At 45.6% G+C, this 144,179-nt stretch overlaps 2 protein-coding genes across 7 annotated transcripts; one reads left to right on the forward strand and one right to left on the reverse strand.

Moving 5' to 3' along the window:
* Window positions 1-1,568: 1,568 nt before the first annotated feature.
* LOC137534521 (zinc finger protein 665-like) lies at window positions 1,569-29,340 on the reverse strand. 2 transcript variants are annotated; one of them, XM_068256057.1, is made up of 4 exons: window positions 29,271-29,340; window positions 28,997-29,117; window positions 27,449-28,060; window positions 1,569-4,849 (listed from the first exon to the last, which is right to left on the reverse strand). In XM_068256057.1, exons 3-4 carry the CDS (start codon window positions 28,023-28,025, stop codon window positions 3,162-3,164), a joined length of 2,265 nt encoding a protein of 754 aa, XP_068112158.1. In that variant the 5' UTR covers window positions 28,026-28,060; window positions 28,997-29,117; window positions 29,271-29,340; the 3' UTR covers window positions 1,569-3,161. The 2 variants fall into 2 exon arrangements, with proteins under 2 accessions (XP_068112158.1, XP_068112157.1); XM_068256056.1 differs by lacking the exon at window positions 29,271-29,340 and having other exon boundaries at window positions 28,997-29,242.
* A 170-nt stretch (window positions 29,341-29,510) lies between these two features.
* LOC137534519 (uncharacterized) lies at window positions 29,511-104,671 on the forward strand. Of its 5 annotated transcripts, XM_068256052.1 has the most exons (6): window positions 29,511-29,606; window positions 38,454-38,715; window positions 41,617-41,748; window positions 75,875-75,939; window positions 97,150-97,216; window positions 101,198-104,671. In XM_068256052.1, exon 6 carries the CDS (start codon window positions 101,209-101,211, stop codon window positions 103,978-103,980), a length of 2,772 nt encoding a protein of 923 aa, XP_068112153.1. In that variant the 5' UTR covers window positions 29,511-29,606; window positions 38,454-38,715; window positions 41,617-41,748; window positions 75,875-75,939; window positions 97,150-97,216; window positions 101,198-101,208; the 3' UTR covers window positions 103,981-104,671. The 5 variants fall into 5 exon arrangements, with proteins under 5 accessions (XP_068112153.1, XP_068112152.1, XP_068112154.1 ...); XM_068256051.1 differs by lacking the exon at window positions 29,511-29,606 and having other exon boundaries at window positions 38,037-38,715; XM_068256053.1 differs by lacking the exon at window positions 29,511-29,606 and having other exon boundaries at window positions 38,037-38,715; window positions 41,653-41,748.
* Window positions 104,672-144,179: the final 39,508 nt, after the last annotated feature.

A 144,179-nucleotide genomic window follows, 5' to 3' on the forward strand; every position in this document is an offset into this window, starting at 1 on the left:
GTCGAGGCTAAAAATGGGCGCAACTGTTATTTACTGATATATGCGTTCGCAATTGTTATTTATCATAATACAGAAAGCCGTTACGCTATTTAGCGCACGGCTGCAATTAAATTGAAATGTATGGTATTATTGTTAGTGGGAATCAGGGGGTAATAAGGTTAGGCACCACTAGGGGAGTCTTAGGGTTAGGCACCACCAGGAGGGTCTTAGGGTTAGGCACCACCAGGGGGTTTTAAGGTTAGGCACCACCAGGGGGGTCTTAGGGTTAGGCACCAACAGGGGGGTCTTAGGGTTAGGCACCAACAGGGGGGTCTGAGAGTCAGGCACCACCAGGGGGCCTGAGGGTTAGGCACCACCAGGGGGGTCTGAGGGTTAGGCACCACCAGGGGTATCTTAGGGTTAGGCACCACCAGGGGGTCTTAGGGTTAGGCACCACCAGGGAAGCGTTCTGTGTGAGAGTGCGGAGAGGTTAGGTTATAGTTGGGTTCAACATAATTGGTAAATTTACCAATAATGTATTACCATAATGAAATTGTTATTTACTCTTTTTGTTATTTAACGCTGCGCTTAAATGATTTACCGATATTGCTAGTAATATTGTTATTTAATGTTGCGCTTAAATTAGCTTGCAACTTTTTCAAATGTATGCTACAAAACAGGCTGTATGCATATTGGATTAGCGCAGCTCTGTAAAATGTATTAGCTACAAGCTCACTACACGTGTTTCTGGATGTGTTTGGCTTTCAAGGGCATAAAGAGATGATCTGCATATTTGGGAGTGATGCATCATGGGAAACCACAGTTGCTTTTTTCATAACATATGTGATGAATATCTGACATTCACAGAGAACAGTTTTAACTGTGGGTATTATATGGTACAGCCTCCCTCCTCGGAATAGCTTCTTTCTTATATATTATTCTTATGCACGTTTTGGAGGAACATCATATAATTTGAAAACAAACCTGAACCAAAAATAAGCTCACCAGATAGTGAGTTGTATGTGTAGTAACAATGGGATACAGAACCTTCTCTGAGTTTCATTCCTATTATAAAGTGGTCTGAAAGTCAGCATTTCTACTTTGCTCTAAAAGATTCCACACAGCTTGAAAGCTACTATCCCAGAATATTTTTTTTAGCATAACATCACTGAAATGGTTAAACAAAGCACTTTGTCCTGCTATTCAGCTTCAAATCCGCATACAAACTGGAGATAACAGTATCTTACATGTGTGTAAACACAGTGTAACAAGTGAAAAGGAGCTCTCTGTGAAGCTCTTTGTGCTGCAAGCACACAAACAGCTCAGAACAGCTAATTAGAAGATGTTAATATATAATAAAAAGCAGTTTGAATAAAATGCAATGGGAGGTTTCAGGGCAAGATAAACTACTCTTTAGAAACTTGTAATTTGTAAACAGACAATATTACTTATGCACAAAAGCAAATATGATAACTGTATAAGTAATAAAAATTAGGAAAACACATTTTTATCGAATGTTATGTCGGAGTTTCAGACCACTTTAACTTTAAAGGGTTAAATTGTGACTAAGGATTGTGCAGCTACAATATGTCAGTGTGACAAAGAAAAAACTGGTTTGTCAGCTGACAAAAAAACCTAACAAATAAATTGCCTTTTTATTGCTGTCTTGTTATCAGGAGTTTTGTTAAAGAGGAACGTCAGCCTAAACAAATATACTGTCATTAAGTTACATTAGTTATGTTAATTAAAATAGATAGGCAATATAATCTCTTACCCACCCTGTTTTAAAAGAAAAGGAAAAGGTTTGTGATTTCATGGGGCAGCCATCTTTTTTGGTTGAAAGGAGGTGACAGGGAGCATAAGACACAGCTCCAACTGTCCTGTGTCCTGATCACCTCTCCCAGCTGCGCGCACTAGGCAACAAGAACAACAACATCAGAAATCCCATCATGCTTTGCACAGCATCAGGGGAAAAATGCTCAGGCAGATTTCTGTGATGGGGTGGAGCTTAGCTTCTGTGCAGCTAAAAATGAGGCTTGGGTAAGAAAAACAAAGTTCTGATGCTGTGAAACTGTATAAGAAACACCAAGCCTTTTCAGCGCTGCTGAGTAGATTTTTAGTCTGTAGGTTCACTTGAATCCAGATCAAAATGTTTTGGCTTTTATTTACTCTTCAGGAGAGCCTTGGCTGCATGGGGCTGCATACCCTGCCTCATCTGCATAGATAAAGCATCTTGTTTATTAACCCTTGCAATGGAAAATATAAAAAGCGAACACAGGCAAGTTTCAATTAGGCTTAATACTATATGTAGCCATGTTTATCTCATCACATCACCTCAGTTTAGGGACTTGAGTTTACAAACCAATGCACTGCGTAGCATGAAAGAGTCCTTGGGATTCTGTTTGAAAATGGACTGATAAAGGACTAGGAGGTGCCCAAAATGAACATAAAATAATAAAAAATTGTGTAAAAGGAAGGTAAGTGTTGAACCTATGTTCAATAATATGGTGGACGAATAGTTCAGATTGTTAATCATAATTGAACAGGGACAACACTCATAGCTCATATACACTGCGGACACAACACTTTTTAATAACCCGAGGCAGTGGCTGCGACCCGTGAAATGCGTTGTCATAGAGCAATTGTGATTAAAAGTCTGAACTATTCGTCTAGCATCTTATTGAAGGTAAGACTCACTTACCTTCCTTTTACACTATCTTGTGAATTTTCTGTTCACCTTGGTCCTTTATCAGTCTAAAAGTTTTACTCCTGTGAGGTGGAGGGTTCAAATTTTGTCATAAACACAACACATTCTTTTTCAGTTGGGAGCTGGGAACATTGAACTTTAACGCTGAGTGGGGAGGTCATCTCCCCACACCAACAAAAGTGGTACTCATATAGGTCTGTCCTGAACATTTAAACCATATTGGCCTCCAGTTGTATCCTGTCTTTTTCATTTCATTTTCATCTGTTTATTATCTGTGTAAAAATGCTTCCACTTTGCAAAAACATAAAACAATCATTGTAAAAGAACACTTATGGCCGATAAATTTCCCACTCTCTACACAGTTTTCTAACAGGCAGTTATTCAATCCAAAAATATTTCCCACACTCAGCAAATAAATATGGCTTCTCAACAGTGTGAAATCTCCACTAAAATATTTCCCACACTCAGAACAAGATTAAAACTTTTCAACAGTGTGAGATCTCTCATGTGTAACAAGGCTTCTTTTATCTCGAAAACCTTTCCCACACTCAGTACATGAATATGGATATTCACCAGTGTGAAAGCTCTCATGTGTAACAAGGCTTCTTTTATCTCTAAGCCATTTCCCACACTCAGAACATGAATAACCCCCTTTTTTTTGCTTAGTGTCGGAAATGGTTTTATCAGCGTGAGATCTCTCATGTGCAACAAAGCTTCTTTTATGTAAAAAACTTTTCCCACACTCACTACAAGAATATGGATATGGATTCTCACCAGTGTGGGAGTTCTCATGTGCAACAAGGCTTCTTTTATCTCGAAAACCTTTCCCACACTCAGTACATGAATATGGATATTCACCAGTGTGAAAGCTCTCATGTGTAACAAGGCTTCTTTTATCTCTAAGCCATTTCCCACACTCAGCACATGAATAACCCCCTTTTTTTTGCTTAGTGTGGGAAATGGTTTTATCAGCGTGAGATCTCTCATGTGCAACAAAGCTTTTTTTGTGTAAAAAACCTTTCCCACACTCAGTACATGAATATGGATTTTCACCAGTATGAGATCTCTCATGTGTAACGAGGCTTCTTTTATCTCTAAAGCATTTCCCACACTCAGCACATAAATTGGACTTCTCACCAGTGTGAGATTTCTCATGTGAAATAAGGCTTCTTTTATGTCTAAAACATTTCTTACACTCACTACATGAATATGGATTCTCACCAGTGTGTGACCTCTTATGAATAACCAGGGTTTTCTTATGTCCAAAACATTTCCCACACTCAGCACATGAATAGGGCTTCTCACCGGTGTGTGATCTCTGATGTCTGACAAGCTGTGATTTTAAAACAAAACATTTCCCACACTCAGTACATAAATGGGGCTTCTCACCAATGTGAAATTGCTTGTGTATTTTAAGGCTGCTTTTATCTATAAAACATTTCCCACACTCAGCACATGAAAAGGGCTTCTCACCGGTGTGTGTTCTCTGATGTCTTACAAGCAGTGGTTTTAAAACAAAACACTTCCCACACTCAGTACATAAATGGGGCTTCTCACCAATGTGAAATTGCTTGTGTATTTTAAGGCTGCTTTTATCTATAAAACATTTCCCACATTCGGTACATGAAAAGGGCTTCTCACCAGTGTGAGATCTCTCATGTCTGACAAGTGTTGCTTTATATTCAAAACATTTCCCACACTCAGCACATGAATAGCACTTCTCACCAGTGTGAGATCTCTCATGACTGACAAGCTGTGATTTAGAACCAAAATATTTCCCACACTCAGCACAAGAATAAGGCTTCTCACCAGTGTGAGATCTCTCATGACTGACAAGATGTGATTTCGAACCAAAACATTTCCCACACTCAGCACATGAATAAGGCTTCTCACCAGTGTGATATCTCTCATGTGTGAGAAGTTGTGATTTCCAAACAAAACATTTACCACACATAGAACAGGAATAAGACCCTCTACCAGTAGGAGAGCTCTTCTGGGTATGAGGACCCTCAGGGTTAGAAAGGTGATGGATGTAAGGGGGAATATTTGGGGTAACCAGGATATCTGCAGGAGACTCTTGTCTAGTGACATCATCATCCATCGTACAGTCAGTGGATACAGAGAGACGAGTCTCTGAAAGGTTCCTGATGTCGGGACTCCGCACTGCAAATAGAGAAACATCATCACTTCCTGTTAGAGAATTCTGGGGGAGGAACAATTGTCATCAGGGATAGTCAGTGAGCTGCTGGTAATTCCAAGTTGATGCAAAGCTTATACAGTTTGTAAATGGACCAGCTTTGAATATAATTAGTATATCATTTGTACCATCTTAGAGTTATTGGCATGTCACTGACCATCACTAGTTATGAGCCTGACAGGGAACTGCAGAAGGTTGTGCTCACTACAGGCGGCCAATCACATGACCATAACTTTGCCTTGCATGCAACTTTTACGCAGCTTGGAATTCAGCCAATCAAATGCATTTCCTGAGGCATGTGATTATCTGCATACAATTTGCATTATATTTACATACAAGTCAGAGTTCTTTGCATCTCACTGGCCATCCCTACAGCTAAAGCATTAGCCATACATAAGAATGCAGTAAATTGTACGGCGTGATGAGACAACGGAAGCAATGTTTTACTCTTGTGACAACAGCTCTATATATGTACTTATAGCAAGAAATCTGATGTTTGTAGAGCAGGCATGGGCAAACTCGGCCCTCCAGCTGTTACGGAACTACCAGTCCCACAATGCATTTGCCTTTATGAGTCATGACTGTGGCTGTCAGACTCCTGCAATGCATTGTGGGAATTGTAGTTCCTTAACAGCTGGAGGGCCAAGTTTGCCCATGCCTGTTGTAGAGCAATATTGTTTCATTGACACATTCTAATTACAACTGTATACTTGTTTCAATGCCCGATTTATACTGGCACTAAAAACATTCCGTTTCACTGAGCTAAACGAACCATATCCTAATGGAGGTGAATGGATCCTATGTTAATCAATAGTATCCGTTCAGCACGCATCGCGTTGATGCAACGGAACAGATCAAAAACGGATGCCTATTAAAACCTGATCTACGTAAAAACAGATCAGTTTTTACACTGATCAGTTTTTCCATTTCAAACAATTGTATTGAGGAATTTCGAAAACAATACAAACCAAAGCAAAAGAAGAAGGTTCAATGTTAACAACTTAGCAGGACATCATGACTCTTGAATTACAGAGGCTGATATAAAATTCCATCACAACACAAGAACTGAAATCATGATGAACTGACATGCAAAAACAGCCAGAGAGGATCCACCAGCTTGGCTGTTGTGACCCTGTACAGAACCACAACACCAAACCCTCTCTCTCTCCCATTACCTGTGACCCCAAAAGATTATTATTATTATTTATATAGCGCCAGCATATTCCGCAGTGCTTTACAAAGCACAAGAAGATGACAAGGGGAACATAGGTACAACCAAAAAACATACAGCAGAGTCTCAAGCAGCACAAGTATTGCAACAAAAACAGTAAACATTAGGAGGATGACCCTGCCTTTGTGAGCTTACAATCTAAAGGGTAGTGGGAGGACACACGAGGTTAGGAGACATGAGGGGAGGGGGCAGATGATTGAGGCAGTGAGCCTTTGCATCTGATTACATTGTGAACAGATATGTAAATAGGGGCTGTAAAATGTTATAAGCTAAGAGTGCGCTTGAAGATGTCCAGGTTTGGAGCATGACATACAGGCTGTGGAAGAGAGTTCCAGATGAGGGTTGATGCTCGTGTGAAGTCCTGGATAGAGCATGAGAGGAGGTGATCAGCTTAGAGGTTGGGAGAATTTCTTGGAAGGTTGCGGGATGGACAGTACCTAGAGATTAGTGAGGAGATGTATGGAGGGGACAGCTCGTGAAGGGCTTTGTGTTTTAGAGTCAGGAGTTTGAACTGGATCCTCTGGGTAATAGTCAGCCAGTAGAGGGAACGGCACAGTGGAGCTGCATCATAGGAGTGAGTGGAGAGGTGAATGAGGCGGGAAGCTGAGTTTAGAAGAGATTGGAGAGGTGCCAGCCTTTCTTTGGTAGACCACAGAGCAGGGTGTTGCAGTAGTCTAGGTGGGAGATGATTAAGGCGTGTACAAGCATTTTGGTGGCCTCTTGTGTAAGGAAGGGACAAATACGGAATATATTTTTGAGCTGGAAATTGCAGGCTGTAATTAATGAGGCAATGTGAGGGTTAAAGGAGAGCTCTGAGTCAAGTATAGCCCCCAAGCAGCGGGCCTTAGTGGTCGAGGTTATTGGGGTGTTGTCTACAGTTATGGTTGCAATTGGTGGAGGTGTAGATAGCGATGGTGGAAAAATTACAATTTCTGTTTTACTCATGTTGAGTTTGAGGACGCGGGAGGACATGAATGCAGAAACGGCACATAGACAGTCAGAGACTCTAGATAGTAGTGAGGACAGGCCAGGGGCTGAGAGATAGATTTGGGTGTCATCCGCATAGAAGTGATACTGGAAACCAAAATAGCGAATTAGTTGTCCCAGGCCATGAGTGCAAATTGAGAAAAGAATTGGCCCAAGAACCGAACCTTAAGGTACACCAACAGACTGTAGGCATAGGGAGGAATTAGTGTTAGAGAAGGAGACAGTGTAAGAGTGTCCAGACAGATAAGAGGAAATCCAGGAATGTGCTCGGCCTTGATTCCTAAAGATGACAGCGTCTGGAGGAGCAGAACATGATCAACCATGTCAAAGGAGAGAAATGGTCGAGGAGTATTAGAATGGAGAACTGGCCTTTGAAACAAGTTACCAGTACATCATCAGCAACTTTAGTGAGGACAGTGTCAGTGTAATGCTGGGGAGGCATACTTTCTGATTCAGTGTGTATGCTCCAGACTATGTAGCTGGGTAATGGAAGAGGCTACACAGATGTATATAGGAGTAATGAACAGTGGTGCTATCACGGGTGGTCGTGATCACGGGTCCGCGTGATTCACGGCCATTTTTACACATCACGGGCCGTGATCTGGATGGGTCACAGGTTGCGTAAAAATATCCGGATCACGACCCGTAATCACGGCCGTGATCGGGAAAATTTAGAGATTATGTCACTGGGCCAATCAGAGGCCCCTAGCGTAGGCTAGAGCAACCAATCACAGGAGGGGAGGCTATGCCCTCCCCTCCTGTATAAAACCCGGCGGCCATCATGGGAAACTCTGTCCTTGCTGAGACTGAGTAACTGTGAGAGCATCTCAGGCCATTTATGTCACAAAGCAAGGGCAGTTAGTGTTACAAATACAGCGTTTTAGCTAATTTCTGTGCTGTTATACTGCTGTTATTGCTTGTATTTAGCTAGCCAGTGTAGTTCAGAGTGTACTGTGCTGCTAGTGTCTGCTGTTGGGTGCTTAGTAGTGCAGGCCAGGCAGGCACTGTGCACAAATTGCACACTGATTTCTATACTGTACTGTATTTAGCTAGCCAGTAGCCACTAGCCAGTGGTTTATTGTCAGTGTAGTTTAGAGTGTACTGTGCTGCTAGTGTCTGCGGTTGTGCTTATTGCATGCAGGCACTGCACACAGATTTCTGTGCTGTAAAAGTTGTTACTTAATGAAGTTGGGGTAATATACAGAGCGCTCAACAATATCTCACATCTAGTATAAACTCAGTTTACATATTTTCATGCAATCCCTAGAATGTCCATATAGGATCCGTATATAAAAAAAACAGATAATATGGCTGATCAAATGAAAATCAGCAATAAACGCTTCTGGCCCAGCCAGTAGATTCAGATTTCCACAATCCATATATTCCAGGTTTATTACTCCCCACATGCCTATGACTCAAAACAGGCCTGACATAGTGTAAATCCGTTTTTATTCAAAGCTGTTACAAGTAGTGCACTTACAATGTAAAAACTTCTCATGCGCATATAAAACCCTCCTGAGCTCGTCCTGGCGTCTCCTCACTCTGCCTGGCACCGCCCTACTAGTTTTGTCCAATGACTCATCCAGCCCCTGATGAGTCATTGGACGAAACTAGTGCTTCTGGTTAGCAAGACAATCTGGTGAGAGGCTTGATTTATTACAAGGGCGACCCAAGAAGAGAGGGAGTGGCATTGCCGAGTGTGCTCAGCTATAGGGCACAAGGGGATGGAGCAGCAGACGCCGATGATGATGGCATCCATCTTCAGCACCGTGGGGCCATTCTGGAGAGGCAGTGATGCAGATGATGACAATGGATGAGCAGGAGTCCATTAGTTCCCAGACCTCTGATGTGACCAGCACTCCCAGCAGCAGCCAACGCCCCCTGCTTGCTGTTATATCCACCCCGCCAGCAGTCAGTGATGATCAGCCCTCCCTGGTCGACAGCATTCCACCCTTGAGTCCGGAGAGTGAGAACGTTTTGATGGATGTCTTAAATGATGATGCGATGATGGTGCCTGTTGTGCAGGATGTTGTGCTTGGGCGAGAACAAGCAGAATATTGTGATGACAAGGAGGAGAGGTCTGGGGTTATTGCGGAAGAGGTGTTGGGGGGGTCAGGAGATGAGTTTTCAGGTGTCGACGACGAGGAACATTCACCTTATGTGCCTGAGGTGGTCTCTGAAAGCAGCTCAGAGGATGAGCCACAGGAGCAAGGGCATCGCCAGATTCGCCACATGTCAGGCACGAGCAGGTCCAGAAGTGGGCGTGGAAGGCAGGAGCCACAGCCCGCTGCTTCAGCTGGCACCACCATCAGAAGCAGCAGCACCACCACCACGCAACTCTCACCCAGAGGGAGAGCTGCCGCACCCTCGTCAAGCCAGAAGGGGAAGTTCACATCCCTCATCTGGAATTATTTTCATGTGTTGCCCAGAGACGACAGCTTTGCAGTGTGTAACTTACATTTTGTTGGAGAGCGAGGAGAACGCCAGCGCATACTACTAAGGCTGCATCTGAAATGATACAAACAGGAAACTCAGAAGGAGGGGCTGGGAGCAGCTAACCTGATAGTTATACAGTTACAAAGTTAAGAGTTCAGTCTAATAGAGGCAGTGTATGCCTGTGCGATTAAACCATTCCATTGCAGCATGTGTCTAGGGATGCGCAGCCTTCCCCCCACTTTTTCTTAACTTTGTAACTGTATAACTATCAGCCCCTCCTTCTGAGTTTCCTGTTTGCATAATAAGTAGTAGTAGATTTGCATATGATTTGCATCTGAATTGAATGCGAAGTGTGCAGAGTCTATATAGGTGCTGCACACTGAGCTGGTGGTCATTTCAGATGCAGCCTTAGTGGTATGCACTGGCGTTCTCCTCGCTCTCCAACAAAATGTAAGTTATACGTTTTTTTTTTGCTTTGCTGCTCCCAAGGTTTTAAATTTTGGTTAGGTCACTTGCCCGGAGGTCTGCCTCACCGTGGCGCAAGTGTCTAGTACTGTATACTTTGCATACAAACCATACTGGAAGCTAAAGTTCCTCCTAGCGTAATAAATGTTAGCATTGTTTTGGATGCAGGGTATGCATTTTTCAGTCTAATAGAGGCGGTGTATGCCTGTGCGATTAAATCATTCCATTGCAGCATGTGTCTAGGGATGGGCAGCCTTCCCCCCACTTTTTCTTAACTTTGCAGTGTGTAACACCTGCAAAAAAATCTTGAGTTGTGGGAGAAACCCTTCTAAGATGGGTACCTCATTCCTCCAGACCCACCTGGAGAGGAAGCACAAACGGGATTGTGATGTGTTTAGGAGGCTGAAGGAACTAAAAGGGGTTGGTGAGAGCGGAAGACCCACCGTGCAGCATTCAGGAGGAGCAGCAGCATCATCCCTTCCTCATGGTCATCGTCAACCTCAAAAAAGAACCTCCTCTCATTCCAGTGCGGTCTCGTCAGCTCATGCCACAGATATAAGCTGGTGAGGCCAGCCAGTCCTCATTGTTCTCCTCTCCTCCTTCCACTGCTCACTCCTCCCCGGCAGGGATTCAGCAGACCCTGTTGAGCGACAATTTTGGGCGTACAAGCAAGCCTCTGCCTCCTAGAAACTGGCGCATCCGGAAGCTGAATGGCCTGCTGGCCCAGGCCATGTGTTCCAAACTACTTGCTCCAATTTGGGATCCCAGAATGGGAAATCCCCAGCTGACATTTTTCAAGAACAGCGATCCCAACACTGCACGCTTTTGTGGTGGAAAATGTAGCCTGTTCGCTCGACCACGCCGTGGGCGAGCGGGTCCACATTACAGTGGATTCCTGGAGCAGCAGATTTGGGACAGGCCGGTACCTGTCCATTACCGCCCACTGGGTGACATTGATGGAAGTGGGTGAGAACCCTGCAGCAGTAGGCCAGCTGGTGGTGCCACCACGCGCATTGAAGGGGGATGCAACAGGCTCCTTGGATCCCATTCCTTCCACACTCCGCAAGCAAGCCCGTCTCAGCAGTGCCAAGCACTCCTAAAATTGGTCAGCCTGGGGAAGGAGAAGCTGACCGGAAAATACATCCTCGAGACCCTCAAGGAGCAGGAGGAGAGTTGGCTGACCCCCAGAGGACTAAAAGTGGGGTAGGTGATGTCAGACAAGGGTCCAACCTGCTGGCCGCCCTTCGCTTTGGAGAACTGGAGCATATCCCCTGCTTGGCTCACGTCCTCAATTTGGTGGTGCAGCGCTTCCTGCGCACCTACCCAGGGATGGAAGAGCTGCTGGAAACTGCATGCAAGTTTCTAGGAGGCAGAGGCTTGCTTGTACGCCCAAAATTGTCGCTCAACAGGGTCTGCCAAAGTCATGGGTCAGGAGACTGTCGATCTGGAGGGAGCTTGCCCAGTATGCCCTCGAAGTCCTGGCCTGCCCCCCTTCCAGTGTCCTCTCCGAGAGATGCTTCAGTGTGGCTGGTGGCGTGGTCACCGAGAAGCGCTCTCGGCTGTCCACCGACTCTGTGGACAAACTCACCTTCCTCAAAATGAACCAGGCTTGGGTGGAAGGTGAGTTCCTGGCCCCTCCTGTCAGCGACAGGGGGAAATAAAGTGTCTGCCTGCCTGGGAATTTAAATTGTGCCTGACTTAAAGTTACCAACTCTTAATATTGTCTTGGTACTTTAGATTTTTTTTTTATACTAATAATAGGCTATATGTAGCAAAAAACTGAAGAAACTTGGAGTTTATATGCAAAAATACAAACAATTTTTATTGAAGACAAGACTTGTGCAAAAATATTTATAAAAACTATCCGTCAGGAATCATTTTCCATAGCAGAGAACGGCAAAAATGCATCGGTTGTTAACATCAAGATTAGTGCAGTTGTGCAAATTGAGGCGACAACGTCGACTTGTTGTTTCGGGATAGACCCTTCATCAGGCCTCCGCAATTGGAGACAAATCTGTATAGTTAACAACACATTAACACGGCACAAGGCAGGAGCTGGAGAAGAATGGCCATTCACTGGCTACTGCTAGGTGAGGTATAATGGCCATTCTTCTCCAGCTCCTGCCTTGTGCGGTTCCCGTGTTTGAAAATTGGATGAGAAGTTATACCTGGCTTCATGTTGTCCAGATGTTTATTAAAGTGGACCCAAACTAAAAATACAAGATTTCAGAAATAAAATCTATTTTCTAAATTATAATAATAAATAGCAGCCTTTTTTCAGCTGCACGATGACAAATATAAAATATTTTACATTAATTGGAGGAACCCCTCCCTTCCTTTCAAATTGCCGGGATTTTCCCGGCAAACTGGTGTAGTAGATGGTGTCTGGCAATGGAGGAATTGCTAATGGCTGCCCCCAGTATAACCCTAGCTATAAAAAGAGAAGGGTGAAAAGCATGCACTGAAATGCTCATAAGTTTGAAGGAGTATTTATTTATCTTTGTATGTGTGGTGCAACTAAATATTTTTAATAAAAAAAATGTTTGGTTTGGGTCCGCTTTAAGAACATGTGTTGTTAACTATATAGATTTGTCTCTATTTGTGGAGGCCTGAGTGATGAAGGGTCAATCCCGAAACCACAAGTCGACGTTGTCGCCTCAATTTGCACAACTGCACTAATCTTGATGTTAACAACCGATGCATTTTTGCCGTTCTCTGCTATGGAAAATGTTTCCTGATGGATAGTTTTTATAAATATTTTTGCACAAGTCTTGTCTTCAATAAAAATCTTTTGTATTTTTGCATATAAACTCAAGTTTCTTCAGTTTTTTGCTACATATATCCTATTATTAGTATAAAGTCTACGTAGGTGTTGTGGCACACCTGAGAGAATATTATTACTTTTTTGTTTCCTTGTATATGGAATATCTTTAGATTTTTTTTTGCCTGTGGTTCCACCTGTCAGGTGACAGGTCCAATGGCCTCACATATGCTGCTAATGCTTGCTGAACATTTTCTTCTACTCAAGTCTGTGTTACCGCCGGACACCGCCAGGGTCTACTCTACACACAGATTCCTCCTCAATTTTTTTGGGCAGAATTACAACCATGCTGTGGTACCGTCAAAGGTGCCACAGTTCTCCCTTCTGCCGCATTTTCTCCTACTCAAGTCTGGCTAGTGGCTACTGGCTAGGTAAGTATTTTTATGCCTACAAACCAGCCTAAATCCCCCCCCCCCCGCAAATGTCCCCTTTTGCTGGGAATATATGGATAATTTTTTCTGCAAATTTACTGGTCGACTGATTTTTCAATCATTTTTTCAATCATTTTAATTGATCAGAAAAATGATCAAAATCAGATTGGATATGCCGAAATGTATCTATCGATTCGATAGATAAATTTCGGCATATCTGATCTGATTTTGATCATTTTTCTGATCAATTTCCTGATAGAAGGTAATCGAAATTGATTGGAAAAATGATTGGTAAATCAATTAGCCAGTAAATCTGCAGAAAAAACACTCAAGTACGGTATTCCCAGCATTCAACCGATTAGGCATGCCAGTTTTTTTTTTTTAGACTTCAGGTTGCCTGAGTTCTAGATAATGGGGACTTTACAAGAGTACTAAAAAGAAATGCATTATTGCAACATATAGGGCTTGATCGCTAAACTAATGATTCGCATTTCAAAGCATAGGCTGTAAACAATATGGCTGCTTCCATGAAACAGGAAGTACAAACTGTGCAGATTTATTTTAGGATTTGTATCAGCTGTAACAACGATACTTTTTTTTTTGTTTAACCTTTTCGGGACCGCGTGCATTAGATTCTACGCCGCACTTGTGGCTGTTCTAGCCTGATGCGGTGTAGAATCTACGCCGGCCCGCAATTTCCGCTCCCGACGCGATCGTGCGCACCCGGAGGGGGAGATTAAGCTGTCATATGACAGCCGACATCTTCCCCGAGTGATCAGCAGCCATCGCGTATGGCTGCTGATCACACGATCACTACGATCGCCGTCGGATCGTAGTGATCTGTTTGACAGCTGCGGCGGCAGGGGGGGAAAGAAGAGGATCCACTCACCTCCCTGCCGTTCCAGCGACGATCGGCGCCCCCCTCCGCTCTGGCCGGCATCTCAGCTTCATCTGACGTCAGCGCCGGGTCCCGGCTTGATGACGTCATCAAGCCGCGACCCGGAACTGCTCGTCAGACAGAACGGAGATGCCGGCCGGAGAAGAGGGTCCCGTGCGGCTCATCGCTGGAGCCTGGAAGGTAAGTGAAGGCTGCTGGCAGAAGGGGGGGGGCCCAGGCAACCAAGGGGGGACACAATGCCAGGCAGCCACAGACGGGATCCGGCCGCCTGACCCCCCAAACGCGCGCACCCCCTTTCCGCGCAAAATGCCTGGTCCTTAAGGGGGGGTAGGTGGCCGGTCCCGAAAAGGTTAAAGAACAAGCGACACCCATGCTAGCCTAGAAATAAAAAAAAACACATATTTAAGTAGATAAATACTACTTCTACTTACATAACAGATGTATTGTGCTATCCACGTAATGATTCCTGTGAATTTTATAAAGGAAAAGCAGAAAGTCCTATTCAAGTTAGTGACAAGCGTAATATGTCGGCGCTATATAAATAAATAGATATAAATAAGGCAGTGGCCATTTTGCCAAGCTAATGCAGCTGACATCATATCCTCCTCCCTGACTCTTGTTTTCCCCCTCCCTTCTCTTGCTTATTGTGTATTCATTAGCTGCCCTCCTCCCAGAGTCTTCAGACACACCCACTGAGGTCTATACTAGGAACTGCACAGTCACCTCAGACTTGCTTGTAAAACACAACAAATGAACACTACAGAGGTGTTTGAGGTAAGCAGCTAGGCAGGGAAATAAATTGAAGAGGAGGAATATATTGGATAAAAAGAACCCCCCGCATGCAACTGAATGGCAATGGCTATTAAAGGGCCAGTGCTCCTAATGTATGTGATAACCCCACACCATAACAGCAGAAAAAGTTTTGAAACTTTTGAATGCAGGATTAGCATCAATACGCTCAGACCTGTTGTTGTTGAAACTTTATTTTCATGGTGACAATACCACTTTAAAGGTTATTATACTATTATGTATCTTTTACAGCAGAGTGGATCTCTGAGTTCTGGTCCACTTTGGTGCCAGACGGGCCGGTCTGAGTATTTCACAATCTGCTCAGTAACTGGGATTTTTACGCACAATCATTTCTAGGGTTTACAAAGAATGGTGTGAAAAGGGAAAAACATCCAGTATGCGGCAGTTCTGTGGGGGCGAAAATGCCTTGTTGATGCTAGAGGTCAGGAGAATGGGCCAACTGATTCAAGCTGATAGAAGAGCAACGTTGACAGAAATAACCACTCGGTACAACAGAGGTATACAGCAAAGCATTTATGATGCCACAACACCAATAAAAAAATAACTATGTACAAAACAAAAAATCTGCTGCCTGTGCCCTTAAAAGTTGGGCGATTTGTTCCTCATGCCGCGCAGATATCTCCATCAACTCCAGAACCTGCTGTTGCATGATCTGGAAGTCCCGCACTGGCACTCCCCGTTCCAGCCTCCTCAGCCTTTGCCTCAGCCTCCTAACTTCTCTTCTCAATTGTAAGTGAGAAGCTAGAGAAACTGTGGAAAGAATGGGGAAAATAGGTTAACCTGATTGATACAATGATTATACATTTTACAAAAAAAAAAAACCTGTAATGTGTAAAGCTTATACAATAACATTTTGGGAGCTATAGTTGCATCCAGCAGTCAATCCTGTAAGTCCTGGGGCACTTGCTTGCTTCTCTGCTCAAACTTCCAGGCAGTTCTACACATGCCCGGCACACATACGTACACGTACGTTTTTACGTGTACGAGTGGCATTTACACATGCGCATTCAGTGAGTGATTATATTACTACGATACGCATGTACACACGTAAATTTTTATATGTGTGGATTACAGGTACGCATGCGCAGGCGCAAAATGATCTATAAACCCGTACATTTTTACGCATACGGGCACAGTATTACACATAAACAATACGGGTCCCGGCCTGTCATTGCGGATTTTTTTTATTAGTGAACATGGGAAAAATACGGGTAGAGACGGTTTCGCGTCAAAATATACGGGACGTGATCACGGGTCAATCCGGATGAGGCTCCAATAAAAACGGCCGCATTCGGATCCGTGATTAAGGGGTATCCGAGCATTACTGGTAATGAACAAGGGAGCAAGATTGCGCAGAGTAACTGCAGCTCCGGGTCGCCTATCAAGCTAGATACTATGCAATTAAATACACAACAGACGTAGTCGGTAACAGGCTTGGATCATACACGATAGATCAGATGGCAATAATACAGAAGAGCTAGGCAAATCCGTAGTCAAGAGGCAGGCAAGGGTCGGAACACAAAACAATATACAATAATACAATACTGACTGACTAGAGTACATATATATCATGCTTATGCGCAATATATAAATTGTAGCTCTCAAATAACTCACTAGCTAAAGCACAGGTAAAGACAATTAACAAGACAGACAACAGACAGACAGACGGAATGCGTAGCTAATCTAGTCGCTGCTTCAGCGACGGCAACATTCACACTAAGATAGACAAGACTAACAGGTAGAAGCGTAACTAATGGCAACCGCTGCTATAGTTCGTCCTCAAGAACAAGGTAAGAAGGAATACTACCAGTCACCAACATGGTGCTGGCAGAATCCAAACTATCAGGATCAGAAGGGCTTTACTGACCTCCGCAGTTCAGCAAACGTCTAGCAGACATGAAAATACAGAGCAAGGCATTATACAAATTTTACAAAAACAACTTTCACAGCATGGACCCAACGACAACTCAGAGAGCTGAACGCTATGTCGGGCTGGGTCTGAAATGGGAGGCAGACACTTATGTCGGCATCAGCCAATGGATGCAGGCCTGCAAATTCCCACACAGCTGCATGGTAATTACGCCATCCTGAGCCAGCTTGATCAGACAGGACGGTAATTGGATAGAGATGCTGTGTCAAGAGAGGGTTTTTTGATAAGTGGTGTAACGATAGCTTGTTTGAATAAGGAAGGGAAAGTGTCAGTGGAGATAGAAAGGTTGAAAAGATGAAGAAAAGAGGGAAAGCAGAAAGGAAAAGAAGAGAAGAGGAAACAAAAATAGAACAGAAAAACAAGGAAAGAAAGAAGTAAGAAAAAAAAAAAAATAATGAATGACCCAAACCACAGAGGCCTATAACGGGCAAACAACCATCAGCATATAATCATAGAAAGTTAACCCCTACCAGTGACAGCTAGGCAGTCTACCGGCTAGTAGTTTACCAGTGAAAACTACATAGTCTAAGTGAGAACACTGAGCATGACAAAAATGTATGCAAGAGGTCGCCCTTCACAAACCCGTACCCCCCTAATGTGCCGTCACCCAGCACCACCGCATCCTAACCTTCAAAGAAGACTCAATTAGCCTAAAATTTATAGAAATATGGTGGATGGTGTTCCATGCCATCAACCAATCTTCAGAAGATCTGGACCCGTGCACATTCAATTCTCACCTTTTAACATACAGTAGGTATGAGAGAAAGTGTTAATAGGTTTGTTGAAAGATAAATACAAGTTGCTGATCAAACATTGATCCCCAGGCTCTTTCAAAACAAGAGAGGGTTAGGGGAATAACCTGTTGATTTGCCAGCAAATTACACACCCAATGCCTCATCTGGAGGTAACAGAAATATTCTGCACTTGGGATCTGATATTTATCCTGAAGAAAGTCCCAACTGACTACTTTGGAGACCCCAATTTAATGGTAAACCACAAACAACTTCTTAGAAGTCCACCAGTCAAAGGATGTTGGGCTATCATATGCCAGCAAAGAAAGAGGATTGTCAAGAATGGGTAACATAGGAAACAAAGGGGATATTAACATCTGGGAGTGTCTGAAAGAGTCCCAAACATGGAGACAATGTTTGTAAATTTTACCCAGGAGGGGCGGCCTGTGCCTCGGAAGAAGCCAGATGGGACACTGCACCGATTGTGGAGCAGCTGTGAAAATATCAAAAAGAGACCATTAAGACATGTGTTGACCTCTGTAAAGATCTGATGACAGCAGTTTCTAGGCTAAAAATACACCCCAAACGCCCCCCCCCCCCCCCCCCCGTGGAGCAACGATCGGGTGCCCGCAGCATAGGTTAGCTATGTAGGTGCTGTCAGGGACCGGCGCGCCTGCGTATCCGGTTTCCGACTGTGGGTTTGACCAGATCGAGAGGGGAAGCAGCCTTAGTAAAGCCAAAACAAGGCTGTGACCCCTCAGAACACTTCTCACTGCCACCACTAGCTGTTGCTAGACACTTCCACTCTGCTGTCAAGTTACTCGCACTGCCGTTTTCGTACGTTGGGTCAGCTGCGCGCTTTAGGCCAACGTATGACAAACGCCCCCACACACACGCACAATTGCAATCTTACACTGTAGTGAAGCAAAACCACTAACAGTCGTTCCGAACGATACTGTTAGCCACTCCGGGACTTCCCACTCTGCTGTCGAGCGCAGACGTGCCCCATGCACACAATGCAATTACAATCTTATACGGTAGGGTTGCTCAATCATACAATCAGGCATGGACTTATACACAGTTACACTTCAGTCTCTTCTAGGCTAGGAGTTTTAGTTTAGAACAGCAGAAGTCAAACTTATTAAATAACGATTTAATATTCCAGGAAAAAAAGTGGAACAATGCAGAAAATAATATATACAAAATATTTACGAAAGCAAAGTAAAAATTACAATGATACAAGTTAAAAAGATACACACCTGACAAATTGCAAAAGTAACAGGGAAATAAACATACCAGCGTATCGATCTGAGCGTTGTTTGCGGGAGAACGCACTTTCTGGTCAGGAACCAGGTTAGTCCTAGCGCTGTGCTATCTCCAAAGACTACAAGTGGTGACTATCTTAGCTGCTGTTTTATAGCAAATTTGGTGGCCCGAGGCCACCCCAATGTCCAGGTCCAGGAATAACCAATTTCCTGTTTAACGCGTGCAACTTCAAATCGTTCCTGTTTTAGCTTGTGAAGTTTGGGGTAAAACTATCGTCTAGTACCTACATCAAAAGATTGTATTTTGGGTGAAGCTTCCTGGCTGTCATGTAAATTTCAAACATTCCTGTCCACTTTGAACTTGGCAGACTCACTTAGTCAGATAGTGTTTTGACCCACAGGCAGCTGTCTACATTAATACAAAAGATCAAAGCAATTTACCACATTTGCAGGATGCCAGACAAAAGGGAACCTAATTACCTGGCTGTCCAGAGGAAAGGTATGCTAATGTAGGTCTATTCACACACACACACACACACACACACACACACACACACACACACACACACACACACACACAAACACACAACAATCACATTAACAGTCCATGAAGCTAGCTGCCAATACCTTCAAAGCCAGACTGGCTGACATACCCATGTGATACAGCCAGAAAAATGAAAGAAATATGTTCCTGTATTATCTTTAACATCATCAGCATCATAACTAGCTGCTATATTCCTGACAGGTGCCTCCTGTATAGGGTAGACTGTATAGTTGCCACTAGTATGGGTTAGAGAGGCAGGTGCCTGCAGTATAGGTTAGAGAGGCAGGTGCCTGCAGTATAGGTTAGATAGGCAGGTGCCTGCAGTATAGGTTAGATAGGCAGGTGCCTGCAGTATAGGTTAGATAGGCAGGTGCCTGCAGTATAGGTTAGATAGGCAGGTGCCTGCAGTATAGGTTAGATAGGCAGGTGCCTGCAGTATAGGTTAGATAGGCAGGTGCCTGCAGTATAGGTTAGATAGGCAGGTGCCTGCAGTATAGGTTAGATAGGCAGGTGCCTGCAGTATAGGTTAGATAGGCAGGTGCCTGCAGTATAGGTTAGATAGGCAGGTGCCTGCAGTATAGGTTAGATAGGCAGGTGCCTGCAGTATAGGTTAGATAGGCAGGTGCCTGCAGTATAGGTTAGATAGGCAGGTGCCTAGAGTATAGGTTAGATAGGCAGGTGCCTAGAGTATAGGTTAGATAGGCAGGTGCCTACAGTATAGGTTAGATAGGCAGGTGCCTACAGTATAGGTTAGATAGGCAGGTGCCTACAGTATAGGTTAGATAGGCAGGTGCCTACAGTATAGGTTAGATAGGCAGGTGCCTACAGTATAGGTTAGATAGGCAGGTGCCTACAGTATAGGTTAGATAGGCAGGTGCCTACAGTATAGGTTAGATAGGCAGGTGCCTACAGTATAGGTTAGATAGGCAGGTGCCTACAGTATAGGTTAGATAGGCAGGTGCCTACAGTATAGGTTAGATAGGCAGGTGCCTACAGTATAGGTTAGATAGGCAGGTGCCTACAGTATAGGTTAGATAGGCAGGTGCCTGCAGTATAGGTTAGATAGGCAGGTGCCTGCAGTATAGGTTAGATAGGCAGGTGCCTGCAGTATAGGTTAGATAGGCAGGTGCCTAGAGTATAGGTTAGATAGGCAGGTGCCTAGAGTATAGGTTAGATAGGCAGGTGCCTAGAGTATAGGTTAGATAGGCAGGTGCCTAGAGTATAGGTTAGATAGGTAGGTGACTGCAGTATAGGTTCGATAGGCAGGTGTCCGCCGTAAAGGTTAGACAGGTAGGTGCCCCACAGCAGCAGGGGAAGCGGGCATAGCTAGTTATAACTTATTTCCGCAGCCTCAGTCTCCTTCCTTTCCTGGCGTCCGTCGCATTGGTAATAGCGCCCCCATGATGACATGCGCCCACGTCATCACAGAGGACGCTGTTAGCAACGCGATGACACCTGGGAGGAAGGAGACTGAGGCTGTGGGGGATTGGTGGTGGAAGGTGAGTTATAACTAGCTATGCCCGCTCCCCCTGCCGCTCAATCCGGTGTCCCAGGCGATTGCACGCTTTGCACACCCATAGAAACGGGGCTGGCTGATGTTACCATGTTAACGAAAGTTAGGAAAGCCTAAACCTCCAGCTTGTTGATGTACCTAAAAGGTAGCTTAAAGCACATGGGTTCTAGAGGTACCCCATATAAATATATTAATCTTAGATTGCAACACTCTCAAAAAGTAGGGTGGAACCCAGATTGGGTGCAATCTAAAGTGGTACAGTATTTTGGAGTATTTTGGGCAATAGTGCCATCTTAACAGAATGCACTAGAATGCACAAGCAATAGTGCCATTAACAGAATGGTGACATCACACTCCCTTTACACGTGTGGGTAATTATTTAGTTTTCCTCGAATATAGGACTCTGAGCCCTAGATATGGAATGTACCTGACGATTTAAATATTATGGTTCTTCATTGCCTACCTGATGTTGCTCTGGAGCCTAAGGCCCCTTTCACAGTGAGGCATTGCGTTGGCCTGTTTTTACTGCAGGCCCACACTACACCAGTGAAAGTCTATGGGGCCTTTCACACCAACGCGATGTGGCAAAAGTGACATAATGGCTGCAACCCCGACGCGAACACATACCTACGTTACAGTCACTTTGCGAGGTGACATCCGGAGGACCAGAAGTCATGCAAGTGTATGGCGCGTGTACATTTTTAAGGATTCATGCATTAGCACTGCGGCGCGCATGCACGCATATTTTACCAATACACTTTCGCTCAATACCTTTCTTTAGCCACAGGAAGTGCTAGAGAGCCTCACTTCCTGCTTGTCCTGCTGCCAGACTGGGAATTATCGCGTATTAATGTGGAAATCCCCAAAGGCTGTTTTTTTACATTGTAGTGCTATGTGACCCTTGCATCACACCGCAACACATTCGCCTGTTAGCAGTGTAAAACCAGCCTTACTGTAAAGGTTTGCTTACAGCTTAGGAACTATTATGCCAGATTTTCTTTTAAAGGGAACCAGAGATGAACGTTTCACACAAAATAAACATATCAGTTGATAGCTTGTAAAGAATAAATGCTCTACCTGATAATTTTGCCGCTCTGGTGTGCCTTTTTTAGTGTTTTTTATCCATTATTGCTCCAGGAAAAATCAAATATGGCTGCCGGCTCATATCCCTTCTCCTTCCGGGTTATATGAGTTCTGGATGTGCTGTCTAGGCTATATGAGACTAGGCTGCTATCTAGGCTATATGAGAAAGGCTGCTGTGTGCTTTCATTTTGGTATGATGTACTGCCTGTAGGAAGTGTCTCTCATAGGAATGAAACTGCCGTTATTATCAGTATCTAGTGCACACAGAGATCATATTGCAGCCACAGAGCTTCTCTCTCAGCAGAGCAGCCCCTCCCAGTCATCACAGCTCTCAGTATGCAAAGCAGGAAATCTAAGCCAGGAGAGGGGAAGGCTTGGGCTTGAAAACACTTCACAGAAGAGTGACTCAGCTATAATGATTCCAGGTCAAACCTCGACTGAATAGTCGGTGGATTCTTATCACAGCTGCTAATAGACTAATTAAGCAGATAACAATGAAACTAAAAGCAGGGTAGGTGTTTACTGTCATGTTCCCACTGATAAATGTAATAAAATACATGAGGGTGCTTCATCTCTGGTTCTCTTTAAGCAGAAATTCACTGAATGGGTTAATGCAAATAGACCTCTGAAAAGCCTGTCTGGGAAGCCCTCTGTGCTCTCTCAGAGAGGTGTTTGTTTATTTACATTGTGAATAGATACATTTGTATCTAAACCTCAGCATGGACACGGATTTCTAGCTAAATGCAACACTAAAATGTCATTTTTAACCCATTCAGTGAATTTCTGCTAAAAAAAAAAAAAAATCTGGCATAATAGTTCCTAAGCTGTAAGCAATCTTTTAATCATTAGATGGTAATTGCGCTCTCAGCATAAAATTTCATCCATCTAATGACGTTTTACTGCTGGCCATAACCCAGAGAATTAATTGCAGCACCTGGCAAATGATAATTGTGGACTATTGACTGTATAGTCTTAGTCTCCACCGATATCACTAGTGTGAAGCGAGCGCTTTTATTTTTCTATTTTGTAAGCAATCTTTTAAAGCAAAGTTGAAATGCTGGGTGTTAGACCACTTTAAGCGCCACAGAGGCACTTAATGCAGACCTGGACTTCTAATGCTGTATGCTCCTTTTTGAATTGCCTGAGGAAGTGGGGTCACGCCTACGAAACGCGTTGTGAAGTTGTGGAGTATATAAATAAAACATTTTCCTGTATCATACCTTGAAACATAATCGTTTCTGATTGTCCTTCGTTGTGGCTAGTATTGTGGCTAGTAACCCCTTCACTATCACTACACTATAGTTACATTGTTCATTAGCTTGATTGATGTCATAGTGTGACATTTAGAGTGTGTGCTGCAGTGCTGCTGCAGCTGCTATGTGTCTGTGTGTGCTGTGCACACACCAGGCCAGCTACTGCCTGCCACGTGCAAAGTGCCACGTGCAAAGTTCTTTGCACGTGGCACTTTGCACATGTTTGCACTTTGCACGTGACAGTTTGCACTTGGCACGCGTTTGCACTTTGTACACAATGGCTATCATTCATAAATGTGTTGTCGGTTACAAAAATCTGTGCAGGAAAATACCGCTGTCGGTATTTCAGCCTTCTGGGTGGTCATTCATAAAAATGTTTCTAGTTGCGATAGGAGTGCGGAGATATCCCCCTGTAGGCTAGCGTTAGGCTGTCGGTAGGCATGCGGAAACAGGAGAAGCTGGCCGAGTCCCTCCGTGCGGTGTTCTCTCTGCTGCTGCTTGGGAGGTGTGTCTCATTCACTTACATGTACTCCGCATGCTTATCGCTACATCCAGGGGAGCGGTAATCCCCGTCCGCATACCGCTTGCGTTAATTTTTATGAATTTACATTTTGTAACATTTTCGCATAGAATCACCGCACAATGCGGTAATTTATCGCTCTGCTCGGGAAAGTCAGCTTCGCATGCGGAAACAGCCTTTATGAATACACATTTTGCTCAGTGCTCGGTAAAGTCGGCTGTTTTTAGCATTTCCGCATGCGGGAACGCTTTATGAATGATAGCCATAGTGGGCTGCACGACCACTGTCTGGAACCTAGGCCTGATGTTAATTGACAGCCATTTTTTGGGGGGAGGGGGGGGGATTTTAAGTCCACAGATCATCAATTAGTGTTCCCCTTTGCAAAATAATGATGATACATGCCTCAATGACCCTAAAAACCCTTTTTAAAGCAATTTAAAGGACACTTCCATTTTTTTCTATCCAGATATCCGAATCCGCCCGGATACTGGGGTTGGATATCCAACCCGGATTGGAATTTTTTTTATCTAGATATCTGTCCCGGATCGGATACAGGGGTATCCGGATCCAAATTAGTTCCAGATAGTGAAAAATGGTATCCGAGCAGCACTGGGTGTAATCTTCCCACCTGCCGTTACAGTGGTTGCCTGAGAGGTAACCCTGGTTTGTGAGTATCCTATATTTATCTTTCATCACTCCTCCATTGTGTCCATACATACTACACTATATTGGGCTCTCTGTGTCCCTGTGTTCTCTCTCTCCTCAAATCTTCAGCTCCGTATTCCTCCAGTCATCATGCCATCCGCTTCCTGTTCAAGGGAATCTCTCTTAGCCTGTTATGCCATTTATTTATGGTTTATGCAACTTTCCTGATGTGTGTAACCTAATCTGAGGTGGATCAAACAGGTGATACCGCAGGTCTAAATCAGTCGACCTTTATTGCAGATCCAAGACTTTCTTATACAATGGCGGTACTGAATAGGGTTGTCAATTAGCACTGTAACTCTTGGTTTGAATACTGGGTCTTGATTGAACAGAGTATGTTGGATACACCTTTGTACTATATTCCCTGGCAATGCAGTCTTTTAAAAGCCCACATCCTTCTAGTTTATTATTCCATCCCACGCTATGAATCTGATATAAATACAGATGAAAGATGGCTATTTCGCCACCATCTGCAAGGAGTTTGCACTGGGCACTCCGGTTTCCTTCCACATCCCAAAAACATACAGATAAGTTAATTGGCTTCCCCCTAAAAATTGGCCCTAGACTATACTTACACGATACATGCACTACACAATACATACATAGACATATGACTATGGTAGGGACTAGATTGTGAGCCCCTCTGAGGGACAGCTAGTGACAGACAATATACTCTGTACAGCGTTGCGTAATATGTTGGTGCTATATAAATACTTAAATAAATAAACCTTCTCCTTTAATACCAATCTTCAACAATCTTGATTTTCTGCCAAGATGTAATAAGAAAAAATATGCATACTGGAAAGGACAGGTACCCGTTCAGACAAGGGCATTTATTGTGGGTGGGGAAAGGAAATACACTCACAGATATCTCTGAGCAAATCCAATGTCCCAGTATCAATATGTGGAGCCTAATCCAATTCTGACATTTTATTAACACAACAGGGTAAGAAGCAGGAGTTCAGAGATATTTCCCAATTTGAGGTTTTATGTGATAAAGAAAGTAGATCTTTGGAAAACGCTCTCCCAAATATATAGCTATTTGAGGCCTGCTAGTGATTATACAGCCCCATAAAGATCTAGTTGGCAGAATGACTTAAAGGATAAATGTGCCCACCAAAAACAAAAATGTTATATACTCACCTAATAAGAGGGAAGGCTCTGGATCCTATAGGGCAGTGATGGCTAACCTTGGCACTCCAGCTGTGACAAAACTACAAATCCAATCATGCCTCTGCCTCCCTGAGTTATGCTTAGAGCTGTCAAGAGTATTGCAATGCCTCATGGGACTTGTAGTTCCACCACAGCTGGAGTGCCAAGGTTAGCCTTCGCTGCAATAGGGCCTTCCCGGTTCTCTTTCCATCCCCTTGTTCCCCCACCTGGGACCCATTTTTAGCATGTAGACTAATATGTTGAGGAAGCCTTTGGGTCTCCTCGAAACTACTTCCGAAGGTAAGGGGAAAGTCTTTGCCTGATTATCATTGTATTTTTACTCTGAGATTTAGCAGGGTATGTTTCACTGAATCATCACCTCCCCCTCTCCACAGAATAGGGTAGTCCAAAACTATCAGGGTGTCTGTACTATTATTGATAGAAAGCTGTCCCCAAACACCATCAAGAATGATAGCTTAAGATAACAAACATCTAACATGAGTACATAGGATAACCATGAACCAGGCCAGTATGTGAGTAGTGACACAGTCATAATAAATGAAAAGATATTCAATATTTAAAAGACAACTGAAGTGAGAAGAATATGGAGGCTCCATTATTTACTTCCTTTAAGGCTACTTACACACCAGGACGTTGCGTTTAGGGGACGTTATAGGGCACATAACGTGCCCCTAACGCAACGCCTGGTGCTCTCTGATGTGGACGTCGGAGTGAGCCGCGTTGTGCAGCTCACTCTGGCGTCCGTGATGCCGTGATGCGTACTCTTGGACGCATGCGGCATCACGTGGTCCCGCCCGGCCAATCGCCGCACAGAGCGGCCGCTCCAGGGAGTAAACACTGCACGTCACTGAGTGCAGTGAATATTAATTAGCCATGTGCCTGGCTGCTCTCCGCTCCTCCCCAACATTACTGAGCATGTGCAAGCAGTCTAACGCGGCTCAGCCGCTTATAAAGTACTGCATGCAGTACGTTGTCTTATGGCGCAGAGTTACTAAGTAATGCAACGTGGGCACTGTGAACAGCCCATTGATTTATCATTGCTGTGCGGTGGGCTGCGTTACAGGCTGCTCTAACGTGCGCCTGTAACGTCCCACTGTGAAACCAGCCTTAAACAATACCAGTTGCCTGGCAGCCCTGCCAATCTAGTTGGCTGTCGTAGTGTTTGAATAATACCAGAAACAAGTATGCAGCTATTAAAGTCAGATCTGACAAGAATGTCAGAAACACCTGAGGCCATATGCAATTCACCTGAGTTTTCTCCTAGGAGAAAAAAATGTCATCTTTGTTTAAAAAAAAAAAAACTTTTTAGCAATGGAAAAAAAGTATCAATAAGGAAGTACAAAGTACTATCAAAATGTTTAGTATTTTTTTGCTTGTTGGTAGTTTAAAAAGGCATTTTATTGACAAGTTTTAAAATATCACCTAGTAGAAAACTCGAATTGCATATGGCCCCGATCTGCTGCATGCTTGTTCAGGATCTATGTCTAATGCTGGCGATACACGGTAAGTTTCTGTACCGTGTATCGAGCAGCTGATCCGGCCAGCTGATAATATTCAGCTGGTCCAATCACGCTGCTCGACCCCCGCTGGCAGACAATGGCAGGGAATCGAGCAGCTAATAAGGAGCGCCAGCGGGGACAAGCGGTAATCGATCCGCGCGGACGAGCAGGGATGCAGCTGGGGTTCTGCCGGATCGGCCCGTGTATTCCCTGTATTACAGGCAGAGGCTCAGCAGGATAGCCGGGCAACTGGTATTGCTTAAAACGAAATACATGTGGCAGCCACCATATCCCTCTCGCTTCAGTTGCTCTTTAATGTTGATTACTCACCTCTTCTGCGCTTTACAGTTGTCCTCATCATGTCACCCTGCTCCATAGACTGCTGGTCACACCTCACATATGTCTCTTCCTCTTTAATTGTTCCCATCATGTGTTCCTCTTGAGTAGACTGCTGATAACTCATCGCACAAGTTTCTTCTTCTTCCTCTTTAATTGTCCTCATCATGTCACCCTCCTCCGCAGGCAGCTCATCGCTACTCAGATCTGTCTTTTCTTCATATTTAATTGTTCCCATCATGTCACCCTCCTCTGCAGGAAGCTCATCACCACTCACATCTGTCACTTCCTCTTCCTCCTCTTTAATTGACCTCATCACATCACCCTCTTCCACGGGCTCCTCAACACTCCTCACAGATGTATCTTTTTCTTCCTCTTTAATTGACCTCATCTTGTCACCTTCCTCCATGGACAGATGATCACTCCTCACATATGTCTCTTCTTCCTCCTCTTTAATTGTTCTCATCATATCACCCTCCTCCGTAGATTGCTGATCACTTCTCACATGCATCTCTTCTTCAATTGTCCCAAACATGTCAGCCTCCTCCATAGACTGCTGATCTCTCCTCATGTACGGCTCTTGTACTTTGAGCTTAAAGCTTAGTTCTGAAATAAATTACCATTATATATGGAATATATTAGCATTATTAAACAGAGAACAGAAAAGAACATCATTTTCAGACTTTGATAATATCCCATAAGCTGTGGTATCCTGCACATTCAGTACCACAGTCCTCTCTTCCAGTGTGCCCTGATCATCATCTGGTGCTTCTCTCCTCCTCTCCATGCACACATTCCTGGGAGGTTACAGCAGTGCCGGCAGCAGTGGATGGCTGAGGATATGAAGAGAGAACAGCTGGAGACAGAGGAAGATCGGAGCAGAGGCCTGCAGCTAATTAGCTATAAATTACCATTACCTATGGCTCTGGCACCTGATGAACTGGGCAGATGGGACTGCAGCTCGATATACTGACCATACCTGAGCCCAGCTGTCCATCATATACTAACCCCAAACCCTCCAATAGCCATAACAAAAACCTCCCGGCTGAGACTGTGTCAATTCCAAGACCCAAGCAGCAGAGGCCACACAACCGCTCTCCAGCAGCAGCCTCCATCTTCTCTATCTGTCCTACCAGTCATGCCCCTTGTTACTTGGCTCTATACCCTAGCTAGACTATATTGTGAAGTGCATATGGCTACACTGTGGGGTAATATGGCAATGCTAGGGGCAAAAGAGGCTATGCAGTGGGAAATTGCCAGCCAGCACTAGAGGGAGATGGCCATATGCAATACACATCTTCTCTTATCTCTGTGATGCGGCAGAACTGAATTATTACTAGAAACGTGAGATGCCAACCGTAATCTATTGCATATGTAGGAGGAGGGCACTAGAAAACTGGCAAACAAATCACAATTGTATGGCAATACCATCAAGGGGGTGATCAGGATAGTGACAGGTGTACTATGACCTCCTCTGCAAAAAAAAAGTATGTCCACCCGACCTCTACTCTGCTCAATGTATAACAAGAATCGCACAATTACCTGTTCCAACAACGTTTGCTATCCACTTAATGCTACTTCTCCTGCTGTGTTACGTGACTTTCTTCCTGTTTTATACCACTTCCTGTCTTTGGCTTCATTACTTCCTGTCTGTGCGTTCCACCTGGGGGAGATATGAGATTGCCATCTTGTGGTTAATAGGCTTACTGCAGCCTCACTAATCACCTGCACTCAGCATTCGATGATAATTATTATTATAGTTGTTATTGTTGTTCTTATTATCGTTATTCAACAATTCCAGCCCTTCCCAGCTCACTTCCGGCGAGTGGCCCTGCGCTTCCATTGATGCGTTCCACAGCTTTTAAACATGGTTACAGTGGTGACGCCCAGCACTATGACTGGTTGATTCAATAAGGCTCCACCCCTCTTCCAACTTCGGTATTTACTTCTAAATAAGCAGCGAAAGCCATTTTATTGTAGCAAATTTGCTGTTTATCTTCGGCGTCCAGTTGTTTTATTGAAAACGAAGCAGTAATTTTATGACTGATCTGAGTTCGAGCGAAGAGTTCTGTATTCAATAACACGTCGGCCACGTGGTGTGCGAACGTGTCCCTGATTGCACAGGCAGCCATTTTGTTGTAGCACGGAGGAGGTAAGAGGAGTGCTTTTTGTGTGGGTGATTGTTTACAAACAATGCATAATTATGTTTAATTTCTACAATAGAAACTAAAGAGAAAAGGCTGTCAGAACTCTCTGTTGTCCGGATTGTGGGGGAGTCACGTGATTATAAGATGCATGCAATTTAGTGAAGCTTATAGGGGCAATAGTGTGAAGCTGGGGCAATAGCATTTATAGCGAGGTTAATTAGTAGTTACACTCTGTGCTTGAACCTGATTTACTAAAATTGGAACAAAGAAAAGTGGAGTGAGAGAAGGAGAGTTGCTTATAGCAACCAGGCAGATTTAATCTAGTAAAGGTGCCCATGCATTAGATGATGTATGGGCAGATCGACCAAGAGACAGATCTCTCTCTGATCTGATGCTGAATACACACGGTGCGTTCCCGCTCGATTCCCGTCGATTTGTTTATTTCCAACATGTCCGATTTTCATTTCGATGGATTGTTAAGTCGATTTGGCATACTCTACATGCGAATCGACCGAACGATCCATCGAAATGAAAATCGGACATGTTGGAAATAAACGAATCGTCAGGAATCGAGCGGGAAATCGAGTGCGGGAACGTCCGTTGCCTGTCTATACATTGCAGGCCAATTCACAATGAATTTAATGCTGAATTTGATCCCAAATCGGCTGCTGGTCGAACTCTGTCGCCCCTAATAATCAATGTGAACATATATTCCCCCACCATGCCCAGTGCACTATACATTACCTGACCGCATCCGCTGCTGGCTCTGGGCTTATCCATCCATGCATGCGCCCCACGTGGTTCCGTAGTAGCATGGGCGAGTGTGTGACATCACATGCTCCCACATGTACGCCAGCAACCACGTGGGCCATGTGTATGGACTAGGACGGTGCCCAGAGGCAGCAGTTGACAGGGATAGGTAACGTATAGTTCACTGGGCACCGGGGGGTGAGCACATTGACCATTAGGGGGGGGCAGCATTTGGGGTTTTGTCGCTCATTCCGATATTGCTCGCTGTTACTGCTGTGAACCGACCAGGACACCCCGACATCTTGCAGCATGTCCGACCGATTCATGCAATCACCAATTTCGCCCGGAAAATAGGTTGCTTTGTCGGTCGGGGATGCGCTTGGCGGCACCAATTTTCTTTTCATTCGATTATAATAATTTGGCTGGTTGATCGGCTGCCAAGTCACATGATGTATAGCCACCTCAAGGGGAACAAAGATTCCTATTGGGTGCTATGTGCAATTGCATCACATTTGCTTTTATTATTAGCACCAGTCTGGGTAAATCAGAGCTATGGAGCCTAAAGGGTACCTTATAAAATAACAGAATAAAATACAACAAATACAGATACCCAGATACTTACCTAGGAAGAGGGAGGACTTCCCTCTTTAGAGGCGTTCCATGTCCTGGACCACTGTTGCAGGATGTGGGTGCATGGAACATATCTGACAAGAGATTGTCAGATATTTTATCCTGGCCACGCTCCCCGTTGTATACGAGCGCACCTATACTGCTTCTGCACAAGTACGGCCCCACTTGTGCAGTAAGGCAAACCTGTTCGTACTGAGCGGCTCTGTCCTGCGTGCACTAGGGAAGCTCATTGCATTTTCAAAGGGGGTCCCTGGCAGTAGCGGAGTTCTCCAGGCCTCTTCTTAGGTAAGTATCTGGGTTTTTTTCTTTCTTATTACACCCCGTTTTCGCTCTTAGATACAGCTACCAATGCAGCCCTGCCACACCTTTAGCCATGTCCAAATTTTACATGTGGCACTTCCACATGTGGCACGCCCCTCCCTCTATACAATTCCTTGGTGTTCAATGGTCCTCCCTCCCTTATAAAGTTTCCTGGGGTCTGGTGGTCCCCCTCCCTCCCCTGTATACAGTTCCCTGGTGACTACTGCCCCCCCCCTCCCTCCCCTATACAATTACTCTGTTTCTAACGGCATGCCCCTTTTTCCCCATATAGTTTCCTGGTATCTAGTGGCCCCCTCCTACCCCTATACATTTCACTGGTGTCTAGTGGCCCCCTCTTTTCCCCATAAGTTCCCTGGTGTCTAGTGACCCCCCCCCCCACCGCTACTATAAAGTTCCCTGGTATCTAGTTGTCCCCTTGACGCCTGTATGGGTTCCTTGGTTTCTAGTGGTTCCCCTCCCTCCCCTATACAGTTTACTGGTGTCTATTGGTCTCACTTCCTCCCCTGTATACAGTTCCATAGTGACTAGTTGCCCCCTCCCTTTCCTATACACTTCACTGGTGCATAGTGGCTCTCCTTCTTCCCCTATGCAGTACCCTGGTGTATAGTGGCCCCCTCTTTCTCCCATACAGTTCCCATCGGAATGTTGGGAAATACTATTGGGGCATTGGGAAGGTGGGAAATATTATTGGAAGTGTTAGAAAGCTAGGAGACACTATTGCGGGTGTTGGAAAACCGGGAGACACTATCAGGGGCATTGGATAGCTTGGAGACACTTTTGGGTGTATTGAAAATTTGGGAAATACTTTTGGGGGTAGAAAGTTGGGAAATACTATTGAGATTGTTAAAAAGTTGGGAAATAGTTTTGGGTGCATTGGAAAGTTGGGAAATACTATTGGGTGTATTGTAAAGCTGGGAGACACTATTGGGGGTGTTGAAAGGTTGGGAGATACTATTGGGGGCATTGGGAAATACAGTGGGATGCGAAAGTTTGGGCAACCTTGTTAATCGTCATGATTTTCCTGTATAAATCGTTTGTTGTTACGATAAAAAATGTCAGTTAAATATATCATATAGGAGAGACACACAGTGATATATGAGAAGTGAAATTAAGTTTATTGGATTTACAGAAAATGTGCAATAATTGTTTAAACAAAATTAGGCAGGTGCATAAATTTGGGCACCACAAAAAAGAAATGAAATCAATATTTAGTAGATCCTCCTTTTGCAGAAATTACAGCCTCTAAATGCTTCCTGTAGGTTCCAATGAGAGCCTGGATTCTGGTTGAAAGTATTTTGGACCATTCCTCTTTACAAAACATCTCTAGTTCATTCAGGTTTGATGGCTTCCGAGCATGGACAGCTCTCTCTAACTCACACCACAGATTTTCAATTATATTCAGGTCTGGGCACTTGAGATGGCCATTCCGGAACATTGTACTTGTTCCTCTGCATGAATGCCTTAGTGGATTTTGAGCAGTGTTTAGGGTCATTGTCTTGTTGAAAGATCCAGCCCCGCTGCAGCTTCAGCTTTGTCACTGATTCCTGGATATTGGTCTCCAGAATCTGCTGATACTGAGTGGAATCCATACGTCCCTCGACTTTGGCATGATTCCCAGTCCCTGCACTGGCCACACAGCCCCACAGCATGATGGAACCACCACCATATTTTACAGTAAGTAGCAGGTGTTTAGTCAGACACGTCTTTAGCTTCTCTTGGATTTCAGCAATATCAGCAATTTCCCAGACAGGAGAAATACTGACTAACAGCTTGTACAATTAGCTAGCTGACTTGGGGGTTGATTCACCTTGTAGGACAAGATCCCGGCACTATGGCCCAATAGGCTGCCTGTCAAGTGACAGGCAGCCTATTGGGCCAATCTAAGTGTGGGGATCTTGTCCTACAAAGTAACTGGATCTGACAACCCCTACTGATTTGTATGTTAGCCAGATGTAGCCATCAAAAGAGCCGCATCTGGCTCCCGAGCCATAGGTTCCCTACCCCTGCTCTAGACTTCTGGGTTCCACTCTGTGTGTGTGGTGGTTGTAGGTTCCACCTAGGTTTTCTCCAGACACTATGCTTTTATTATTATTATTTTTTATTTATATGGTTACATTATCTTCATAATGTAACCATATCTTCATAGCAGAGGGCACTAGAAAAACAAACATAGTTTGTAGTTTATGCACATTACAGTTGAAAAAGCAGCAAAAGCATGAAAATATAGTAGTAGTTCATGCAACCCCAACAAACAAGCTTTTGCATCCTGCAAATTGAAATGTCAGATTATGACTACAGTAGGGGCTCCCTTTGACCCCTCAGAGGGACAACCAGCAGTGTTCTCCCCAGAAATGCTTTCCATCCGAGTGGCATGAAAACGTAGCCGGGTGGGGCACAACCAAGGGAATGCAGGGGCGGTGGAACTTTGCTTACAGCATAGGAGGAGAATGAGGAAGTGAGCTAAGTGAGCAGCCGGGTGCTCACCAAAATTAGCTGGGTGGAGCACCCGGCTAAAAGAGCCTGGGGAGAACGCTGGCCAGTGACAGGACTTATTGAGTGTTCTCTGTAAAGTACTACAGAGAATGTTAGTACTACAAAAATGCCAAATAAATAATAAGAGCTTGTGAGCACAGAATGCAAAAATTCCAGTACTTCCTTTGCTGTAACGCTACAGCGTTCACTGTGTCGCTTACTGACAGACTGAATTTTACCATCTCACCTGATCACTGTTCAGGTTGTTTGGACGCTGACAATCATTTTTCGTGGGGAATAGTAGTTTGAAATTTTGAACCAAATGATGGACTGTACTTGATTGTATTAGAACACGGACCACGCTAATTGAAATCTACGCCTTGTTTTGATGTTGATCTGGCTGACAGGGTGTGGATTTTAATTCACTTCTGCAGCGCGCATCCGCCGTTTTTGTCGCTTCCCCCGGTCTCGCTGCTGTCTCCTCGCTGTCTCCCATCGCAGATCACTCGCCCTGTCAGTCTCTATGACTGCAGAGCCCCGTGAGCCGGTCAGGAGTTCCTGAGTGGCTTGCATGACTCTGCCGTCAAAGAGACTGACACCCAGAGTGGGTGTCCTGAGGATCCCCGTGTGGAATGCGGTTGTGGCGGGTATATACGGCGATTCGCCGGTATTCCGTCGTTTTTGTACCAGAGGTCTCTGGTACTTAAAGAGAATCTGTATTGTTAAAATCACACAAAAGTAAACATACCAGTGCGTTAGGGGACATCTCCTATTACCCTCTGTCACAATTTCGCCGCTCCCCGCCGCATTAAAAGTGGTTAAAAACAGTTTTAAAAAGTTTGTTTATAAACAAACAAAATGGCCACCAAAACAGGAAGTAGGTTGATGTACAGTATGTCCACACATAGAAAATACATCCATACACAAGCAGGCTGTATACAGCTTTCCTTTTGAATCTCAAGAGATCATTTGTGTGTTTCTTTCCCCCTGCAGCTATCTTCCACTGAAGTTTCAGGCTGCTCTTTTCTTCCTGCAAACAGCTTTGCCCTTGTCTGTAATTCCTCACTATGTGAAAGCCCAGCCAGCTCAGAGGACGATTTATCCAGCTTGTAAAAGATAAGAGAGAAGAGAGAAGCTGCTCTAATCTAAATAACACACAGGCAGTGTGCATAGAGGGGTCTGGAAGGGGGAGTTCATAGCAGAACCACAACACTGAAGAACTTGGCAGCCTTCCAGACACAGGCCGACAAGTCTGACAAGAAAGAGATAAGTTGATTTATTACAGAGACTGTGATAGTACAAAGTGCTGCAGTAAGCCAGAACACATTAGAATAGCTTTTGGAACTTGTAGGATGATAAAAAACAGGATGCAATTTTTGTTACGGAGTCTCTTTAAAGTGAACCTTAAGTCAGGAAAAAAAATGAGTTTTACTCACCTGGGGCTTCTACCAGCCCCCTGCAGCAGTCCTGTGCCCTCGCAGCCACTCGCTAATCCTCCGGTCCCCCGCTGCCAGCTAGTTTTGCTTTTGCAGACAGGCCCGTCAGGACTGGCCGCATATCTATTCGCTCGTAATGCGGCAACGCATATTTTTGTACGCGTTGCGTCCCGCAATAGTGCTAATTACAGTGAGGAATGCGGGAAAAAGTGGCCAGTCCTGACGGGCCTGTCGGCAAAAACGAAACTAGCTGGCAGCGGGGGACCAGATGATTAATGAGTGGCTGCGAGGGCACAGGACTGCTGCAGGGGGCTGGTAGAAGCCCTAGGTGAGTAAAACTCTTTTTTTTCTGGCTTAAGTGTCTCTTTAAGTGGTTAAAGGATACTTAAGTGAAAAACAATAAGTGCTGGTCTACTTACCTGTGGCTTCCTCCAGCCCCTTGAAGTCTCTGTGTCCCTTATCGCAACTCCCCTGGTAGCCATTCTTCTGCGGTCCCCTCCGACCTGACAGGGTCAGCGTCTGAGCAAGGGCACACGTGCTGCTCACGGCCATGCTCGTGTGAATGGGAGCTTTGTGCACAAGCGCAGTAGTAATGCACTTGCGCAGATCACCCCCACAAGCGGTGCTAGTGTGAACACAGGCAAAAGCTACCAAACTGGCCAGATCGGCGGCCGCTACAGAGGGCACCGCAGATGAGTGGCTCCCATCGGAGCTGCAACGAGGGACACAAAGACTTTCAAGGGGCTGGATGAAGCCCCAGGTAAGTAGATCAGCATTTATTGTTTTTCGCTCACATAATCTTTAAAGTTGCACTGTAATCACACAAAGTAGAATGCAGTAAATTATTCAGGATACCCACTTTTATGGTAATTTTCCTGGTTTCAGCGTCAAAAATACTTCTACCTATATCTAAATGTTGCTGTTTATTGGTATGTAGCCCCACCCTCTCAGTGATGCTTATCCTAGAATGATTAGATATAAAGATCCCCCCTCCCCATGAGAATTCTGGGAGACAATGTATAGTTTCTACTGGTTTCAGAACTGTCAGTAAACATTCTGCAGAGCTACGCCTGACAGGACTAAAGATGTTGCCGCCTGTGATAGATTTAGAATGTTAATCTAGGTAAGGAAAGAATGCCCAATGGCCAAACTCTTGACTAAATAATTAGTCCTGCAGCCCTGGCCACACACTTCCTGGATCATGCTCCCGCCGCCGGGAACGTCCTGCGCAGGCACAGTACTAGATTTCCAAGTACTGCGTCTGCACAAGATGCTCTCGACAATTGGAGCGTGGTCGAGGACGCATGTGGCCAGGGCTGCGCAGGCCCAGTGGCCATCGACTGGCTAGTCAAGGGAAACAAAGTTTAGCCTCGGCGGGGGACCGGCGGATCGGTGACTGAAGGGGCAGGCTCAGGACCGCTTCTGAGGGCTGGTAGAAGCCCCAGGTAATTGGAACTCATTTTTTTCCCCTTTTGGTTTAGGTTTCCTTTGGGGGGTGGGAGATAAACGGTAGATAGTTTCCTCAATAGAGTGGACCCTCCGGATGATTGAGAGGCTTCTCCTATTCTCCATACTACCGCTCCTTGTTGGGACCCTCTTCTTCCTCACAGCCCTGTTTCTGTCTGTATAAGCGTACAGTAAGGCCTGCAGAGAAAAAAGCCATTCACAAATAGCTGTATGCTACTGCGCAGGCATGGGCCATAATTGCGTCTATGCGGTGTCCCTGCCCTTGTACACAGACAAGAGTGCGGCCACAAGAATATGTTTGACAAGCCCTTGTTGAATATGTTCAGATGGTCCCAGTACTGAATTGGTGGGCACCAGACAGTCTCTGGACAATTCAGAGGCTTCCCACTACTCAGGGAAGCATTCACTCATTGAGAGGGGAGGGAGTACATTGCAAAGTGTGAAGTTAAAAAATAGAAGACAGATCAAGGTTGATATTTGCCATGTAATTTGTTCGTATTGTTTGATTTACAATCAGCATGCATGTAATCATCTTTACTACTGGTAGACAAGAAAAAAAACAGACAGCGCCAACTGCCTTTATCTATAACCACACCCCCTAACAATGCGATTGGCTAAAAGGTTGCTTTTAATAGATATACGTATGTTCAGAGGGAGATACTGGTTGCTTGGAAGTTGAAAACAGCTGTTTCAACTGCCCACGACACAACTAGGCTCACAGACAGGAAACTGTCAGGAACTAGGTCCCAACATCAGACTGTGGGAGGGATTTCATCTCAATATTAGCCATCCAGACCCACCTGATGATTTATTTAAGAAAAGGTAAAGATTTCTCATGGGAAATGGGTATCGGCTACTAATTGTGATGAAGTTCAATTCTTGGTTACAGTTACTCTTTAAAGAGAACCCGAGGTGTGTTTAAAGAATGTTATCTGCATACAGAGGCTGGATCTGCCTATACAGCCCAGCCTCTGTTGCTATCCCAAACCCCACTAAGGTCCCCCTGCACTCTGAAATCCCTCATAAATCACAGCCATGCTGTGAGGCTGTGTTTACATCTGTAGTGTCAGTCTCAGCTGCTCCCCCGCCTCCTGCATAGCTCCGGTCCCTGCCCCCGTCCCTTCCCTCTAATCAGCAGGGAGGGAAGGGATGCAAGCGGGTACTGGAGTTCTGCAGGAGGCGGGGAGAGCAGCAGACTGACACTATAGAGATAAACACAGCCAGCTCTGACAAGCTGTTTGTCAGCAGCATGGCTGTGATTTATGAGGGATTGCAGAGTGCAGGAGGACCTTAGGGGGGTTTGGGATAGCAACAGAGGCTGGGCTGTATAGGCAGATCCAGCCTCTGTATGCAGCTAATATTCTTCAAACCCACCTCGGGTTCTCTTTAAGGTGAACATGTCATAAATGAAGGCCTCATAAACTTATCGTACATCGATAAAGTGCATGACAAAACAATTTCTTATTTCCGAGCTACACCCTAGAGTAGCAGTACTATTCCGAAGGGTCAGTAGGAAGTTATGCAGTGTCAGGACGGCCTTTCCATTTGAACCTTCCCCTTTTTTCTTTGTATAAATTTTAAGCTTTCTAGGTAATATCTGCTGTTGCAGATCACAAATCCACAGGTCCTCATCAATGTGCAATGCCCCTCCCACCTCCACGGCAGCCTAAATGAAATGCAGCTCACCACAAAACACTCTTCCCTAGTAACTGACTAAATATAAATATAAAGCAAATATAAATCAGTGAAAAGCAATACAATTTGTGTTTTTTTCAGTTTTGTTTAGTGTTGCCTCAGTGACATTACTTGGCCTAGAACTGACCTCCATGCAGAGTTTACCCAGTTCCTGACACCTCTGATGGCGATAATGAGAGATTTCCTGTGGGAGTGATGTCAGCTGTAATGACGTATCCGTGTGGTTGACTTAGCAGAAGAAACTGCAGAGATTTGTTCAGAGCAAACATTACCTCAGCGATGTGGTCCTGAGGAAGGAGGCGTGTCTCTGACAGGAAGGAGGAGTTTCTTGGAGCCGCAGAAGGTAGGTGGGAGAGTAGTTGCTTTTTTTTATATAAATACAGAGAATACATGTTGCCTTTCTGAGAAGGAACAGAGCTAATCAAATATACTGTAGTTTTTTTTTTCTACTGTCCCTACAGTACTGTTATATGTAAAAATCCTGTAAAGTGAGGGATGCCTTCTGAATAATAATTTTGGCCAGTTTTTATTTCTCTATTAACACCCTACAAAGTTCTTAAAGGGACCCTGAGTAGAGGCATAAATCTGGACTTACCTGGGGCTTCCTCCAGTCCCCCATAGCTCACAAGGTCCCCTGGCATTCCTCTTGGTCCCTTCCGTGGTCTTATGACAATTCCGGTAATCCGGCGACTTCAGCTGAAGGTGCTTGTGCATGCACCCGTGGCGCACCCAGTGCGACATAGTGCCGATTGCCGTAAGCATCCTGCGCATGCACGGTTCAGTCTTTAGAGAACCGCGCATGCACAGGATGTTTACAGTGGCTGGCGTGATGATGAGCCGTAGGCACGCACGCTTACCGGAGTCGCCAGCGGGACCACAGAAGGGACCAAGAGGATGCCGAGGGACCTCCCCAGCTATGGGTGGCTGGAGGAAGCCCCAGGTAAGTCCAGATATTCAATTTATGCCTCTGCTCAGGATTCCTTTAAAACAAACCTGAACAGAAAATAAACTAATGGTATCTGTCCTCCTACTCCGTCAGTGGGTTTTTATTGTCTCGGCTGAATTACAGAGGGCTTGATTCACTATGCTATTCACTATGCTATAATAGTGCGAGGTAATCCTCTTACGTGTGTAAATTACATTACTGTGACTTCTTCATTGTTTTGGCACACTACATGTGCTAGCGGTGTGTGCACCTTAACAGTGGTGGCTCCTTTCAAAAGCTGTGCAATAGTGTTGTTAATTAACCTAGCAGCAGCCACGCTAGTGAAGTATCGAAGTAGCGATGCGACACTCGTGCAGCTTTTGGAAAGAGTAGCCGCTGCTAAGAAGCGCACGCTACGTTGTCAGTAGCGCGCGTAGCATGCCAGTGCTATGAAGATGCCACGGTAATGTAATTTATGTGCATAATATGATTACCTCGTTCTATTAAACATTACCTCACGCTATTAAGCATAGTGAGTCAAGCCCAAAGTCTTTTAGTTTTCAAAATCCATGATCTGTCAAGTATTGACCTTTTTTGTTAACTATTCTCTGCACTCAAAAGTTGTTCTTAGCCAATTAAAAGCTATAAAACTCTTGCGTGGCAATTATTCATTGTTCTGCTACATGTGTTTCCACGAAAATAAGACAGGGCCTTATAATAGTTTTTGCTCCGAAATATCCCCTTATTTTCAGGGGATATCTTATTTTCCCATGGACACCAGTCTACAGTTAAAGTTCTCCTGTACCGATGTTCAATGTTTTATGACCTTTAAAAAAGAAAAAAATAAAGCATCACCACACAACTCACCTACTCCTGGATCCCATCGCTGTCTTTTCTACCTCGTCAGCTCTCCCGTTCTGCCGCCATGTCCCCCGTATCTGCCGGCATCTTCACCACTATGGCGATGACCCGGAAGTAACCTGAAAGTACTTCCGGGTCAGTGCCATAGGAGTGGAGATGCTGGCTGATATGAGAGGACACAGCGGCGGAATGGAAGAGCTGACAAGGCGGAAAAGACAGCAAAAGGATCCAGGAGTAGATGAGTTGTGTGGTGGTGATTTTTCTTGCAGGTCTTAAAACGTCGGTGGTACAAGGGGGCCTGATCAGGGAGGACAAATGCCTTTTCTTCTGCACCCATATTCAACAGTCTAGTCACTCGAAGAATTTGGTTGACTAGAATGGGGACCCCTGGGAACACTAAACTAGAGAATGGGGCTGTGCCATGTCGCAGCACTATTTATGAGAATGGGGCTGTGCCATGTTGCAGCACCTATATTAACCTCCCTGGCGGTAATCCCCAGTGCAGCTTGGACTAGCCGCTGGGTGCTCTATGCAGAGTATAGCATAGCGGGCGTTTTTACTCACCTCCCTGGGGATCCAGACGTCAGTAGCCATTCTCTTTGCTGTCCTCCGAGGCTCTGAATCACTGGTGAGATCACTTCAGTGATCTCACTACAGAGTTACAGCCCAACCCGGAGAATGGAGGTAAAATTGCAGTGCTGTAGCCCAGGGAGGTGAGTGAGAGCAGGGGCTGCTGCAGAGACTCTGCGGCATGATTTTTTCCTGATTTTAGTGTCTGAAACGTCAAATCCAGAAATGATCATACAGCTAGCGAGGTTAATTAAATCCCCTCTCGGTTCAGGGTACTTTAACATGTTAAAGACCGCATCACGCCGATGGGCATGAACATGGTGCCTCCCCCAGGACTGCCTAACACAGATCAGCGTAAAGTCCTGGGGACGTCTTTTGCAGGAGATTGCGCATCTCCGCTTATATGACGGAGCTCCGCTCCACCATCAGTCAATCAGGCAATCACCACTAGGAGACTGTTAGACAGTGAAACTGCCGTCCATATACATAGTACCGCGCTGCAATCTACGGCAACTCTGTCCTGGGGACAGCCATGTGACACGGCTGTCCCCCTTAGTGGCAAGGCAGCGATCCGCTGTCATAGGCTGAAGCTATGACAGCTGATTGCACTGATTGGCTGGCGGGAGGATGGAGGGGGAAAGAAAATCGGTAGATTTATTGATAAAATAAAGACATAAATATTTACAAAAAAACCAAACCCTCCAGGAGTGATCAGAGCTCTCTGTTGGTGGGCAGAAAAGGGGGGGGATCACTTATGTGCTGAGCTGCATGGCCCTGCAGCGAGGCCTTAAAGCTGCAGTGGCCTAACTAGCAAAAAATGGCCTGGTCTTTAGGAGGGTTTAAGCCTGTAATATTGAACAACAAAAAAATCGACATTTATTCAAATAGATTGATGTCATCACATTCTGGAACATCATCTTCCAGGGGAGAGGCGTCCCTCACGCAGCTTTGGCGGAACCAGTCGGACGGGCGCAGGAGCGCCAGAGCGGCCGTCCTCAAGCCCTTCATATACAGTATTTGGTAAGCTCTTCATTTATTTGCCATCTTCCTGACACTAATTACATTTGCACTTGGTTCACACTGGTATCCATCCTCTTTATGGGCTCTTTCCTTCCTATCACTGCTCACCCCTAGCCTTTTCTCACTATTCTTTACCTGGGACTTTTTCATCCCCTCAATGTTATTACGCACCTTGGGCCTGATTCACAAAGCGGTGATAACTCAGTTATCACGCCTAAAAGACTTTTTCCGTGATAACCTTTGCACCGCTGAGTTAGCACCGCTTTGTGCTGGTTATCATACGCAAAGTCCCGCACGCAATTGCGCAATTCCGCACGCTGCGCCCATAGGGTTTAATGGGCGCATCGCGCGTACTGCACCGTGCGCCGCGCAACACTTTGCGCACGGGAATTTCGCACGAGTTTCATTTTATCAAGCCTAAACTGAGTTTAGGCGTGATAAAGGACTTTTCACCAGCGTGCAAACACTTTGCACCGCTTTGTGAATCAGGCCCCTTATGCATTATGCACTTTGGGTTTGCTTACCCCATTATAAGGACTATATTCTCTATCTGCTTTAGATAGTTCACATTGCACTCAGCACTTTAACTTTTATACTATTGTTCATGTCTACATCACCATATTCATTAGGTGTTTCTAACAGGAATTTTGCTCTATATTTATTATTGCATTGTTTTCTTGTACCGATTTTCTCATGATCTGTCTCTGGTCCAGCATCACATTTATTTATATCTATTTAGTTACTAGTTTATTGGATGTGATGCTGAAGACTTCAAAGACCATAACAGACTGAGAATAAATTCCATCACCATCACATTTATTGTACATTATGGTGTCATATCTCATGATTATCAATACTATTGTTTTTATTATTATTGAGCTTACTTACCAATATTACCATTGTACTAGAGGGTTTTTGGTGGCTTGGTCTGGCCTTGTTTTTAATTGTTTTGAGACCTGAGAACCAAAATTGTGGAAAAATATCAAATGAAAATGAAACTCTATGGCAGGAGACCCAGGAGGACCTACAGTTTACCAAAATGTACTTGAGTAAGCCAAAATGCTTCTGGGAAAATGTCTTGTGGACAGATGAGACCAAGGTAGAGCTTTTTGGTAAAGCACAACGGAATGAGGCCTACAAAGAAAGGAACACAGTACCTGCAGTGAAATATGGTGGAGGTTCAATGATGTTTTAGGGTTGTTTTGCTGCCTCTGGCACTGGGTGCCTTCAATGTGTGCAAGGCATCATGAAATCTGAGGATTACCAAAGGATTTTGGGTCGCCCTGTAGAGCCCAGTGTCAGAAATTTGGGTTTGCGTCCGAGATCTTGGGATCTTCCAGCAGGACAATGACCCCAAACATACGTCAGAAAGCACCCAGAAATGGATGGCAACAAAGCGCTCAAGAGCTCTGAAGTGGCCAGCAATGAGTCCAGATCTAAATCACATTGAATTCCTGTGGAGAGATATTAAAATTGCTGTTGGGAAAAGGCACCCTTCCAGCAACAAAAACCTGGAGCAGTTTGCAAAGGAAGAGTGGTCCAAAATTGTGGATGAGAGGTGTAAGAAGCTTATTGGTGGTTATTAAAAGCAACTGATTTTAGTTATTTTTTTCCGAAAGGTATGCAACCAAATATTAAAGAGACTCTGTAACAAAATTTACAGCCTTGTTTCTCCATTCCTACATGCTGCACCTGATCTAATGTGATGTGGCTAACTGCAGCCTCTTCTAATTCCCCCTTCTCTCTAATTTATCCACTTTTCTTGACTTTGTCAAGGCTTGTCGAGGAAGATGAGGAAGGGACTGCCTCTGCTTTAATGATGAAGCATTATGCACGCCCCTCTATGTGCGCTCCCGTCTCAGTGTATTTCACTCACGGACAACGTCCCTGCTCTCAGCGTCACTGCTCTCGTCGTGTCTGCGAGGTTGAGGGAGCGCTGGGACATCTTGAACAGCTGTGACTTGTGAAGAGCCCAGACACGTGGGTCATAAAAACAGCAGTGAGGTAGTCTGATTCCAGGATTCCAGAGCGGGTTGCAGGAGGCAGAAGGTAAACATTGCAAAACCTCTGAATTCTTTCAGCAACAATATAAACTTGTAATGCAAACTGTAAGGCAGTATACAGTAACATGCAATACACATATAAATATGTACAGTGCTGCCCATAATTATTCATACCCCTGGCAAATTTTGACTTAAAGTTACTTTTATTCAACCAGCAAGTAATTTTTTAGATGGGAAATGACAGGTGTCTCCCAAAAGATAAGACAATGTACAAGAGGCATGATTGTGGGGGAAAAAATCTCAGCTTTTATTTACATTTCAGCAAAACGTGTCCAGTCCAAAATTATTCATACCCTTCTCAATAATCAATAGAAAAGCCTTTGTTGGCTATTACAGTTTCTTTTAATTGCAGACCAGCTTTTTGCATGTCTCCACAGGTATTTTTGTCCATTCATCTTTAGCAATGAGCTCCAAATCCTTTAGGTTGGAGGGTCTTCTTGCCATCACCTGATCTTTAGCTCTCTCCACATATTCTCAATTGGATTCAAGTCAGGACTCTTGCTGGGCCACTCCCAAAACGTTAATTTTGTCGTCCAACCATCTCTTCACCACTTTTGCTGTGTGTTTTGGGTCATTGTCATGCTGTAATGTCCACTGGTGCCCAAGGCCAAGTTTCTCTGCAGACTGCCTGATGTTGTTGTTGAGAATCCTCATGTATTGCTCTTTTTTTCATGGTGCCGTTTACTGTGATTAGGTTCCCTGATCCATTGACTGAAAAACACCCCCAAAGCATTAGGTTCTCACCACCATGTTTGACAGTGGGGATGGTGTTCTTTGGGTTGAAGGCTTCTCCTTTTTTACGCCAAATGAAGGAAACATCATTGTGACCAAACAGTTCCATTTTTGTTTCATCTGACCATAACACGGAAGACCGACAGTCTTCTTCTTTGTCCAGATGAGCATTTGCAAAGGCCAAGTGAGCTTTTGTGTGCCTTATCTCAAAAAGTGGCATCCTCCTTGGTCTGCATCCATGGAACCCAGCAGTGTACAGTGTCCGTTAGATTGTCAGAGCCCAGATTCACCAAGATGGACTTGGTGGTGATCCTTGGATTCTTTTTCACCTCTCTCAGTAACCTCCTGGCCAGCACAGGTGTCACTTTTGGCTTCCGACCACGTCCTCTGAGATTTTCCACAGTGCGGAACATCTTGTATTTTTTAATAATACTTTTCTCTATAGCCACTGGAACTTGAAAACATTTAGAAATGGCCTTATAGTCCTTTCCTGACTTCTGAGCAGCCACAATGTACAGCTGCAGGTCCTCACTCAGCTCCTTTGTCTTAGACATGACTTTCCAAAAACCAACTGCAGAGAGCTACTGTTTTTCACCCGTTGAGTTGATTAAAACAGCTGTTCCCAATTAATCAGGGTAATTATAACGCTTTAGAACAGCTTGGCCTATTTGGAATGGTATAGAACTTTGGATTTTCCCACAGACTGTGACAGTTTAAAGGGTATGAATCATTTTTGCTCAAATGTAAATAAAAGCTTAGAAGTGTTCCCCCACCCCACAATAGTGCCTCTTGTACATTGTCTTATTATGTTTTGGGAGACACCTATGTCCTTTCCCGTCAAAAAATTACTTGCTGATTGAAAAAAAGTAACTACGTCAAAATTTGCCAGGGGCATAAATAATTATGGGCAATACAATATACACTCACACACACATACTGGTGAAACTTACTGGGCCCCCCTCACTCTCTCTGCCCCCCCCCCCCCCCCCCCAAAAAAAAATGCAGTGTTTGTCCACAAAAAAAACATGATGTCAGTGCTATATAGATTCATAATAATAATAATATGGTAGGACATTAGGCTATGACTATGGTAGGATCAGATTGTGAGCTCCTTAGAGGATAGTCAGTGACATGACTATGTACTCTGTAAAGTGCTGCAGAAGATATCAGCGCTGTATAAATCCATAATACTGTAATAATATGGTAGGACATTAGACTTTGACCATGGTAGGGGTTAGATTATCAGCTCCTGTAAGGACAGAAAGTGACATGACTGCACTCTTTAAATAATAATAATAATATGGTAGGGCATTAGGCTATGACTATGGTAGGATTAGATTGTGAGCTCCTCTGAAGACAGTTACATGACTATGTACTCTGTGTAGTGCTGCAGAAGATGTCAAAACTTTATAACTCCATAATAATAATAATAATAATAATAATATGGTAGGACATTAGACTATGACTATGGTTGGTAGGGTTGCAATGGTATGATTTTCCATGGTATGATAACCACGGTATGACGGAATACGTATTACAATTATTTGGACCCGGGCTGCGCCCTTACATAAAATAATGTGCCCCCCACACCAGTATGGTAGCCAGATGTGCCCCACTGCCTCAGCATACATATGATTAAGCCTGGGAGATTTGGGCACGGGGTTAAGCTGTAAAACTGCTCACCCTGCTCCTGCAAAAGTCCTGGCAGTGTTAAATACTATCCATGTCGCCCTCCAGGTCACCATGGATAGTGGAGAAAAATGCAATTCGGCTATCGGCTATTGCTGGCAGCCAAATTACAGTGTTTTTAAAGTAATTTGTGCTCTCTCGGCGCCCAAATTACTTACTAGACGTAATTCCTATTACGGCACCGGCTGAGCCCTAATCTCTGGCGCATTTTTACAGAGCTCCACTTCCTCAACTTCCCTGTATGGTAGCCAGTTATAGGTGCCTCCAGTATAGCTAGTTAGGTATAGGTGCCCCTAGTATAAGTAGCCAGGAATAGCTGCTGTGGTAATAGGTGGCCGCAGTATAAGTAGCCAGGAAAAGGTGTAGCCACTAATAGGTGGCTGCAGTATAGGTAGCCAGGATAGGTGCAGCTAGTAATAGGGGGCCGCAATATAGTAGGTAGCCAGGAATAGGTGTAGCCAGTAATAGGTGGCTGAAGTATAGGTAGCCAGGATAGGTGCAGCTAGTAAAAGGTGGCTGCAGTATAGGTAGCCAGGGATAGGTGCAGCCAATAATAGGTGGCCGCAGTATAGGTAGCCAGGAATAGGTGGCCGCAGTATAGGTTGCCAGGAATAGGTGCAGCCAGTAATAGGTGGGCGCAGTATAGGTAGCCAGGGATAGGTGCAGCCAGTAATAGGTGGCCGCAGTATAGGTAGCCAGGAACAGGTGTAGCTAGTAATAGGTGGCTGGACTATAGGTAGCCAGAATAGGGGCAGCTAGTAATAGGGGGCCACAGTATAGAAAGCCAGGGGGGGGGGGGTTACACAGCGGCAGGGTTAAACACATACTCACTTGCCGGGGTCCTGAACGTGTGTACTTCTTCCTTCTTCCTGTTGTTGCAGTCCATCTTCTTGTAACAGTGCCCAGGGGGCGCTGTTACAGGGATAAGGAATGCAAGAACAGGAAGAAGTAGGCAATACACACACGCAAGACCCGGCAAGTGAGTATGTGTTTAACCCCACCGCTGTTCGTGTGCCCAGCGCTGCGTCGCATCCCCACTTCTGCGTCATCATTGCCACTGCGTCATCATTGCCACTGCGTTGGTACCTCATCCCTATAAATACCGGCACAAATGAATTACACATGCCTTGTGGCTAGTTAGATGCAGTTTAGGCACTGATTATGTGTGAGTAGTCCCAGAACCTGTATAACTTAGATGTGCCGGTATTTAAAGGGATGAGGTGGGAACCCTAGGCCTGGGGCCCAGAGTGTGTGGCACTGTTCACTGGACCCCTCCCTCCTCTCCCCTCTATAGTGTGTGTGTGTGTGTGTGTGTGTGTGTGTGTGTGTGTGTGTGTGTGTGTGTGTGTGTGTGTGTGTGTGTGTGTGTGTGTGTGTGTGTGTGTGTGTGTGTGTGTGTGTGTGTGTGTGTGTGTGTTTCTGTTTGGATATACTGCTCATCAAATTATTCATATAATATATATAATTTGTATGGGTAAAAATATGTATTTATGTATTTGCTTATTCTTTATCATTCCAGATTCTGTTCAGATGTTGTAATTATTACTAATGGTGAAGGTAGCTATACACGTAGTCACGCTGGGCAGATTCAATGTAGATACAAATCCCTCTTTAATCAAATCTGATTATAAGAGATTTGTTGGCTGGCCATACATTGCAGGCTGAATCTCCATCCATTTCTTGCTGATATTGATGGGGTAAAGTATGGCCCTTTGAAATGCATCACATGTGCAATGTTCATAACAAGGTATATGTGTTATGGCATAACAGGGTGTGACTTGGATGCATTATGTCACCATAAGATGTACTTGTTACTGGGTACAGTGAAGCATATTTGTTATTTTTATGTTTAATTGACAAGCATTGTAATGCACGGGTAACGAGACAGGAGCTCTTGTCTGTGGTAGTGGTGGATAGGTCAGGGGTTTGGAGGTAGATCTGGGTGTCCTCTGCGTACAGATGATGGTTAAAACACATGGAGGAGATAACCTTGTCAGTGGAGTTTGTGTATAGAGAGAACAGTAGGGGACCAAGGACCGAGCCTTGGGGACTCCCACCAAGAGGTGTTTGGGGGTGGATGAGGACTCATTGAAGGTTGTGACGGAGCAGTTGGAGAGGTAGGATGAGAGCCAGGCCAAGGCAAGGCCATGAATGCCCATGGACGGGACGAACTGGAGGAGTAAGGGATAGTTCACTGTGTCAAAAGCTGCTGAAAGGTCAAGGAGGTGGAGAATGGAGTATTTGCTTTCTGCTTTAGCTAAGGCGAGGTCATTGACCACTCTGGTGAGAGCTGTTTCGGTTGAGTGGGCATGCCGAAATCCAGATTGCAGTGGCTCCAGTAGGGAGTTTTCATTGAAGTACTGGGTCAGGTGTTTGCCTCAAAACTCCTTGAGTATCGGGTTCACAAAGGGCAGGAGGGAGATAGGGTAGTAAGGGGTCAAGGGAGGGTTTCTTGAGCAGGGGTAATACAGTGGCCTGCTTGAAGTGTGAGGGGAAGGTGCCTGTGCATAGGGAGAGGTTAAACAGGACAGTGAGGACTGGCGCCAAAGCCAGGAAGTGAGGACTGAGTAAGTCAGAAGGGACGGGGTCAAGTGAGTATATTGTGGTATGGGAAGTCTGCAGTAGGTGGTAGACTTCCTCAATGGTAGTAGGAGTGAAGTAGGTGAGGGGAGGATAGGGTTGAAGAGGAACTGGATTTGAGGGTGGTAGGAGGTGAGGATTGAAAGCTGGATATTTCCTTATGGATGGAGACAATTTGGTTGGTAAAGTTGGCGGCTAAATCTGTGGCAGAGAGAGAAGAAAGGTAGGGTGGGGAGTTAATGTTGATGTGGCACATGGCATTACAGAGAGGTTTGACCGGCTGCTGTTAACGTTTGCTTTCCAAGACATGGGTTGTTATCTGGATATGTACGGATGTACAGAGGCGCCAATAGGATAAAATATGCTAAAATCGTCTAAAACGTTCAGGATGCAGTGGTGGACCAGTCACTCCAAAACCCGACACGATGCTGTCAATTATGGTAGTTATAATTTATTCACGTACTTCTAAAACAACTGGCAACGCGTTTCACGCGCATAGCCCTGCTTCTTCAGGCAATAAACAGGAGTATCACACAGCAAGGTATGGTAGTTATAATTTATTCACATACTCCTAAAACAACTGGCAACTCTGTTACATAGGTGCCAAGCTGATTTTGGACCCCTTGATGTGTGACACTCCTGTTGTTTATTGCCTGAAGAAGCGGGACTATGCCCGTGAAACGCGTTGTGCCACCCTTCCACCATGGGTGGATATCTTGATATGTACGGATGTACAGAGGCGCCAATGGGATAAAATATGCTAAAATCGTCTAAAACGTTCAGGAGGCGGTGGTGGACCAGTCACTCCAAAAACTGACACGATGCTGTCAATTAAGGTAGTTATAATTTATTCACATACTCCTAAAACAACTGGCAACGCATTTCACGCGCATAGCCCTGCCTCTTCAGGCAATAAACAGGAGTATCACACAGCAAGGGGTCCAAAATCAGCTTGATCAGAAGTGATTATAGTGTGGAAACAACTTTCATGTTGTGAGAATAAATGGTGTGCAGTTACAAATTGTGTCGTGCATGTGGGGAACATACCCTATATATGTAGCTGAACAGGTGTTTAGGCACTAAAATCCTGTGCTGTGTGTTTGAAACTGTTTGCATTACGCATAAAATGTTTCAACTGTTTTGCAAACTAACTTGTCAGAGTGTGGGTAAAAATTGCTAAATTGTGTGCATTATTATTTAGACATAGAAATCTTTTCACTTACCCTTAAGAGGTGAAAACCTCAGGATCCTAATTAAACTTCCCCAGTCCTCTTCTTCAGCCTAGGCGATTCAGCCCCGGCATTCCTTGTAAGTATGCCAACAAAATTGTTGGCGATTGTGCAGGCACAGTAGGTGCTTTAGAACATAGCAATATTTTTCAATCTGTCCCCCCACCCGGATTTCCTTAGTACCCCTAGAAACATTTTGTGCAGCCCCTACGATTTGGTGTTAGTTGTCTGTCAGTACTGGTTCCCACAAACTGAAGAGAACAGGGGAACCCTCATTATGATCACATTGCTTCAACCTTTAGAGGTAATTAACCACACCGGGGCATTTTTTTCACCTTTTATATGATTACTAATATGTTAATTAGTAGGCTAATTTTTTTTTCTTATTAATTTTAGAACAATGCCGTACTGTCTGATCGAGAGTTGTCCAAATAGAAAAGGGAAACCAGAGTCTGGAGAAAAATTTATCTTTCACGGATTCCCAACAGCCATCGAAAATATAAGACAATGGCTAACAAACACTGGCCAACAATTCAATGATTTAGAGGCCGTAGCACAAAAAATCCTAGAGGGCAAAGATACAGATGTCTTCAGAATTTGTTCAACCCACTTTGAACAACAGTGCTACAAAATCACTTCAAAAAATAAAACTCTTCAAAAGGGTTCTGAACCGACCATATTTCTTCCATGTCCAAATAATATCTACATCAATGAAGACCAGGTTCTGAACTTCCGAAGAAGAAAACAGAAATCCAAAAACAAGGGAGAATGTTCAAGTACATGCACCCTATGTGGAAATGCTATGCCCACTGCAAAAAATATCTGCAGCAATGATGCATCCAGCCAAACAGATGTTATCACAACTGAATCATCCACCCAAACTGAAGATTTAGACAGTTCTGATTCATCAACAATTTCATTGTTTTCAGATATAAGCTTTTCACAGACTTCTGAACAAGCATATCATCTGCTTCAATTAAGCCCTCAAGAAGCAACAGAATCACAACAACAACCACCAACAATCATATTACTTCCAGAAAATCATATCAAAGGTGAAAGCAGTACATTACGAAAAAGGAGAAGATCAACGACTGAGGGAGAAGATACCGCTCCTAAAACTAAACACCAAGTTCGAGAACAGATAAATGTATCTGAAGAAATAGAAAAATCAACATCCCTGAAAGAAAAATACTTCCCATCCACTCATATTGAAGATCCACCCGATGTCACCCTTCATCCATTCATGGATGGTCTGCTTTCAACCATCGATAAAGATAATCCTGATTTTATAGCAAATGTTACAAAAATGCGAAAATTCTTAGTATTTGAATCCTGCTTAGACGAATTGATTAGTAAAGTCAAATGTCAACACTCACCATTTTGTCATCAAAAAATTGTAAAAATAAATAAACAACTACGAGGATCAGCGGTGATCGTTAGAGGAGTTTGTGAGGGTGGACATAGATTTAAAATTTTTGAATCCCAACCCAAAATAAAACGACATTATTCTGGAAACGTACTCTTAGCTGCAGGAATCGTTTGCAGTGGAGCAAATTTTACAAAAACGTATCACTTACTCAGACTTTTAGGAGTTTCTCAAATCCGTAAGGAGACTTTCTTTCACTATAAAAAACAATTCTGCTTTCCTGCAATAAATTTGACGTGGGAGACGGAGAGAAAAAAAAATTTACGAGAAGCAAGGGGAAAACCTATCACATTAGCTGGTGATGGGCAATGTGATAGCCCAGGCCACAGCGCAAAATATTGTATATACAGTCTAATGGACATTGTGACGCATAAAATCATTGATTTTGAAGTAGTACAGTCTACTCAATGTTCATCTTCCATAGCTATGGAAAAATTAGGTTTTGACATTTGCATGACTAGGGTTATCGCGGAAGGTCTAGACATCATTCTGTTTGCTTCGGATAAACATGAAGGAATACGAAAAATGATGCGTGAGAAATATGGACACATCATACACCAGTTTGATGTATGGCATTACGCTAAGAACATCAGTAAAAAAATTAGAACAGCATCCCAAAAAAAGATTAACAAAAGTTTGATTCCATGGATTGACAAAATCTACAACCACTTCTGGTGGTCAGTTCAACACTGCGAAAATAATGAAGACAAATTGAAAAAGCTTTGGCTGTCCCTTTTACATCATGTTGTTAATGAGCATGAGTGGATCAAAAATGGAAATCTGGAGAAATGTGATCATAATCCTATTACAGACACCGAACACTATCTTGGTTTCTGGCTCCACAAAAACAGTCCTGCTTACGACCGACTTGAGGCAATTGTCAATCATCATCAAATATTGGCTGATCTGAAAAACTTGATCTGGTCTTGCCATACTGGGCCTCTTAAAGTCTTCCATAGTAATGTAATCAAATATAGAACAAAACGAATACACTATGGAATGGATTCAATGAAAGCTAGAACAGTGCTTGCTGCATTATCAAACAACCACAATGTAGGGAGAAAACAGGCTGTTGTTAAAAAACAGCACAAAAACAGTGCCCCTCGTGGAAGCAAAAGATACAGATTCGTTGCACCTACAGGAAAAAAAAAATTAGTTACTCGAAAAGTCTATGACCCCAAACTATACACTTTCATTGGTCCAATTTTGGAAGACACTCTTAGAGCTTGCCAAGGCACTTTGTTGACTTCTTGGGTATCCAGTACTTCAACTTTGCCACAAAACATTGCATCTCTCCCACGTCCTGATACCCAGGAGATAATACAGATAATGCAATCTAGATTTGGCTCCAACTCTTTATTATGATTGGAAAAGAAATGTGCCTAAGAGAATTTGGAAAAATGGACTTGACTATGTCATTTTATTTCATTTTTTTTTACTTTTTTTCAATTCCACATTTTTAATGGTTTATTTATTAGTTAATTTCCTTTTGTTTGAGCAAATCATTATTGAATAACCTGCATTCTAATGTGTCTATTTTTTACATTGTAATATTTGTCTTTATCCGTAATGATAAATACAGGTCCTTCTCAAAAAATTAGCATATTGTGATAAAGTTCATTATTTTCTGTAATGTACTGATAAACATTAGACTTTCATATATTTTAGGTTCATTACACACAACTGGAGTAGTTCAAGCCTTTTATTGTTTTAATATTGATAATTTTGGCATACAGCTCATGAAAACCCAATATTCCTATCTCATAAAATTAGCATATTTCATCCGACCAATAAAAGAAAAGTGTTTTTAAAACAAAAAAAAAGTCAACCTTCAAATAATTATGTTCAGTTATGCACTCAATACTTGGTCGGAAATCCTTTTGCAGAAATGACTGCTTCAATGCGGCGTGGCATGGAGGCAATCAGCCTGTGGCACTGCTCAGGTGTCATGGAGGCCCAAGATGCTTCGTTAGCAGCCTTAAGCTCATCCAGAGTGTTGGCTCTTGCGTCTCTCAACTTTCTCTTCACAATATCCCACAGATTCTCTATTGGGTTCAGGTCAGGAGAGTTGGCAGGCCAATTGAGCACAGTAATACCAGTGGTTTTGGCACTGTGAGCAGGTGCCAGGTCGTGCTGAAAAATGAAATCTTCATCTCCATAAAGCTTTTCAGCAGATGGAAGTATGAATTGCTCCAAAATCTCCTGATGGCTAGCTGCATTGACCCTGCCCTTGATAAAACACAGTGGACCAACACCAGCAGCTGACATGGCACCCCAGACCATCGCTGACTGTGGGTACTTGACACTGGACTTCAGGCATTTTGGCATTTTCCTTTACCCAGTCTTCCTCCAGACTCTGGCACTTTGATTTCCGAATGACATGCAAAAGTTGCTTTCATCCGAAAAAAGTACTTTGGACCACTGAGCAACAGTCCAGTGCTGCTTCTCTATAGCCCAGGTCAGGCGCTTCTGCCGCTGTTTCTGGTTCAAAAGTGGCTTGACCTGGGGAATGCGGCACCTGTAGCCCATTTCCTGCACACGCCTGTACACGGTGGCTCTGGATGTTTCTACTCCAGACTCAGTCCACTGCTTCCGCAGGTCCCCCAAGGTCTGGAATCGGCCCTTCTCCACAATCTTCCTCAGGGTCCGGTCACCTCTTCTCGTTGTGCAGCATTTTCTGCCACACTTTTTTTTTCTTCCCACAGACTTCCCACTGAGGCGCCTTGATACAGCACTCTGGAAAACAGCTTATTCGTTCAGAAATTCCTTTCTGTGTCTTACCCTCTTGCTTGAGGGTGTCAATGATGGCCTTCTGGACAGCAGTCAGGGCGGCAGTCTTATCCATGATTGCGGTTTTGAGTAATGAACCAGGCTGGGAGTTTTTAAAAGCCTCAGGAATCTTTTGCAGGTGTTTAGAGTTAATTAGTTGATTCAGATGATTAGGTTAATAGCTCGTTTAGAGAACCTTTTCATGATATGCTAATTTTTTTGCAATAGGAATTTTGGGTTTTCATGAGCTGTATGCCAAAATCATCAATATTAAAACAATAAAAGGCTTCAACTACTTCAGTTGTGTGTAATGAATCTAAAATATATGAAAGTCTAATGTTTATCAGTACATTACAGAAAATAATGAACTTTATCACAATATGCTAATTTTTGAGAAGGACCTGTATATACTTCAGATAAAAATCTCTGCTGTGTGTACAGAGAAACAGTGATGTTCACTTAAAGGGAAGGTTCAGGGAGGGTGGAGAAAAAATAAAAATCAATTTCCACTTACCTGGGGCTTCCTCCAGCCCGTGGCAGGCAGGAGGTGCCCTCGCCGCCGCTCTGCAGGCTCCCGGTGGCCGACCCGACCTGGCCAGGCCGGCTGCCAGGTCGGGCTCTTCTGCGCTCCAAGTCCTGGCACTTCTGCGTCCCACGCCGGCGCTCTGACGTCATCGGACGTCCGCCGGGCTGTACTGCGCATGCGGAGACCACCGGGAGCCTGCGGAGCGGCGGCGAGGGCACCTCCTGCCTGCCACAGGCTGGAGGAAGCCCCAGGTAAGTGGAAATTGATTTTTATTTTTTCTCCACCCTCCCTGAACCTTCCCTTTAACAAAATCACCTTTTAGTCCATTCAACATAATGTCGCTACATGTATCACATTTGCACAGTAGCACTTTATTTTACCTAACATAGCTGTGTCCTTTGCATAATTATCCACATAGTGTCACTATGCAGGTGTAACCTTACTACAACCAAGTCAATCTATATTTTTTGCCAGTCATGTACGCTGTCAATGGAAAAGCCAGTTTGAAACTTCAGTACAATTCAGATGTTTGAACCCATGCAAGTAAATATTCTATAACAGCGTTGTGTTTTGGCATACAATAAACTATTTATTTCAATGACCCATATGCAGTGGTTCCCAACCTTCTTAAAGTCATGACACGTCACACCAAATGCTCAGACCTCTGTGACACATCAACCCTCCCCCCAAAATAAAACACCCTCGGACTCAGTATAGGTAGGTAAGTAGCCAGGTATAGGTGCCCCCAGTATAGATAGCCAGGAGTAGGTGCACTCAAGATAGGTAGTGAGGTGTAGGTGCCCTCAGTATAGGTAGCGAGGTGTGGGTACCTCCAGGATAGGTAGCAAGGTTTAGTTGCTCTCTGATTAGGTAGCGAGCTGTAGGTGCACTCAGGATAGACAGCCTGGAGTAGGTGCCTTCAGGATAGGTAGTGAGGTGTAGGTGCCCTCAGTATAGATAGCTAAGAATAGGAGCCCCCAGTAGCAGTATGTGCTGGCAGTGGGTCACTTACCAGCTCCATGTGTTCCAGCGCTTTCTCCCTCCATGATTCTCTGCATATGCTATGTGTATAGTTAGAGCAGGGCTACAAGAAAATGGCCACCGTTGTCTGCATTTGTGGACATCGGCGGCCATTTTCTTGAAGCCCTGCTCTAAATAGACGAGGTGGATCTCAGAAGCAAGACTGGAATAAAGCAGGGAAACACGTCAAGTAGCAATGCATAGCTTGTGCTGCCACGACACATGAATTTGTCGCGGCATACTGGTTGGGAATCACTGCTAATATATATTAATACTTTGCCTTTGATAATGAATTGGTTATTTATATAACCATTGTTAATGATTTACGGTAATCTACTGTAATTTCATTTTAGCTCCATGCCCTGCTGCCTGCCCCAAACCAAAAACGCCACCACCCAGAATTTCTACTTTTCAAACTCTCCGTACCCCCAAAGTCCACAGACAATATTTTATCAGCATGATCACAACTCACTTGTGGATTTTCCTTGTGTTTCATTGGAAAAAGCAGACCCCTAATGGTTCCAGTCAACTTCAAAGACACAGACTCATAGTGCCTGAGTTGTAGAGCAGACCCAAAAGGGCTGTGCTATTTCTGAATGAGCCTGAGGAACATTGTACTACTGTGCCTGAACACAGCGATGGGGTATAGTGTTTATATTTACATTTTTGTTCAAGAGGTCCCAGTGGTGGAAGGCATCTGCCAAGGACAACTGATGAAGACTCTTAAAGGGGAACTGAAGAGAGAGGAATATGGAGGCTGCCATGTTTATTTCCTTTTAAGCAATACCAGTTGCCTGGCAGCCCTGCTGATCCTCTGCCTCTAATACTATTAGCCATAGCCCCTGAACAAGCATGCAGCAGATCAGGTGTTTCAGACTTTAAAGTCAGATCTGACAAGACTAGCTGCATGCTTGTTTCTGGTGTTATTCAGATACTACTGCAGAGAAATAGACCAGCATGGCTGCCAGGCAACTGGTATTGATTAAAAGGAAATAAATATGGCAGCCTCTGTATACCTCTTACTTCAGTTCCCCTTTCAAGGACACAGAGTCTTCTCCTTTTTCAAAGATGAATAATGCTCGGTACACACTATGCCATTTTCTCTCCAAATAATGGTGGAAACAATTATTTCTAACGTACAATTCTATTTTATTTTTATTTTTTTCTTAGCAATGTTGATTGGTAGTGACCAGATAGCAGATAAAAATGATTCATAAATCATATTGGGCCTGTTGTGAATAACCGCTTGGTTTGTCAATATGAATTAAGGCTAGCGATGATGGGCAGATTCGACCCAGAGACAAATATCTTTCTTATCGAATCTGATAAGAGAGAGATCTGTCAGCTGCTCATACACCACAGGCCGATTCCCAATCAATTTCATGCTGAAATCGATCCGGAATCCGCCCTGTGCGCTGCCTCTCCACTGTGTCCCCCTAATGCCCGCCATGCCAAAGTGTATCAATTACCTGTCCACGGCCTCTGCTGGCCCCCCGCTGCTCAGGGCGCATTCTCCTCTTCCGCATACATGCGCGCCCCACGTGGTTCCTAGTAAGGGTGTGTGTGTGTGTGATCACACGCGCGCCCTTACCAGGAAACCCACATGGCTGTATGGAGAGGAGAATGTGCCCGGAGCAGTGGGGACAAGCGGAGGCCGCAGACAGGTAATGTATACACTTTGGCATGGCGGGCTTTAGGGGGGGACATAGCGGTGAGGTGGTGGATGGTTTAGTCGGGAAATTGCACGTCATTCCCGCCACGCATTGGACCAACCAACTTTGGCCTGACATCTTGCAGCATGCTCTAACGACAATGCAACCAATTTCCACCCTGAAATTGGTCGCTTTGTCGGTCGGGCATGGACTTGGCGGCACCAGCTTTCATCCAATTCGATTATAATCGAATTGAATGGTAGATCGACCACAAAGTCGCCTTATGACGCAACGCTATGTGGCATCACATGATGGTGTAGCCAATGTGAGGATGATGGTGGTGTACTCTTGAAGAAAAATGTTGGCACTGGCACCATGGGAGCCTCTCACATGATAATGGTAGAGCCTACCTCCCCTTACCCCCCAAATGCCCCAGCATTCCCCATTCAGCTTAAACCTTATAAATAATAGACACGGACTACTAGGCATTGGATCAATTTAAGGCCATAGCAGCCCCTTCTTTATTTAGCCTATTAACAATTTTTCCAAAAACAAAATAGATAACCACAACATAACCAAAAAACGATATCCACCAAGAGCTGGGGTAAAAGGGGTCCGGAGGCACCGAAACTCGAAATCCAAAGTACCCGTGTGGCATGCAGCCTTGAACCGGCCCCCAGCCGCGTAGCTCGGCTCGGGGACAGCTGCATGCCCCAAAGTCGTCTCTCTCTTGATTCCCTTTAACGCACCGGATTTGTCCCGTGACAGATCTCCTTCCCAAGGCACTGACCTCCGGAGCCCCCCTTTCTACCCCTCCGGCTGCAATGACAAAACAATGACATACCACACAAACAACATAAAGGGAGGGAGGGAGGGAGCTTCTTCTCCTACGCTGCTCTAACCGGAAGTGCCCGCCCCCTAACATCCGCCGCCTGCCCGGGAAAACTTGGGACTCCCTCTTCCTACGCTGCCCGCCCCCTTCCTATACTACTACCTACCAAACCATCCGCCCACCCCCAATTAACCCTGCACTAACCGGGGAGACGGCTACCCCATCATGCCCGGGCCCTCCGCACTTCTCTGGCTCCGGCTACAGGCCCTATCTTGATAATGGTAGAGCCTACCTCCCCTTACCCCCCAAATGCCCCAGCATTCCCCACTCAGCTTAAACCTTATAAATAATAGACACGGACTACTAGGCATTGGATTAATTTAAGGCCATAGCAGCCCCTTCTTTATTTAGCCTATTAACAATTTTTCCAAAAACAAAATAGATAACCACAACATAACCAAAAAACGATATCCACCAAGAGCTGGGGTAAAAGGGGTCCGGAGGCACCGAAACTCGAAATCCAAAGTACCCGTGTGGCATGCAGCCTTGAACCGGCCCCCAGCCGCGTAGCTCGGCTCGGGGACAGCTGCATGCCCCAAAGTCGTCTCTCTCTTGATTCCCTTTAACGCACCGGATTTGTCCCGTGACAGATCTCCTTCCCAAGGCACTGACCTCCGGAGCCCCCCTTTCTACCCCTCCACCACGACAAGGGCGTGACCCCTTATGCCCTTGAGGCCCCCAACCTCAGAGCTCTCTGGATCCCATCTTCGACACCCAGAGCCCATAAGTCCATCCCTATATCATTAAGATGAACCCCGTCTTTTCTCAAGAACAGTCCGATCTCTTCTTCTAACTCAAAGTGTCGTATGGCCAACCCCCCATTCCTAATAAAGAACCTAGCCACCTCCTTATTTAGCTTAATTCTGGCCTTATTGATTTTCTGAACCGACTTTGCCAGCCTCCAGTAACCCCGGGCCACTATGTCTGACCACACCACGATGGTTTCTGGAAAAAGGGAACGGACTCTCAAAAAATCGAACTTCATCTCCCTAATGACCAATCTGGTGGACCTAGCGGCCAGGTCATTGCCCCCAACATGCAAGATGAGGATATCAGGGGCCCTATCCATGCGCGCTAACTTATGCAGCTCCGGCAAAAGGCTGGGCCACACCATCCCAGGGAAACCTATCCACCGGATACGCACCTGATCCCTGGGAAAGCCGAGCTGCCGGCCTTCAGGCCTGACATCGGCCCTTCTCGCTCCTCTGCTGACGTAGGAGTGCCCCACGATCCAGACCACCACCTGCGGACCTGCAACAAAAGAAACAAAAACTGACAACAATTGCCCCGTTCCCCGAAACCACTACCCCCTAGATTAGATGGGGTCTAATATAAGACCTATACCGAGCTGACTCCCAACGTCCGATCTGCTTGATGACCCCTTCACTCAATCCCCACCTTGACGCCTCAGTAGCTGCCCCAATACGGAAAGAGTGGGAGGCAAACTCCAGGAAAGGGAGGCCGAGCTGGCCCAAACATTTTCGAAATACCGCGGTAAACTGAAAACGGGACATAGACGTGCTGTCCATGTGGACCAAAAATACCGGTGCCTGTGAGGGGCGTGCCGACATAAACCTCTGCACGTTTAACAGAGGGCATAATGGACCGCCAATCTGGAACAGCGTAATGGTCCGGCCCCTGCCCCGTTGGTTGGTTTTTGAACGTGGTAAATAAATGACCACCGTATCAGCGAGGACCTTAACATGTTCCGCCAGAATGCCTCCCACTCCCAATTTATTCCTACTTACTAATTCCCCGATTCTAAAAGCACCAAAAAAGGCCAGCACAAATGCGGTCTGAAATAGGCCGCACTCATAGCTTGAGGAACATAAGTCTGGCAGCACCGCCGCCAGCCTGCCCAACAATTCAAATGTGACCGGGCGTCTAGCCTCCCTGCGAATTGTTCCCACCCTGTACCCCTTCAGTGCCTGTTTTACCCGAAAATCTTTAGTGACATCTAATAACCCCCTAACCTTAAACCAAAAAGCCAATGCTGACAATTTCTTGACCACCGCTGACGCCGAAATACCCTCCACAAAATTGGTACCCAGGAAATATAACAACAAACACAGTCGCTCCTCATCTGACGCGCAGCCGCCCACTTGTACCATCAAAACGTCCCACGCGTTCCATACCAGCGTGTACGCTGCCGTAGACGACTCAGACAAGGATCTCCCGATCATACAGGATACCGCTCGAAAGGAATCTTCCACGCCGCTGACGGGCAAGGAACCCCACGTTCTTCCGCCATGGGAACCGCCGCCCGGAATCTGTCCCACTGGAATCGAGAAAGTGCGTCAGCGACCACGTTATCAACCCCTGGCAGATGTACAGCAAACAAATAAATATTAAACCGCAAGCAGTCCAAGACCAACTGCCGCATCAGGCTTAACACCGGTGGAGAGGACGCCGAACAGCTGTTGATCGCCGAGACCACCCCCATGTTGTCACAGTTGATCTTGACTCGCCTATTGGCTAGCTGCCTTCCCCAAATCTGAACCGCCACCACTATGGGGAAGAGCTCCAACAAAACCAGATTGGAAGTAAATCCCGCCTCCACCCAGGACCTATCCCAAGGAACCGCACACCATCGACCTGCGAAAAAGGCCCCGAAACCATGGGCGCCCGACGCATCCGTGAACAGCTCTAACTCCGAGTTACTCACCGTTTCCTGCATCCATAGAGACTTGCAATTGAAATCTGCCAAGAAAATCAACCACACCTGCAGGTCCGCCTTGAGATCCGCCGTTAAACGAATGCGGTGGTGTGGCGCTGATATCCCCGCGGTCGCCATAGCCAAACGCCTGCAGAATATACGCCCCATGGGCATTATTCTGCAGGCAAAATTTAACTTACCTAGCATGGACTGTATCTCCCGCAACGTCATTTTCTTGCTACGAACCGCGGCCAAAATGATATCCTTTAGGTTCTCCACCTTGTCAGTCGGCAAACTACATTCCATAGCAACGGTATCTATGGTAATGCCTAGAAATTTTAGCGACGTGACCGGGCCCTCTGTCTTATCCTCCGCGAGTGGGACCCCGAAGCGTTCGCAGACGTGCCGCATGTTGGCCAACGCATATGCACAATCAGGGGAACCTGCTGCTCCCATAAATAAAAAATCGTCGAGATAATGGATAATTGATGACACGCTCGACACATCCTTTACGACCCACTCCAAAAACGTGCTAAACCGCTCAAAGTACGCGCAAGAAATGGAGCACCCCATGGGTAGGCACCGGTCCACGAAATACTCACCTTTCCAAAAACAACCCAACAAACGAAAACCGGAAGGATGAACGGGTAGCAGCCGAAAAGCCGACTCGATGTCGGTTTTTGCCAACCATGATCCTTGACCCAAACGCCTGACCCAGCCTAAGGCCGTGTCGAATGAAGTGTACACCACTGACGTATCATCGCCTAACAAACCATCGTTAACCGACGAACCCCGAGGAAACGACAAATGATGTATTAGTCGAAACGACCCCGGTTCTTTTTTAGGAACCACGCCCAACGGGGACACAATCAAATCAACTAATGGCCGAGAAGTAAACGGCCCAGCCAAACGACCCACTGCCACTTCCTTCGCAAGCTTCATATCCACGACGCCTGGGAACTCATAAGCAGACTTCAAATTCCTAAAAGGGGGGTCCGACCGCAATAAGCAACTGCTAGGGATCCGGAAACCCTCCTCGAAACCTGCCCTCAAAAATTCGGCCACTTCCCGCTCAGGATACCTGTTTAGGAAGCGCGCCATCTCTACCCCCTTCACCGGCGTCGTCCCTCTTACGTGTAGAATCCCCAGACTTTGCCCTTCAATGCTTGTAGCACCTGGAAGCCGCATGTGAGCCTCCGCAATTGGAGCACTCGTGCTTAAAGCGGCAGGACTGACCAAAACGACAGGATCCGTCGTTAAATTGCCAGCAGATGCCCTTTCCTCGGGTAGCCAGCTGGCCAGCGGGGGCCGACCCGCCGGCAACCGCGGGAAAGGACTGAGTCGCTCTGGCTGGGATCATCAACCGCATCCACAAGGTAATATCCTTGTGATCCCAGCGGATCACAGGCCTTACCGCCTTCTCCTGCCTGAACTGCTCGTCATACCGCAGCCAAGCGTTCCCGCCGTACGACCGATGAGCCTCCCCGATTGAGTCCATGTAACCAAACAGCGCCGAGCAGTGCTCGGGCTGTTTCTCCTCAATCACGCTTGCCATGATTGAAAAGGCCTGGAACCAGTTCTGGAACGTGCGGGGAATCAATCTGTAACGCCTTTCCTCCTCCCTCTTTTTTTCGTCCGGCTTGCCCTTATCTAGATTAAATTTTTCCAGCTGAAGGAGCGAAAATATCTCGATATATTCGCCCTTCCAGATTCTTTCTTTCACTTCTTGCTTCAAATGGGAACCTAGAAGGCCATTGAAGCAAATGTAAAGCTCCGCGTGCGATGCATCAGCTAAGCGCACCTGGCCCGCCCCACTGGATAAGGAAGAATCGCCCCCTGTACCCTCAGTCTGCACCGCCACCTCCGACTGCACACTAACCAAGCCTGGCATAATAGGTTGGGCCGCCTGAACCACCCCTTGCGTGACCTGTCCCACCGACTGGGGCACGGGAGCCCCAAACGGTGCCAACCCCGCGTGCGATACCGGTGACGCCACCACTGGGGGTGCGGGTGCCCAGACCCCCACTGGTGACAGGGGTGACCCGGGTGGTAACAAAACCGACGCCCCCGCCCCGGAAGGTGGAGGCTGCGCCTGCGCTAACTGCGACCCTAATCCTGCCGTCAAACCGCCAGCCCCTCCTTGACGTCCCCCACAAATCCCCAACAATAACGTGGCTAGAGCATTAACTGCGGCTAAATTGGCCTCACCTGGCTGCTCCGGACGCATGTCCCTGCCAGCCGTCATACCGGATCCACTCGCTGTAGCGACATCCTCATCTGCTGCCGAGTCACCTTCAGAAGCAGAGCCGCCCCCGGATGCCAGGCCCCTGCCTCGCTGGTCTTGCCGTGTCTGTTGCCGCTGCGTGCCGCCGTCCGACTTGCGCTTCTTTTTTGCCGATCCCCCCGACTTGCTTCTGCCTGCCGAGCTCCTGTTCTCCCCCTGGGTCCGGTGGGCTGCCGCCGCGGAAGGAGGGGCGGCACCCGTGGGGTGATGGTCCTTGCGCTGGGCCCGCTTAGTCTGGCGCGCCGCGCGGGGACTAAGGGCCGCATCCACTCCGGCTGCTTGCTGGTGGGAGGAGCTGGCCGCGCTGGATGGCCCTTCCCCCGCTGACTCCCGTTGTTGGCTGGGATTCCTCCCGCTGGGCCCCCGGGTTTTGGGAGGGCGCTTTGCTGGGGGGGGGCGGAGGGTCCCTTAAGGGGCTCCCTGAGCGACGCCGCGCTCCATCATGGGGCTCTGGGCTAAGCCTCTCCGGAGGCCTGGACTGTCTCCTCTCTTCTCCCCTCTGCTCACCTGCCTGGTTGCCTGCATCCGTGCTTGGAGCGCTGGGGGCCGCCGCCGCCTCTGGCGCGCTGGCCGCCGCAGCCTCCGCCGATGTGCCCGCTCCCATGGCCGCCAGCTGCACAGTCACCCATGCGGGGCCCCTGGATTCCGCCTCTGCCCGGATCCGGGCTACCAGAAGCTCCAAACTTTCCATACTATCAGCGGGCGTCCGGCAAGCAGCTTCTTCTCCTACGCTGCTCTAACCGGAAGTGCCCGCCCCCTAACATCCGCCGCCTGCCCGGGAAAACTTGGGACTCCCTCTTCCTACGCTGCCCGCCCCCTTCCTATACTACTACCTACCAAACCATCCGCCCACCCCCAATTAACCCTGCACTAACCGGGGAGACGGCTACCCCATCATGCCCGGGCCCTCCGCACTTCTCTGGCTCCGGCTACAGGCCCTATCTCTCTGCAGAGGGAGGGAGAGAAGGGGATACACTTTAGGTGGGCAGTGAGCCGCCTGACACACATGGTCCGGCTGTGTTCATGTGCCTATAGTGTTTGTAGACAATTCATGCCCTTACTTTATATATTTTTATTTCTCTTATTTTATGTACATTTTTATCAATTAATTAAAAACAATATACTCAAAATTTACAAAAATGTATTTCAAACACAGCAAAAAAATGTTTTTATTTAAAACTATAAAACTTTTTGGCACTGCCATTTCCTTCTGCTGTACACAACTTAAGTATACTTCAGGCTAGCTGCCTCCATGGGTGTCAGCTTGCATTCACATTTTAGAATTTAGATTAGTGTTAGCACATAATTTGCATTTGATTTGTATTCAAGGTGTGTATTTAGCCTCAAGGGGCTGGGCATATCTCTGGAGCTTTCACTTCCCTTGCAGCCTATGAGTGCTGCCCATTGCTTGCTGCTGCTATAAAAATAACTTGCTGTTATAAAGTACAATGAACAGTTGTAAACAATTTTTATTTTTAAAATTGTAATTAAACTTAAGATTCATATATATTGGAAGGAACAGTGGAAGTGTGGCACTCCCCTTCTATGGTAAGCGGTAGTCAGATATACAGTAGATGTGGCACAAAGCAATGTATATCTCACTGCAGCTGATACCTCTCTTCACGATCACTGGACGTGTGTTCCGTTAAACATCATAGGAAAAAAGTACATCAATTCTTGTGGTAGAGCGATAAAGCAAGTGCACTGTCTGTCCTGAATCAATGCAGATTTATTGTGACGTGCAAACATTGTGATCCACAGAGAGATGATGACATACACAAGAGTACCTTTATGTTGCAATGCAGGCTGCTGGTGAGGAGGTGGGAGATGAGGGACTAAACCAGGCATGGGCAAACTCGGCCCTCCAGCTGTTACGGAACTACAGGTCCCACAATGTATGAAAAGTATACTGCAAATTGAATTCCAAAAAATAACCAAATTCACTATAGATGTAAATATTTTTTATGTTGTTAAAGAGAACCTGTAACATCAAAAAGTGCCCCTGGGGGGTACTTTCCTCAGGAGGGGGAAGCCTATGAATCCTATTAAGGCTTCACTCGTCCTCCTCGGTCCCACAGTGGCAGTGCTAGAGGTCTTCAAATGGTGGGCATGTAAATATCTACCTTCCCAGCTCCAGCGCAGGCGCAGTAGCGGCACTCAGCTTTTTCTAAGGTGGAAATAGCTGAGCGCTCAAGCCTTATCTCGTCCGCTCTACTGTGCAAGCAACTTATGCCTTTAGGCTACTTGCACACCAAGACGTTGCGTTAGGTGCTACGTTAAGGTCGCATAACGTGCACCTAATGCAACGCATGGTGGTGCGGGAGAGGACGGTAGAGTGAGCCGCGTTAGGCGGCTCTATCCGTATAAGGTCTCCCAGAGTGGCGCTGATTGGCCGGCGGGACCACGTGATGCGGAGCGAGACACTCCGCATCACGTGGTCCCGTCGGCCAATCAGCGGCCGCCAGTGCTGTGAATATTAAGTAGCCAAGGGCTACTGTAGCAGCATCTCCCCGCCTCCTCTCACCCCCCACTGCGCATATGCAAACAGTCTAACGTGGCTATAGCCGCTCTAACGCCGTAGCATGCTGCACTTTCGGCAGAACGTGCAGCGTTACATGTAACGCAACGTGGGCTGTGTGAACAGCCCACTTGTGTTACATTGCTGTGCGTTGGGGGAGCGTTACAGGCGCACTAACGTGCGCCTGTAACGTCTTAGTGTGTAAGCAGCCTTACAGTAGAGCGGACCCAATTGGGATCGGCTATTTCCAACTTAGCCCAAGCCCGAGAGCTGCTACTGCGTCTGCGCTGGTGCCGGGAAGGTAGATATTTACATGCTCGCCATTCTGGGACTTCAAGCGCTGCCACCGTGGGACAGAGGAGGACAGTTGAAGCCTCGACGGTATCCAGAGGCTTCCCCTCCCAAGGAAAGTACCCCCAGGGCACTTTTTGACATTACAGGTTATCTTTAATAACATCCAAAATGTGAAACACACACAAATTTATTATTGAACTATACATGTTCACTATCCATAACGTCAATAAATTATAATGTGCCTTAAAGGTAGTCACACATCATGCAATGATTTGCACATACAATCTGGATAGAAATTGCTCTCTAATTGAATCTCACTAGATAGAGATCTCTTGGATGACCATACACCACAGGTCGATCACCGATAGATTTCAGCATTTAATTGTGTGGGAATAGGTCTTGTAACGCAGCCCCGGCGGCTGTCCCACACATTTTTATTGGTCTTCACACTTCTCTGTGCTGTTATACTTCCATGTGGCCACGCGGTTCTTGGTGTTCTAGCTTGTGGAGCAACTCTGTGAAACTTCACACATGCGCTCCTCTTGCTATAAAGCCAGGATATGAATGGCAACGAACGCCAAAAGCAGATCTAGCATGTCAGATCAGCAGATTACAGCTTGTCCAGTCAATACATGCAATACATTTTTAAAACAAAATTGGTTGTATTTTCGATCAACCGTGCTCTTGACGGCACTTTTTTTAATATAATACAATTATAAAAATCAAATTGGATTTTAGATTTTCCACAAAGTTGCTTGATGTAAAGGTAGCCATACATCTAGTGATTTATGGGCAGATTTGGCCAAAAGACAAATCTCTCTCTTATCGAATCTGATAAGAGAGATCTGTCAGCTACAGATCACAGGCCGATTCCTGATCAATTTCAGCATGAAATCTCTCGGAAATTGGCCTTGTGCGCCGCATACGTCCGCCTCGCCGCCCCCAACGCTGTGCCCTAATGTCAATGTCCCCCCGTGCCCTATGTAAAGTTTATACATTACCTGTCCACGGCCTCCACTTGTCCCTCCGCTGCTCCGGGCGCATTCTCCTCTCCATACACGCACGCCACACGTGGTTTCCTAGTAAGGGCACGCGCGCCCTTACTAGGAAACCACGTGGGGTCTGCGTGCATGGAGAGGAGAATGCCCCCGGAAAAGCGTAGTAACAAGCGGAGGTCGCCGAGAGGTAATATATACACTTTAAATAAGGCACGGGGGGACATTGACATTAGGGGGGTCAGCGTCTGGGGTTTCGGCGCGTTCATAGATCATCTAGAAATTCCATGCCGTTACCACCGCACACCTGATCGAGCAACATCTTGCAGCATGCGCATTCGAGAATTCTACCAATTCTCGGCCTGAAATTGGTCGCATTGTCGGTCGGGCTTGCACTTGGCGGATCGATTTTTATCCAATTAGATTATAATAATCGAATTGGATGGTCGCTCGGCCACCTGATGTATGGCCACCTTAAGGCGGAGCAGAGCTTTTCAGCGCTGCTAGATTTGGGCGCAGCTGGCGCCTCCATAGACTACAATTGGAATCACTCCTGTTGCAGCGCTCAGTGAGTAACGTCGGAGCCGTCAGCAGACGGAGCCGAGGTTGCTTAAAAAACACAATAATTTGGCCTCCAGCAATCGCTGGAAGCCGAATTATTTCATTCCCCCACTATCCATGTCGGCCTGGAGGGGGAATAGTAATTAATACGGCCCGGACTTGTGCAGAAGCAGGACCAGCCATATACCGCTGTATCCTGCGCCCAAGTCTACCGGCGCCGATTTCAAATGTACTCGCCTTAAGGCCAGCTAATTTGATTGAATCAAAATTAAGAACGTACTTGACAAGGACAATAGTATCTGCTAGTTTATATTGTCTGTCTTTTTTCTTATCTTCACACTTAGACAAAGTAGGGAGACACATGGGCCCATATGCAATTCACTTTTTCACCTGAGTTATCTCCTTGGAGATAACTTTTTATCTTCTCTTTAAACTAACTTTTCGGCATTTTACAATTGAAAAAATACCAAAATGTTGGGGAAAAAATACTATCAAATTTATTTTGATTGTTTTCTTGCTTGCTAGTGGCTTAAAAGGCATTTTATGACAAGTTATGAAAATATCACACAGGAGAAAACTCATGAGAAAAAGTTAATTGCATATGGACCATGGGGTCATGCAATTCGCTTTTCTCCTAAGCTTTCCCCTAGGTGATATTTTCACACCTTAGAAATAAAATATATTTTAAGCCACCAGCAAGCAAGAAAATACTCAGAATAATTTTGATATTTTTTTTCAACAGTAGAATGCAGAAAAGTTATTTTAAACAGAAGATGAAAAATTATCTCCTAGGAGAATCCTTAGGTGAAAAAGTGAATTGCATATGGGCCATAGTCTGGTATCTTGACATGAAGCAACTAGCATTCTGGACTTTACTAAAGCTATCCATACATCTAGCGATGTATGGCAGTTTCGACCAAGAGACAAATCTCTCTCTTAGCAACAGACCGGTTGCTAAACTATTTCATGTTGAAATCGATCCGAAATCAGCCTTGTGCACCGCATCTGCCCCGACTCTGTCCCCTAATGTAAAATGTCCCCCCCCCCCCCCCCCCCGGTCCCTAATGTAAATGTTCCTCTCGGTGCCTAGTGTAAAGTATTCATTACCTGTCCTCATCCTGCGCTTTTCCCTCTCCTGCTCCGGGCGCTTTCTGTTCTGCATACACGCTTGCACCACGTGGTTTCCTAGTAAGGCCATGTGTGTGTGAGTGAGGTCACACATGCGCCCTTACTAGGAAACCACGTGGGTATAGCGTGTATGCAGAACGGAAAGCGCCTGGAGCAGCAGAGGGACAAGCGTAGGACAAGGACAAATAATGTATACTTTACCCTGGGCACCGAGTGACATTTTTCATTAGGACAGCGCCGGGCGTATTGTCCCAAAATTGCACCCATTCCCGCTGCGCACCCGATCGACCAAGTCGGCACAACATGGTTCAGCATGCGCAATCGAGAATGCAACCAATTTCTGCCACGAAATTGTTTGCTTTTTTCATCAGGCGTGCATTTGGCAGCACAGTTTTTCATCCAATTCGATTATAATAATTCGAATTGGATGATCAATCGGCTACCAAGTCGCCTGATTTATGGGAACCTTTATATCTTTAGTTTCGATAAAAAATTAATTTTGAATGTACAAATAACTAAAGGTAGCCATACATCAAGCGATATATGTGCAGATTTGAATTAGAGACAAGTCTCTCTCTAATGGAATCTGACGAGGGAGTGATCTGATGGCTTCCCATACACAACAGGCTGATTCCCGATCAATTTCATGCTAAAATCGATCCGGAATTGTCCTTGTGACGCCGCATCTGGCCACCCCGGTGCTGTCCGCCCAATGTTTAATGTCTCCCCGGTGCCCAGTGCAAGTTATACATTACCTGTCTGCGACCTCCGATGGGCCTGGGAACAGTTGCTCCTCACACATGTGCTCCACGTAGTTGCCTTGGCTGTATGTGCGATCTGACGTCACATGTGCAACCTTACTAGGAAACCAAGTGTGGAGTGCGTGTATGTAGCAAAGTGGACCAAACATCTGGTGACTTGTTGGGAAATGTTCTATTTAATTAGATTAATATAATTGGACAAACTTTGGTGCCTCCAAGTGCATGCCCGATTGTCAATTCGACTACTTTGAGGCCGAAATTGATCGCAAATATCGGTTTTGAAATGCTGCAAAATGTTTGGCCAATTTGATTGATCGCAAGCGTTGCAATAATGATTAACAATATTTAGATGAATGACCAACACAACAAAAGTGCACAATATAATAACCGTTTGTGGCTGCTGTGCTACCTCCGCCGTCCATACACACTCCCCCACGTGGTTGGCTAATAAGGTGTCTGCTTGTGTACTAGGCATGAAGATAAGAAAAATGCATGTATGGACGGCGTAGTGAGCACGGAGCAGCGGCAGGCACAGACAGATAATTTTTACTACACTGCACTGGGGTGGATGGGGGTTGGGCACATTGAACATTCTGGGGACAGCGACGGGTGTTTTGTCGTGTTAGTTTCTCATCCCAAATTTGCTCGGTGTCTCCACCACGCACCCAATCAAGCAAATCAGCTCGACATTTTAGAGCATGTGTGAACAATACTGTAAATGCGACCAATTTTGGCCCCAAATTGGGCACATTGATGATCAGTCATGCACTTTGAAGCACCAATTTTCGTCCAATTAAATTAATTTAACCGTTAATTGGCCGCCAAGTTGCCTGATGTATGTTAACCTTCACATTACAGTCAGATGAAAGATTCAGCAGTAGACAGACAGCTGAAGATAATCATTGTGATTGAAGGTGCGTGTACACGTCCAACTTTACGCCTGATTGTCATTGGTCGTTTGAACGACATGAAGTGCAAACAACAAGTTGTTCAGACGTCCTGTACACACTGACCAACAAAGCGGCACAATTACTCAATGGCCTATGAAAAATCAATTGAAAGAAATTGGGGAGACGGTATATCCTAACCACAAAATAAATGAATACAATATAAATTTCAAACATAAGCCTCAGTTGGGAGGATGCCTCTTTAAGTGTTATGTAAAAAGCAACCAGTTTGTTTAAGGCACTTGTCCCACCTGTGACATTAATTGCACTGCAAAAATGCTACCTTACACAAATGTAATTAGAAAAATTAGAAAATTATTTATTAATAAACTTATTTAAAAAATTGTTTTCTTTATATGAAATCAGTACACCAAAAATTCCCCACAAAACAACCCCAAAAACACATCAACAAACAATCCACTTTAAAAATCCAACAACCCCCAGATAATGGCTTAGGAACTCCCCGACAACAACTGCCAAAAAATTAGGCTTGACAGCCTAATTATTTCGCCCCTGGGCGTCCCCAGTGGGTGCTATGTTGAGATAATTGTACTGAAACGCTCTTGATCAAACTGAAACATGTATATACTGTAAATAGTGGGGATAAAACATATCTTATATGTTATTCCAGGTAATGTACTATGTGTGTACCAAATTTCATTTAAAGCCATTCAGCCATTGTTGCGTGATTGAGTAACAAACATTCAAAAATCCAAACTTTCACATTTATAATATTAGTAAGATAAGATTAGACAGAGGCTTGTATATTATATCTACTCATGTTATAGATAGGCAATCAGGAACTCATGACAGGAGGCAATTAAGGTCAGGGGCTGAGAGGAAAAGTTGGCTGCTGGTTGTGCGGGGCCGCATTCTGGAGATGCACAAGCTTTCCAAGGTGGTGGATACAAAATGGAATAATAGAAGTGGATCGAAGACAGAGCCCTGAGGTACCTCAACAGACAGAAATTTGTAGAGGAGATATGTTTAGAATCTGTGGCATAGCTAAGGAGCAAGTTTTACATGGAGCCCCCTAAGCACTCTATACATCACAATTGATATGGCCTACCAAAACCTTCCAAGGACAACCACAGTATCAGAGATGCAAGAAGGGGATGGGGAACAGTGTGTTAAGGATTACTACTATTCAAAGCATCTATAGAAGTGATTACCAGCGCAGTACCAATAGAGAGCTAATACTGTGATAGAGGGTGGACCCTTCGGGGCCCCTCTGGCCCAAGGGCCCCCTGATGCGGTCGTTACCTCTGCACCCCCTATTGCTACGTCACTGTTTAGAATAAGAAAAGAAAAAGCCCTTTAACCCTCCTGGCGGTTAATTTTTTTTGCCAAAATGGCAAAAATCCTTTTTTTTTTTATTTTTTTTTTTGTGTTTCATGTAAAGCTACCAGAGTGGTAGCTACATGAAACACCACTAGAGGGCGCATGTGTCCCTCTAGTGCGATCGTCGCCGGCATCAATAGCAAACAGGGGAACGCGTATATAACGCGCTCCCCTGTTTGGCTTCTCCTGTCGCCATGGCGACGATCGGAATGACGTCATGGACGTCAGCCGACGTCCTGACGTCAGACACCTCCGATCCAGCCCATAGCGCTGCCCGGAACTCATTGGTCCGGGCAGCGCAGGGCTCTGGCGGGGGGGGGGCCCTCTTGCGCCGCTGCGTACGGGCGATCGCCGCAGAGCGGCGGCGATCAAGCTGTACGCGCGGCTAGCAAAGTGCTAGCTGCGCGTACAGCATTTTAAATGGAGCAAATCGCTCCATCAGGGGCTGAGATATCTTCCTGCGCGGCATAGCCCGAGCTCAGCTCGGGCTTACCGCCAGGAAGGTTAAGAGAGAAGAAGATATCTAAGTAAGCGTGAGGACCTTTATACCTAAAGAAGAGTGTCTGGCTGAGCACAAAGTGTGATCATCAGTATCAGACAAATCAAAAGGGATCAGCATGATGGTCTTTGGCTGTAGCTGTTAGGAAATTATTAGCTGCTCTAGTAAGGTACATTTCTGTGGATTGTTTGAAGCAGCAGACCGACTGGACTTGACCAGCCAGGTATTTTGAAGATAAATAATTAGTTAATTCTTCATTGACATTCGGTGCAGAAACTGCAGGGAATCTCAACTACCTGTATGCTTTACTCTGTTGCCTGCAGACACTCAGGGCCGGATTTGTACTCTGTACCGCCATAGGCCACTGTCACCAGCTGCCCCCTTCAGTATAGGTAGCGAGATGACCTCTCTCCCCTTCCCTCTAGTATAGGTAGCCAGATGACTCCTCCCCCCTTTCTTTCCAGTATAGGTAACCAGATGACCCCCCCCCCCTCCTCCTAGTATAGGTAGACAGATGACTCCAACCCCCTTTACCTCTAGTATAGGTAGTCAGATGACTCCTTCCCCTTTTCCCTCCAATATAGGCAGCCAGATGGCACCCTTAATCCCTCCTCCCACTCCCCCCCCCCCCTTCAGTATAGGTAGCCAGCTCGCCTTCACACTGCAGCAGCCATCAGTGTCAGTCAGTTCTACACTCGTCTCCAGTGCAGAAGCTTCCTCTTCTTTTCTGTCTCCAAACCTGCCGCTGTCCATAGCCGGTGACCACAATGCAAACGTGCACAGAGAGCAAGGTGGCTGCTGCACAGACAGCTAGCAGCAGAGTACTGAAGTCAGGCACTCACCTGATCTCCCTGTATTACAGCTTTTGTAAGCTTGCAAATGCTGCACCAATTTAGCCTGCTGCTTTGGTGCCATTCCTCCTGTGGTGCCCTAGGCCATGGCATCCGGCCCTGCAGACATTACTTTCTTCTACCTTTCCTTAGAGACAAATATTGGGCAGAGCTGCCACTTGTCTTCACTACAGTTCTTGTTTTCATGCATAGGAAAGTCCCTGGGCCTTGCTTACTCATTGTATGTATTGCTCTTTAGCCACAAGTTTTCCATAAAGGCCACTTCTGACGAGAGCTCTCTGGAAGGAAGATGTTGTATTGGGGTTCCACAAATTTCTGCTTATCTGGTCACTGTTAATCTGGGGACACTGGAACTATACTGATTGCAAAAGATAGCATAATGGGCTCTATTCACAAAACTTCTTATAAATGACTTATTTATCACCTAAGTGATAAAAATAACCTTTCAGCACTTTTAAGCCGCATCTACACGAGTAGATGCGGCCGCGATGCTCCTTATCAATCGAGCCGCTGATGCGGCTCGATAGATAAGATCCGACAGGACGGATCTCCGCACCGCTGATTCCCTGCTCGCTCCCCGCGAGGGGACAATAGCAGGGAATCGAGCGGAAGGTAAGCGGCACGAGCGGGAAATCTAATGCGGCGCGAGCGGGGATGCGGCGGGCACGCGGAAGAGGCGATCCGGCGGCTAATCGAGCCGCCGGATCGCCGCAATGTCTCATAGTGTAGACGGGGCTTTACAAGAAAAATAATCACTCAAAGTAAGTTGTTCCTGATTAACTTAATTTCAATATTACTTTTCTTACCTTAATTATATTTTATTTTTGCTCTTTGGGAGCTCAAAAAAGTAACATAGATAAGGTGAAAACAGAGAAAAACAGGTGGAAAAGCTTTGTGAATCCTGTCCAATGTGTCTCTCGTCTGCTGTACTAAGTTTCCTAGGCTAGCCACTGCTTTTGGCTTTCAAGCTTGCCTGTTTCTAAAAGACCTCGGCCAGCATAACTGGAAACACCGGTCTTCCTTGCAATTTTTTTTATTTTTTCTCTGTGAGAGACCTTGTTGTTACCATTAGACCATGCTGTGTTTTGTTGTGCTTAGTCTTGTCATTGTGTAAAAATCATCACACTCTCCAGTCTTTAGGGGCCTAATGCTGGGCATACACAAGTCGATCCAGCTGCCGATTAGCCGCCAGATCGACTCCCGCCGCGTCCGCGCGTGTGCCCGGATCGATTCCCGCTTCTTATCTTCCGCTCAATTCGCCGCTATTGTCCGCCCGCGGGTATAGAGCAAGGAATCGATCCCCCACGGTCATCGGACACGTCGGATATTATCATTCGAGCCATCAGCGGCTCGATTGATAAGCCTGCGTCGAACCGTGTATGCCCAGCATCAGTTTGTTATGAGAGCATGGCTTTTCCTCAGCCCAGTTCCATTCCTCCTACAGAGCCAAATCTTTCTAACTTCCCTGGCGTTCGATTTCTGTGCAAAAATGATCCAATTAATTTTCATAAGCTTTTTTTTTTTTTTTTTTTTACTGTAACTTGCCAAAATGTGTCAAGCAAGGGTCTAGTATACAGTGCAGGAGAGTATATGCACATCAATACCGTTTGCAGCATGTTTTCTATTGACGTGCATAACCATCAATACCGCTAGGGAGGTTAATTAGACAATTGTGTTTTAACCTTGTGTTGCTCATTAGCATCCATAAGAGGTATTTCTGTATTTAAAGGGGCACTATCGCGAAAATCATGAAATTTAAAATGCATGTAAATACATTAAAATAAGAAGTACATTTCTTCCAGAGTAAAATGAGCCATAAACTACTTTTCTCCTATGATGCTATCACTTACAGTAGTTAGTAGAAATCTGACAGAACCAACAGGTTTTGGAGTATCCCACCTCCTCATGGGGGTTTCTCAGGGTTTTTCTTTTTTTTCAAAAGCTTTTAGCGAATGACAGTTGCTCTGTCTAACTGTGAAAAAAGTGTGAAGCGAGCAGGGAGGCTGGCCAGCATCTTTGTGTAAATCCTTTTCAGGGAGTGTCTTTATAAACGATAAAGGCCATGCTGAAAATCCCCCATGAAGTGATGGACTAGCCCAAAACCTGTCGGTTCTGTCAGATTTCCACTACCTACTGTAAGTGACAGCAACATAGGAGAAAAGTAATTGATGGCTCATTTTACTCTGGAAGAAATATACTTCTTATTTAAATGTGTTGACATGCATTTAAAATGTTTGCAATAGCGGTCCTTGAAGAAGAACTCTAGGATATGCTAAACAAAAAGATCCCACAATAGCCATCACTGCCATTTCATATTTGAATATTACGGTTTGAAACAGGGCCCTTTTCCACTGGGAAGCGTGATTATAATTGCACTGCTTTGTGATCCCACAACCTGCAAATCCACTCGACGCGTTTGCGCTGTGAAGCTTTGAGGTACAGAGCACGATCACGCAAGATGGCGATTGTGATTCTGGAAAAATATGAATCGCTGTAGTGGGAAATTAGCACTGCGATTTACATGTAAATCGCGGAGAAGTAAATCGCGGTGCTGTTGCGATCGGCAAATCGTCTGTGATCCACTTTTTGAAAAGGATTGCAGCCAGTGGAAAGAGCCCATAATACTGAAAATTTAATTTCTGCTTTGACAAAACGCTGATAAGCCGTTTATCTCAGTCTTCGTTAAGACTCTCTTTTGTTTTTTGTTTTTTAGGTAAACTGATTGTACTTGGACCTGTTATGCAGATAATCTGTTCGTCTTCAGACTTATTCATATAGGTGAGTTGGCTAGCTGTCTACAACTTCTGCAATGAATTAGATTGGGTCCGAGATGAAAAAACTATAACAAGTAACTTGACTATATATCTTATCTAAAGTTTAGATGATTTACACAGAAAATCTAGCTGCAAACCGCTTCAACAGTTTATGATTTGTTTATTCCTGTGATACAATGAGAGCGGCCATGTTCTCTTTGCCACATTACACACAGGCAAGCTGCTGTGCATCTCCAGCCCTCAGCCTGTGAAACCTTCACTCCCCTCTCCTTCTCCCCTCTGCCTCTGAAATCTCTGGCTAGTAACCTCCTCCTCTTCCTGCCCAGACTGAGCTCCCATAAGCCCTTGCTACTAAGGCTCAAAGTGCAGAGGCACTCTGGAGAAGCTGTGGGCAAGGCTTGTTTAGTTTATAGGGAATTAGAGTATTAAAACAAAACAAAAAAAGTATTTGGCTTGAGGAATGCCCTATAAACTACTGTATATTCCGGCGTATAGGACGACTGGGCATATAAGACAACCCCCCAACTTCTCCAGTTATAAAGACTCGCCGTATAAGACTACCCCTCTTCAGTGTGAAGCTGCCGTGTGCGGTGTGAGGCTACCGGATGCGGGGTGTCAGGCAGAGCTTTAAATTACCTGATGCTGCTATGTGCTCAAAGGAAACAGATCGTGCTCTCTGTTTAAAAAAAAACCCTTTGTAACAGCTTCTTGTGAGCAGCCGCTCGCGTGGGTATCAGTGCAGTGTCTGGCATCCCCTGACTGGTGACTGTGTGCACTCCATACATGAAGAGATTGCCGGGCTGTATTGTGGAGCGCACACGTCACCAGTCAGGTGACCGCGGAAACTGCACTGCTACCCGTGCGAGCGGCTGTTCGCAAGAAGCTGTTACAAGGTGTTTTTTTTTTAAACCGAGAGCACGATCTATGTTTCTTTTGAGCGGCACATTGCAGCATCCGGTAATTTAAAGATCTGCCTGACACCCCGCAACCAGCAGCTTCACACTGACAAACTGACTCTCGGCGTATAAGAAGACCCCGACTTTTCAGAAGATTTTTAAGGGTTTAAAAGTCATCTTATACGCCGGTATATACGGTATATGAAAGGAAAACAATTATGCAATGAGTAAAAGTTTATCTCGGATCCACTTTAACAGAAGGTGGAAAAAAATAGGTGAAAAAAATAGATTTGAAAAGAAATGTGTGTAAAACTTAACCATTATTAATAAATACTTAAAACCTGAGCAACATACACAAATCTATAAAGAAGCACTGTGAGCAGGCCCAGTCCGCCCATGATGCCAAGTGAGACGACAGGCGGCAGAAGTCTAGGGGCAGCACCAGGCAGAAACAGGAAGTGAAGAGAGTGCCTGGCCAACTTATACTGGGGCAACTGTACCTGGCTAACCTATACTGGGGGCAACTGTACCTAGCTACCAATACTGGGGGCACCTATACCTGGCTACTTACCTATAATGAGGGTGTTGGGGGGGGCTCATAGTTATAACCTGCAGTGCAAATTGTCAGGTGCTGTGCAATCATTCCAATTTGGGGGGTGGGGGCGGATCCTCACAAGTTTGTCTCAGGCAGCAGAAAGTCAAGAACCGGCCCTGACTGTGAGATACTAGAAGATATATGGGAGCTACGTTAAAGGTGGCAGATCAACCAAGATACAGACCTCTCTCTGATCGAACCTGATTGGAGGGAGATCTGTTGGGTGCACATACACCACAGCCCGATTCCCCATCGATTTCAGCATGAAATCTCTTGGGAATCAGCATTGTGACACCACATTCACTGCCCCCGGTGCTGTCCCCCAGTGTCCTCATTGACACACCACACGCAGTTACCAGCGTAACATGATGTCTCACACACACGCCCACATATATGCCGGAAACCATGTGGGGTGTGTGCATGGGGGCGGAGAACGGAGCCAGTGGTGTGGGGCACATTTTACACTGGAAGGACAGAACTGGGGGTACTGTTGCGTTTGTTGCTTATCCCCGATGTCATACGCCATTACCACCTCGCACCTGATCAAGCTTGCCGGCTGTACATCTTGCAGCATATCCGATCGAAACATGGGACCGATTTGGACCCGAAATTGGTCACATCGTTGATCGGGCTTGCTCTTGGTGGCACCAATTTTCATCCGATTACAGGTAGTCCCCGATTTACGAACGCCCAACTTACGAACGACCCGACGATACGAACGGCATGGATTCAGTGTTTCCATGGGAACAAGCCAAAAAACATTTTTTTTTCAAATTGGACTAGTTTTTGAGAAAATGGATTTTAAAAAGAAAAAATGGCTCTTAAACTTGTAGCAGGTACGGACGGCAGAGGGGACACAAAAGGTGACACTGGAGGCACAGGTGGGGGGGGGGTGGGGGGTCACAGAGGAGGTACAGGGGACAGAGATAGCACATTGTTCTGACTTAAGAACAGATTCAGGTTAAGAACGAACTTACAGTTCCTGATATTTCACCTGTGTGTGGAACATCACTTTTAAGTTCTAATCTTCCTTTATTCTGGTGGGAGGGGGAGTATTTTTGTGTGTGTAAAAAAATAATTTAAATGCTATCTTATCACTGTACAAAAATGAATCATTATGTTTTCTGCTTAGCACATAGGAAAATGCCTAGGTGCGTAGTTAAAGGTTGTCGCCATAGCACAGGCATGAAATCGGAGTTTCCTGATATAGTCCTTCATCAGTTTCCAAAAGACATAGATGCAATAAAGCGATGGCTGATGGCTGGAGGTCTGAATGAAGAAACTTTGGAGAGAGCTGCCTGGGAAATATCGGAGGATAAAAGAGGAGATAGGTTTAGGATGTGTTTTGCACACTTTTCCACAGATGCCTACCGTAATGGCTCTAAACGAAAATTGTGGCCTCATGCTACTCCTTACTCTAATACCTGAGAACAGTACTATGAATGTTGTGAGGACTCAGAAGATCACAGGAGTCATCCAAGACCTCCACAAATGTGCCTAAAAGCTGTTTCTGCTCCTGCCATTTATACAGAAAGTCTTATGTGGATGCATCCTCCCAAACAGATCAAAATGATTTCTCACCTTTAGCTGCGGAAGAATCCTATTCATTGGCGGCAAGTTACAAAGATGTATATACTGATCATAATTATGATTTAAACACTCCATATGTTGTGGAAAATATTAGGAGCTCCACACCTAATCACCTTTCTGCTGCAAGCTGCAGAGACATAGATGAAGACAATGGGACCTCTCCCTCCAATGACCTTTCTGCTGCAAGCTACAAAGATATAGACCGAGATCCTGGACCTGACTTGAATTCTTCCTCCACTTTGGAAGACAGTGGGACCTCTCCCTCCAATCACCATTCTGATCACCTTTCCACTATAACTTACAATGATATATACAGAGATCATGGATATGATGCACATTGTTCAGGCTTTTCAGAAGATACTAGAGGATCTTCTCCTACAACTTACAAATATAGAACTCCTGGTAAACACAGATATTCTTCATTCTTTTTCAAAGATGCTACAAGAGCTATAACGAATCAGCTCTCTATTGCAGGCCAGCTTTGGAATGTTAGGTCGACCTGTAAATACTCTGTTACCAATATACCGTCACTTCAGCCATGTCAAACTGTTGAGAACAAAGAGATGAGTTTTAATGTTGAATCACACCCAGAGAGGACATCTCCATGGTTTTCACCATTAACCGATTTTCAGGACCTGGGCGCTGATATGCATATTGAGGCACCGCCTTCACTTGGCATACTGGAATCTAAAATGGAAATGTTAACTTCTCTCTCTGAAACAACTTCAGCGGATGAACCAATGATAACTCCTCTCTCTGAAACCTCATCAATAGATGAACCAATCTATAACAAGAGAAAAACACCTTCTGATGCTTCATATGCGCCTCACCTAAGTGAAGTAAGTGACTCTGATTATGCAAACTCAGAACTGGATCCTTTAGATAAGCCAGGTGACATTACCACGGGTGAGAAGAATGTGGTTATGGAACGCAAATTCATTGTTTTTGAATCCTGCCTTGATGAGCTTTTACAGAAACTTTGCTGTAAAGTAGATTGCTGTTTTGAAAGATTGACAAAATTTGATAAGAGAATGGTGGGAACACTTTTAATAGTCTTTGCGACTTGTGCAGATGGCCATAACTTTATACTGTGGCGAAGTCAGCCACACATCCAGGGCAAAGCAGCAGGAAACTCATTACTTGCATCTGCCATCGTTTGCAGCGGTTCATCATATTCAAAAGTAAAAGAAATGTTTGAACTGATGAATATAAACATTTTTAGTTCCCAGTGTTTTTCTAACTATCAAATCGGAGCCATTTTTGGAGCAATCGATCACAATTGGCTTCTAGAAAAAGAGCAAGTGTCCTCGATAATTAGCCATAAACCACTGTATTTGATTGGAGATGGCCAATGCGACAGCCCTGGCTATAATGCTAAATATTGCGTGTATACCATGATGGATATGCAGACTTCCCTCATCCTGGACTTTGAGGCTGTGCAAGTGTCTCAGACCACGTCCTCCGTAGCGATGGAAAAGCTTGGGTTTAAAACATGTGTTGACCGAATTAGTGAAGAGAAATATGATGTTCATATGATCGGGACCGACAGTCATCCAGGCATTAAAAAAATAATGAGATCTGATTACAGCGACATCAACCATCAGTTTGACTTGTGGCACTACAGCAAGTCTATCAAGAAAAAAATACTAAATGCTTCAAGACCTGCTGGCTGTGAAATTATTCAAGACTGGATAGGCCCCATTCTTAATCACTTTTATTGGTGCAGCAGGACATGTAAGGGCAACATTGAGGTGTTTCGTGATCGCTGGCATGGCGTTTTAAACCATGTGTGCAACATTCATCAGTGGAGGAATGGAGACGTAGAAAGTGGATGTAAGCATGCCGAGCTGACTGGAGATGATGTTATTCGATCCTGGTTGAGCAAACCAAGTCTGGCTTACATAGCACTTCGAGATGTCATCCTCTGTCCACAGATGGACAAGGATTTGAAACATCTAGTTTTTTATTGCCATACGGGAGCCCTTGAGACATTTCACAGCATTGTGTTGAAGTACAGAAGCAAACAATATAACTATCGAATGAATTCCATGGAGGCTAGAACCAAGTTAGCAATTTTATCTCATAATAGAAACGCGAATCGTCCTCAGGCTGTTTTGAAGACACCTAAACAACCAAGTGCTGCAGCTGGAACTCCCCAAACAAGACTAGAATACTCCAGATTACAAAAGAAATGGTTTGTGCGTAAAGTGTACTAGCCAATGAACAATGAACATGTCAAAACCATAATGATGGACGTTGTAAATGTGGCCAAAGGGGTTCTAAAACCAGAATGGCAGTCCAAAGAAGAAAAATTGCCTAAAAATGTTGCAACTGTGGACAGGCCAGACAAGTCTACCGCTATTGCACATCATCATTCAAGGTTTTGTACTACTACAGATTGTGCCATGATTTCTGAAAACGAATTGTAATCTAGAATGTGGTGAGACAACTTGAAACAAACTTTACTTAAAGAGACTCTGAAGCGAGTCTCAATTCTCTCTTTTAACCTATATTCATATTAAGCCCCATAAGCACAGCTAAACCGCCGCTATCCCGCAGCAAAACGAGGGGTTTATAACCCCCAAATCCCCTCTCCTTCCTCCGGGGAGCGCTTCCTGCTTGAGGCAGAGCTACAGCCATAAGCTCTGCCTCAAGCGCGTCAATCCCCGCTGATCGCCGCCTCTCTCCCGCCCCTCTCATCTGCCTTCACAGAGAGGGGCGGGGGAGAGGCGGAGATCCGCGCGGCGATTGACACGTATGGAGGCAGACCTGCAGCTCATAGCTCTGCCTCCAGGAAGTGCAAAATCCACGACCAAGGAAGTCATGGATTTTGCAGGGGATTTGGGGGGTATTAACCCCTCGTTTTGCCACAGGTTAGCGGCGGTTTAGCTGTGCTTATGGGGCTTAATATGACTATAGGTTAAAAAAGAGAATTGAGACTCGCTTCAGAGTCTCTTTATTGCATTCTTCAAATATGATGACGTTTTCTGCTGCTTGAAGTAGTAGGCTCACTATAGTATCTTTCCACTGTTACTTTTTCCCATACCTAATTTCTGTAGCCTGTTTTTTCCACGCATGGGAACTGCCATCTTTCTGGTGTTGTCAGCACTATGCATAGAACAAGGAGAAGTCACAGCATGCTAGGCCAGAGAATCAGTTTCTTATTAGTCCTTTTTTAATTTCTTTTTATTTGTGATCTCTGAGAGAGATAATAAGCATTCTTTATAAATGTAAGATGGTACATGAGTAAAGAGGCTGGGTAGAGCCAGATTAGGTGATTGAGACCTTCATAGCTAAATACAAACCACGTGCCCCCACCACGTGCGAGTGAGTGACAGCGGCACTCGCGCAGTTGTAGTACAGGACGACCTGCCAGGTCAGCCTCTGCATCGGCGGGGACCCCGGGCCAGCGGCTGGGTACAGGGCAAGGGACATTTCGGCTGCAAGTAAATGTCATTTTTTTTTTACCTCCCTCAATATTTCTTTAACCACTTGAGGACCTTGGTGTTAAACCCCCCTAGTGACCAGGCTATTTTTAACTAAAATGGACACTGTAGCTTTAAGGCCAAGCTGCAGGGCCGCACAACTCAACACACAAGTGATTCCCCCCCCCCCCACCTTTTCTCCCCACCAACAGAGATCTCTGTTAGTGGGGTCTGATCGCTCCCCCCCCCCCCCCCCATTGTTTATTTTTTTTTGTTTATAAATATTTATTTTATTATTTTTTAAATAAATTTTGCTTTTTTTTTTTTGCTTTGACAGCCGATCACTCCCCGGCCTATGGAGGGGACAGCCGTGTCACACGGCTGTGCCCTGTACAGCGCTGCTGCTGATCGCAGTGCTGTAGGGGGTAATTAGATGGCTCCGCCCCCCAAGCAGGAGATGCAGCGCAGCCTGCGCGCAATCTCCTGCTAGACCCGTAGAAGACCGTTCATGCCAATCGGCGTGGAGCAGTCCTTGGGCTGCCGCACTGCTCACGCCAATTGGCATGGAGCAGTCAGCAAGTAGTTAAGGTTCCCATAAATCTATGGGCAGAACCAAAATGTATGGGCAGATGAACCCAGAGACATCTGACATCACATCTGATCAGAGAGAAATCTGTTGGCTGACCATACACCACAGTCTGATTCCCGATTGATTTCAGCATGAAATCTCTCAGGAATCGGTCTCGTGACGCTGCCACTGTCCCCCTCCTTATGTTAAATGTGCCCCCCAGGTGCCCATGCATTAAAATCTCACCTGTTCCAGCTGATGCTAGTGTCCAGCTGCTCCTGCTTCCCCATACGTGTCCCACATGGCTGCCATGTATAAAGTGGGATGTCACACGCGCCAGTGCTGTGCACGGCAACCAGTAGAAGCTGGAAGCTCACAGCAGCTGGAAAAGTTGAGATTTTAATGTTTGTGCATTGGGGCCACATCAACATTTGGGGGGGCATCGGCCAGGGGTTCCATCTTGTTCACCTAGATTAGAGTTTTCTCGAACATCAATTTTTGGGTTCGCGAGCCTTCAATGGGCAGGCTAATTTAAAACCTACAAAGACTGTTTCTGGCCACAAAAGTGATGGAAAAGTTGTTTTAAGGGGTCTAACACCTGGACTGTGGCATGCTGGAGGGGGATCCATGGCAAAAGTCTCACCAAAAATTAGGGAGTTGACGCAAAGTCGGGTTGTAATTCCTAAAGGGCAGGAATCACATTATGCACAGCTCTGGGTGTCAGTGGGCTATGGAGTGTCTCACACAGAGAAATGCAATAGTACTATTAGAATACAGTGAAATAATAATGCACTGGAGTGGTTCTGGGCTTACAACTTAACCTCCTTAGCGGTAACCCCGTGCTGGACACTGGGTAAGCCGCCGGAGGGTGCCGCTCAGGCCCTGCTGGGCTGATTTTCATAATTTTTTTTTTGCTGGACGCAGCTAGCACCTTGCTAGCTGCGGCAGCACTCTGATCGCCGCCGGCCCCCGCCCGATCGCCGCTGTCTGATGCGGCGCGCGCCCCCCCCCAGACCCCGTGCGCTGCCTGGCCAATCAGTGCCAGGCAGCGCCGAGGGGTTGTTCGGGACTCCCAATGACGTCGGCGACGTCATCCCGCCCCGTCGCCATGGCGACGGGGGAGGCCCTCCAGGAAATCCCGTTCTTTGAACGGGATTTCCTGATCGCCTATCGCCGGAGGCGATCGGCGGGGCTGGGGGGATGCCGCTGAGCAGCGGCTATCATGTAGCGAGCCCTGGGCTCGCTACATGATTTAAAAAAAAAAAAAAACTGCTGCGCTGCCCCCTGGCGGAATTTTTCATACCGCCAGGGGGGTTAATGAGGCAAAAACAATAGCAGTATTGTGCACACAGCTCTGGGTGTCAGTTGGCTGTCACACATAAAAAAACACAGAAGACCGATGTGCTAGCCCTCAAAAGGGTTGTTTGAAGTGCTTTCACAGCAGAATGCTGTTTGCCGGCAAACAGTTCGGACCATCTCTAGTCCTGATATTGGATGCTGTTACCCCTGAGCACACGATCAACCATGTCGGCCCGATATTTCCCAGTTTAATTAATACATTTAACCAATTTTGTTCTTGAAATCAGTTAAAGTATATAGCAGACCATATGGGCAGTAATCTCTTAAGAAAATACTTTAGTTAAAGCTTATTCCCTCTTGAAAGGCCTTCCTGAAAAGCAATAGCTGTCAGCTGACTAAGACTTATATTACTGAATTTATCAGAACCACTTCTTCATGGTTTAGTAGAAATATGATATTTGATTTATAATTGAAGCAAATAGGTCCTTATCAATACTGACCTTTGGGTGAACAGCATAGGTCCAGATAGCTGTGAAAGAGATAAGAAGAATGAACAACAGTGATTGAACTTACCTCAGTTACTGAACTAATGGTTACTTACCTCTGCTGCTGAGGCTGATTGGATTCATTTACCCATGGAGGAAACATATTGTAGTAAGAAGTATTGCACAAGATAGCTGTCCGGAAGCAATTGTTTATATTCTTACCTTGAGGATTGTTGTCGTCTGAGAGAGACAGACTCAGAATATTTATTTATTTTTATTTCAGATTTGTTATTATTTATGTATTTATTTTAATTTATTATTTATTTTTATTATTTAAGATCCTTGTTTCCTGTTACCTACTCTATGGGCATAGAACTATCTACTGGTAAGATCTACTTTGCTGCCCACTAAGCACAGAAATATACAGAGCGGAGTCCAAAGTATTAAATTCAACTAGTGCCGGATTTAGTGTACGTATGTTCAATAATAAAAAATAAAATGATACCGAGCAGCCCTAGCTGGAACTTGGTTGCAAGGGACTGAGAACTGATAGGTTTTAGAAGCAATTGACTGCTCGGTATAGCGGTTACTAACTAAAATGTTTATTAGAAGGCATATGTGTCCAAGGATAATATTGGCTAAAACTGGGTGAAACTGTAAATGTGTGTTATGATATTATTTGCCTAAGTAGCTGTGCCTTTAGAAGTTGCCATTAACCCACTATTGGCTTGGAGGAAAAGAAGATTGAGTTCTTTAATGAGTTCTTTGATGTAATGATATATTAACCATTTTTCTTCCTAGTAAATCTGAGCCCAATTGTAAGATCAGCAGAAGGAGAAGAAGGATTACATGATTAAGTGATATTGTTACTGTTACACATATGTGGTTTACCAAAAGTACCCTAGAGCAGGGGTGCCCAATAGGTCGATCGCGATCTACCGGTAGATCGCGACCGCCTGATCGGTAGATCGCGGCCTCTTGGCCGCGTCCCATTGAAGTTAGCAGCCAGCAGCTGTATAACACAGTTTCTGCTGCTGGCCGCTGGAGGAGAGAGCCTGGCCAATCAGCGGAGAGGAGGAGAGAGCCTGGCCAATCGGGGAGGGGAGGAGAGAGCCTGGCCAATCAGGGGAGGGAAGGAGAGAGCCTGGCCAATCAGGAGAGGAGAGGCGCGCAGCCAATCAGGAAAGGAGAGGCGCGGTGCGCAGCCAATCAGGGGAGGAGAGGCGCGCAGCCAATCGGGAGGAGAGGCGCGCAGCCAATCGGGACTCGGAGAGGCGGAAAACTTCCGAGTTCCGACTCCACTCACGCTGCCCACCGGAGCCAGGCCTGAAGATCTGGACGCCACAGCGGGAAGACACCGGCCCTATACCCAGGTAACCTATACTGAAGGGACCTATACCCGGCTAACCTATACTGAAGGGACCTATACCCAGCTAAAGTATACTGAAGGGACCTATACCCAGGTAACCTATACTGAAGGGACCTATACCCGGCTAACCTATACTGAAGGGACCTATACCCAGCTAACCTATACTGAAGGGACCTATACCCAGGTAACCTATACTGAAGGGACCTATACCCGGCTAACCTATACTGAAGGGACCTATACCCGGCTTGGAGACTGCAAAAGACTTAAGACTGGGGCGGAGGTTCACCTTCCAGCAGGACAATGACCCTAAACATAAAGCCAGGGCAACAATGGAATGGTTTAAAACAAAACATATCTATGTGTTAGAATGGCCCAGTCAAAGTCCAGATCTAAATCCAATCGAGAATCTGTGGCAAGATCTGAAAACTGCTGTTCACAAACGCTGTCCATCTAATCTGACTGAGCCGGAGCTGTTTTGCAAAGAAGAATGGGCAAGGATTTCAGTTTCTAGATGTGCAAAGCTGGTAGAGACATACCCTAAAAGACTGGCAGCTGTAATTGCAGCAAAAGGTGGTTCTACAAAGTATTGACTCAGGGCCCAGGGGCCGAATAATTACGCACATTCCACTTTGCAGTTATTTATTTGTAAAAAAAATGTTTGGAATCATGTATGATTTTCAATCCACTTCTTACATGTACACCACTCTGTATTGGTCTTTCACGTGGAATTCCAATAAAATTGATGCATGTTTGTGGCAGTAATGTGACTAAATGTGGAAAACTTCAAGGGGGCCGAATACTTTTGCAACCCACTGTATGTTATAATGAACAACATTTTGTTATGAGATGCTTTTGTTAGAGTTTAAATATCTCTTTTTTTTTGTCAGATATTGTTTTATAGGTTGTTGTTTTTTTTAGAAAAAAATAGGGATTTTTTAACCACTTAATTACATTGATGCTGAAATTTAATTTGGTTTTTAAGAGAAAATTATGCAAAAGATGTTACAAAATTATATTATCTGACATTTTTAAAGAGGAATATGTAAATATCTTGCTGGAGTTAGTTAGTCAGTGAAGTGTAATGTAGTAGGTGGTGACAGCAGGGGTTAGTTAGTGAAGTGTAGTATAGTAGGTGGTGGCAGCAGGGGTTAGTTAGTGAAGTGCAGTGTAGTTGGTGGTGGCGGCAGGGGTTTGTGAAGTGAAGTGTAGTTTGTGGTGGCAGCAGGGGTTAGTTAGTGAAGTGTAGTGTAGTTGGTGGTGGTAGCAGGGGTTAGCTAGTGAAGTGTAGTGTAGTTGGTGGTGGCAGCAGGGGTTAGTGAAGTGCAGTGTAGTTGGTGGTGGCAGCAAGGGTTAGTTAGTGAAGTGTAGTGTAGTAGGTGGTGGCAGCAGGGGTTAGTGAAGTATAGTGTAGTTGGCGGTGGCAGCAGGGGTTAGTGTAGTGTAGTTGGCGGTGGCAGCAGGTGTTAGTGTAGTGTAGTTGGTGGTGGCAGCAGGGGTTAGTGTAGTGTAGTTGGTGGTGGCAGCAGGGGTTAGTGAAGTTCAGTGTAGTTGGTGGGAGCACAGGGCTAAGTGAAGTGTAGTGTAGCTGGGCAGTGTACCTTAGATAGACAGTTTAGAGGTGAAAGGTCCATAAGACGCCCCTGCACCATAAAGGCACCTTGGTTTAGTTTATTTTTTTCCAGACTTTTGCCCTCTAAAACTAGGTGTGTCTTATATGCCGGGGTGTCGTATATTCTAAAAAATACGATAGATATGTCAGTTTTTCTGCTTTTTCACAGACATGCTTTGAAGTATTTCAGAAATTTACCCCAACAATGATTTAGTAATTCATTCTGAATAAAAAGATATCAGATATGAGTGGCTACATTGGTAGTAAAAAGCAGTGTACAGTTGTCAATAATTCGACTTTCAGAGAGCATAAATCACATCATTGTATTTCCCTGTGTGAGCCGCTTAGAATGAAGTCTGAGGTAAAGAGACTGAAATGACCTCATTCAGTAAACTACATCCCCTGAGACATCAATGGGTGCTTTGATAATCTTGGCTGCATAGATTATTAGTGAAAATTGATGGCATGTATAACAACAAAACGAAGATTTTAGAGATTTTATTTATTTATTTATTGTATTTATAAAGCACCACAATATTACGCAGATGACTAATGTTAATGCTGGTATTGTTGCAGTGCAAAGCATTTTCTGTAAAGCTGTGAAGTAAAAATCCCGCCAAAATGAACCAATTTATTAAACTACTGTATACTTCCTAAAGTTTCAGCCAATAAGTGTACTGAATATGTTGGCTGTATTTATTTTATTTTTTTGTGGTATTTGATGAAATGTATGAGAACATAAATAAAAATGGCATTTTGTTCTTCAACTATGTCTGTTTTTCTGCTATTGCTGAAACACCACAAGCAGTATTGTGGTAATGCACCCCTTAAAGTGAACCTGATGTAAAAATAAACTGATGAGGTAAACAATTACAGTATAATTATCCTCCTACTCCTATAAATGACTTTTTTTAAATGTCCCAGGGTTTTCTTTTATATTTAAACAGTTACAAAGTAGGTTGACTGTATTACGGTCTCTAATCAGTGGCAGCCTACTAAGTGTCCCAGAGTTAGAAAAAGGTCAATAGTTTATGTATTTTATCTCTCCCTGTCCTCAGAAGTTGTATGCTGCCAGGAAAACTTGTATGGCTGTACTTTGCTTATCAGTGATGTTTACTATATTACAGACAAGACAGAAGCTGTCACTTCCATGCCTAGAAATTAACTCTTTCAGGTTTTTTTTCTTCAAATATGCTTGCTTTTCTGCTATTGCTGAGACACGGCATGCAGTATTGTGGTCATTCACCCTTTAAATGATTCCGTAATTCCTTCTGAATACAATGATTCCTTCTGAATACAATGACTATTTCTGTGGTAAAAAGCAGGTTCCAGAAAAAGTTGTAACTAATTGAGCCTTCAGAGAGCGTAAATCACATGCTTGTATTTACCAGTGTAGGGCGCTTTCAGTGAAGTCTGAGGTGCAGAGACTGCTGTTTAATTCCCGCCCAAAATGACCCAATTCACAAAACTACACCCCATAATTTATCCATGCATGGGTGGGTTAAAAATTTTGGCTGCATAGATTATTAGCAAAATTTGATGAAATACAGTATATGAGAACAAAAATAATTTATTTTTTTTTTTAACCCCCTCCCGACCGCCTAACGCCGATAGGCGTCGGGAGGGTAGCAACCTCAGGACCACCTAACGCCAAGAGGCATCGAGTCTTGAGGTGGGGTTTTGCAGGAGATCATTAGGGATGCTCGGAAAATTCCGCGGAATTATAAATTCCGTGATTCCAGCCGGAATTAGGTTAATTAATTAGTAGGTATGTGTCTTACCCTCTAGACCATGACCCACACTGCATGCTAAAGCTGCCGGTAGCATAAACCATACTTCCATTATGATCAATTCGATAGAAAAAGTAGCATGATTAAGGATTTGTACTTTTTGAAAAGCATGCTTATTTATATACCATAGCTGGGATTTGAACCCAGGACCTAGTGTGTAGTAGGTATCTGTCTTACCCTCTAGACCATGAACCAGGGCCGGCCTTAGGTTTCACAGCGCCCTGAGCGAAACCTGAATTTGGTGCCCCCCCCCCACACACGCACTTTGCACCGTGCATTATAGCTGTGGTCTGTCCCCCCCCCAAAAAAAAATGCCCTCAGACTCAGTATAGGCAGGTAACCAGCTATAGGTGCCCTTAGCATAGGATTTTATGTTTAGGTGTCCTAAATATAGGCAGCCAAGCATAGGTGCCCCCAGTATAGGAATTTAGCTATAGGTCCCCCCATAGGTAGCCAGGCATAGGTGTCTCCAGTATAGGTAGCCAGGTGTTGGTGCCCTCAGTACAGGTAGCCAGGCATAGGTGCCCTCAGTATAGGTACCCAGGTGTAGGTGCCCTCAGTATTGGAAGCCAGCTATAGGTGCCCCCAGTATATGAAGTCAGGTGTAAGCCCCCTCTGTATAGGTAGCCAGGCATAGGTAGCCAGGTGTAGGTGCCCTCAGTATAGGAAGCCAGCTATAGGTGCCAGGGCTGTGTAGTCGGTACAAAAATACACCAACTCCGACTCCTCAGTTTAGAATTCCTCCGGCTCCTCGACTCCGACTCCTCTAATTTGCATATTAAAATCTTGTTGATTGAAAGTATGTAATATGAAATTCGTCTCTTAACTGCCAACGCTTATGAATTTTAAAAGACAACTGAAGTGAGAAGGATATGGAGACTGCCATGTTTATTCCCTTTAGTCATAGACTAAAACTAGTCCTTGGTAAGAGTACTTGTAAAAGGTACAGACCGGAACAAAGAACATCTATCAGGCCCTATGTGGGTACATGTAAGAGTGATGTGCAGGTACTCTGCAGGGGAATAAGGAGATTCTTCCTCTATTACACATTCTTCATGCACAATCTGAACCAGGTTTATGGGTGATAGACAACACCTCTGTGTTCAATGTGCACAACATTCTCAGTGGATTCCCTGCAGCTCTGTGGAGAGTGCATATGTAGAGTATAGTACTACTGTGTAACAAAGTAAACCTGAGACAGATGAAATTAAAGTTGTATACATACCTGGGGCTTCCTCCAGCCCCCTTCAGGCTAATCAGTCCCTCGCTGTCCTCCTCCACCACCTGGATCTTCTGATATGAGTCCAGGTACTTGAGCCAGTCTGGCGTAGTGCGCATGCACACACTCCGCCGCCGGGAGCGCACTACACCTGCGCAGCGCTACTGCTGTGGAAGCAGCATGCGGCCGGACTGCGCTGACTGGCTGAATTACCAGGACTCATAGCAGAAGATCCAGGTGGCGGAGGAGGACAGCGAGGAACTGATTAGCCTGAAGGGGGCTGGAAGAAGCCCCAGGTATGTATAAAACTTTACTTTTCATCCTTCTCAGGAACCATTTAATTCGTAGTCACTAAACCAAATTTTAACAACATATCAAATTATTTGATTTCATGAGCAAAGAGAGTGCGTACATTTACATAAATCAGAATCAACGCAGAATTATTTCCATCTCATTGAACATCTCTATTAGTGACACGGCTACACATCAGGCTTTATACTTACAGCATAGATGTTATTTAGTATATATAAGAGATTCCCGTGTACACATCATATATACAGTCACAATCAGTCATCAGGCTAAAATAAAAAAAAAAAAAAAAGCTTTACTCACCTGGGGCTTTCCCCAGCCCCTTGCAGCCGACTGTCCCACCCTGTCACCTCCGCTTCGCGCCACTGTCCCGCTCTCGCTGCACGGTGCAGAGGCCGCTGCGCAGTTCGCCGTGGCCATTATTGACAGCAGTGATTCACACAAGCGCAGTAAAGCGGATCCCACGGATGGCCTTTGCACCGTGCGTCGAGAGCGGTAAGGAGCGGAGGTGACAGCGGAGGACAGTCGGCTGCAAGGGGCTGGAGAAAGCCCCAGGTGAGTAAAGCTTTTTTTGTTTTTATTTTAGCCTGATGACTTCTTTAAATATAGGAGAGCCTCCTTTAGCATATGTGGCTTCTCCCTTTCAATATGTAGCCAGATCCCCCCCCCCCTATAGGAAGCCACCCCAAAGTAGTCAGATGCCCCTCCCCCTCCTTTGGTATAGGTGTCTTCCCCCTTTCCTCTTGTGTTTTCAGATGCCCCCCCTTAAGTATAGGCAGCCCCCCCCCCCAAGTAGTCAGAGGCCCCCACCCCTTATGTATAGGAGCCTAGGTGGCCCATTGTGTATGCATTCAAGGCCAATCACCCTCCCCTCCCCCGTCTGTTGGGCTGAGCAATGTCTCACCTGCTTCTCAGGGTGGCAAGTTTCCCATCACTCGGCTGCCCCACAGGTTCTAGCGCTGCCCATGGCTTCCTCTCCCCTGGCACTTGCACATCGTTCCCCATCGCTCCACTGCCCGGGCTTTATTCATTAATTCAAACTTGCAGGCAACAGCGTGGCCCGCAGTGATGAGTGAGACGAGCTGTGACCAATCACAGTGCTGTATACTTACAGGAAGTGAAGAGTACAGCGTTGTCATTGGTCCCCGCACGCTCATCACTGCGGGCCATGCTGATGATATCTAACTGCAGTGGAAGTTAATGCATGGGTAGCCCTGGCAGCGGTCGGAGCGCCGGGAGAGGAAGAGGTGGGCAGCGTTAACACCAGCCAGTAACACACTGCAGTAGCCCCAGTTTCCTCCAGCGCAGCATGACCGCGGCGGCATCCCCAGGCATGGCTATACCCGGAGCGCTGCGCCCTATGGGCCGTACGCCATTCCCTCTAATTACAGAGAGACGGCGGGGACACCGGGGAGAGACAGAGCGGGCGGCGGAGCGGCGACACTGTACTGTGCGCGGCGTGCCGCCCGTGCGCCCTTGTAAGCTGGCGCCCTGAGCGACCGCTCCGGTCGCACAGGTCAAAGGCCGGCCATGCCATGAACCACACTGCATGGAAGTAGGTATCTGTCTTACCCACTAGTAAGGCTGAGGCTGGAGAGGCTGCAGCCTCAGGGCGCAGTGTAGGAGGGGGTGCACAATTCATTCAGCTGTCATTCCCAATTGTGTTTGAAGCAGAAAGAAATAAGAAAAGGTGATACATGGCAGCGACAGCAAGCCAGATAAGTAGAGATTAAGGTGTTGGGGGTGGGGGGGGGGGGGGGCCCTGGGGCACCTCTTAGTGTAATAGCAATCAGTGTGTGACAGCTGGGGTGGGAGGGATGGGGGGGCGCACTTTGCTGTCTCAGCCTTGGGTGCTGAAGGACCTTGTCCCACCTCTGACCACACTACATGCTAAAGCCTGAGAGAGAGAGAGAGAGAGAGAGAGAGAGAGAGAGATTTTAAAATTTTTCCGACGGAATTCCGTGCAAATCGGAATTCCGCGGAACTGACTCGGAATCGAACGGTAACGGAATTTCTATATGTCGGAATGCGGAATTGTGCCGGAAAAGGAAATCGGCTATTCCGACCATGCCTGGAGATCATACGCGGCGTTGCGCGCACATCTCCACTTAAATGACGGAGCGGAGCTCCGTCATCAGTCTTCCAGTAACGATTGCCGCTAGGAGACTATTTACATTGTACTGTAGAGCGCAGTGATCTACAGCAGCGATGTACTGGGGATAGCTGTGTCACTCGACTGTGCCCTGAGGAGGCTCAAGAGCGATCGGCTCTCATAGGCTGATGCCTATGATGACAGCCGATTGCTGTCATTGGCTGGCGTGGGGAGGGAGGGAGGGGGTAAAAAAAATATTTAAAAAAAAACCAGACAAATTTATAAAATAAATAAAAACACAAACCTCTCAGGAGTGATCAGAGCCCACCAACAGAAATCTCTGTTGGTGGGCAGAAAAGGGGGGATCACTTGTGTGCTGAGTTGTACGGCCCTGCATCAAGCCCTCAAGCTGCAGTGGCATGAATTGTAGAAAATAGCCTGTTCACTAGGGGTTTGTAAGCCTATGGTCCTGAAGTGGTTAATCAAATATGTCTGTTTGTCTGCTGTTTTGCAGATACTTTATACAGAACTGCAGAAATTCACCTCATAAATAATTTGGTTACCCTTTCTAAATAAAATTATCACATATATGTTTGGCTAAGCTGTTGTTGCGGTAAATAGTAGGGCCAAAAAAAAAATTGTTCCCCCTTTAGGTTTCAGGCTAGGCTCATAATGGTCTGTTGCATAAGGCACACATTATAATGTGTTATAATGATTGTGAACAGCAGTGGAGACTGGCCCTAAACCTTAATACAAAACCTGCATGCAGAGAGTTAGACTAACGTAATCAGTTAAAATGTAGAACTGTGAGCAGCTCTATAGAATTGTATGGGCAGTGAGTAGATATGCAGAATTATTCTGTAACTAGTGACCTTAGCCCGCTTAAAAACAGGCTAGGTCTGTCTTTAATTCACCGCCCGCCGCTTGCACGTGACGCGCACGCCCGCCACGCGCACGCCTGCATGCCGCGGGCACACACACTCTGGCCCCATCCTCCCCCGGCTCTCGCAGTGCTAAAAAGCACTGACACACGGACGGACGCAGCGACACTTGCGTTTTATTATATAGGATGCAACAGACCACTGTGAACAGGGCCTCAAAGAACATAAGTGACAGTTTGTTGTTTTTCGTTTTAGTTTTTGCAGTGTACACCACTTTAAAGAGGAACTCCAGCCTAAACAAACATACTGTCATTAAGTTACATTAGTTATGTTAATTAAAATAGATGGGTAATATAATCTGTTACCCACCCTGTTTTAAAAGAACAGGCAAATGTTTGTGATTTCATGGGGCAGCCATCTTTTTGGTTGAAAGGAGGTGACAGGGAGCATGAGACACAGTTCCAACTGTCCTGTGTCCTGATCACCCCTCCCAGTTGCTAGGCAATGTGAATAACAACATAGGAAATCCCATCCTGCTTTGCACAGCATCAGGGAAATAAAAGCCCGGGCAGTTTTCTTTGATGGGGAGGAGCTTAGCTACAAATGCAGCTAAAAATGATGCTTTGGTAAGAAAAACAAAGTTCTGATGCTGTGAAATTGTTAAAGAAACACCAAGCCTTTCCAGTGCTGCTGAGTAGATTTTTAGTCCAGAGGTTCACTTTAAGTAAAGTTGAGATGTACTGAAGTTGTAAAAATCCAGCCAAAATGTCACTACTGTAGTCAGTAAACTACACCGCATACTATATCCATCCATGGGTGTGTTGGAAATGTTGTCTGTGTAGATTATTGGTGGAATTCCTCAAATATGACAATTCTAAAGTTGTTCGGATTGGCTTGAGGTAGCAGAGCAGCAGATAAATTCATGGCAGCCTTTTTAATAGCAGTCACAGACTCTGATTTGTAAGTTGGGCCATCTGGCTCTGTTTTCTGAACGCTGTTCAAGCTGAACTATTCTCTGATCCTGTTTATCAGCCCTGGATCTATCTTCCTCTAAAGCATCAGCTACTGTGTCCTACTTGTATTCAAGATCATTAACTCTGTTCCCCAGCTCCTGCATTTGTGAAGTAAAAAAAGTTCTCCACTGCTGCAGACAATTCAGCTTTAAGTACCTGTTGTATGGATCCCACCAGTTCTGAGGCTTGTGGAGCTGCATCCTCCTTTGATTCCTTGAGCACTGCTGGGATATTGTGGTTGGGTGAGGAGGATGCCAAGGCACCATTCGCCATCTTGGATTTGAGGCCTGCCTGCTGGGTGTCGTAGAGGCTTGCTGGGGTTTCCGTTGATGTTGTCCTTTCTCCCACTGACTTGCCCCGGTTCCTCCCTGTCATCTCCTGCCGCTGGGCACTGTGAGTGAGTTTACATCTGCCCCTCTGTGTGCCTGTAAATGTGGCTAATTACAGAATCGTCACGGAGCTCATGAGGGAGACATCCACTTCCGTGAAAGTGCGCATGTGCCCCCGAGAGGGGAAGTGTTTAGAATAAGAGAATAAAAAGAACTTTAAGATAGATAGGAAGATATCCAAGTAAGAGTGAGGCACTTTATACCTAAATATGAGTGTCTGGTTGGGCAAAATGATCAACAATATCAAATGCAGAAGACGAATCGGGAGGGATGAGCATGATGGTCTTTAGCTGTAGCTCTTAGGAAATCATTGGCTACTCTGGTAAAATACATTTCTGTGAATCGTTTGAAGCAGAAGACAGGCTGGAGTTCACCAGACAGATATTTTGAAGGCGATTAATTAGTCAATCCTTCATTGATGTGTGACTTTGACTGTACAGTAGGGGTTATTGACCTATTGCAGCATGACTTTGGTACTAATAAGATTCCTCTTCAAAGACATTGCATCACGTATAAGTATACTCAGTACTACGGCGGAGACCATTAAGGAGACCATTCATTCTGACAAATCCTAATTCCTGAAACTGCAGGAAATCTCTACTATGCTTCACTGTGTGTTACCTGCTAACAGTGCTAGGAGTAATACTTGTATTACATTCTTCTACCTTCCCTTAAAGGGATACTGTAGTGGGTCGGGGGAAAATGAAATTAACTTACCCGGGGCTTCTAATGGTCCCCCGCAGACATCCTGTGTTGGCACAGCCAATCACCGATGCTCCGGCCCCGCCTCCAGCTCACTTCTGGAATTTCTGACTTTAAAGTCAGAAAACCACTGCGCCTGCACGCCCGTGTCCTCGCTCCCGCTGATGACACCAGGAGTGTACTGCGCAGACACAGACCATACTGGGCCTGCGCTGTGCGCTCTTGATGACATCAGCGGGATCGAGGACACGGCAACGCAGGCGCAGTGGTTTTCAGACTTTAAAGTCTGAAATTCCAGAAGTGAACCGGAGGCGGGGCCGGAGCATCGGTGAGTGGCTGCGCCAACACAGGATGTCTGCGGGGGACCGTTAGAAGCCCCGGGTAAGTTTAACTCATTTTCCCCTGACCCCCCTACAGTATCCCTTTAAAGATAAATATTGGACAGTTGTATTGGGGTTCCACAGGTTTCTGCTCATCTGGTCACTGCTAATCTGGTGACACTGGAACTATACTGATTGCAAAGGGAAGTCAGCATAATGTGTCTCTCGTCTGCTATACTAAGTTTCCTAGGCTAGCCACTGCCTTTGGCTTTCAAGGCTGCCTATTTCTAGAAGAACTTGATCAGCGTAGCTAGAAACAACTGTCTTTCTTGCAATTTTTTTTATTTTTTTCCCTCCAGACCTCACTAGTTTGCTGTAATTTGTCTATTGCTTCTCTCTCTTCTGGTATGTTCCAGTATGCCTAGAAAGACTTGATGTTTACAGAAAGGCTTTGTGAGTGCCATACCAGAAATTACAATTCCTGTGAGAGACCTTGTTGTTACCCCCCCCCCCCCCCCCCCCCCGTCTTATATTTGGGGAAAACATGGGGTAGTGGAAAAGGACCCATAATACTGAATATGGAATTTCTTCTGTTTAAAAAAACCCTGATAAGCAGTTTATCTCAGTCATTGTTCAGACACTCTTGTTTTTTTTGTTTTTAAGGTAAACTGATTGTAAACTTGGACCTGTTATGCAGATAATCTGTTGGTGTCCAGACCTATTCACATAGGTGAGTTGGCTAGCTGTCTACAACTTCTGCAATTAATAACTTTTGAAGAGCAAATTTATTTGAAAGGTACAAATTAGTTAACAGATGTCCCAAATAGGGGGGAAATAGTCATTAAACACTGGTCAAAACTGTCCCCAGCCCACTAGATTTGAAAAGAAATGTGTGTAAAAGTTAACAGATATCAATAAATATTTAAAACCTAGGCAACATACACAAATCTATAAAGAAGTACTGTGAGGTACTAGAAGGTATATTGGAGTCACGTTAAAGGTGCCCATACATCAGATGATTATTAATTTATTTTATTAACCACTTAAGGACCACGGGCTTAAACACCCCTGAAGACCAGGCCATTTTTTCACAAAATGGGCCACTGTAGCTTTAAGGCCTCGCTGCAGGGCCGCACAACTCAGCACATAAGTGATTCCCCCCCCCCCCTCTCTTCTCCCCACCAACAGAGCTTTCTGTTGGCGGGGTCTGATCGCTCCTTCAATGTTTATTTATTTTTTGATCAACATTTTTTGTTTATTTTTATAATACATTTCTTATTTTTTTATCTTCCCCTCACTCCCTCCCCTAGCCAGCCTATGACAGCGATCGGCTGTCATAAGCTTCAGCCAATGAGAGCTGATTGCTCTCCTGTGTCCCAGCGGGACAGCCGTGTCACACTTCTGTCCCCAGTACAGCGCTGCCATAGATCGCAGCGCTGTACCTAGTAAATAGACGTCGGTTTTGCCGTCTAACAGTCTCCTAGTGGCAATCGCTGCTGGGAGACTGATGGCGGAGCGGAGCTCTGTCACTCAAGCGGAGAAGCGCATGCGATCTCCTGTAAAACACGCCCCCAGGACCTTACGCCGATCAGCGTTAGGTGGTCCTGGGGCTGCCACCGCATCCACACCACTTGGCGTGGAGGGGTCCTAAAAAGGTTAATAAATACACTTTATGTCATTTGATAAATACATAATGCGCCCTTGTCTCCTTAGTCATGTGACTCTAGTCCTCATCCAACCAGGAATGGACTCTTCCTCAGGGGCGGGTAAAACCATAGCCAGTCTTCTACAAAAATAAGAAAGAAAGATTTATGTGGGCCTGTTAGTGACAAAACTATATACCATATATACTCGCAAGCAAGCCGAATTTTGGACCCTCAAAAAGTGGGTCAAAAGTGATGTGCCTGAGGGTCGTCCCCCCAGCTCCCCCCGCCCTCTCCCACCCGCTCCCCCCCGTGGCCGCTGCTATTACCTTAGCTCCGCGGCTTCCTATTCCCCTGTCCTGCTCTTAATTAACCTCCCCAGCGTTCAATTTCCCCAGAATTTCTGTGCAAACAGTGATAAAATTTATTTTTAAAACTTTTTTTTTCCTGTAACTTGCCAAAATGTGTCAAGCAAGGGTCTAGTATACAGTGCAGGAGAGTATTGATGTGTATGCATGTTTAAACTGTTCACAGCATGTTTTTTTGAATGGACATTTCTGTCCATACCGCTAGGGAGGTTAAACAGCAGCTCGCTCTACGGTGGCTGCTGCGTGATGATGGAGGAAGTGCAGAGAGAGGTTCCCATAGTAACCAGGAAGCCACTCTGTGCGACTTCCTCCGTCATCACGCAGCAGCCACCGTGGGGCGAGCTGCTGTTTAAGAGCAGGACAGGGGAATAGGAAGCAGCGGAGCTAAGGTAATAGCAGCGGCCGCGGGGAGAGCGGGGGGGGGGGGGGGGGGGGCGCTAAACTCGCTATCCTGGGCACGATACTAGCTATCCTGGGCACTATACTAGCTATACTGGGCACTATCCTGGGCACGATACTAGCTATCCTGGGCACTATACTAGCTATACTGGGCACTATCCTGGGCACGATACTAGCTATCCTGGGCACGATACTCGCTATCCTGGGCACGATACTAGCTATCTTGGGCACGATACTAGCTATCTTGGGCACGATACTAGCTATCCTGGGCACTATACTAGCTATACTGGGCACTATCCTGGGCACGATACTAGCTATCCTGGGCACTATACTAGCTATCCTGGGCACTATACTAGCTATCCTGGTCACTATACTAGCTATCCTGGGCACTATACTAGCTATTCTGGGCACTTTACAAGCTATACTGGGCATGATACTAGCTATCCTGGTCACTATACTAGCTATCCTGGTCACTATACTAGCTATCCTGGGCACTTTACTAACTACACTGAGGCACTACCTTCCCATACTGGGCACTATACTAGCTATACTGGGACAGACTGGGGGGGATCATGCGGCCAGCATTTCCTACCCCCGGCTTATATGAGGGTCAATCATTTTTTCCTGGTTTTTCAGGCAAAAGTTGGGGGGTCGGCTTATATGCGGGTCGGCTTGCTTGCGAGTATATACGGTACTCAGTAGGAAGATGTCAGCACTATATAAATACTAAATCATAATAATAATGTGTGTTTTTATCTGTTTTTACAGAAAATAAATCCTAGACATTTCTGCTTAAAACGCTGGTCATTAGGTTCCCCATGGGAAAGTTTAAAAAGGTGCCATATGTTACTTCTGCCGCCATTCAGAGCTATACGATGCCAAGCCTAAGGGCTCTTTCACTCTAGCTAACGCGTGCACAAACCTGATTTCGTGCATGTGTTATGAATTACAGCATGATGTTGGGAAGTTGCGGTTCGAAGCAGATCAGCAGCACTAGTTCTAATGTACCCGACAGGAAAATGCTTGCATATAGTTTCCCCTGTATAGGTAGTCAGTATAGTTGCCTTCAGTATAGCTTAGCCAGATAGGTGCCCCCAGTAGGTAGCCAGCCTGCTCCCTCCTCCATCCTTGCAGGCGCCAGTCGTTACCTTGTGAATGAGTCGGCGGCCGCCTACTCCACGAGGGTCCCGGTCCTCAGCTCGCTAATAGACCTCGGATCAGCGCGACCCGCAGCACCGCTGTGATGAGGAAGCAGGAGAGTGTTTCCCCTGCTAACGGCACATATACAGGAAGTAAGTGCTTCCTGTATATGTGCTGCAACGGGAGCCGCTATCTTGTTTCCTCATCACATCGGCGCTGTGGGTTGCGCTGATCTGAGGTCTATTAGTGAGGGGAGGACCGGGGACCCTCATAGAGGAAGCGGCCACTGACTCATTCACAAGGTAACGCAAGGCAGCCATGGGGGGGGGGGGGGGGGGATACTGCCGTCCCGCCTCTGCCACCTGAGGCACGCCATTCACCTGGCGTCATGGGCCCTTGTAATTGGTACAGTCACATGCTCCTCACACCATGCAACTAGAGGAGAAGTGTATGGAGCATGGTGCCTGTCCTTATACTCAGGCAAGCACTGGACAGAGCTGAAGGTTGGTGGGAGAAATAAGGTATTTAAGACCTTTTAATACACTATGTTGGTCCTGATGCTTAATGATTTGTCAGCTGTGTGTAGAAAATCACATTTAGGTACATTTAAGTGCAATTTTTCATTTAATGTGGGGGAGAGTTTTTTGGGGGAGGGGGTTTGTATAAAGTTTATTTAAAGCGGAATAAAACCCAGCATTTCTACTTTGCTCTTATAGATTATTTACAGCATATTATATACAACCAGCATTTTTTTTTTACTAGAACTGCATTCAAAGGGTTAACAGGCTTTAGAAGCTTCCCTGCCTGCAGAGCTGGCCGCTTCCGAACTTTACATAATGTTAGCTTGTGTTTAATTGTATCAAGTCAGAAATGTAAACAAAGCCTTCTCTCACACTGCTGGTCCCCTGAACAAAGTCAGAGGATGAATAAAGCAGTTATAAATAAAATGCAAAGTCAGCTCTCAGAGTAAAATAAGTGTACTTTAGGAACGTATAATTTCTAAATGAATAATAATACTTATGCATAAAAGCAAATATGATAACCGTATGGCATATAAAAAGTAGAAAAACATGTTTTTATTGAATATTATGTCAGGGTTTTATACCGCTTTAAATACTCTCATCATCTTTTTAATAAATATTCATTATTATTTCTGTTTAGCATGTAGGAAAATGCCTAAGTGTGTAGTTAAAGGTTGTCCCCATGGCACGGGCATGAAATCGGAGTTTCCTGATATAATCCTTCATCAGTTTCCAAGAGACATAGATGCCATAAAGCGATGGCTGACGGCCGGAGGTCTAGATGAAGAATCTATGGAGAACATGGCCCTGGAAATATCGTTGGATAAACAAGCAAAAAGGTTTAGGATGTGTTCTGCACACTTTTCCACAGATGCCTACCGTAATGGCTCTAAACAAAAACTGTGGCCTCATGCTATTCCTACTCTGATGCCCGAGGACAGTACGATGAGTGTTTTAAGGATTCCAAGAAAATCACGGCAGTCGTCCAAGACCTCCACAGGTTTGCCTAAACGTTGTTCCTGCACCTGCCATTCGTACAGAAAGTCTTATGTGGATGCATCCTCCCAAACAGATAAAAATGATTTCTCACCTTTAGCTGCAGAGGAATCCTATTCATTGGCGGCAAGTTACAAAGACATATATAATGATCATAGATATGATTTAAATGCTCCATATGTTGTGGATGATATTAGAAGCTCCACACCTAATCACCTTTCTGCTGCAAGCTGCAGAGACATAGACAAAGACAGTGGGACCTCTCCCTCCAATGACCTTTCTGATCACCTTTCCATTATAACTTACAATGACATATACAGAGATCATGGGAATGATGTTGCACATTGTTTAGACTTTTTAGAAGTTGCTAAGAGGTCTTCTCCTGCAACTTACAAACACAAATATAGAACTGGTAAACACAGATATCCTTCATCCTTTTTCAAAGATGCTACTAGAGCTATACCGAATCAGCTCTCCATTGCAGGCCAGCTTTGGAATGTTAGGTCGGCCTGTACATCCTCTGTTACCAATACAACGTCACTTCAGCCATGTCAAACTGCTGAGAACGAGGAGATGAGTTTTAATGCTAAATCACACCCAGTGAGGTCATCTCTATGGTTTTCACTATTAACCGATTTCCAGGACCTGGGAGCTGATATGCATATTGAGGCACCGCCTTCACCGGTCATACTGGAATCTAAAATGGAAATGTTAACTTCTCTCTCTGAAACTTCATCAGTGGATGAACCAATGATAACTCCTCTCTCTGAAACCTCATCAATAGATGAACCAATCTATAAAAAGAGAAAAACACCTTCTGATGCTTCCTATGCACCTAACCTAGGTGAACTAAGTGACTCTGACTATTCAGACTCAGAACTGGATCCTTCAGATGTGCCGGATGGAATTACCAAGGGTGAGCAGAATGTGGTTATGGAACGCAAATTCATTGTTTTTGAATCTTGCCTCGATGAGCTTTTACAGAACCTTCACTGTAAAGTAGATTGCTGTTTTGAAAGATTAACAAAATTCAATAAGAGAATGGTGGGAACACTTTTAAAAGTCTCTGCGACCTGTGCAGGTGGCCATAACTTTCTTCTGTGGCAAAGTCAGCCACACATCCAGGGTAGAGCAGCAGGAAACCTACTACTGGCATCTGCCATTGCTTGCAGCGGTTCAACATTTAAAAAAGTAAAAGAAATGTTTGATCTGATGAATATAAACATTTTTAGCGCCCAGTGTTTTTCTAACTATCAAAGCGGAGTCATTTTTGGAGCAATAGATCACAACTGGCTTCTAGAAAAAGAGCGAGTGTCCTCGATAATTGGCCATAAACCACTGTATTTGATTGGCGATGGCCAGTGCAACAGCCCTGGCTATAATGCTAAATATTGCGTGTATACCATGATGGATATGCAGACTTCCCTCATCCTGGACTTTGAGGCTGTACAAGTGTCTCAGACCACGTCCTCCGTAGCGATGGAAAAGCTTGGGTTTAAAACATGTGTTGATCGAATTAGAGAAGAGAAATATGATGTTCATATGATCGGGACCGACAGTCACCCAGGCATTAAAAAAATAATGAGATCTGATTACAACGACATCAACCATCAGTTTGACTTATGGCACTACAGCAAGTCTATCAAGAAAAAATTACTAAATGCCTCAAGACCTGCTGGCTGTGAAATCATTCTGGACTGGATAGGCCCCATTCTTAATCACTTTTATTGGTGCAGCAGGACATGTAAGGGCAACATTGAGGTGTTTCGTGATCGCTGGCATGGCGTTTTAAACCATGTGTGCAACATTCATCAGTGGAGGAATGGAGATGTGGAAATTGGATGTAAACACGGAAAATTGACTGTTGGTGATGGTAGTCGACCCTGGCTTAGCAAACCAAGTCTGGCTTACATAGCACTTCGAGATGTCATCCTCTGTCGACAGATAGACAGGGATTTGAAACATCTAGTTTTTTATTGCCGTACGAGAGCACTTGAGACATTTCACAGCATCGTGTTAAAGTACAGAAGCAAACAATATAACTATCGAATGAATTCTATGGAGGCTAGAACCAAGTTAGCAATCTTATCTTATAATAGAAATACAAATCGTCCTCAGGCTGTTTTGAAGACATCGACAAGGGCTCCAGCTGGAACTCCGCAAACAAGACTAGAATACTCCAGATTACGAAAAAAATGGTACGTGCGTAAAATGTATGAGCCAGTGAACAATGAACATATCAAAACCATAATGATGGACGCTGTCAATGTGGCCAAAGGTGTTCTAAAACCAGAATGGCAGTCCAAAGAAGAGAAATTGCCTAAAAATGTTGCAACTGTTGAAAGACCAGACAAGTCTGCCGCCATTGCACAACATCGTTCAAGGTTTTGTACTACCGCAGATTGTGTCATGATTTCTGAAAACTAGTTGTAATCTAGAATATGGTGAGACTACTTGAAACAAACCTTACTTAATGCATTCTTAAAATATGATGACATTATCTGCTTCTTAAAATAGCATATTTAGTACATTATGTTTCTACTGCTACTTCTTTCCCATACCTGAATTCTACCGCCTGTTTTTTTTACATGCATTGGTGCTGTAATCTTTCTGGTATTGTCAGCACTCTGCATAGGACAAGGAGAAGTCAGAATTTTTTGCCTACTCTGTAGCCAAAACAGTTTCTTATCAGTCCTTTTTAAATGGCTTTTTATTTGTAATATCTGAGAGAAATAATAAGCATTCATTGCAAATGCAAGATGGAACATGAGTAAAGAGGCTGGGTAGAGCCAGATTAGCTAAATACAAACTGAAATTACAAAATGTACATTGACATTCTAGCAAGCCTGAAGTGAAAATAAGCTAAAAAAAAGATAAATAACTGTATCTATAGTCCTATTAATCATAGATTAACTGTATCTATAGTCTTAAAAATCTAGATATAATTGTTTAATGTTTATTGAGCGTCTATACAGACAAATCTTTGAAATATTGAACCATTCATCTGTTCCCTGCACTCAGTAGTGTATTTCCTGCCACACAGTAAGTTTATGCTGCACTCATCAAGCTGTCATTTAGAGCCCTTATTTCTGAAAGCTTAAAGTGTTCCAGAGATGGTGGCCCCATAATAAAATATACATACCTGGTGCTTCCTCCAGCCCCCTCTGGCCTGATCGCTCCCACACCATCCATCAGTCACAGGGCTGGTTTAACCACTTGCCGACCAGGGGTGATTTGCCTGATCTGTGCTGCGTGGGCTCTCCAGCCCGCAGCACAGATCAGTATTAAGCCAGGGCAATCAGACTTCCCCCCCTTTTTTCCCCACTAGGGGGATGTCCTGCTGGGGGGGTCTGATCGCCGCCAGCTTGCTGCGCTTTGCAGGGGGGGGCTCTTCAAAGCCCCCCTCCGCATCGTTTTCTGTGCTCCCTCCCTCGCTCTCCCTACCTCTTCCTTCCTGGGCTGCGCAGGACGGATATCCGTCATACGCATTGAAGGATAGGCTTCAGCCTATCATATGCCGGCGATCCCCGGCCAATCAGAGGCCGGGGATCGCCGATCTGCCTTACGGCACTGCTGCGCAGCAGCGCCGTATGATGTAAACAGCGGGGATTTCTTCCCCGCGTGTTTACATTTTGCCGGCGAGCCGCGATCGGCGGCTCTCCGGCTGTTCACGGAGACACCCTCCGTGAACGGACATGGAAAGGCCGCTCGATCGAGCGGCCGTTTCCATGGTAACCCGCAGACAACCAGTTTACGCCAATCGGCGTTAGCTGGTCGTCAAGAGGTTAAGGGGCCCTGGGGCCCCAGGGCAAACTTAATCTGTGGGGCCCTCCTTCCCCCCACAGTTTCCTCCGGACCACTAATAATAATAATTTGCCTCACCAGGATTGCACTTTTATTTAGCTTTCCTGTATGACAAGAAGACACCCAACACTAGGGGAAGAGGGAAACAAGGGTGAATGAGGGAGGGCTGGTGCACACCAAGAGGGCTTCTGAGCATTTTTCAAATGGACAGTGATTTGAAAAGCGCTTGGCTAATGTTACCCTATGACGGTGTTCTCATAGCAGGCAGCAGCATTGTGATTTTTTCAAAAATACAAACACACAGCATATAGCATGTTTTTGAGCAATTCATTCAAAAATCGCTCTGAAAAAAAATAGCTTCACAAAATCAGACTCACAAATTGCTAGCGATTGCTACTGTGATTTTGGCATGCACTAGCCCAGAGAGAGAAGAAGGAGTGGAGAGAAATTGAGAATAGCCTGAGATGGAGCAGAGAGCTTATGTGTATTGTAGTCCCACATCACACAGAAGCTATTTGCCTGTAATATGACTCCTGTCCCTGCCAGTCTCTCACACAAGTCAGAAAGCAGCCCTCCTGGACTCTAGGGACTGTCAAAAACTTTTCAACTTGTTTAACACCTTATCCACAAATGCGGTCATTATAACAATGGGGAGAGACCAGACAGATATTTTCCCACAGACCCTCCAGGCAAGCTCTGCATCATGCTGTGTATATTTAACAGCTTGCCTGCCCTGGAAATGCACTTTTATCTGCTAGCCTAGTGTTTCACATTGCCTTACAACAACAAACCTGAATACACCAGGCACTGGACCGGCCCTAAATCACTGAATAAAAGGCGGCCTGGGGGTAGATTGCCCCCCTTCCCCAGCACTAGAGAAAGGGGGAAAACAAGGGTGAATGAGGGAGAGATGAGGAGTGGAGAGCTTGAGATAGGGCTGGTGCACACCAGAGCGGTTCTAGAGCATTTTTTAAAAACGCTTGCAGGGGGAAACCACTTGGCTAATGAAAGTGAATGGGTTGGTGCACACCAGAGCGGCTCGTTTTTTCCACAAATGCAAACTCGGGGGCTGCAGCATTATTGAGATTTCAGAGGCGTTTCTGCCTCAATATAAAGTATAGGAAAGTGGAAAACCGCTCTGAAAAACGCTAGATCAGAGCGGTTTTCCAGGCGTTTTTGTTACAGAAGCTGTTCAGTAACAGCTTTACTGGAACAATATATGAAATCTGCTACACAAAAACGTTCAAAAAACCCTAGGCATACTTAGAAAACCTCTCTAAACATGCCTAGAATCGCTCTGAAATCTGCTTCAAAAACCTCTAGCATTTTGCAGATCTGCTAGAGGTTTTTGGTGTGCATTGTCTGGGACATAGAGCATATCTGTATTGCAATCACACAGAGGCTACTTGCCTGTAATGTGTCTCCTGTCCCTGCCAGTCTCTCACACAAGTCAGAAAGCAGCCCTTCTGGAGTCTAGGGACTGTCAAAAACTTTTCAACCGGTGAAATACCTTATGTAGCTGTCCACATCAGTCTTTACAATAGTGAAAAAGCTGAGTTTTTCCCACAGACCCTGCAAGAGGGAAGCCTCTGTACAGTTACCAGCTTGCCAGCTGCTTCAGCGATTTCAGGGAATTTTTTTTAAAGGTACAGGAGGTATTCCAGACATCCAGCTAGCCAGTGATGTCTCCCACCCATTCACCTTTTCTTGCACACAGTCACAGCATGTCTCTATCCCTCTACCCCCTCTCCCAGGAGATCAGGGGACATCTGCAGGCTGGAAGATAAGATGCAATGCACAGTGAGTTAGACTCACCGTGATGTGTCATGTTCCTGGCTGCTTCCAGCCTTGTCAGCACACACACACACAGCATGTCTCCCTCCCTCAACCCTCCTCTCCCAGTGCAGTGAGTAACACAGACTCACTGAGATGTGCTCATGCTCTGGGCTGCTTCTGCTTCACAGTCTGCCCCCCTGCTTGTACACACAGACACTATCACTATACCTCACAGATCAGCAGCCACTGAATGCCTGGGGGTGGGCAGCGGAACTTCCTGAAGTGTGTTGATAGGCGGGGCAGCCTGCATACACTTGGCTTGAACTTTCAAGCCTCTTTAGTAAAAACAAATAAACAGCAGTGGGGAAAACAACTCTGTCAGCAGGGGGCCTTTGAAGTGGTTGGGGCCCTAGGGCAAATGCCTAGTCTGCCTGAATGGTAGCGCCAGCTCTGATCAGTCAGGGCAAGTGGGCGCATGTGCAGTCGGGCCAGGCACGCTCCCGTCTCGCTCCCAGTGACGTAAACGCGGCAGGAGCGCATGCGCAGTCGGCCCCGGACTGGAGGACACTCCGGGGCCGATTGTGGACAAACAGGCAAGCAGAAGTGGACAGGGTGGGATCGATCAGGCCGGAGGGGGCTGGAGGAAGCACCCGGTATGTATATTTTATTGCAGGGCCGCCATCTCTGGTTCCCTTAAAGGTGCACATACATCTAGCGATATATGGGCAGATCATCTTTCTCTCATCGCATCTGATCATAGAGAGATCTGTTGGCTGCCCATACACCACAGGCCGATTCCTGATCAATTTCAGCATAAAATGTCTCTGGAATCGGCTTAATGACGCCTCTTCCACCGCCACTGTCCCCCCAAATGTTAAATGTGCCCCGCCAGGTGCCCATGCATTAAAATCTCATCTGTTCCAGCTGGTGCTAGTGTCCAGCTTCTCCCGCTTCCCCATTTGTGTCCCATGTAGCTGCCGTATATAGAGTATGATGTCACACATGCCAGTGCTATGCACGGCAACCAGGAGCAGTTGGACGTAAGATTTTAATGCTTGTGCATCGGTGAACATTAACATTTGTGGGGACATCGGCCAGGGGTTCCGTCTTGTTCTCCACTAGTCCTGATATCGGAGGCTGTTACCCCTGTGCACTTAATCGACCATGTTGGCCCGAGATATCCCTGCATGTTTGACTCATGCATTCGCTTTTGTTTGAGATTATATATCTTAATCAGTTTTTAGTCAAACAAAGGAGATTTGTTTTTTTCAGAACAAATAGGGTTTTTTTTTAACCACTTAAGTATTAATGATTACATTTTATTTGGTTTTTAAATGAAAATTATGCAAAAAATGTGTTCAAAAAATGTACGGTATACTACCTGACATTTTCAACCAAGAATATGTAAATATTTTACATGGAATCATAAAATCTTTACAAAATGTATTCTTCCTTATGTTTCCTCTGCAGATATGTAAAAAAAAAAAATAGAAAAAAAAATATTTACATGTTAGGTACATTGTAGGGACTGTGAAAAAAAATGTGTAATTTAGCTTTTCAATGAACAAAAATTACACTGCTTGTTTCCTGCAGTGTTCATCACTTGTCTTGAAGCTCTGAGCTACTGAAATAGTAAAATTCCTGTCAAACTGACCCATTCAGTAAACTGCACCCCAAAGTATCCATCAATGGGTGCCTTGATAATATTGGCTGCATAGATTATTGGTGAAATTTGATGGAACGTATAACAACAAAATGAAAAAGTCATTTTTTTTGTTTATTCTGATCAGTTTTTCCACTTTTTCACGGACATGCTTTGGAGTATTGCATTAATTCACCCCGAAAATGCTTTGGTAATTCCTTCTGAATAAAAAGATATTAGATATGTGTGACTATGTTGTTTCTGTAGTAAAATGCAGTGTCTAGTTTTCAATAATTGGACTTTCAGAGAGCACAAATCACATGCTTGTATTTTCCTGCATAGGCCGTTTACAATGAAGTGTGAGGTAATGAGTCAAATAAAGGGTCAAATTCCTGCCAAAAATGACCTCATTCAGTAAACTACACCCCCTGAGGAATCCATCAATGAGTGCTTTGATAATATTGGCTGCATAGTGTAAGGAAACGCGGAAAGGCCGCCGTCTCTCGAAGTGAGGCGGCTGTTTCCGCGCCCAGCATGGCGTCACAACGCGGAAAAAACGCCGCATGCCGCATAGGCAGTGCGGCGGAATCCGCATTGGTAACGGCGGAATCCGCATCAGAGGCGGCCCCCGCACTAGATACATTGCATGACAGTACTGGTGTGGCTGGGACTGATAGTCCACCAAGATTCAGACTTACACGCGCGCGAGCACAGAGGCAAAGTTTAAATAGCAGTTAGAAGGGAGTCGGCTGACCAGCTGGGTCAGCTGACAAATTCCACTGCTCTCATTGGACCAGCAATTAGGGAGGTCCTGGAAAGGTCCTAGAGTATATATACTGCTGGTTGTTCACTTGCTCTTTGTCTGGCGTGCGATCACATATGTGGGAGCACCCAGATCCGTAGTCAGATCCGCAAGTGTGCCGGGACCAGCTGGAGCTGTAATCCTACACTTAGCTAGATTCTGTTGATAGCTAAAGTACTAGTTTGATTGTGATTATCTGTTATGACTTTTGCCTGCCTTGACTATCCTCCTGAACTCTGATCTTGTACCTCGATATTTCTGATACTCTGTTGCCGAACCCCGGCTCGTTCCTTGACTCTGCTTCTGCCTCCTGATTTTGTATACCGATATATCTGATACCCCGTTGCTGAACCCTGCCTGTACTTTGACTCCGCCTTTGCCTCCTGATCTTGTACTTTATCTGTCCGTGTGTGTACGACCTGGCTTGTCCGACCTCGAGAACCGACCTTACTGTTAGAGGCGGTTCCTCGCTCTGTTAGTGATCCTTCCTCCTGAAGGTTACTTTCAGTCTGTCCTTCCTACTGTCAGTCTGACTCCTCCCGTCTTGGAGAGCTCAGGTCTGCGGAAGGAATCTGTGCAGTACTCCTTGCTGCACTGAGGCCTAGTCCTCTAAGTGTTATTGTTGCACCTAACACTACACTCTACTCAGGTGAACAGAGGTTAGCTAGTATATCGGATTATCGGTGATACTGCAGATCACGTATAATCTGGTATACATCTGTATTCCCAGTGATTCTGCAGATCACTGGTAATCAGATCCTCTCTGTGCTTCACCGATCGTTACACATAGATTATTGGTGAAAATTGATGGAATGTATAACAACAAAATGAAGATTTTAGAGAACACTAATGTTAATGCTGGTATTATTGCAGTGCATAGCATTTTCTGTAAAGCTGTGAAGTAAAAATACTTCCAAAATCAACTGATTCCTAAGACTTCTGTCCATAGGTGTACTAAATATTTTGGCTGTATTGATTATTTTTGTGGTATTTGATTATATGTATGAGAACATAAATAAAAATGGCTTTTTTTCCTCAAATATGCCTGTTTTTCTGGTATTGCTTCGACGCATCATCTAGTATTGTGGTAATTTAACCCTTAAATAATTCAGTAATTCCTTCTGAAAAAAAACAATATCAGATATACAGTATGTGGCTAGACTATTTCTGTGGTAAATCACTAGGAAAGAAGCACTATTTGAGTTTTTAGAAAATGCTAATGTTAATGCTGGCAGAGTTGCTCAACTCTCGAATTCGGGTGAAACCCGGAAAATTGCTATCCGGATTTCACTCAGTTACCTGTGCGGGGTGGGCAGGGGGGGTCAAGCTTACCTATCTGACGTCTTCTTCGGTCCGTCCCTCGGCACCTCCCACGATGCGTTCCACGCGGCGGTCACGTGATTACAAACACTTCCTCCTTCCGGGTTGAAGGAAGAAGTGTTTATAGTCACGTGATGCACATGGACCGCATCGTGGGAGGCGCCGAGGGACGGACCAAAGAAGACGTCAGATAGGTAAGCTTGACCCCCCCTGCCCACCCCGCACAGGTAACTGGGTGAAATCCAGATAGCAACTATCCGGGTTTTACCCAAATTCGGAGTTGAGCAACTCTGAATGTTGGTACAGTATAATTTCATTATAGTAAACTCCAAGGGACCAGGAAAAGTTGTTTATTATATCAGAAGTTTGTTATATCATAAAGTGTCATACAAATAGCTGAGCATGCCCTGGCACATTCTCTGCTGCAAATGAGCAGCTTTGTCATCCCATGCGAGGTACAGTACAAGCGCTTGCACGTTTGGTGGACTATAAGGTTAAGTATACCTTAGGGCTGCATAGCCAGGCTAGACAAATCACTGGTACAGTATCTAGGGCTCCTTAAAAATTGCAGCCATCACTGAATAGAGCCAACCACTTGCTTCCCGTGAGTGGCTCCGATAGCTCTGTGGGCGGGACTTGCAGCACGTGTCCTGCAAAACTTTCTGCTCACACTTGAGCCAATCATGAGGCCTCTCTTCAAAATGCAACCAATCAGCCACTCGCATCTGTAATTAGAGTAGCTCTGATACCTCCATGGGCGGGACTTAGCACTCTACTTTCCACTCTCCTTAGTTTTGCAGTGAGTAGGCCCGCTCTGATCTGCAAAACAAGTGAAAGTAGCCTGTACTGTACTTCACACGCTACCAGGAGCGTCATCGCTAACAAGGGAAGAGATAGGAAGGTAGACAGGGAGTGCATACAGTCCCGTGGGAGGACTAAGAAAATATTTTTATCGGTGATTGCAAAGTGGAACTGGTTGCGCTTCATCCTCTTTTGTTTACCTTCACATTATTCCTCATTTTCCTCAGGCTGCTTTTTTGTACAGTACCGTATATCCAGCGCCGGTGCCATTCTACTTGTGTTACAAATCAGGCATCAACTCGCCTGCAACCAGCCTGAAGAGAGCAGCCGCCCATGGGTTTCACTCTGACATATGACACATGCCCCACCCACTGTTTACTTTATCCAGAGTCAGTGTCAAGTAGGGGCCAAAAGCATGTTTACTATAACAGAAGTTTTATTATATCAGAGTTTACTATATGATGCGTTGCTCCCATAGACTTATAATGGAGATTGGCCGGGACCTGGAGAGATAGTTCACTATGCTTAAATGTTTACTATAAACAAGATTCTTGCGCTCCTAGTCACAAGTCAACACATACAGACGCTTCCTTCTCAGATACGTGCACTGCGACGCTCCATTGTAGGGTGCTTGGCAGAAATTCTAAGAAAAAGAGGAGCGCGCCATAGTGCATTAAATCAAGAGAGGAAGTTTATTCAAGTTCAATGTTATACTCACAACGCGTAATGACGTAAATACTCGCTCTCCGCTGACACGCGCTTACCACATATACCTTTGTGAGTATAACATTGAACTTGAATAAACTTCCTCTCTTGATTTAATGCACTATGGCGCGCTCCTCTTTTTCTTAGAATTTCTGCCAAGCACCCTACAATGGAGCGTCGCAGTGCACGTTGGCGCGCTCCTCTTTTTCTTAAATGTTTACTATGTCAGAGTTTATTATAACAAGTTTATACTGTATTGTTGCAATGCATAGCATTTTCAGTAAAACTGTGAAGAAAGAATCCCACCAAAATGATCCAGTTCAGAAAACTACACCACCTAAGGTTTCCATCCATGTACTGAATATTCTGGCTGCATTCATTTTTTTGTGTTATCTGATGGAATATATGAGAACAAAAAAAATGGCTTTTAAAAAAATTAAAAAAACAAAAAAAACTGAAAATCCTCTTGAGGAAATGGTCTAAGGCCTGAGACACTCAGCAGAGTGCTTTTTGATCCATCAGCACTGCATTTGCTTATTTAAAAAAAAAATGCTCCCATTGACTTGCATAAAAATCATGGTAACAATTGCAGCAAAATTGTCTCGTTCTCATTTTTCAGAAGATCGTGATCGCTGCGATTTTGCCACCATCTTTATGCAAGTAAATGGGAGTGTTTTTTTTTTTTTTTTTTAAGCGCAACTGCGTATATGGCATCCTTCATGGAACCTTTTAAGTATATAAGTAATATGCATATGAACAACTAGGAGGCACTCTAGAAATAGGTCGCCTTACTAATACACACGGGCATAACAATAGACCCTGCAAGGGGTGCAGCCGCAGGGGGGGCCCAGAAGCTGCATAATTGTTCTAACGACTGCCTCTGCTCAGCCACTGATAAGGGATCATACAAAGTTTTGCAGACAAAGATTTATAGACAATTCCTATTCAGTATTCAGCAGGCTGTTGTGTACAACACCCAGCCCCCCACCTCTCTATCTCTCCCCAAGTGCTCTGTTCTGTAGTGATGTAGTGGGATGTGGGTGTCAAAAACACCCTCTAGTGCAGTGTTTCCCAACCAGTGTGCCGCGGCACACTAGTGTGCCGCGGCATGTTGCCCGGTGTGCCGTACAGGTCTGGCCTCTCGCCAGACCTGTACCTACTTTAGGGTGCAGGAGGGGGGAAGTAGCGCTAGAAGGAGGGGCAGTAAAGGCAGCGGTGGGGAGGGGGGAAATATCCCCCCCCTCCCTCACCTGGGACCCCTCCTTCTGCCTCTCTCCCCCTCCGTTTAGCGGTGGCAAGTGCGGTTCGGCGGCGGGGAGGCATACGGAGAATTACTCACCACTTCCGCGTTCCAAGCGCCGGCAACGTCAAGTCGTCACACATCTCCGCCTTCAATGCCGCCCACTGTTCTTCCTGATTAGTGGAAGCACAGTGGGCGGTATTGAAGGCGGAGATGTGTGACGACATGACGTTGCCGGCGCTTGGAACGCAGAAGTGGTGAGTAATTCTCCGTATGCCTCCCCGCCGCCGAGCCGCACTTGCCACCGCTAAACGGAGGGGGAGAGAGGCAGAAGGAGGGGTCCCAGGTGAGGGAGGGGGGGGGGATATTTCCCCCCTCCCCACCTCTGCCTCCACTGCCCCTCCTTCTAGCGCTGCTTCCCCCCCTCCTGGGCATCTATACTGGGGGGAACTGTACTAGCTATACTCTGGGCAACTAAACTAGCTATACTGGGGGCAACGAAACTAGCTATACTGGGGGCAACGAAAACACCTACACTGGGGGCAACTAAACTAGCTATACTGGGGGCAACTATGCTAGCTATACTGGGCACTATACTGGGGCACTACCTACCTATACTGGGCACTATGCTAGCTATACTGGGCACTATGCTAGCTATACTGGGCACTATACTAGCTATCTGGGTACTATACTAGCTATACTGGGCACTTTACTGGCTATACTGGGGCACTACCTATCCATACTGGGACTATACTAGCTATACTGGGGCACTATACTAGCTATACTGGGGCACTATACTGGGGTAACTATACTAACCATACTGGGGCAACTAAACTCCCTATACTGGGGCAACTATGCTAGCTATGCAGCCGCCCCCCCCCCCCCCCCCCATAGACACGGCACTGTCCACTAGGTCGCGCAAACACCCGCGCCGCCGATCCCCCCCCCGCCGCCGCCGCCGTTCCCCGGAGAAAAATATGGTCAGAAAGTGTTCCCCGGCCCGGAAAAGGTTGGGAACCACTGCTCTAGTGAAAAGATACAGGAGACAAAAGTGGGAGCCCAATAGTGTAGTATGTCAAAAACAATTGAACGTAATAAAAGTAAGACACTACTCACAAAGGTGGGTTGCAGAGGGGCAACCGACCACAGGAAGCAGGTGGAGACAACAAACTCGACTCCACTCGGGGTGGTCCCTAGGGACCTGGATGCGGTCGCTCTCCTTGGTAAAAGAAAGGGGACAGATATCCGCCGTGGTCGAAGCCACGTGTGGTCTGTACCCACCCCTCAGACGGGTGAGGTAAGGGGGTATGATTGCACAATAAGGGTATAAGAGGCGCCCTGGTGTAATAAAAGCATCTAAAAACAGTTTAAAAACGGGAAATAAATTTGAGGTGGCTTACCTCAGGGACGAAAAAATCTTTGTATTTTACAAAGGTTTTTATTAGTAGCACAGGCAACGCGTTTCGCGGGTCAGAGCCCGCTTCCTCAGGCCAATAACAGTGCCAAACTAAATGACAGATTCAGCAAAGGGAGCCTCCTCAAATTTATTTCCCGTTTTTAAACTGTTTTTAGATGCTTTTATTACACCAGGGCGCCTCTTATACCCTTATTGTGTTCTGTAGTGATGCTTGAGGAGACTGCAAAGCCAGTTCTGCTCCATCAAAGGTGGACAGAGTGAATGTAATAAGAAGCTGGGACTGGTAGCACGCTCTTCCGTCAGTTTTTTGTATGTGTTTCTGCACACCATGGGCTTGATTCACTAAACTGTGATAACTCAAATATCACACCTTATGAAAAGATATCACATCTTATCAAAAATATCACACCTTATCAAAGATATCATACCAAAGTTAACACGCCTTATCAGAGTAGCATAACGAGCGCTACGAACCCGCAGGGGCTCAGGGCAGGACGAGTGCCATTGCTAATTAGCAGGCATAAGTTCGTATCGCTCCGTATGCTACTCTGATAAGGCATGTTAACTTTGATAAGGTGTGATATCTTTGATAAGGTGTGATATCTTTTCATAAGGTGTGATATCTTTGATAAGGTGTGATATCTTTTGATAAGGTGTAATATCTTTTCATAAGGTGTGATATCTTTGATAAGGTGTGATATTTGAGTTATCACAGTTTAGTGAATCAAGCCCCATGTGTGTCTTTATGTGATTAATAGAGAATATGTGTGCAGTGTTCCACTGCTGTCTGTTTTTATCTGCATGGGGAAAACACATTAAGGGCTGGAACCCACTAAAGCGATTTTCTGAGCATTTAGGGAGCAATTCAAACCGCTGGCGATTTCGCTAAACGCTCAGCTACTGTTAATGGATGGGCCAAATTCCATTGGAGCGATTGTGATTACCAAATCGCAAAACGCAGGACATGCAGCATTTTTCGCGTTTAGCGTTATCGGTTAGCATTTCTGCAATGTAATGTATTTAAACGCTGGAGTAATCGCTCATCAAAACCTGCACAGAACGACTTTGCTAGCGTTTCAAAATGACTGCACACTGTAAAAAAAATAAAATTAATTGAAAGGACCAATCGATATTAAAAACGCTAATCGCTACACAATCGCTGGCAAAAAGCTGACACTATTTAAAAATGCTGCCAAAAACGCTCATTAAAGAGAACCCGAGGTGGCTTTGTATAACGTTAGTGGGGCACAGAGGCTGGTTGGGCACACTAACACCAGCCTCTGTTGCCCCATGGTGTGTGTCAAAGACCCCCCTGCTCGCCGCTATCCTTCCCGCAGTGCTGGCGACACGCAGCGCGTCGCCAGCACAATGTTTACCCTAGCGCTGTCTGTCAGCGCCGCTCCCCCGCCTCCTCCGCATCGCCGCTACCCGCCCTCGTCCCTTCCCTCCAATCAGCGTGAGGGAAGGGACGAGGGCGGGTAGCGGCGATGCGGAGGAGGCGGCGGAGCGGCGCTGACAGACAGCGCTAGGGTAAACATTGTGCTGGCGACACGCTGCGTGTCGCCAGCATTGCGGGGGTATAGCGGCGAGCAGGGGGGTCTTTGACACACACCATGGGGCAACAGAGGCTGGTGTTAGTGTGCCCAACCAGCCTCTGTGCCCCACTAACGTTATACAAAGCCACCTCGGGTTCTCTTTAAATCGCTTACAAACCGCTCATACAAAACGCTAGTGATTGCGATTAGCGATAGCATTTTGTAGTGGGTTCCAGGCCTCAGGTGTACACTACCTAATTGAATAACATTGGTTCTCAGTTTACCTGTGCAGAAAGCGAGAGGGGGAGGGGGTGAGGGCCTCCAAAGCTTTGCAGGGTGGCCCAGTGATTTCTAGTTACTCCCCTGAATACACAAGACACCTTACAAGTAGTGATGAGCGTAATGGCCTAATTACAATTGCACGAAATTTTGCATAATTTGCAAAATTACGATTATGGTTGTAATTGAAATGTCGTGAATTTCACGAAATTATGCAAAATTTCACGTTTATGGGGAATTTAGTAATTATGATCGTTTTTTGGTAATTATGATCATTTACGTAACACAAACAAATCAGAATTTTGTGTTTAACATGGAAATTCGTCCATTCTCAAAATTGTGTTCCAGTCCAGAACCTCCTGACACATTTAAAGTGACAGCACATGCAGGGACCTTTGCATTATCAGATATTGCAAGGCCAAAACCAAGCGTCTCAACATGACCGCTAAGTGCACCATGGCAAAGAGCACATGTCTTAGAAGTGGCTGCAGTAGAGCCTCCTGATGCATTTAAAGTGACAGCATGTGCATGGGGCCTTTGCATTATCAGACACTGCAAGGCCCAAAACCAAGTGTCTCAACATGACAGCTTAGTGCACCATGGCAGAGAGCACCTGTCTTAGAAGTGGCTGCAGATAGAGCCTCCTGATACATGTAAAGTGACAGCATGTGCAGGGGCCTTTGCATTATCAGTAATTGCAATCAACGAGTGACTTTCCTAAGTTTAGTCATTACCTAAATGTGCATAATTACTATTAAAAGCTGAATTACATCCATTTTCGTAATTAAAATAACTTTGTATCTATAGAAAACCACAAAATTACGAAATTTTGCACTAAACGCAAATTTGCGCCGAAAAGCAAAATGACAAAAACAAACTTTTACTTACGGAATTTCGAATTACATTTTGTATGGCAATTATGAAATTAGGAATTCGTGACGTAGCAGCGAAATTCGCATCCGTAATTAAGTAACTGCAAAACTATGAAAATTTCATCTCAACACTGCTTACAAGCTGAAGCCTCTGAGGCCTGGAACCCACTGAAATCAGCAAACGCGAAACGCTACCGCTAGCGTTTTGTCTGAGCGGTTTGCAAGCGGATTCATGTGCGTTTTCGGTCGCGTTTTGCAACATTGTATTTGATTGCTCAGCGGTTGCGTAGCGTTTTGCGTTTCGCGTTTTTATCCTGATTGGTCCTGTGAATTATTTTTCATTTTGTTACAGTGTGCTGAACCGCGAAACGCTAGCAAAACCGCTCAGTTTAGGTTTTGCTGAACAATTCTGCTAGCGTTTCAATACTTTACATTGAAGCGCTAACGCTCCCAAAATGCTGCAGGTCCTGCGTTTGCGTTTCTGGGAAACGCAAACGCTCCTGTGGAAGTTGCCCCATCCATTAACATTAGCCCAGCGTTTTGGCAAAGTGCTAGCGTATCGCAGCGCTGCCAAAACGCTGCCAAAAGCGCTCCTGTGGGTTCCAGCCCTAACTGAGAGTTGATAAAAATTGCACTTGGGAGAGAGAACAATACGGGTGGAAAATGGGAGGGACGGGGAGTTGTTTGTTGCTCCTAGAGATATGGTTTGGTACTGTTTTTTGACCCTAATTTGGAAACTTATTTCTCCCACATACTTGACGCAAGGATTGCAACTTTGTGCCTGCTGGGTCTAAACACCATATTCCCCATCACGGGAGGCGAGGTTTCAGGAGGACATTTATCACTGAGTGTTTCTTTATTGTTACCATTACGCCCTACTTCTTGCCATTGGTTTCATTTGTATGCAACCAAAATAATATGTAAAATGCAAAATAAAACTTAAAAAAAAAACACGCAATGCATATGCATTTCCATAGACTTTCATTATGGGCCTTTTGGCAGCCAGCCTGCATATTATGCAACATTGCAAGCGTCTGCAGAACGTTTACTGTAAATTGCAGGTGGAACGCTGGTCCTTTCTGCGTCCCATAGACTAACATTGCTGCATAAAACGCAGTGTTTCCCACTCTGCAAGCGTTTCTGCCATATGTGCACCCGGCCTATGTCCAGTCGCCATTGCAGCTCACAAACATTATACAACTGACCACTTTGAGCCTAGCGTTATTCAAAACTGATTTGACAGATTTTTACTACAGTAGTTACTGTAAGTGACAGACATATAGGAGAAAATTTATTTATGCCACATTTTACTCTAGGAAAATGTACATCTTGATCAAATCAAAATTGCCGTAGGTGAGTATAAAACATGAGTTAACACTCAGGCACCCTATAATGGTATGGCTTGCAATGCACTCTTCGCTTTAAGCAGAACTCTGCCTCTCAGTGGCACTACAACTTTCAGTCTGAATTCTGCTTCTCACACATATTCATGGTACTGGACTACAACGTCCAACATGTGCATGTGTATGTGACTTGCAATGGACTACATACAAATATTATTCCTAATGAATGCCCATTCTAATGACACTTCATGGAGTTCTCAAATGTTTGGAATGCATACGTATACTGTAGTAATGTAAAATCGTTATTAGCTTGCTCTTGCCCTGAGGAAAACACTCTAAATCAGCTATTCTCAACCAGGGTTCCGCGAGAACCCTTCAGGGGTTCCGTGTCAATTTGACACTTCCACTGGACAATATAGTCCCGCTTCTATGTTTGCAGCAGCAGCAGCAGAAGGATTCCTTCATGCTGGTGTGAGTGATGCGGCGGATGGATCTGTAAAGAAGCCGCATCACCCGAAGCCAGCTCTATAGTTCCGGCGCACGCGGGAGTTCAAGAAGAATCCCAGCTTCAAGGAGGAGGAAAGGACGTCAGATGGTAAGTATGGGGGGAGGTTTTTCCCTGCACTTACACCAATGAACTAAGCAGCACACAAACGGCAAAGCAGCCACATTAAAGGCGACAAAGCAGCACACAAAGGGGGGACAAAGCAGCCACAGAAACGGGTGACAAAGCAGCACACAAACAGACAAAGCAGCCACAGAAAGGGGGGAGAAAGCAGCCACAGCAATGGGGGACAAATCAGCACACAAACAGACAAAGCAGCAAAAGAAAGGGGGGAGAAAGCAGCCACAGCAATGGGGGACAAAGCAGCACACAGACAAAGCAGCCACAGAAAGAGGGGAGAAAGCAGCCACAGCAATGGGGGACAAATCAGCACACAAACAGACAAAGCAGCCACAGAAAGGGGGGAGAAAGCAGCCACAGCAATGGGGGACAAAGCAGCACACAGACAAAGCAGCCACAGAAAGGGGGGAGAAAGCAGCCACAGCAATGGGGGACAAAGCAGCACACAAACAGACAAAGCAGCCACAGAAAGAGGGGAGAAAGCAGCCACAGCAATGGGGGACAAATCAGCACACAAACAGACAAAGCAGCCTCAGAAAGGGCGGAGAAAGCAGCCACAGCAATGGGGGACAAAGCAGCACACAGACAAAGCAGCCACAGAAAGGGGGGAGAAAGCAGCCACAGCAATGGGGGACAAAGCAGCACACAAACAGACAAAGCAGCCACAGAAAGGGGGGAGAAAGCAGCCACAGCAATGGGGGACAAAGCAGCACACAGACAAAGCAGCCACAGAAAGGGGGGAGAAAGCAGCCACAGCAATGGGGGACAAATCAGCACACAAACAGACAAAGCAGCCTCAGAAAGGGCGGAGAAAGCAGCACACAGACAAAGCAGCCACAGAAAGGGGGGAGAAAGCAGCCACAGCAATGGGGGACAAAGCAGCACACAGACAAAGCAGCCACAGAAAGGGGGGAGAAAGCAGCCACAGCAATGGGGGACAAAGCAGCACACAAACAGACAAAGCAGCCACAGAAAGGGGGGAGAAAGCAGCCACAGCAATGGGGGACAAAGCAGCACACAGACAAAGCAGCCACAGAAAGGGGGGAGAAAGCAGCCACAGCAATGGGGGACAAAGCAGCACACAGACAAAGCAGCCACAGAAAGGGGGGAGAAAGCAGCCACAGCAATGGGGGACAAAGCAGCACACAAACAGACAAAGCAGCCACAGAAAGGGGGGACAAAACAGTGCCACAGCAATGGGGGACAAAGCAGCACACAAACAGACAAAGCAGCCACAGAAAGGGGGGACAAAACAGTGCCACAAACAAGGGAGACATCGCAACCAAAGAAACAGGTGGTACCAAGCAGCTACATAAATGGGGGCCACACTTGTTAATAAGGGCACACGGGAGCTAACAAGTGGGATAAAGGGGGCCAAGCCTGTTAAGGGGGACATAGCGTGCAAGCCGTGCAACACTAATAAAGGGCACAGGTGCCATACTATAGAGAGGACAAGGGTCCAATTTTAATCTAGGGAAATGTGTGTGTGTGTGTATAATATATATATATATATATATATATATATATATATATATATATATATATATATATATATATATGCGTCAGGGGTTTTGAACATTTTCCGAAGGGTTCCTCGGGTCAAAAAAGGTTGAGAAAGGCTGCTCTAAATAGGATTCTCCTCATCTCTCCAGTCTGTTTTTTTTTTATAAATAGACATACATTGTTGTCTTTTTCAGTCATGTGACTCTTGTCCTCCTCCAACCAGAAATGGACTCTGGTCCAGTAAATAGCCAGAATATACCGTATACTCTTCAGGAAGATCTCAGTGCTGTATAAATGCTAAATCATTACCATTACAGAAAAATAATCCCAGAAATTTCTACTTAAAGTGATTTTCCACCCTTTGGTGAAAAATCACTGGTCACAAGGCTCCTCGTAGTGGAGCTTAGAAAGGTGCTATATGTTACTTTTCCTGCCTCCATTTAGAGCTATACAGTGCCAAGCCTAGCCCAAAACTTGCACCCACACAGCACATATCTTGTAAGTTCTCTGGCTGTGGAGACATACTGCTTTGATAGAACAAAAACATGGCTCTACTCTGGGTCTTTTCTCATATAGCTATGTGCATAGATCCGGTGCATACGAGAGGAATCGGCGCGGGAGACTTGTGCGCAGGATACAGCCGGTATATGGCTGATCCTGCTGCTGCACAAGTTTCCGGCCGTATTAATTACTGTTCCCCCTCCAGGCTGCCATGGATTGTGGGGAATTAAATAATTCGGCTTCCAGCAATTGCTGGAAGCCGAATTATTGTGTTATAAAAGTAACTTCAGCTCCGTCTTCTGAAGCCGCCGAAGTTACTCCCTGTGCGCTGCTATAGCCGTAATTCCTATTACGGCCTATGGTGGCGCCGGCTGTGCCCAAATCTCCTGCGCTGGATTCGCCATGTTCCGAGATCCGGTCCCCTGTAAAAGTGTACACAGTCACATGCTCCTCCCATCTTGCAGCTGGAAGAGATGAGTATGAAGCACAGTGCCCTTCTTTATGCTGAGGCAGGAGCTGGACAGAGCTGCAGAGTGGTGGGGGAAATAATGTGTAAGACCTTTAATTACACTATGGTGGTCCTGGTGCTTATCCACTTCACCCTAAAGGGGTTTTTACCCTAACGGACAAGAGCGATTTTCACCTTTAAGTGCTCATCCCTTTCATTTGCCAATAGCTTAAGCTCCCTGGCGTTCTATTAAGATCGCCAGGGTGGCTGCGGGAGGGTTTGTTTTTAATTAAAAAAAAAACTTACATGCAGCCAACTGAAAGTTTGCTGCATGAAAGCCCACTAGAGAGCGCTCCTAGTGCGTACTTCTGATCGCCCCCGGCGATCAGAAGTAACAAGGAAGGCCGCAATGAGCAGCCTTCCTTGTTTCCCTTTCCTCGTCGCCATGGTGACGAGCGGAGTGACGTCATGGACGTCAGCCGACGTCCTGACGTCTGCCCCCTCCGATCCAGCCCTTAGCGCTGGCCGGAACTGTTTGTTCCGGCTGTGCTAGGCTCGGGCGGCTGGGGGGACCCGTGCAGCGGCGATCAGGTAGCACACGCGACTGGCAAAGTGCCGGCTGCGTGTGCTCCTTTTTATTTGGAACGAATCGGCCCAGCAGGGCCTGAGCGGCACCCTCCGGTGGTACTGGACGAGCTGAGCTCGTCCAGACCGCTAAGGAGGTTAATCACTACTAATCACAATGAAATGATCTATAGCTTGTTTTTTTCTGCACCAATTGGGCTTTTTGGGGTTGATATTTGTTTTCAGTAATTACTTTATTTTCTATGCATTTTAAAGGGAAAAAACAAGGAAAAAATGAAAAAAATACACTATTTCTCCAATTTCATCCCCTATAGTTTTAATATAAACACTGCTACTGTGCATAAAACCCACACATTGTATCTGCCTATTTGTCCTGGTTATCACAAGATTTTAATTTTGTCCCTTGTATGGTGACAATATAGTATTTGGAAATACAGGTGTATTTTTTCTATGGTGTTTTTTTCCCCCACTATTTTCACGTGCACAAGAATGCACGTGAATGCGTGGGAGTGTGCACGAGCAAACGCACAGTGGCAGCAGAACTGTTTGACTTATAAAAATGTCCTGGAGCCGTTATAAGTCAGCATGTCATTAAGTTGTTAATGATATTTCACCTGCATGTGGAACATCACTTTTAAGTTCTAAATTTCTTTTATTATTTCCGAGAAGGAGGGGGGGGGGGTTCTGTATAAAATTGATTTAAAAACGGTCTTATCTAAGACCTTTTAATACATTATGGTGATCCTGGTTTTTCAGCTGTGTGAAAATCACATTTAAGTGCTATTTTTCATTTATTGATGGGAAGGGGGGTTTGTATAAAATGTATTTAAATACTATCTTATCACCTTATAATAAATAATCATTATGTTTTCTGCTTAGTATCTAGGAAAATGCCTAATTGCATAATTAGAGGTTGTTGCCATAGCACGGGCATGAAGTCGGAGTTTCCTGATGTTATCCTTCATAGGTTTCCGAGAAAAAATAATTGAAATGCTATCTTATCACGTTACAAAAATTAATGATTATATTTTCTGCTTAGCACATAGGAAAATGCCTAAGTGCGTAGTTACAGGTTGTCGCCATAGCTCAGGCATGAAATCGGAGTTTCCTGATGTAGTCCTTCATCAGTTTCCAAAAGGCACCAACACCTGGCTACCTATACTGGAGGCACCTAAGCTTGGCTACCTATGGGGGGAGACCTACAATGGACTTTCTATACTGGGGGAACCTATGCTTGGCTACCTATATTGAGGGAACCTTACACATGAGATCCTATACTGGGGGCACCTATACCTGGCTACCTACCTATACTGAATCTGACAGTGTTTTTTTTTTGGAGGAGGGCACGCTGGGGCAATGACGTGTAGTGCTAATTGTCGGTACTGTGCTATCATTTCAAATTGGGGGGGGGGGGGCTAACTGTCCCACTGTTTTATTAATATTCCTGAAAGGTTCTAACCTTCATTTTTAAGTGTATTCAAGATAATGCACTCTTTCCTTCCATTTTGTAGTTATTAATATTTTTTTTTCTATTATACATATGTGATGCGTCACAGAGATCTGAGCATTTGGCATGATGTGTCACGACTTCAGAAAGGTTGGGAACCACTATCCTAGGAGTTAACTCAGGAGAGAAGTTAAATTGCATATGGGCCTGTGTGTGTGCGTGTGCGCGTGCATGCGTAAGTGTGTGGGCACGCACGAAGCAGATGAAGGGGCGGGCACAAAAATCAGATTTCGGTCAGGGCGCTGTGAAACCTAAGGCCGGCCCTGGCCGGAGGTCTTGATGAAGAATTTATGGAGAGCGTGGCCCTGGAAATATTGGAGGATAATGGAGATAGGTTTAGGATGTGTTCTGCACACTTTTCCACAGATGCCTACCGTAATGGCTCTAAACAAAAATTGTGGCCTAATGCTACTTCTACTCTGATACTTGAGAACGGTACTAAGAGCGTTTTAAGGATTCCTAGATCACAGGCGTTGTCTAAAACCTCCACAAATTTACTGAAACGCTGTTTCTGCTCCTGCCATTCATACAGAAAGTCTTATGTGGATGCATCCTCCCAAACAGATAAATATGATTTCTCACCTTTAGCTGCAGAGGAATCCTATTCATTGGCAGCAAGTTACAAAGACATATATAATGATCATAGATATGATTTAAAGGAAAGGTTCAGGGTAACGTGGAAAAAAATAAAAATCCATATCCACTTACCCGGGGCTTCCTCCAGCCCGTGGCAGGCAGGAGGTGCCCTCGCCGCGGCTCCAGAGGCTTCCGGTCGTCTTCGGTGGCCGACCCGACCTGGCCAGGCCGGCTGCCAGGTCGGGCTCTTCTGCGCTCCACGGACGGGCTCTTCTGCGTCCCACGCGGGCGCGCTGACGTCATCGGACGTCCTCCGGGCTGTACTGCGCAGGTGCTGAAATCCTTCCCTGCCTAGCAATACAGGCAGACGGGGCCGGGGCCGAAGAAGGTGTTTTCAAGATAGTCCACAGCAAAACAAACGGAATAGATGGAAGCAGACGGTAAAGCTTATCAAGCTGATACTGATAAGTGGTGTGGAAAGTGTGCGGGAGCCAAGCACACGGCAGCAATTCGAGAAATCAGCGGCAAAACTCTTGGACGTTACACTGTGACTGCATTGTGCACTGTGGTCACCAGCCTAAATATGGGTCGGACGGAAGCCTCTGTGGCCAGCTGGCAACGTGCTGTGAGAGGTCGATCCGCTGTCGGGAGAGAGTCAGCCCACACAGAAAATTCCAGGGTCCATTCTGTTTCGTGGAAGAAGCGTTGCGATATGCTGATGAATTGCGAAGAGTCTGCAGATAAGGCACGTGAGATTTACGTTGTTATGTTGCATTATCTTTATTGTATGAGAGGAGGATAATGTGTTAATGTAAAACAAAAATTTGCTTTCCTAAAACAGAAAGAATTTGCGATAATTCAGGTTGGAGTGAGCTCGAGATGTCTCCCAGGCACCACTGCTGAATATATGCGTTATATATGTGTTAATGTGTACATTCTGTGTTAATTGCAGCGTGGAGGCTGCGGGCTTCTCATCTCTCCTGTGCGTGGTGGGAGGGGTGAGGAGAGGTGCAGCTCCGATGTAAATACAGAATGTGTTTTCAGAGTTTATGCGCTTTGATTGTTTCTTAGGATTCGATGTTCCTGTGTGGCAGATGTTTTGTTTTCTCTCTCTCTGGGTTTTGTTTTTCTCTCCCTGTCCAGAGACTGGGAAGGATGATAGATAAAGGGGAGGGGGTCCCCCTCGGCAGAGGGAAACCAACAGTGTTAGTGGTGGACAGGGGAGAGAGGTAGCCGAGTAGACAGGAGAGGGAAGGAGAGAACAGTTGTAAAACTTAGAAGTAACTTTTTCTCGGTGAGCTGTTTTTTTTTTCTTTTTTCTTTTTTTTCGGGGAGCTGGGTGGACAGCCCTTGTCTCTGGGTAGCTGTGTAAGTTCGCATAGTGACAGCTGAGATAATGGGTGAGGTTTTTGTTTGTCTTTCCTCCGTGCGTTTCCAGTCAGAGTTGCTAACATGCTTGTACATATCCGCATCTGTTATGTTGTTCAGCCAGCTCGTCTGTTGTTCGTCTCAGCAGTACTAGCCGTTAATGTGGTTTAGAGTTATGCGGCGTGCTGTAGTAGTTCTGAGTTATGGCTGAGATAAGCTGCAGGTGATTTGTGGAGAGAGGGAGTTTTCCACGTCCCAAGGATTTCTCCTTAGGTTTTTACGGACATCCAGGAATGTATGATTTTTTTTTTTACTCTGCATTGTGGATAGATGCTTTGTAATTATGCATAAAATGTTTGTTCTGTTTGTATTTTGTTTTCTCTCCTAAGATATAGGAACGAGAGGCTGCTATGGGAGCAGCCATCTTAGCTGGCAGTCCAGGACTCAAAATGGCGGCAGTGGAGAGAGCCCGCCCCCGAGAGTCATGGCCCCCACACGTCATGGCAGGGGGGAGGAGGGTCTGGGGGATCCACGTCACGTCAGGCTGTGCTCGCGGCTCCGGGCAGAGCAGCTAAAAGGGAGGGGGTAGAAATACAGAGACAGTCTACTGAGTGTCTCGGGTCTCGAAGTATTTCCCCAGAGGTTTTCCCTGAGTCCATGGAAAGGAATGCCAGGATACGTGCGCCAAGCGATTACTGAAAGATTAGCAAGAGCACGGATAGGAAAAGTGTCCCAGCTAGGTGCAGGGACACACGTAGCAGTGCAGGTCAGGGAAGTGTCTGTACTGAGTTGCTTACGGGATTATTCCTGTAAGTGGGGCACCTTAATGGGTGGTGCAGCATGAGTTCCCAATAGCGTATAGGGGGGGGGGGGGACAGTGCATCAGGGGGGTGCCGGAGTTGGAAAAAAGGGAGTTGACCAATTCGGGTTTCCGTCGCCGCTTCTGCAGAGCGGTAACGTTTTTTTCCGGTTTTTGTCGTGGACAGGGCCAGAGCTTGACTGAGTGGTCTATGCTGGGCTGGGGCTGTTTTTTTTTTGTGCGTTTTTTTTCGTCCACTGATTGGTCAAATATGTTTTTTCCAGCTCCTATCAATTGTAACACAAAGAACAAAAACTGACCGCAGTTCTTGGGGCAATTATACAGATGATAGAATTGCCATGTACAGAGTGACAGTGTATCAGTACGCTGTTTGCCATGTGACTACCTACCATGTGGGTATTCAGGGATCTGCATACAGGCATGCGACGCTGGTATGCTTAGCCCTGCACCCTGTGTAGTTTAAGTGCAAAGTGCTCCTTCCTACAGGGAGGCAGCCGTTTTTTTGTGAAGTCTGTGGGTAGTGGCACGGCAAACATTGGTCAGAGGGTACAACATACAGAACTTCTAGCAGAGCTGGTATCGCGATGAAGTTCTAGATAAGTAAATGCGATAATAAGTAAGAGCATTGCAGGCTCACCTGCAAAGCAGCATCAGGTGTGGCATCCGTAATCTGTGCATGCGACGGCCGCGCATGGACAGATAAGGGGGGATGTGGAGTGAGCTGCAATGGGGTGAGAGCTTCCAAAGGTGAAGTCCGCGGGAGCATATTGTAAACAGGATAGTACTGAGGTAGGGGGATGAAGGTTAACTCCAATCTACCAATAAGAGTAAACAGAGTTCATGAGAACCATAAAGCAACGAGATCAATTACGGTATATATTGATCAATTTAAAGTGTAAAGAGTACAAGCCGCAGGGCGAATCCCAAATCATTAATAAGAATTGATTTGTTTGTATTTCGATTTCAGGTGTTTGGCAATATGGAATTGAGACAGCTGCAGTGCTGGCAGCAAAGATGGAGATGTCAGTCGGATAAGCGAAAGGTTCCAGATGCCAATCTAAGCTTGGAGGAACACGAGATTCCTGAAATCGGAAAGAGACTAAAACACGAGATTCCTGAAATTGGAAAGAGACTAAAACACGAGATTCCTGAAATTGGAAAGAGACTAAAACACGAGATTTCGGAGATCGGAAAGAGACTAACAAAACTGTCTGAGCAAAGCATAATGCAAAGTGCTAATGTTTTTCTTTCCCAAGGTGGTGCTTTTATAATGAAGAGTACCATGCTGATGGTGATCCTAGGTTGCCATTCCGTCCTAGGAGAACGAAGAGAGGACATTCTCATGTATAATAAGGGGTTAATGAGAATGCAAGGCCCAAACATGTTGATGTTGGGTGACAAAGGTACTGATCCTTTCACACCTCCCTCTGATTGGCACAGATGGACCAAGCAGGGATGGAGGGAAAGAGCACTTGTGCCAGGAGAAAACAAATTTCATGGCACAATGTGGGTGAAAGGTCTGAAGGGTCAGGTGTGCGGGCAGTGGGAATTGAATGGCAGTATAAATCTGCTATTGAGTACCACACTCCCAGAATCGACGCACCGATCCAAAGGTTTGTTAAAAGGTACATTGCAGTACAATGGGTACGTGCAAAAGGTGGAGTGTGTGATTCAGGGGTACCTTGTCTTGGTTATGCAGAGTGAGATGGTTCCAGATTGGAGAGGAACGAGTAGGAGGCGTCAATTCTCCTGCCGGAGAGACGCGGGGGACAACATCACACTCTGGAGCTACCAACAGAGAGTGCCTCTGAAACAACTATACACACGTAAAGGCTGGAAAGCCGAGGGTGGGTGGTTCTCGAAACAAGAAGTAGAAATCGAGATCAAGCCACATTTCCAGGTGACAAAGAGGGTGGGGGGAGTGGTCCCGGGGGAGGGAAAGCCCACACAGGGAACCCCATTCACACCACACGGGTCACAACAGGGGACGATATTACACAGTCCATATGCAACAGCTTATCCTCATGATAGTTGGGTAAGTGAAGAGGTACTCTTAATCGAACGATTGCAGAGAGTACAGTCTTCCCGACCTCAGGTACATAGTGTGCCTCAGGACATAAGGGGGGAAGAGGTCCAATCAGGACAGCTGGGGACATATTTTGTCAGCGAGAGATTGGACAAGGGGAGGTATATTAATTTTTCTGGAGAAGGATCTTTTGCATGGCAGCTTCGAGATGTTTGGGTGAACGAAGGGAAACGGTGCAAGATTCCTTTAGGCACCGCCACTTCCTTAGTTCCCACCTCAACCCGTGTCTTACACCAGGACCTGAGAGGTCAACCTTTTTTTGGTGCTAGACGGGGAGGTGAAGCAAGTAGAGTTGTCCTCATGCGGGCAATTCTTGCAGAAGTACCTGCGTTGGCCGGGGCAAGTCAAATTTAGTGAAGAAGCCTGCAGGCTCAATAACGCAGAATGCGAGGCTACCATTCAAAAGATCCACCCTGAAGCCCAACCGATAGTTCCGGTGGCTGAAGGAAAGGTTTGGTTTTTTAACATAAGTTCTAATGATACATTCAAGGTATATTCTCATAATTGTTCCGATAAAGGGGAGTTTCCAAGGGGAACATATGGTGGGAGCGGAGATCCCATATGGATCCAGTCATCCAGGTTGGATGACGTTGTTTCTCAAATTGTTAAGAGAACTCTAAAGTGCAAAGTTTCACCGGTAGTTCCCGTCCTGAAAGAGAACACGACATGGGACAAAGGGGAACAGGTTTTGATCCAAGACGACCACATTTTGGTACAAAGGTTAAACAAACAGTACACTAAGCTAGAGGTAAGATTTCACCATGATACAGGTGATCTTAACGAGGTAGAACACAAAAATGAGCAGGTGAGTTCCAGTCTGACCTGGTGGACAAAGGTTCCGGTGATGTTCCAGGGACACTCGGACTGGGCCTCTGCAGTTCCAAAGTTCTTTCTACACCCACTGGTCGTCTGGATGGGGATGACAACGTTAGGCATCATTATCCAGGTGAGGTTGCGTGTTAAAATTACGTAAAACAAATTAACCTGGGCCAGAGATTGGTGCCTCATAAACAATCTCCTGAACCAATAGTTTAAATTAAGGGATATACAGGGTTATGGGTATAGGTTTAGTAGTACCTGTGATGGAGCTGATTGTATAAAGGCGCTCTTTTAGAAGGCACCTGGCACTGCTCCGTTTTGTAACAACCAAACGAGTTTCACTTTTCTGTGGTCATGCAAGTTTGTGAGTGATACGTAAGTGACGCAAATGCTGAGCATGTGGTATAGAGGGACTTAGAAGTAGGGCCTCCCCAGAGAGCCTGGTTACAGGAAGACCAAGAGGTCTTGCTCTCTCTCTCTTCCAGGGGTAATCGCCTAGAGCAGAGAAGTTGTGTGGGCACGAACATCGAAAAGTGAAACATAAAAGAAAGAAACCAGGTACTGGGAGGTTCAGACGCTGGGATCTGCGGGTCAAGACGTTTTAGGGGGGATTGTTATAATTTAAGTAGGCCTCAGTTACTTGGCCTGAGTTTTATGTAAAAGGCTTGTCCGCAGTGTATGCCTTTAAAATAAATAGAGGTTTTGTGATGCAGGCAGAGGCATCTCAGGGTCTGCGTGTAGCAGAGGATACACGCAGATACTGAGAACATGTTCCTAAAAGAAGGCCATCGGACTACTCTGACCTCAACACTACACCACAGGAACAGAAAACATTGGCCATGTTTACTAAACATCCACGGTCCTGCATATAGGCCAAACGCCTCATTGATTATGAATCAAGTAGGTGTGTATGATGACACCACAAGTGGGTCCACCAATAGACTAATCTAGGGGGTGGCGAAGATGATGTCATATTTAACTCTTTCCTAGTCAGTATTAAAGGCTGAGGGAGCTACGAAAGGCTGCTTCTGCTTCTTCCTTCTGCACTAGCTAGCAAGGCTGACTGGGACGATTTCTAAGCATGTTCTTCCTTTCTATAATCTGATATAATGTATGCTGTACATAGGTAGTTTAGTGTAACGTAGTTAGGAAGAAGGTACCTGATAGACTCCAGCAGGGAGTCTAATCACGAGCTTGTAATGCAACATGAAGATTGGCATGGCTAGGATATGATGACTGTATCTATCTGTATTCCTGTTTCCTGAATAAATAACGTAAACATTGAAGAAGCCTGAGAAAGTCTATATCCTGTTTGCGGTGTGGAGAGTCAAGTGATCTCACAGTCTGTGAGACGATGGTGTCGAAGCAAGGTGATTAGAGCAGTTTATAACACCAATGAATTCTATGGAGGCTAGAACCAAGTTAGCAATTTTATCTCATAATAGAAACACAAACCGTCCTCAGGCTGTTTTGAAGACATCGACAAGTGCTCCAGCTGGAACTCCCCAAACAAGACTAGTATACTCCAGATTACAAAAAAGATGGTATGTGCGTAAAATGTACGAGCCAACAAACAATGAACATGCCAAAACCATAATGATGGATGTTGTAAATGTGGCCAAACATGCTCTTCAACCAGCAGTATGGCAGTCCAAAGAAGACAAGTTACCTAAAAACGTTGCAACTGTTGAAAGACCAGACAAGTCTACCGCCACTGCACAACATCATTCAAGGTTTTGAAAATTGATTTCTCAAGATTGTAATCTAGAATATGGTAATACTAATTGAAACAACCCTTACTTCATGCATTCTTCAAATATGATGACGTTATCTGCTTCAGTAGCATATTTACTGCAGTAGATTTCCACTGTTACTTCTTCCCCACATCTGATTTCTGCAGTCTGTTTTTTTTTCCATGCATGAATGCTGCCATCTTTATTATTATTTATTGTATTTGTAAAGCACCAGCGTATTACGCAGCACCGCTCAATAGATACATGGGTTAACATACAAGGTAGGACATACAAGGTTCTCACAAGAAAACAAGATGATGCAAATGATTTGATAACAGTAGTTCAGTGTCTGGTAAAAATACAGACTGTTCTAGTTCTAGAGGGGTGACAGACAGACTGCATAAACAAGCTGGAAACATTAGGGAGGAGGACCCTTCCAGTGGCTTAGAATCTAAAGGGTGAGGGTAGAGGAAATAGGTACCTCTGTTGAGAAGGTGCCCAGCAGAGAACGTATTATGGTGATTATGAAGGGGGGTACTCGAGCATGAAAAGGTGAGTCTTAAGAGCTTGTTTGAAGGTATTAAAGGTGGGGGTGGGCTGGTATGTGGCAGTGGACAAGAGCTGTGATGTAGGTCGGGCAGGTCGTGTGCACAGATTTGTGGGACAAGCACAGAATTTTAAAAATGATCCTAAAGTTGATGGGGAGCCAGTGTAGGGCTTTACAGAGGAGAATTGTAGAGGCGCTGCAATGGGAAGAGTTTAGTGAACTGCAATAGTCTAGGTGAGAGATGACAAGGGCATGAATGAGGAGTTTGGTGGTGTCAGGGGACAAGTAGGAGCGGATCCTGGAGATGTTACGTAAGTGGAAGTTGCAGGATCGGGAAATACTTTGGATGTGGGGTGCAAAGGAAAGTGCAGAGTTCAGGGTAACACCTAGGCAGCTGGCTTGGGAGGTAGGGCGGATGTTGTTGATAATTATATGCATATCTGGGAGGGGTGTAGCTGTGTGGGGCGGGAATATCAGAAGCTCAGTCTTGTCCAAATTTAGCTTCAGGAACCTGGCAGCTATCCAGGAGGAAATGGATGTGAGGTAGGTAGAGACCTTGACCATGGTGGAAGAGGAGAGATCTGGGGTGTGGAGGTATATCTGGGTGTCGTCGGCATGCAGGTGGTGGTTAAAGCCCATGAAGGAGATGATTTTCCCAAATGAGGCTGTGTAGAGTGAGAACAGTAAAGGTCCCAGGATGGAACCTTGGGGAACACAAACTGAGAGGGGCATCAAAGTGGATGAAGAGCTATCGAAGGGTATTGCGATGGAGCAGTTGGAGAGGTAGGAGGATATCCATGCTAAGGCTAGCTCCTGAATGCCCATTGACTGGAGAGAGTGGTCACAAAAGTGATGGAAAAGTTGTTTCAAGGGGCCTAACACCTGGACCGTGGCCTGCCAGAGGGGGATCCATGGCAAATGTCCCACCAAAAATTATGTAGTTGACGCAGAGTCATTTTTTAATCTCTAAAGGGCAGAAATCACAGTACATTCCTAAATTTGTGGAATTAAGTGCTTTAAAATGTCTGTTTAATGCACCACAAACAACCGCAAACAGCTTTAGTGATAACTTCGGGTGAGCAAATCATTGTTTTTACTAGTTGACACCTCCAGGACGTAAATGTTAATCCTCTCGGCGGCAGTCTTTGTATAGTGGTGTGTAGTGGCAGAGTGCTTGTGCGCACGTTCGCGGGAGTGCAGGCAATCGCAGTTTTCCAGCCCGCACAGTCGTGCTGAGGTAGTTCAATGACAGTGAAGTGACAAAAAAAAACACAGATTCTGATACAGTGGCAGTAGTGGATACTAGATGCCAATAGTGGTGGTGAAGGATTATTGGGTTATGGTTGGTGCGCAACTAGGAAGAGCAGACCTGTCTCCAACAGCTAACTTGTGCACTGGACACAGAACAACAATACAATAGCAAGAATAACAACGTACCAGCCCTAAGAAGGGCTTAGCTGTTGAGGACAATGTGGAAGCAGCAAGAATCTGGACTGAGGACACAGAACACAGGCCTACATAACGTTCTCCGTCAGCAGCATACTCCCCCTGATCAGCCTAGCACAGAAGCCAAACATAGACTGCAAAATGGTTGCTATGCTGGATTTCTGATAGGGGGGTTAGGGGTCTAGGTGGGAGGGATCGCTGATTGGCTGCCATGTGTCTGATGACTTTGGGGTAAGGGGTCGATTTTTGGCTCCATTATAATGTAGGAGGGTGAACAGTTCGGGCCATCTCTACTGTCTGCTTTATTTTTTACTAGTTTATGCAGAAGGGGACTCTGCATAGAGAGAAATATACACAGCTGACACACAGAGAGAGTTTTGATGACACCTAATATAAAATGTATTACACCTATTATAAAACACACTTGAGTCAGTTGGAACCCCATACCATAATTCCACCAAAAGGCCCCTCATAGTGCGGATGCATATGTGACACTTTGTTCTTTATTGCATAACAGTGATATATCTTAAGATGGAAAAAGCTATAGAGAAGACAGAGATAGAAAAAAGAAGTAAAATGTCAGGAATACGGAGATTAAAATGATGAGATAAAAAATAGTATTTATCCTCCCGGTCCTAAAAATTACCTTTTTTTTTTTTTAGATATCTCACAGTTTTAGTTTATGTTTAAAGTGAATGGGAACCGCATTTAAAAAAAATGAGACAGATACTTACCCAAGGAGAGGGAAGGCTCTGGGTCCTATAGAGCCTTCCCGCTCCTCTCCTGGTCCGCTCGTTCCGGTGCTGGCTCGCCCGGTAGCAGTATTTGACTAAATTAGTCAAATACTGCTTTACCCGGCCGAAGGAGGCTTCAGAAGTCTTCAGGGAGCCCGAGTGCTCCTGAAGAAGGGCGGCCCTGTACTGCGCCTGCGCAAGCACGCTCTCTTGCACGCTCACGCCTGTGCAGTATGGAGCCGCGTGTCTTTGGGAACACGGCTCCTGAAGACTTCCAAATACCCTTTCGGCGGGGGATTGAAACGGGGAGGAGCCAGCACAGGATAGAGAGCTCCGAGAGAGGAGACGGAAGGCTCTATACGACCCAGAGCCTTCCATCTCCTTAGGTAAGTATTTCCTTCATTTTTTTTTAAATGCGGTTCCCATTCACTTTAAATCTACTTTTTAAGTTTTTATAGCTAAACTGAAATAAAAATAAAACCCTCTGGGGGATACATACCTCGGGAGTGCCTGCAATATTTACCTTCCCCGGCTCCAGCGCAGGCACAGTAGCGGGTTTCCCATGGGCTCAAGCAGAAATAGCTTGCCCGATCGGGTCCGCTCTACTGCGCAGGCACAAGGCAATCTTTCAGCGCTGGATCACTGAGACAGAGGAGGATGGGGATGCCTCATTAGGATCCAGAGGCTTTCCCCTCCCGAGGTAAGTATCCACCGAGTAGGGTTTTTTTTTCCTTACAGATTTTCTTTAATGTTTCATTGTCTCTGCTTAATGATACTGTCTTTGAAGTATGCCAGAGCTAAAATATATGGACTATTGGCCTTTTTTATCTGTTCCCTGCTCTCAGAAGCTGTTGTCTGCTGGGGAAGAGCTATATGGCTGTCTTTATCATTGAGGGTTATGCTATGGTTCCAACTGGAGAGAAATTGCAGAGCTGAATGTTGACTCTTTCAGGTAGAGAAAGGAAAACAGGAACACAGTCCAGTTATTTGTGTGCGTAGCACTGTACATGTACATGTCTATGTCATCATGTTACATGTCACCTCGGTATTACTTTAAGAAATAACGTTTTGACTTGAGGTCAACAGAGAAAAAAAATCAAACCCTACAATTGAAACTTGAAAATCTGTCCCTTGTCCAAGGCCTGTTCCTGCTCTGTACCACAACCTCTACCTGTCATATTCTGCAATACATCCACAGCCTGAAATTCTTGCCAAAACCTCCAAGCTTCTTAGTTTTGTAGTTTATAGACTTCCAGTGTCTCTAGTGGCATTTATTAAATAGATTTTTTTATTCTCCAAGGAAATTTCACAATAAATTGTCTAACCCCCTCATAAAAGCGTCTATTGTCCTGGCATCCCCAGAAGAAATGGAGGAGGTTCCCAACTCTTCCTGGCATCAGCAGGACCTCGGGTCATATCCTGGGTAGATCCAAAGTCCCGTACACATGCCTGACTCAAGCCGGCTGAGACGGCCGATAACGACCGCCTCAGCCGATAATCAGGCATGTGTGTACAGAGGTGCCCAATCCCCGTTGCACAAGTGATTGGCGCTGCGGATCTACTCACCTTACCCCCATCGACCGGCAACTTGATTGTTCACGTCACTTCCCTGCCCACCACATGACGTCATGCACGCGCTGCTCCATTGTCCCTCCACCTCCCACATAGCAATACAGCGCATTGTTGGCTACACAGCTGACACGTGTCTGTACAGCTGAGCCCAGCAATGTCGCCCAAGAAAATACAGTTCTGATCCCCGATGGGCGACATCAGTAGTTTTGTGTGTACGCACCTTTAGACAACTTTAAGGGCTCTTAAAGTTAGCGATCGCAAAAGAACCCAGGCTTCACACTATGGATTGACAGTAACGGTGCAGCACCGCCAAAAACAGCCTTAGGGGATTACCACGTTATTACGCGGTAATCCCTGTCTGGCAGCCAGCCAAGCAGGAAGTGATGCTCACTTCCTGCTTGTCTGGCTGCCAAGGCAGGTCCAGTAGCTGCAGAGTACGATATTCCTGCACTTTGATTGGTCCAATAGTCTGACTGCCAAGTGACAGGCAACCTACAGGGCCATTCAAAGTGCAGGAATATTGTACTTTGAAGCTACTGGTCTCACCGGGCTCTGGAAGGGTTCAGTGGAGAGCTTGTTAAGTGTAACAACGCGCCCTTTAAACTATCTGAGCCCAGCATAATTTAACTGCACATGCTATGGCTGCATAGGATGCACAGAGGATTATAACACTCCCTGCTGACATTAAAGTGTACCCGAGGCGACATGTGACATGATGAGATAAACATGTGTATGTACAGTACTAAACATATTAATAAACAGCATGTTTTACTTGTTTTATTTTGCTGCCTGAAAGGGTTAATTTTTAAGGATGGTAGTGACAGCTTTTGTCTTGTCACTACCAAGTGGATCCACATACCTGTGTGTGTTGTCCATTTCTCTCCTTGTCACCCTGACCTCCTCTGTCACCCTGTAATCGCTCCTTGGAAAATTTGACTTTTCGTTAAAGTCAATTTTTCAGACAGGAAGAGGCAGACCTGCTGTGATGTTCCCTCCTATCCCCCTGCCTTTTCCTGCACTTCCCCGCCCCAATCGCCCCATTAAGTGGATGGAATGGGAGGTTTGATGGGAGGGAACATTGTGGCAAGCCTGCCTCTTCCTGTCTGACTTAAACCAAAAGTCATAATTTTTTGAGGAGTGATTACAAGAACCAGGAGGAGCATAGAGAGGAACAGACAACGCACATAGGTATGTTCAAAGAGGAGAAAGAAGAATGCATGGCGCTACTGCATGTGCAATCAAATCATCTATTTATTGTAACAACACCATGATACAGTAAATAACATATCGGATACCTGAGTGGTTTACTGTTTACATTTCTGTTTTCCCCTCTCTCCTCCCTTTTTTCATTTCCCTCCTCTCCACGTCCTTCCTCCACTTCTCCTGTTCCCTAGTGTCTGGTACCAGCTTAAAGAGAAACCGTGACCAAGTATTGAACTTCATCCCAATCAGTAGCTGATACCCCCTTTTCCATGAGAAATGTATTCCTTTTCCCAAACGGATCATCAGGGGGCTTTGTATGGCTGATATTGTGGTGAAACCCCTCCCGAAGGAAACTTTGAGGACCATGGTCCTGGCAGTTTCCTGTCTGTGAACCTTGTTGCATTGTGGGAAATAGCTGTTTACAGCTGTTTCCAACTGCCAAAAAAGCAAACAGCAGCTACTTCCAGCGACCTTACCTGCCAACAGTAAAAATGTCACCATATGATAAATGTAAATCAGCGAGAGGAAAGATTTTACAATGGGCAAACTCTGCCTAACTCATTTATACATAATTATTGTAAAAATGAAGCACTTTTTTATTACATTATTTTCAATGGAGTTCCTCTTTAAAGAGACTCTGAAGCGAGAATAAATCTCACTTCAGAGCTCATAGTTAGCAGGGGCATGTGTGCCCCTGCTAAACCGCCGCAATAGCGCCGCTAAACGGGGGTCCCTTCACCCCCAAACCCCCCACTGCGACACTTGGTCGCAGACTTGGTCGCTCCTGGAGGCAGGGCTAACGGCTGCAGCCCTGCCTCCAGTCGCGTCTATCAGCGGCGCATCGCCGCCTCTCCCCCGCCCCTCTCAGTGAAGGAAGACTGAGAGGGGCGGGGGAGAGGCGGAGATACGCGCTGACAGACGCGCGTGGGGCAGGGCTGCGGCGGTTAGCCCTGCCTCAACCAGGAAGCGCTCCCCCGCTGAAACGAGGGGATTTGGGGGATCAGGGACCCCCGTTAAGCCGCGGGATAGCGGCGGTTTAGCAGGGGCATCTATGAGGTCTGAAGCGAGATTTATTCTCGCTTCAGACTCTCTTTAAGTCTAACTGTTTCTCTCCTCCATTGCCTAATACAGTTGGAGTGAGACTGTTTAATTGTAGAGCACCCCAGCCACAGCTGTAGATGCATATCCATATCCAAGCGTGAGCTTTTGGAGGTGTGCATTAGTATGTAATTACATCACTCTAGCCTGTTTTAAAGGACAACTGACCTGAAAGTGATATGAAGGCTACCATATTTTTTTTTTTTTAACCAAAACCAGTTGCCTGGCTATCCTGCTGATCTTTCATTCATCAGTAGTGTCTGAATCACTCCCCTGAAACAAGCATGCAGCAAATGCAGTCAAAGTAAATCAAACATCTAATCTGCATGCTGGGGCTATGACTAAAAGTATTAAGGGGCCCATACACCTAACGATTTTCCCGCCGATATACAGCAGATTCGATTACTGTGATTGAATCTGCTGTGAAATCGTCGCGCAAACGCTGACAGAATGATCGATTCCGTCCGAAATCAATCGTTCCCGTTGATCTGTCCGTGCCGAAGATTTTTCTTGATCGCCGGCTGGTCGGGAGTGCGTCGATATCGGCGTTCGAATGCCCGACGACCGACGCAATACAGCGGCAATACATTACCTGTTCCGGCCGGCGCGAGCCCCCACTGTCTTCTTCTCCGCTGGGTTCCGGAATGGCTGGCTTCATTTCCTGTCCCGGCAGGAAGTTTAAACAGTAGAGCGCCCTCCACTGTTTAAACTTCCCTAGACAGTTCGTGAAGCCAGCCGGAACTCGGAGCCCAGCGGAGAAGAAGACAGAGGCGACAGCGAGGACTCACGCCGGCAGAACAGGCAATGTATGTGGGGGGGGGGGGGGGCAGCGGCAGCACTCACAATCTGTTTGCAGTAAAGGCAGCCATACAAACCCTCTCTGATCAGATTCGATCAGAGAGGGATCTATCTGTTGGTCGATCTGATGGCAAATCGACCAGTGTATGGCCACCTTTAGAGGCAGAGGATCAGCAGAGCAGCCAGGTAAGGTGTATTATTTAAAAGGAAACAAATATGGCAGCCTTCGTACAGCTTCCTCCAGCAGACCAACCCAGCTTCAGAAGAAGCTCCACAGGCATGAAACGGTTATCGGGCTACACCCCCAGCCACAACACCCTGTCACTTATTCAGTGTGTTACTTATCCATGTGTTTTCTTGCATCCTGTGTTGTTACAATAAATGGATGATTTGATCGCACACTCAGTAGTGTTGGACATTCTCCTTACTCCTCATTGAAGTAATTCATTACAGTATTTTTTCCACCCCAGATCACACAGCATGATTATCAAATACTAGAAGCCCTCTCTCTCTTGTTAATATGCAGTTTTAATGTGCTACTGAGATGCCCTGGGTGCTAAAAATGGTACTCAGTTTACTTTAACTGTTATCCTGCCATATAAGTGGACTTAATATTCAGGAATTTAAATAAACATATTTGATGTACCTTTTTATTGATGAATTAAAAGCAAAGAAAACAATCTGTGACTGGGCTCCAGATGCCTAACAAGAGCATGCTGGGAGATCTACATCACTAGGTGCATCAAGCATTCTTATACATTCTTTACCAGTCTATAACTCTGCAACTAAAGATTCTGTCTCTATTTTCTTCTAAGACTTAGTATACTGTAAGATGGCCCCCTTGACTCAAGACTACCTTAGCAGCATACCTAGATTAAACAAGGGGATGATGCTGAAATATGAAGTTAAGTATACTCGACTGAAAACATTGTTCTAACAAAATGATAAAAATTTGAAAAAAAACATAATGGAATGTAGATCGAATTTGTATTTACTGTATGTGCAGCTACTGGTAATAAAATGTTTGTTTCCATAGTTTTGTATTCATGATTTTTTAACAATTGTGTAACCACAAAGATGATTAGTAATAAAGGTTAAAATATCCTTTTAATAAATTAATTGTGTCTTTTTTTAAATATGCACCTAGTTCTTTTTTACACATGTTAAAGGGAAATGGAGGCTGTCATGTTTATTTCCTTTTAATCAATACCAGTTGCCTGGCAGCCCTGCTGGTCTATTTCTCTGCAGTAGTATCTGATTAAAACCAGAAACAAGCATGCAGCTAGCCTTGTCAGATCAGACTTATAAGTCTGAACCACTGAAACACCTGATCTGCTGCATGCTTGTTCAGGGGCTATGGCTAATAGTATTAGAGGCAGAGGATCAGCAGGGCTGCCAGGCAACTGGTATTGTCTAAAAGGAAATAAACATGACAGCCTCCATATACCTTTCTCTTCAGTTCCCCTTTAAGTTTTAGGAAGCGGACGGTCATCTAAGAAGATATTGCAGATCAGTGGTCAGGGCAAGGGCCGGTTTTAGCAACAATGGGGCCCCAGGGCAAAATAAACCTGGGGGGCCCCCAACAGATACCCCGGAACAAAAATCCGCATTAAGTAGAGTGACCAGATTTTTGTGGGTCCAACCTGGGACGGGGAGGGGGCAGCGCGCCGTGGCGAAAAGTGGGGAGGAGTGAGGAGCGCGCAGCGCCGAAGACCGGGGGCGAAAAATGGGCGTGGCCATGACATTGTATTGGCGGAGCTAACGTAATGATGTAACAGCGAGGCATAAGAAAGCAGTGTTTACGCCATGATGTGGACAAACGAGACTTTGCATCATGGGTGTGCAGAAACTGTGTGATGCTAATAGTATACCGTAACCACAAAGCAGCAAACATAGCCATCTATGACCATTAAATAATAAATGCAGTAACAGTTACCCCGGACACCAGAAAATAAACGCAATAGGCAACATGTCAGCACAAAATAACCGCAATGCGGGCAACATGTCAGTATAAAATAAATGCAATGCGGGCAAACATGTCAGTATAAAATAAATGCAATGCGGGCAAACATGTCAGTACAAAATAAACGCAATGCGGGGAGGCATGTCAGTATGTGTCCCCAGTATATGTAGCCAGGGGTATATGTGCCCCAGTATATGTAGCCAGGGGTATGTGTCCCCAGTATATGTAGCCAGGGGGTATGTGTCCCCAGTATATGTAGCCAGGGGTATATGTGCCCCAGTATATGTAGTCAGGGATATATGTCCCCAGTATATGTAGCCAGGGGTATATGTCCCCAGTATATGTAGCCAGGGGTATATGTGCCTAGTATATGTAGCCAGAGGTATATGTGCCTGGTATATGTAGCCAGAGGTATATGTCCCCAGTATATGTAGCCAGAGGTATATGTCCCCAGTATATGTAGCCAGGGGGATATGTCCCCAGCCCAGTATATGTAGCCAGGGGTATATGTGCCAGTATATGTAGTCAGGGATATATGTCCCAGTATATATAGCCACTAGCCAGGGGTATATGTGCCCAGTATATGTAGCCAGGGGTATGTGTCCCCAGTATATGTCGCCAGGGGTATGTGTCCCCAGTATATGTAGCCAGGGGTATATGTGCACCAGTATATGTAGCCAGGGGTATATGTGCCCCAGTATATGTAGCCAGGGGTATATGTGCCCCAGTATATGTAGCCAGGGGTATATGTGCCCCAGTATATGTAGCCAGGGGTATATGTGCCCCAGTATATATAGCCAGGGGTATATGTGCCCCAGTATATGTAGCCAGGGGTATGTGTCCCCAGTATATGTAGCCAGGGGTATATGTGTCCAGTATATGTAGCCAGGGGTATATGTGCCCAGTATATGTAGCCAGGGATGTATGTGTCCCCAGTATATGTAGCCAGGGGTATATGTGCCCCAGTATATGTAGCCAGGGGTATGTGTCCCCAGTATATGTAGCCAGGGGGTATGTGTCCCCAGTATATGTAGCCAGGGGTATATGTGCCCCAGTATATGTAGCCAGGGATGTATGTGTCCCCAGTATATGTAGCCAGGGGTATATGTGCCCCAGTATATGTAGCCAGGGGTATATGTGCCCCAGTATATGTAGCCAGGGATGTATGTGTCCCCAGTTTATGTAGCCAGGGGTATATGTCGCCAGAATAGGTAGTCAGGTGTCCCCCCAGCATGAGGGGAGCAGCGGAGTGGAAGGAGAGCTGTGAGCAGCGGTGGGGGAGGGCGGACATTTCCCCCCCCCTCCCTCACCTTAGGTGCTCTCCTTCCATCGCTCTCCCCTCCTGAAGTAATGTGCGGGCAGCCGGCAGCGGGCGGGACTTACCTCTCCTCGTCGTCGAAACACCGGATCTGCGTGCCGCAAGTCTGGTCTGGTCCAGACCAGAGCAGCGGCACGCAGATCCGGAGCCGGAACGAGGAGAGGTAAGTCCCGTCTGCTGCTGGCTGCTTGCACATTAGATCGGAGGGGAGAGCGAGGGAAGGAGAGCACCTAAGGTGAGGGAGGGGAGATGTCCGCCCTCCCCCACCGCTGCTCACAGCTCTTCTTCCACTCCGCTGCTCCCTCCACAAATGCCAGGGGGGACGGCGTCCACCCTCGGGAAATAGTAAGTGGACGTCGTCCCCCCGCGTCCACGCCCCACTCGACCCCTGGTGTGAAGCCCCAATCGGTTGGAGGTCCACTTTCTGGCTATCCCAGCCTGCATGGGGGACAAGGGGTTAAACAGTTTCAGGAGGAGGGACCCCACATAATTTTTTATAAATAAAAAAATATAAATTGGGAAAATAGGAAAAAATGCCAGGGATCTTCATGCAGCCATATTGCGGCTGTATAGCGATCCCTGGCCAAAGCGCTGCAGCTGCGGAGGGGTTTCGAGGAAGTCCATACATACTGCGTATGGACCCCCTGGAAACCTTGTCAGGAAATTCATTGCTCTTTCTTTTGATACATGTAAAATTACACTACCGATAGGTTTGCTACTAAAAGTGACATTTACCGCATTAGGTATACTTTTTCCCTTCGAAATGTTAAAATCAATTTTCTCAAAAACTATAAGGTCTTTTTGAAAAATTGTTTTTCCCCCCTCTTATTCCGAATGATCTCCTTAACACATCCTGCAAATTTAGGGTTTCTAGCATTTAAGGTGGATTTGCTAATAACCGTTAAAGTCGGCGGGTTTTTAAATGTGTATTTTATTTCCTTTGAGACTTTAAAATCGATTTTCTCAAAAACTATAAGGTCTTTTTGAAAAAATGTTTTTCCTCTTGTAGCCACTGGGGGCCTCTACAGGCTCTGGGGCCCTGGGGCAATTGCCTCCTTTGCCTCTATGGTAGCGCCGGCCCAACCAGTGGTGTAGCTAGAGATGTAGGCGCTCTATGGATATGAGCTCAACTTACATTCTCATGCAATGTACACTGCATAGTCCATGGGCGCTGAGAGGATGGAGGAATACAAGAAAGTTAATAGTGAATACATCAACTACCACCTGGGCCGCTTCTGCTCCAGGGCCCCATAGCAGCTGCTATGGCTTTTGCTACGCCCCTGTTGCAGACAAACAGTCAAGAATGTGTGATAGGAGGGTAGAAAGGTCAGGCCCCGAGAGGTACAGTTTTGTGTACTTGGGGTAAAAGTGGTATTTGTATATGTCGAGGTGCAGATGACGTGAAGAGCGCACGTACAAGCATGCTGCAGTATATAGCTACCTATCCTCACTCCAGCTTGCTTCCTCTAGTGTCCTATGTGGCTTCTAAACTGGCCACTAGAGCTCCAGGCTCACTTCAGTCACATGAAAGTAAGCGTGGAGTTCTAGTGGCCAGATCAGCAGCAGTACGGGACAGTAGAGGAAACAAGCTGGCACAAGCTTGCTGCTTCAGACATGGACTGACTCTACTGCAGCTGATGAAGTGTACTGTGCATGTGCCATTCTGTTAAATGCGCAGTATACTTTCTCAGCCTCAGTGACATGGATTCTGTCTCTTCATAAAAGAGGCCCCATCTACGTTATAGATCCCATGTGAGATGAAGCTGTTGTTGGAATGATCCAATGAAGAGTGGGATGTTCAAAGGGGGATCAATTCTTACTTTCAGTGGATGGATGTTTG

Source organism: Hyperolius riggenbachi, chromosome 10 (assembly GCF_040937935.1).
Source record: "Hyperolius riggenbachi isolate aHypRig1 chromosome 10, aHypRig1.pri, whole genome shotgun sequence".
Classification (NCBI taxonomy): Eukaryota; Metazoa; Chordata; class Amphibia; order Anura; family Hyperoliidae; genus Hyperolius; species Hyperolius riggenbachi.

Bases quoted from the DNA above. Each gene is read 5' to 3' on its own strand.
- LOC137534521 (XM_068256057.1), bottom strand. From the start codon at position 28,025: ATGAGGAGAGATCAGCAGTCTATGGAGGAGGCTGACATGTTTGGGACA. The intron at 4,850-27,448 runs GTGAGTAATCAA...CTCTATTTGCAG, and splicing joins AACTGTAAAGCGCAGAAGAG to TGCGGAGTCCCGACATCAGG.
- LOC137534519 (XM_068256052.1), top strand. From the start codon at position 101,209: ATGCCTAAGTGTGTAGTTAAAGGTTGTCCCCATGGCACGGGCATGAAA.